The sequence below is a fragment of the Cydia splendana genome, chromosome Z (assembly GCF_910591565.1).
Source record: "Cydia splendana chromosome Z, ilCydSple1.2, whole genome shotgun sequence".
In the NCBI taxonomy this organism is placed as follows: domain Eukaryota; kingdom Metazoa; phylum Arthropoda; class Insecta; order Lepidoptera; family Tortricidae; genus Cydia; species Cydia splendana.
The window spans coordinates 38567606-38699775 of record NC_085987.1 but is presented as its reverse complement, the minus strand read 5'-3'; the positions used below and the strand labels follow the sequence as shown (position 1 = coordinate 38699775).

The 132170-nt window shown below is 36.2% G+C and overlaps 1 protein-coding gene across 1 annotated transcript; it reads right to left on the bottom strand.

Moving 5' to 3' along the window:
- Positions 1-35680: 35680 nt before the first annotated feature.
- LOC134805023 (glutamate receptor 1-like) lies at positions 35681-122996 on the bottom strand. The gene is made up of 18 exons (XM_063778315.1): positions 122651-122996; positions 97495-97647; positions 88917-89044; positions 87603-87732; positions 68363-68616; positions 65946-66095; positions 63476-63682; positions 63143-63250; positions 60869-61097; positions 59938-60026; positions 50633-50800; positions 49604-49735; positions 49206-49294; positions 47618-47799; positions 46889-47021; positions 43962-44076; positions 39260-39541; positions 35681-35855 (listed from the first exon to the last, which is right to left on the bottom strand). Exons 1-18 carry the CDS (start codon positions 122751-122753, stop codon positions 35790-35792), a joined length of 2718 nt encoding a protein of 905 aa, XP_063634385.1. The 5' UTR covers positions 122754-122996; the 3' UTR covers positions 35681-35789.
- Between the last annotated feature and the right edge of the window lie 9174 nt (positions 122997-132170).

The following is a 132170-nucleotide window of genomic DNA, read 5'->3' as shown; positions in this document are numbered from 1 at the left end:
GGATTTGGATCCACGCCCAAGTGTAATTACCTAAGGCAGTTGATCAACTTTGCCAGACCTTTCGCCACACTGCAAAAGAGTGTCTTGAAATCGAATCTATGCATGTAATCACGACTCTTCTATTGCTCGCTCTTTGGCTTCACTCGAAAGCGCTACTTGATAGGATGCTTTTAGTTTTCGGCTTTCACGGGGCCCCTTATAACACTTTGACAGTTAGGTCTCAGGATGGCGGCTAAGGAGCAACTCGGCTTGGCCGACAAATCTGGCGTGCAAGAGAGCAAAATTCGCTATAAAATCGGTAACCTATGTCGAAAAACTCGGCTGGCCGCAAGCCCGAAAGCAAGATTTTTTTCCATGACTTTAAGGGCCTCCGCGTAAGGTCAAATCGAGACGGGTTGTTAGTAAGCGTTGTGAATTACCGATTGTTACTCCAAAGAATTACGCGCCATTTGTTTTGCAAATTAGCTATTGGACAGCTAAAAAAAATCGTGTGGTAAAAACGATGTCTGTCCCTAATTTTAAAATTTGTTCACCTTTTTCAACCTGGAATTTTGGTGCCCCCCCTGAACGTGGTGCCCTAAGCACGTGCTTGTTTTGCTTATTGGTTAATCCGGCACTGTGTATAGTACATTACGATACAAGTGCGTGACCTCGTCCTTGTGAAATAAAAAAACTGGCCATAGTTCCGTACATAATCACTTAGTTTTTCTTTAACAATTTGATTTGGGCTTAGTAGTTTAGGAGATAAGGGGTACGATGAGGGTTAGTCAAGGTCGGCGTATTTTCTTAAATAACTTCCAAATTATTGGTCATAAAATGTTCGGAAAAACCCGCGTCTTTTCTGTCATTGTGAACACAGAAGGTAACGATTTCGATATTTTTTTCTAATACAACCTACAATTTAGAAGAATTAGAAGGTTGTAACATGCCTATACTGGTAAGAACAAAGTACCTACGAAAATAAGTATAATTATTTTTTTGTATGTGTTATAATCTATCTTTTTTTAGTTTTAGTATGTGTGTGAATGCTGATTTGCTGATAATGATGTAAATTGTTAGTTATAATTAAAATATAGAATATTTATATAATAAATTTACAGGCTATTAACGGAGGCCGTATTTGTACCGTATTTATATCCGAAGTAAAACTTGGCCACTTGCCTAACGATTCTTATAGGTGGTGTTCTAAATGGCACAGGGGTTACAAAACAATAAACAATACATGTAACCAAGAGCCACCTTCTCCTAATTGATAACTAACTAATTGGTACTTGACCAACATCAAGCATACCCATACACCTTCACAAAGTTTTAGAAATTTTCAATGTATCCCAAAAACTTATCTACAGACGCCAAACAAGATAATTGCCACTTTTGTGACCAATGCAAACTACTTACCAATGCCTTAACTTTGCGCACTTCTGCCAGTTTTGAAGAGTATACCCATTATAGTGATACGCCTAACAACATGATTTAAACTGGGTGCGTAGCCAAGAACAAAACGCGACTGTCTCTGTCAATATGGAAGAGTGATAGAGAGGGAGAGAGTACCGTATCGCTAAGGAGCGAACGATTGGCATCTTGGCTAGGCACCCTGAATTTTTAGGTAAGTATATCTTTTCAGTCACTTATTTGTCCATTTTGAATACTTAAGACATCGCATGATTATTAATTAAAATAGCTGCAGGCCAGCTAATACTTTTTAAATAATTTTCAGAACAACCAGCTCGTTATCAAATATTTTGTTGTTTATTTCACAGGTAGTCTGCACCAGTGGCGGCAGTGGCTCTACTCGTATTTCCAAGTCTGGCGTGCATTGTTTGTCTAATGAAACTAGCAGAAACCGCTGGGTGTAGGTGAGTTATGAAGTGCCCGCGAACTGCTAAAATTAGCTGAGTTCTTAAAAAAAAAGCTTAGTGCTATAGATTTTTTGTGTGTTTTTTGAGATTTTATTAATTTTAAATAAATAATTCAGCATGTTTAGTTGTAGAATCGTCGACAAATTCATGCACACCCCTATGTTGGCTCCCCAGGTATATATCACTACACCTTATATAATAAAGTCCCCCGCCGCGGCGGTCTGGTAGTGTGTCCCTCTTTGCTTGGCTTACCTAGGCCGCTAAGTCAATTTTGTATATCTTTGTGATATGGAATATTTTTAATAAATATAATCGTTTTAATTTTACAGCGATGAATTATTTGTTTATCTTAAAATAGTAGTCCCACAGATTTTAATCAAAATTTCCCAACTCAAGATACGGGAAACGATCCGTATTTAAATAAAGTCTTTGATTTTTTTTAACAGGTTTGGTCCAGATATTACTTTTATTACTTATGTATGTAAATATATACCTATTAGGTACCTACATTAAAAATATTTGGTATGGCATTAAGTAGTTCGCTCTTCCATTTTGCGCAATGTGAATTCTCGTTACAAATTGGAACGTTTGGCTTTCGTATAAGGCGGGGCTGTTTGGTAGAGTAGCTGTTCCTGATTTCCCACTGCGGCATCGATTTCGGGTATCTAACGTTGTCGCAAACCCGTCTGCTTGGCGCACAGGCGAATACCGCAGACATGTCAATATAACAAATTGTTGCTTTCAATCTGGCATTTAATTGGAGAAAATATACAAAAAATTTAGTTGGCAAGTTTTACGAGGACAAATTAGCTCATTAATATGCCATAGTTAATCTTGCATTTATGTAACTACGGGTAGGTATTTTATATGTACCTATCTATTAAAATAGGGCGTTTATATATTTGGACTTAATGCTAATGCCATATCCAAGAGATTGAACTCGAAGTACACTGGGTAATTGTGAAATATTTACCTACTTTAAAAACTGTATGACATTTTCAGTTCTTTTTTAATTTAGTAAATTTTTCCCACCAAAAATGTATGTATTACGCAAAATCAATTAAAATGCGTTGGTTTATCAGTCTAGCCGTCTATCCCTCCGCCCTTCTGCTACAGCCTATCTTCTCCGAAACTATCAAGTTACATCTGATCTATGTCGATTGAAGAGAACTGGTCCGTAGCCCTGATACGGCCTGGCAACAGGGTCGAGGAAGCCCTGCCTTACCAAGTAGGCATAGGTCACTAATTGATATAGAGTTAAACTCATCCCTGAGTAACATTAACGAAATATAAGTCGCCTAGATAGTCGAGATACTAACAATTAACACTTGCATGGATGTTTCGTTTGTAGTTAGTTACTCGTAGTAAGTAAGGCCAGGCGCGGTGTGCCAACATAACTAGATACAGTCTCTCCCTCCGCTGCAGACGCCGTATTTGGCAACGACTCTACAAGCTAATAATACAGACGAATATTTGTTATACATATATACAAGAACTGGAGATTGCCACTGAGTTTTGGTGCGCCACCTGTTTTTAAGTTGCTTTAAATTTAGTTAAAAATTGCCGATTCAGACAAACTATATCAAAACCATTCCAATATTTTGGCGTTTGCCTGACCAGCTAACAGACTTTACACTGCGATACAAACGGCTGACGATTATTTTCATCCACAATAGCATTTAAACTGTCATGTGTCAAAATTTTAATCCGGACGCATATAACTGTTATTTTTTACGTATTTTGGTGGCTGCCATTCCTCAACCCTCCAACCCAAGTGTTGACGTTCACGAGGGTTCATTATACATCCCTAGTACGAGTTATCACCCGGGTGAAACGCTGTTGGTCATGGAAATAGAAATGGTAACAGTTAATGTATCAGGTTTTTAATTGATTGCAGCTAGAGATGGGTCACTACTCGAGAGCGGGTATTTACCCGGTATATACCCGATATTTACCTACCCGCTGGTAAATACACGGGTATTTTCGTTTTTCTTCTAAATTTGATGTGCTTAATGGTATGTAGACTCACATAAGATTAATTTAAGTATTTTTTTATAATGTTGCATAAAATGTATGTTCAAACTAATTACGAAAAGGTTGCTATGAGGTGAAGTTAGATTTTAACATATCAGTCCGATTATGAAAATCGTGTAAAATCATTCCCTCTGGCTTCCGAAAATGTTTTAAAATGTTTTTAATATACATTAGAAAGATGAAAATAAAGACTACTTATGAATGATAATAAAAAAAAATGTGGAGTATCACAACTTGGAAAGCTAATAAGTCAAATACAGTTAGTATTTGGACAAAAATGTATAAAATGTAAAAACTTTTTTGCAGGAAATTTTGTCTACTTTAGTCTGTACATACAACACTTTTAGATATTAATGACAGATTCCAAGAAACATGAAAAAGTTCACTTTTTCCCCCTCCCCCAACCACACCCCCCACCGACCGATGTTCGAATGTGTATTATCAACATATAAGTACGATAATTTACTCAAATCTAAAAGAAATACTCTTACGACGGCCTTTTTTTTAATATTTATCAAAATTGTATTAAAAAATCCTTAATTACAACTGCAGGTTTCACTAAACCTTTTCATTTTAAATGACACACAATAATTACAACCATTAACTCGGTTTATATCTCCACTTTAACACAAATCGACATGTGCAACAAGAAATGAATCTACCCGTCCATTTGGGTAGATACGGGTAAATACCGGGTAGATAGGTATTTACCTGGGTGGGTAAATTGGGTAAATACCCGCGACCTCTAATTGCAGCGGCCGTCGTCACCCCGAGGACTAACCCGAGGTTAAGTAGGTACTCCGCAGCGCTCCGAATTATTTATCATCATCGTGTACTTCCGCTACATGTTAATCTATACTCATTTGTGTGTTATAAATAATTACAACAGTTTAAAATTCCATTACTTTATGTTCTTCATTAGTTGTTCCATTAAACCAAATTGTGCTTGCTGAGAGCAAATGAACAAATGGGGACAATGAAAACGCTAAGGTCCAGTTATTTAAATACACAGGTGGCAATAAAGCTTGGCTACCGAGATATCGGTGTGCCAATATACGTTGTCATTCCCGCATAAGAATTTAATTTTTATTAAGAAAACCTTAATACCTAGGCTGTAATGTAGAAGCAAGAAGCTACTAATTAAGGTATACATCTGGAGTATAGCCCTTTATGGAAGTGAAACGTGGACAATGACCCTAAGAGATAGAAAGAGAATGGAAGCATTTGAAATGTGGTGCTGGAGGCGTATGGAAGGCATTAGTTGAAGAGACAAGATAACGAATGAGGAGGTGCTAAGAAGAGTGAATGAAAGGAGAGCTATCCTGAACACCATTGCAAATAGACGCGGGAAAATGATTGGACACTTAATACGCGACGACCTCTTCTTTAAAACTATCCTGGAGGGGCGGATAGGACGCAAGCGGGGAAGAGGAAAACCCAGACGCAGCTTTTTGGAGCAAGTGAAAGAAAAAGTAGGGGTCGTGTCGTATCAAAAAGTCAAAGAGCTGGCGCAAGATAGGGAAAGCTGGAAAATACTCCACCGACAAGAGAATAACTCTTAAGTTAATGATGAATGATGAGGTTACAGGTAACTTTGGCCTTACAATTCGAAAAACTGTTACATTACGACTTTGAGAAACACGATTTAAATGTCGACATTTGCACGGAAATTGATTGTTATGCCGATTGCAACAGGCAGCGAGCTCTCCTCGAATCCGGACCTGAGATGTATGTCAGATAAACTGCAACGATTTCGCCCCTCTGAGTTTAATCTCTCTCGTACCTGATCTCCTGTTTAAAATTAGTGTCATAATCATCCTAGGCGATAAACACTAAATCTTATAAATCCCCTTAAGTCCCTATAAATTTTACGTATATTTCGCATTTTTTTGAAGGAACGGAATTCATACATTGGGTTTTTATATTTTTTTCTGATTATTTGATTGCAAATAGCCACAACCGAATACAGAACCTCCTCCTTCTATGAAATTGAAGTCGGTTAAAACGCGCAATGCTTTGTTGTGCTTCAGCGCTGCGTTTCGGGAAGAGAACTGACGCCAATCCAATCCAGCTCTGAGTCAGGCACTTCGTCTAGCGGCTCCAGCTCCTCGTCCAGCTCTTCGGACAGGTCAGACAGCGAGTCTGAGTTGGAGAAGAGAACTGACGCCAATCCACTCCGAGAAATTGTGTTTTTTTGTCACTGTCAACATAACATTAAAATATAGGCTTAAATTGAACAATGACAGGATAATACGCAATAATAATAACATCGTGATTATCAAGAACGTATGGGCCTTACTTGCCTTTGAAGAGTTTTTTAATCAAGAAGCTATTTTTAAAAACCACAATGTTTTGTTTTGTTGATCATTGTGCAACTAGGATGTGCAACTATGCTAATAGGATCATTATGGAATAAAGACTGCTACATTATGACTGCACCCTCAAGTGCACTTGATAAACACTTTTTTTTAACTGCGGGATCAGCTTTGGCTTTGTTGACTGGTATTAATAACTAGAGGTACCTAATACCATTAACTATTACTCTGAAAAGTTAATTATAACATTTCTGACTCTGAACTAAATAGTGCAGTGTTTCTTGTAGTGACCGCTTCCTGTAGTGAAACCCGATATTGCTGGAAAAATGGTCCCCCTTTATTTCGTAAAAAAAATTCACAGATCTCGTGCCTCTCACGACCTTCGGGTACATTGAAAATTAATTTAAAATAAATCAGTTTTAAACATTTTTATTTCTTAAAAATTCTTAACAATTAAAATTATACGATACTCGAAAAGAAAAATAGTAAAGAAGTAACTACCCCGCATGCGCTCCTAGATGACACAAGAAAAATAGTAAAGAAATATTAGACTGTATCTATATAATAAAAAACAAACAGAGCCACACGGATGAAACAAAACTACCACACGTGGGCTCCTAAATGACACACTTAAACTTAGTTATATTTTTATTCGAAATCACTTATTTATTTATCAAAAAATCTTTACAATTAAAATTATACGATACTCAAAAAAAAAGGAAAGAAATATACTATGCACTTAAAGTGTACAAATTATTTGAGTTTAAACAATAGTTATTTGTACAACAAGAGATCAAAGTTTGATATTTGTTCGAGTTCTTATTTTGAGTCCCGTGCAACCGAAAGATTCTATAGTGTAATTTAGAATCTTGAGCGTAGGACAGGAAGGGACTCAAAAGCACACAAGATGTAAATAACTTTGATCTCGTGTTGTACACACAAATTTTCACTTCAGAAGTGAGAACGTAAATATTAGACATCCTGAACCTGAAAAATTTAGGTAATCCTTCTTCATCACACAGTAGAACACGAGATCAAAGTTATTTACATCTCGTGCGCTTTTGAGTCCCTAACTACGCTCAAGATTCTATAATAAATTCAATCGCTACGCTCGTGAATCTATTATAGAATCTTTTGCTTGCACGAGACTCAAAATAAGCACTCGAAGAAATATCTAACTTTGCTCTCTTGTTGTACAAATAACTATTTCACATTTTTAATGTGAGTGCAAAATAAGTTACGTACCACGAAGGTCTCTAGGACGCCACACGGGTTAAATCGAATATCGGTTTTTTTCATTAATTAAAGAAAATATAGTTGTATTAGAAAGATATACATATCTTTCAACTATACAACTATCTTTTCTTTCAATAATCCTGTGAAAATTAAATATGCAGGAATTGTTTATACTGAGTTTTATAGAGTAAAGTAACGCAAGTCCTACCGTTTGTTTACACTAGGGAATATTTTGTTGTTATAGTCGGGCAAGAATTCTTATCACTGGGGTTTCAAGTTGCAGTTATCAATAACTGTTGTTGTATTTCGAGGAAACTTTAAGTGCTTCATTCATACCCACTTATAAGGGTATGGGCGGTGTAATAACGCGAGTATTTTTTTTTTATTTGGCTGAATAAGGTTGAATGTTGAATGACTTTAGATTTGAAACAAATTTTACCGGATTATATCGCGTATAGTATTTAGGTTGTCCACGTATGATTTTGAGCTGTTGCAATTATTATTAGCGCGTTACCGATGCTCGTTTTATGTTGACGCAAATTGCATTGCACACCACTAACGCATTTTGAGAGTGCATTGGAATCTAAAAATGACTGTCCTTTTTTGAGCGATCTTTCGAAGTGATTCGACGTAGTGTGGTCAAGTGGTTATGGCTTGCATGTGTAGGGGCGCTCGGTCTGCGCTTTTTTTCCCTTGCCTGCCCGACAGCAAAAAATCAGTGTTCCTGTGTGTTACACCAACAATGTTGAGTCAAATAAACTTACAACTTAATTACAGAAGCTATCGTAGATTCGTAGATAATTGTTGTTAGTTATCTTTGATTTCGAACATCACTACATTTTAATACGTCCATCAATAGGGGATATTACTGCAATGTTCTGCCGCCAGAGTGCAGCACTACCGACTCAGTAAATTCATAAACTAACTTATACATACTGTGCCTTAAACTGTTTTTTGACAAGTTTTCACAGACAATAAAATATGACATTGATGCATCAAGGCTGTTTGTTAATCGAAATTTAGTTATCTGCCTCTTTATCGCTCGAATATGCAAGAGTGATAGAGAGATTAGATACCGAAATTTCGATTTTCTTGTTTCGCGGTAGGCCATGTGTCAATGTGGTTTGTTTACTGTATGCGCCACAAAGGTGCCACCTACGCAGAGCTTTGCCTAATATTCCCTATTGCGAACGGGAATGTTCCTTCCTTCTTTTCCAAGGCGAACCCTCTTGACGTCTGACGTCTATCCGAATTTTCACGACGTATGTACCTATAAACTAAATTGTTTTCTTAAGACTCTAGTCCCACTAAACAGATCTCACACAGAATCGAATCACTCTCCAACACCACTAATCACTGACCACCAACACAGTAAACAAATGTTGAAATCACAATTACCTATAACAAACAATGTCAGTAATTATGTGCACTCACGAGCACACTTAGATATTAAACCATCTACATAATTTTGGAAAGAAATAAAAGTTTTGGAAATTATTAAAAAAAATCACCATTTATATTTATTTCAATAACATATCAAGCTTTAACTATACAATAATCAACAAACTTCAATCATACTACTCGTATAGGTATCCCGATTCCCGCGCCGCGCACGCCTCCTGCGGTATCCTGACATTTCGCTACATAAAGGATAAGCCACAGCCTAGGCCGTAAAAGATAGAGAGGTCCGGTTTTTGACATTGGAAATGTCTTTTCGTTCGCTCCAGTATAGGCTCCGATTTCACGAAAAAGTGCGATCCCCTTATATCTCGGAAAGTTGTGAAGATATGATATTAAAAAATAGGCTCAAAAGACGCATAATCACGAGAGCTGTAAGGTGCAAAAATAATTATTCGAGAAAGTTAAAAACAAAAAAAGTTATGGTCGAAATAGTGAAAATAAAATTAAATTTTTTCCGAATTTTTGATTTTGGTGCTCGATAATTTGGAAACGAAGAATGATATCAAAAATTTGAGAAAAACGGCTCTGGACAATTTAGTCAGCTACCATTTGAGCTTAAAACAAAGACGATCGGGTTAAGGGTTTGCCCTGTAGCCTAACCTTTAAATAGTCAAAAAGTCAGAACGACATTTTTCACAGGACATTTATGACTTCATGTTTCGCAGAGTTCGTTATCGGTGTTTGTTGTGAATTATCGATAGGGAGAGGGAGAGGGAGAGGGAGAGGGAGAGGGAGAGGGAGAGGGAGAGGGAGAGGGAGAGGGAGAGGGAGAGGGAGAGGGAGAGGGAGAGGGAGAGGGAGAGGGAGAGGGAGAGGGAGAGGGAGAGGGAGAGGGAGAGGGAGAGGGAGAGGGAGAGGGAGAGGGAGAGGGAGAGGGAGAGGGAGAGGGAGAGGGAGAGGGAGAGGGAGAGGGAGAGGGAGAGGGAGAGGGAGAGGGAGAGGGAGAGGGAGAGGGAGAGGGAGAGGGAGAGGGAGAGGGAGAGGGAGAGGGAGAGGGAGAGGGAGAGGGAGAGGGAGAGGGAGAGGGAGAGGGAGAGGGAGAGGGAGAGGGAGAGGGAGAGGGAGAGGGAGAGGGAGAGGGAGAGGGAGAGGGAGAGGGAGAGGGAGAGGGAGAGGGAGAGGGAGAGGGAGAGGGAGAGGGAGAGGGAGAGGGAGAGGGAGAGGGAGAGGGAGAGGGAGAGGGAGAGGGAGAGGGAGAGGGAGAGGGAGAGGGAGAGGGAGAGGGAGAGGGAGAGGGAGAGGGAGAGGGAGAGGGAGAGGGAGAGGGAGAGGGAGAGGGAGAGGGAGAGGGAGAGGGAGAGGGAGAGGGAGAGGGAGAGGGAGAGGGAGAGGGAGAGGGAGAGGGAGAGGGAGAGGGAGAGGGAGAGGGAGAGGGAGAGGGAGAGGGAGAGGGAGAGGGAGAGGGAGAGGGAGAGGGAGAGGGAGAGGGAGAGGGAGAGGGAGAGGGAGAGGGAGAGGGAGAGGGAGAGGGAGAGGGAGAGGCTGCTAGCAGATAGCTGATGCTGAACCCTGGCTGTACCTAAAGGAACTCAGGTTTGTTGCAACATAGGCACACGCTGTTTTGGTCATCCGACTCGTCTTGATGAGCACTTAGGAGAGTAGTACCCAAGATAGCTGATGCTGAACCCTGGTAGTACCTATTGGAACTCAGGTTTGGTGCAACATAGACAAACGCTGTTATGGTCATCTCTCGTCGCGTCAAACTGCTGTCAAGAAAAATACATATCTTGCAGCAAATGGGCCGCTGCCGATCAAGACTCGAGTGACGATAACGGCGATGTGGCTACCACTTCTCGAGTTGACTACTGATTTGCCGTGTAATAATTTTCTTGTACTTTGAACATTAATATATCCTGCTTATTAATCGAAAAATGAAATATGTACCTATACTTATGCGCCACGGCGACAATTATTCAAACTTCGATCCGCGTGTGGAAATTTTGCAATTTGTTTGTTCACATGCGTTATGTCCAGGATACTTGTGTTAGTCTAAGAATAAAATAATTATCATTCAACGTTGTAGTTTTATTTTGTAACTTTTTCCTTATCCAGACTTTCTCGTCGCTCAGCGACAATATTTTTTCGAATTCCGTAGATTCATTTCCAATGTGCTCGATAGTCTCGTGTGAGGCACGAAATCTGTGAATTTTTTTCAAAATGTAGCCTAACTCCCCCTACCCCTACCCCTAGGGCTTTTTTTTCATTTTTTTGGATATCGCTTTTCTTTTTCGATAAATTGTGGATTTAGTGCGAAAAGACACCGAAAAAATGCGTCATTTTTCTACATTTTTGAGATTTCCGAAAAGAGTTTTTGACTTTTTCAAAATATTTTTTCACCATATTGTAGCCCTTGTTAAGAAGAATCTTTTGGAACCTGGACCATTCATGTAGCCCTAAAACTCACGAGACCAGGGCGATGTCTCACTCTGGCTGAAATTGGAGGGCTATACTGATGCGATCGAAAAAACATTTTCAAAGTTAAAAACTTTTTCACAGATCTAACTTAAGTGATCTTAGTTCATAGCACAATTGAACCATCTGAATGATATTGGGATCAATTCAAAGTAGGCACGTTTAATTAATTTTACATTGATATATCTTTATGCTTACAAAAAAGTATATTTTGGCAACGATTGAACGTTTGAGCAAGTAAGTACATGAAACAGTAAGATCTACGCCCCTAAATTAAGGTACGCCGGACCACATATGATACACGGTCTCAGCAATAAACGTTCCATTAATTGAAGTAATAATTCAACACTATTGTGTTGTACTGTTGTGAATTTGTTATTAATTAATAAAAGTGTAGAGTAGAACGAAATAGTTCAAATAAGTGGTCTTTATTTATGAAGGATATTTTGTAGATGAGGCTAAATATGACTTTAAAATACCATCATTCAATAAGTCATCATAATATCTTTGAAGTATGGTTTTAATAACCTATATGTTTCTATTTGAAATTTAGAACTTTAAGTTACCTATTTATAGATCAAATACCGTACTGAAGTTTATCTTTATTTAGTTAACCTACTTAGACTATGGAAATGCAATACCTATTGCTTCTAGGTGCTTAAATGTGTACATGCATAAAGTACATGCTTAGGTTTCTGTGAAGCCCTATTGAGAAGCCGGGCACGTGGCGATTTGTGTTCCAAGCGCATTAGCATAAATAAACATACGAGTAATCACCATACAACTGAAGAGAAGGTCCCCTTATACTTACCTACTAGACGCTCACGGCCCTAATAATCTAGTAATTACCCCAACTAGATATTGTGATCCAAGAATGCATTAAGTAAAAATATGCAATATACTGGTCCGCCCATTGACGCAAGTAGCTGATACGCGAACCCTCGCACGAGTAGTCAGTGTGTCGATTTCTAATGTAAGCCTCCACATGGCAGTGTATGTAAGAGTTATCTGTCTGACTTCATAATGTTGGTACAACGATTGTTTTCTTCAATTTTCTCAATCATATGTTGACTCGCTCCTATTTTGGCACTAATATAATTTCTTTTGGACCACTCCAAATGCATCTCGTTTTTCATTTGGCGGTCTAAGTAGTCACTCCTGATAACAGTGATAAGTTGATAACGCAGCTGACAATAATATATTTCTTTTAGATTCTTCACAGAACTCGAAGAAATTTCACTTTTCTTTTGTGTAAAGTAAATTACCCCCTTTTTTCTAATTTTAACCTTTCCATACAAAATAGATCTCAATATATTAGGATTCAGAGGTTATATTTTCGATCTTTCACTATGTTAATTTACACTCGCAGAAATGATAGGCGAATTGAATTGATTAACTCGAATAAACTCGTTTAACACTTTAACGAGTTGACTTGAACTAACCTTTATAAAATACTCGATTCAATTCAATCACTTACTGTGATAAATAAAATTTTCCTGAACAATATTTTAACATAATTAGTGGCCCGGCCAACGAAAGAAAAGTCTTCTAGAAATCGATTTTCGCTCATGTCGTCTCGGATATGGGTGAATATAGTATCTATGCATTCAGTGTAATGCCCTGAACCCAAATATATGAGATGACAAGCGCGAAAGTGATGGGCAGTTGCTGTGACGCCATAAAGTCAGCAGTACACACTTTTTTATTATTTTCGTCGTTTAAACCATGTGGGGTACCAAATGAAAGGGCTTTGTGAGTAGATCACAAATATATAACATTCTGTAACATTTTCAATACTTGGTCTAACAAATTATTAGAAAACGTTCAAAAATTTCACAATCCACAGTTGACTTCGAACTGCTATAAATTGAAAATGGCTAAATGGATTAGTCCAAAATACATACCAAGTAACTGTGAATATCCTCTATATAATTTAAAAAATAATTAACCAGATATATCAAAAAATAAGAAAAGTACATCTAGTTGAAAAAAGCATAATTTTCTGTTACATTAAACTACAACTATTATTAAAACAAACAGAAGAACTAGACTGTTGACATATATTTTTGTAGTGGTCTTTTTACTAGCTTTCATTTGGTACCCATATTGCTGCAGTAAGAAAAAAGAACAACCCCCCCCCCTCCATTTTTCATTTGCGGGCGTCATTTTTAAAATGTATATAGCCTGTGTCACTACCACAACGACGAATCAACGACGAATGACGAATTCAACTACACCTCACATGTCAAAAACCGTCTAGCCGTTTAGGCTGTAGGGCGTGCCAAATAAATGGACATATACACATACCCACTCTAGTAAAACGTTACCCTCCTTCTGATGCAGTCGCGTAAAAATACGTTTCCAGGAACCAATTAGTATTAAATAGTATTTGGGCATTTCCATTTAAAGTTGTACCATGACTCACTTGACGAGTTGAAAATATAATTTGGATTATTTGGTACTTTTTTATGTGATTCTATGAGTAAATATATTCTAGTTTACGAAACACAAAAGAGAATCGTCATATTTTTAGCATAAACCAGTTAAAATTAATATTTAATAGGATGAGGGAGGTTTTTTGCGGTCCGTTTGGTTACAAATGGTTTTTGAAATAGTCAATAAAAGACATACTTGAAGCAAATGTTTTTATGTTTAAAGCATAATAATGTTAATAAACAACCTAAAAACAATCATCATTGACCAATTTAGAACAAACATTTTTCATAAAAGGGAATTTTAGGTGGTTTGGTTACGAGGTGGCCCCAAATCGTACGATATTTTTAGGTTATTAAATAGTTATTGGCATTACTGCCATGTGACGAATAACAATCATTAGAATTAACAAAATATGTGATTATTGTCAAAAAAAAATAATATTTTAGCTTATAAACTTTGAATAAACAATAATAAATACTTTTGAAATCAAGGGGACATTTCCAAATGGACACCCATGTAATTTAATGGACAAAGTAAAGACGAGATCACAATAATCAAAAATTTACACAAATACACAGTGAATAAAAAAAGGACCACAAAATATGTACCAAAATCAGTAGATAGAGTTTTAAACATAAGAAACTCAATATTACTTATTAAAATATGACTTATTAATTGCACATGAATTAAATAAGTATAGACAAACTCACGGTAAAAACTATACATACTCAATGTGCGTGTGACTTTACCGTGTCCGTTTGGTTACATTTTTCTAGTCCGGCTATATGTTACGCTTCAAATTGTAACCAAAAGGACGTAACGATTTGTCTGATCCAGAATTAAATCTATTCAAAATAATACAAAACTAGCCGCAATGTTCAACTTATGTGCTTGATAAATAACTATATAAAACATGGTTTTATTTAATATTAACAGTGTTTTAGTTACTTAAGGTTCAAGCTGCATAAACAGTTGAACAAAACGGACAAAACTTTGAGTAAAATTACCGGTCACACACCAGCACGCCTTGGAGGTGGCGAATTGACTGTTTTAAATCAAATTTGACGTTTAAACAAGCTTTATCTATGGTCACAGGGTTGCCAATATGAAAAAAAACCTAAAATGTTGGTAAAAAGTATTTCGCTAAGTAGCGAAAACTGCGTAACCAACCTGGACTATGTCCGTTTCACGATTTTGCGGGGACAACGTTTTTATCGAAATTAAACCCTATTATTGATGTTTTTAAAGCTCTTTTTCATCAATAATACATTTTTCAACATTTAAACTATGCCAGGAATGCATTACTTGGTGTTGCCTTCATAGAAAAAATATGTGTAAAAGTCCATCAAAAATTGAAGTCGGTGAAGGGGACAGTACTACGGAGTGATTTTATCATATCTAAAAACCTGATTTTAAGTAAGAAAAAAGTGATTTATTGTGCTTAAACTTAATAAATGATGTGTCTATATAATATATTTCAATAAAATACATCATTTGCCTAGTTAAAAAAATCGTCTTAAGAGTAAAACGCAAAAAATGTAAGGGGACATGCGAAAAACTCGAGGGTACAACTTTAAATGGAAATGCCCATTTTTACCCGACTACATCGGAAGGAGGATAATGTTTTTCGAGCGACGTATAATGTATAAATGTCTTTTTATTTGACACGCCCTACAGCCCAAACGGCTGGACGGTTTTTGACATATGAGGTGTGGTTGAATTTGTCAGAATGGTGGTAGTGACACAGACTATATACATTTTGAAAATGACACCCGTAAATGAAAAATGGAGGGGGGGGGGTTTGTTTTTTTCTTACTGCAGCAATATGGATACCAAATGAAAGCCCATATACACATATATATAAGCCCTGGTAAGGGCATTTATTTGTGTGATGATGATGATGAACACACAAATAAATGCCCTTACCAGGATTCGAACCTGGGACCTCCTGCTTCATAGGCAGGGTCACTATCGACTAGGCTAGGAGGCCGTTTCATTCATAGATTGATAGATCACAATTTGTAATAATAAAAAATTAGAATAAAAAAATACTAAAACTTAATATTTTCGAAATTAATTTCTTGGGGTTAGATAATTATGAGGATATTGGGTATTACTTGAGGTATATTTTACAAAAAATAATTCAACGGTTTCGTATCTGGAGGAGCCCAAACATGGTATGTTTAGAAAATTATTTTTATTTTTATTGAATGCAAGTGACGGAAATATAATAATGTGATATATTTTTAGAACCGGCTCAAAAAACCCTTTCATTGAATACAACACACGATAGGTTTCTGAACAATTCTTTTTTATTTTCCATACAAAAAAAAGAAGACGTCATAACTCCTTTCCGTTTGTTTTCTTTTTTTGGTGCTACGGGTCAAATTGGTTCAAATGGCCTAAAGATTAATCGTGCCGATTTTCATACCTTTAACACTATTTGCAGCTGATTTTGGTCAACCGCTAGTACTAATAGTCGCGCATAACGGACGCAACTATCGCAAAGCAAAACGCAGCTCTAAAACTGTTTTATTCGTTTTCCGATGAGCAGGGACAGATATAGGTTATCGGCTAACGAAAGAGCGAGATAGAGATAAAAACGAAACGAAACGTATTGAGCTTTGTCAGGTAGACGCTAATCGCGCTTTTTAGCAGGCGGCATTTAATGATATTCAAAGACTTCAATGTTCGTTAGATAAATAAGCGCTCTATTTTCTAAGCATTAGGGTTTAAATTAAGGAATCTTTTAATGCGTAAAATTAAAGCAAGTAGCGAAATTGGCGTCAGTTGGACTACGTTAAAAATGATTCACGACGCTTAACAAACACTCGCTAGCATCACGAATTGAGGGGCCATTTTTTGTGTGACCTATCGATTTATCTTTATAAAGTACTGAAGTTAGGGGTCAAGTTATATTAGACATTTGTGAGACGATGTAAATTAGGTTTTTTTGAAATATGAATTGCTGATCGTTTTAGTTTTGGTTTCGCGACTTGGCGGGAATTCGTGACAATAACAAACTAATGTGGTTGTATTTGTCGAGTTACTCGAGTTTGAGTATTGTGATAGTTTTGTTTTTATTCAAAAATATTGACCTTTTTGGATACTTGTGTATATAAAGTTGTGAAGTGTAGGAACTTTCGTAAATCTTTGTAAATATCTACTCGTAGTTTTAAGTGTTAGAAAACATTTCCTAGGTTAGGTTAGTTTTTAGTTATCATTAGATTGTGTTCGTAAACTTGATTGTATAAAAGTGTAAAAATGGCGCCAAGAAAAGATTCTAGCGAAATATGGGACTTTTTTGAAAAACGCGATGATTACAAATCCGAGTGCAAAACTTGTCATGAAAGCTTTAGTTATAAGTCAACAACTGCTAACTTAAAAGCTCATTTGAAACGGAAACATATAGCACAATATGCTTCTCTAAGTTCACAAATACCGTCGACTTCAGGTTCAGGTGCTTTTTTCAATCAAGAGCTTACCAATTCCGCGACGAGCTCTCAGAACAACCCGACAATTCAAGCTGAATGTAGCACGTTTACTCCTGCGTCTCGTATTCAAGCACAGGAAGTGTCACGTAAACGACCACAAAATACTATGGACAGTTACAACCCAAAAAAAATATCAACGGAGCAAAAAATAGATAGACCAAGATGTTTTGGAATTATGTATAGACTCCTTCCATCATTGTTGAAGAACGTTCGTTTCGAAAATTAATGAGATGGATACCGGGGTACCAATTGCCTACTCGAAAAACGTTGTCCAATAGCCAACTTGTTAAGTTATACAATAAAACAAAGGACACAATCCAACCCGAAGTAGCATCGGGTTGTGATGCAATGTGCATAACATTCGACCTATGGACGTCACGCAAAACCGAGCCTTACCTAGGAGTGACGGGCCGTTATATAGATAAGGATTTTCAATTTAAAACCATACTTTTAGACTGCTGCAATTTTAGTGGACATCATACGGCCGAAAAAATACGGGCAATAACCGATGAGTGGAAGGCCACAGACAAAATAAACTCTGCGGTCACCGACAATGCTGGTAATGTAACCAATGCTGTAAATGACCACTTGCGTTGGAAACACTATGGCTGCTACGCCCATAAGCTCAATTTAGTTTTATCTGACTCACTAAAAACGTTTGAGCACAGCATAAGTAAAGTTAAGAGGATATAGTTGCATACTTTAAAAAAAAGTTGCATTGGAATGGAGAAACTGATACAACAACAAATATTGAGAAATAAAAATCCAAACATCTCATACAGGAAGTGGACACCAGGTGGAATTCCACATTCTACATGCTGGAGAGATTCGTGACGAGATAAAAATTACAATGGCACTAATAAATACAGAAAATTTGCCAGTAATATCTGAAGAGGAATGGGAGGCATTCAGTCAACTGTGCACAATTTTGAGGCCATTTGAGGAAATGACAACCGAGATGAGCGGCGAAAAGTATGTCACAGGAGGGAACGTGATAGTGACTACTCGAATATTAAAGAATACTTGCGAAGAACTATACAAAATGGACAACATTCTTCCACAAATTACCGCCTTCATTAGTGAACTACATAAGTTTATCGATCAGCGTTTTGACAAAGTCGAAAAAAGCGGATCCTTTTCGTTATGTACGTTTCTGGATCCCAGATTTAAAATGGCTGCCTTCAAGGACCAGAGCGAGGCATTAAAAACTAAAAGAAGGGTAGGTACGGGATAAGGTTCAAGAAATTATAGCTAGGCAGCGTCAGGTAGAACCTGCCGAACCTCTCGCCCCCTCCAGCACGAAGGCTCTGTTGGCGTGGGACGTCTTTGAAAAATTTATGTGCGACAAAATAGCATCACAACAAGGCACACCTTTATCAGAAGCCATCAAAGAAGTCCAGATGTACACTGAAGATGACATTTTATTGCGTGTGGACAGCCAGGGCAACAAAAACTGCCCTAGAAAATGGTGGCAGGCGCATCGCCATATATACCCGAACTTGGCGCTACACAACAAACAAACAAAATAAAAGGGAAGACTTTTAGAGATAACTCATAAACGGCTTAACTGATCAAGTCTGTTTTAAGGTTTTGAATAAGTTTTTTAAGCACTATTTTTATGCTTTTTTTCATATTTTTTGGACCGATGGTTCAAATAATTTCATAGAAGTTTGACGTTTAAAATAACACTTGCACTGCGTAGGCTATCAAATCCGCTGCAGACTTTTCTTGGTCTGACTCTACACATATGAGTTCATTGAAGTTGTCATTGAATTGATTTTGGGCCTTATCGAAAGCCGTATAGAATAGAGTAGGCACCTAGTACCTAAATAACGTTTTACATCTGACGACTTCTGTGTTTATTCGGTTTATTTAGTACGCGTAAATGAATTCGATTATTTACATTTAAGTACTTACGTCACGTTTGACATTAACAGACAAGGAAAGCAAGATAATTGTACTGTTTCTCTTTCTTCTTTCAATGGAACGCTTTTACAGTCCTGTTCCTCAAAAGAGTCCAGTTGTTAACACTAAACTCATAATGCTCTCATTTGAATCTTAAAAAAAAAACAGGATGGGTCACAGACCTGTCCCAGTAAAGTGAGGTAGTGTGCGTGAAGTATGCTTGTGTGTGAAATGGGGTAATTAGACAGAATCTGAAAAATTTTCTCGGGCATTCCTCGCCTTAAAGATGTCCTATTCTGTATGGCAAATAACGAAATCCTGGGGATCGGGCTGAATAAACGAGAAAGACGATCGACAAAGGGAAAGCGAACTATACGAATCTGTTCGATAGATTGTGTTAACGTAGATATACTACGTTTGCAAAATTTATACCAACAAAATCACTCGCCAATTAAAACTACAACACATCAACCTCAGCGTCTCTAACTAGGACTAACTTATTAGAAGCCAAAGCTGCAGAGGAAATTTCGAGAAAGCAGGCTAAGACGAACTTCACAAAAGGAGTTATTAACACATGAGCGGATTCGAATATGTCTCTGCGAGGTCGACTTAGGAAATGTGACCAGCGTCAGTTATAATATTGTTAAGATGTGACGTTTTCAGACAAAAAGCTACTCCTTTTCAGTTTTAGATAAGTGAGCTCGATTCGTAATTTATTTTAATCTTAATGACATGTATCGAGAATACATAATACACTTTTGTTTTAGAACGGCACAAACTACTACTACGACACCTAGTCTTAAGGATATTTGCGTTACACTCAGACTGAAAAACAAAATGACGACCACCTGTTTCACTAAATAATTTCATATACCAGTTTTATAAGATTTTTCGTAAAAAAAATTATCAATATATAAAATTGATGCACACCATAGTTAAAGAAAACGATACATAAATAATAATACGTAAACTAGAGGTGGACAAAATAGGTTTGCTAAAAAACGGTATCTTCCACATTCCCTACCTACTATGTTCATACCAAAAAATCCCTCACCCTTTTAGGCTTACAAATTTTTGACACATCAGTCGCACCCGTTACTACTTGCAAATTAAATTTATTCAAAAGTAAATCAGTCCTTCTACATATTTAAAATCAATCCCCTTAATATAGCCCTTTTCATCATCCGTATTTTTTTCTAATTTACACCCAAATTATCGTGTTTTCTCCGCAATTGCCCAATTTGGAAAATTCTGCCCATCTTGTCTTCTATCGACTCCTGCCTTCAGGTAACTCTTTCCAAAACTCATTATTCATTTCGATATTAGGTCATGACCTCCAATCACCCAACCAATCCAGTCGGCAATTATTATTCTTGATAGAGTTTCATGGATGCTATTCCATTCCTTCATGAACTGGGATACAACACATCTCTCACTCTCTCTCTCTTTAGGCTCACATGCCTGAGACTAAAGATAATGACGAAACTCTATTTAATTATCCACAACGGCAACAAATAAGTGTGCGTAGAACCTTATGCAGATGGGTGGCAGAAGTATGAGTAGTCAATGGACGTGTTAAGCTTGACTTTAAATGGTTCCACCTAGAATACTTTAACATTGCTTCTAACTTGATGCTGCGCTTTTAGTTTGATGCAGCGTTAACTAAGTGATCCGTGACAATTTTTACGCAGAAGAGGTTTTGGAAATAGCACTAGCCACATTTAATACACCTAATAATCTAGCTGATTGTGTAGACCTGCACAATTTGAACAGAATAAGGGTGCAAGTTATAAGCATTGATGGAAATGTCCCAGAACTCAGCGACTTTCTTCATCTGACTTTCCTGGACCTACTCGTAATATTATTTGCTTTGGGGATTTATTAGATTAAACAAACTCGCTCATAACTATTACGGCGAGCATATTAGGGCTACCAGTGCATAGTCGTCAAAATGTGCATATGTTTGATGGCAACACTTATTTGTTATGAGGGCGATTTCAGTCAGCACACGACTAGGAAAACCTACTAGAGTCAGACCAAGAATAGTCTGCAGCGGATTTGATAGCCCTCGCAGTACAAGTGTTATTTTAAACGTCAAACTTCTATGAACGTATTACGTACAAATGACACTTGCACTGCGTGGCCTATCAAATCCGCTTCAGACTTTTTATGGACCGACTCTACACGTATGTGCTCGTAGACATCAACCCAATACTCAGAAATACCAGAGTTAATTGGCTGGTTAGTAGGCCTAGTTAACTACAGAACTCTAAAAGGAGAACTTGTTTATTTCATTGAAGAATTATATAAGCTAAATTATTATCGTTTTATTGGTATCCTATCTAAATAATGAACTTTGGTGGACATAAACATAATATTTTAATGTCTGAAAGAAAAAAGTAATATAACAATTCTTGATGTCTCTGTCGTATGTGCCTTTCGATAGTACTCAGAAAATTACAAAATTGTATTTATTATCCTGCCTTACAATATATCTTCAAGTTTCCAGATATCACTAACGCCATCTTGTTCAATTCATTAGACAAAACTACGGCTCTAAGCCAAGGAAGAGGTTATGTAAATTTCTTTTTCGTTTCATGTTTTAGCAGTACCTACTATTGTACGTCAGATGGCGCTGTTAGAGTATTCTACAATTCTCTTTGATTCTACAAAACGATAAATATGTCATCATTTCTTTGAATAATATATTTTTCAGCTATGTTCAATAACAAATTTAAAATACGCGGGTGACCTGTTTTATTTAATATATGCTACGTGGCCTAATACACTCGCGGATAAAAAATACGGGTCAGTAAGAAAAACTAGAATATCTCCTAAAATAATAAAGAGCTAGGAGCATGAATAAAACGGTATATTGTTGATCGTTCTATAGTTAATTTATTGAGCTTACCGTTGGGCTAGATTGATTTGTGTAAATTGTCCTATGATATTTATTTATTATTCATTTATCTAAAGGGAACATCCCTGCCTCGAAATAATAATAAAAATAATTTATTTTTTATTTAAATATCTTTCTTTTCTAGGTGATGCTGTAAATAAAACCTGGATAGACACCACTACACCACCACCAGTCCGTGTCCACTCATTTCGACAGGCATTTCCGGAGGGGATAACAACATGATCCAAAGCTCCAACAGGAAAAGGGAGGAGATTAATTGTTAACCATATCGCCATTGGTAGCGAAGAAGGGATTCCTTGATGAAGGCTTGTTGGAAGACTTACTTATTTGAAGCGAAGAAAGGAGATGACCGCTGCATTGTTCTAAGAGTGGTTTAGGGGCATAGTGATAAAGTTAAAACCAAATAACGTGGTTAAAGGTAATGGACAATGCCCCTTACCACTCTAGGAAATTGGAACTGAAGAAAGAAATAATTTTAACGGATTTGTGCCAAAGTAAATGTATCATGTTTTTGATACATATCTTTCGAATTTAGAATACCTTTAGGAATGCGACTGTAAATAATATGTTTTGCTATGTTTTCAGAGAATCAGTAAACTTCACCACAGAAGAAATTAACGTCTTAAATAATCTTATAGACAACTATAGTACTATATTAGTTAATAAACGAAACCGATCAAATAAATAAGTAATACAAGGGAAAATAGCGTGTGGCAGTTGATCGAAACTGAATACAATGCTCAAAGCTCACGCCCGAGGAACCTGAAACTGCTACATGCAAAATTGGATAAAAAAAAGAATTTCAACAAAAAAGGGAACAGACTAAAAAAGCGCTCAGTAAAAGAGTAATTCTCAAAAAAGTAGCCTTAACCCGTCATCGAGTTTTTGAATTTAATGTATGCTCATTTGCTCTTTTTCATATGAAACAAAAATGTTTATAGATAAACAAAAACAATTTTTATCGAGGCCAAGTCATTACTTATATTTAATACTTATATTGGAAAAAAAATAAAGAGTTCCACTTTTCACTGTAACCTGTCTTGACCAAATGCATCGCTCTTCCAGTTTTAGTTCTTTAGATTTTATAAGCACCAATTAATGTAAATAAAATATCATGTTATATACAGGGTGATTCAGGAGACGTGAGCAGGACTAACACTGTGCATATCGTTAATTATAAGCAACTGTTTCGTATCAGTATTAGTGAGGTTAACATTAATTTTCTAGTCGTGTTGAAAAAAAAGTTATTAATTTTTTTACGACATGCATGGTCACCCTAAAATTAGAATACTAAACTACCGATATTCTGTGTCAAATTGAATGTCATTACTGTCATTACGGTCTGGTTACTTTAGAAAACTCGTATCTCACTCAAGTTTGACAGTTTATTTTCTTCGTAATCAAAATGCCATTACGGTTAAAGAGGTTTATGTTTATTAATTAGGTCCTGTAGGGTGACCATGATTGTTGAGAATTAAATTTGCCCTCACCAAAAAGTTAAAAAATAGGAAAAAGTGTTGTTGTTTCTCCTAAATATGACGGTGATCGATCAATTATCAGTTACTGAGTGTGCAGGATTAGTCCTGCTCACGTCTCATGAATCATCCTGTATAGTGGGTCAAGCAAATCTTGTCAGTAGCAATGTAAAGCAAACTAAACTAGGGAAACACTCAAAGAGTAGTATTGCGCTAAGAAAAGCAGCAATGTACAATGTACATCGAACCAAAACCTTTTTTCCGCTGTGCGCGCCCTACGTACGTCAATTCAAATTGTCACTGGCGGTTTATTGAAAATGTTTGAAATTGTTATTAATATGGACGGACAATTTAAAAGCGGTGTAAAAACGATGTTAATAAAAATGATTAACAAATTTGAAGATCTCAAAAAATTTGAAGATCTCAAAATAAAATTAGAAGCGGATTAAGTAAGCCGTTAAACAAGAACGTATGAATAAAATCATTGCTTCCGCAGGTATGTAGATGTCCTACTGGATTTTAATATTTTATTCGATTTCACAGTTGGCACTGTGCGCATTGTAGGCACCTTAGCTTTGCTTAAGGTCATGCACAATCTTATTTAATATATGTATTGGTATTTAATGGTGACACAGCAGAAATATCTCTTGAAATAGAAATGATTCAGAATGTAAACAAACAAGATGATGGCTGTCATTCACGATCCACATGTGTTATCTGTGTTTTATCTGTGGACAGATAAAACACAGATGACACGCGACTTTCGAATTATTCGAACACAGTGTTGCTAACCCGCGATTTTACAAATTTGCCGCCGTTTGTTACTGACAAGATTTGCTTGACCCAGTATAATAACATAGACAATATCTTTTAAAATGTACGTTGCACGGGGTCTTAAATTTAATTTTTGTACAACAATATGCACGCACGAAGTTTGTCCAAGGATATTTTCACTGTAACCTGTACATCCGCGGTATCGCATCACACTCACGCACACAAAATATATTTAGATCATAACTGTGACAAAATATTAGCTAAGTATCAAACTAACCACCGTAGGGAACCATTATGACCCAAGTGTCGTAGTTTCGGAGAGACAAGTGATTAAAGGCAGGAATCTGGAGTTTGTAACAAAATGTTAACTTTAACTTGTAATAATAATGTAGGTAAATACCTTGGTATGTCACAGTCGTTGGGTATTGAGGACGAGGGTATTAGACGGTCGGTGAAGGAGCGCTTTTTCAGTCGGCTCACAAAAGTCCTTAACAGTCTTTTGTCAGGAGGCAACAAAGTGCGCGCCTTCAACGCCTGGGTAATGCCCCTACTCACATACTCCTTTGGCATACTAAGGTGGACTCAGACCGAGCTGGACGCCCTGGATCGGAGGGTCCGGTCACTGCTCACCACACATCGCATGCTACACCCACGCTCGTCAGTTATGAGATTGTACATCCCACGGAAGTGTGGAGGCCGAGGCTTCCTAAACGCCAAGGATCTCCACAACCGCGAGGTGTACAATCTCAGGAATTATTTCCTTAACAACGAGTGTGGGATGCATCGTGATGTGGTGGCAGTAGACAGGAACCTCACGCCGCTCTCCTTGGCAAACGAGAACTGGCGCAAACCTGTGGTACTAAGTACTGCGGATCGCAAGGCGGCATGGGAGAGTAAGGTGCTACACGGGCGGTTCTACAAGGCCCTCACGGGACCCGATGTGGACCTGCTCGCGTCGGTGTATTGTTCCTATAGTCGTGTCAGCGAACGGTCTCATAGCGAAGAGTCTCGACCAACACCTAGAGAGACTCTCGCTGGGTGGTTGGATCAAGGGTCAGATGCAGAAGGCGGTAATTTTGGACACGGCGCGTATAGTACGTCGATTCCTCACTCTGCGGCCCTGACCACCGGCAGCTTGGACCCTGCCCCGCTGCCGGCGGCACCCTAGGTTAGGTTTTTTATAATGTGTTTATATATTTTTGTTATGTTTTGTAAGTGTTTTTATATTTTACTTTTATACTCACATTGTAAAACCCTAACCTAAGACCCTAATTGAATAAAGAGAATTTAAATATTAAAATAGCTAAGACGAAAGCTATTCAATTTAGTTCCTATAACGCAAATCCACCGCCTAATCAAATTAAATATGACAATACGTATGTAGAGTTAGATGACACTGTAACATTTGTAGGTTTTAGTATTGATAACAATTTAAACTGGAAAATGCACGTAGACCATGTCTGCAAAAAATTGGAGAGATTTTACTTTACCCCAAGAAACTGAGACAAACAGTATCAGTTGAAGCAGCTCTTACAGCGTATCATGGCTACGTATCCTAAGTTTTAAGCTACGGTTTTATTTACTTTGGGGAATCTCCGTAGAAATAGAAAGCGTTTTTAAGCTACAGAAAAGGTGTATCCGCGCCTTAGATAACGCACGGTTTCTTGACAGGTACAAACCCTTGTTCATAAAATTTAATCTGCTCCCGCTCCCATGTATGTCTGTCACACTACAATTTATAAAAAAAAATTGTTTTAACATGTGTTTAGTCCTGTACAATCGACTACCTGACGCTATTAAACTACAGAACAGTCACTGTTTTAAAATCAAATTGGTTGAATGGCTACAGGAAAAATGCTTTTATAGTACAAAAGAATACTTAGATAATATGTTATAATTATATTGGCGAATATTGACGACCGGGTGGAATTTCGAATTTTAATTTGTAATTTATAATGTAATTTATATCTTATTTTTATAATTGTATTTTAAATGATTTCATTGCGATTATAACTTGACTATTCCTAATTTAAGTTAATTTGTATATAATTGTGCTTTAATTTTTTTTCTTTTGTTCGTTTGTATTGTAATTATTATGGGTTTTACAAATTATTTGAATGTAGATATGTAAATAATATAGGATAATATAAATACTAAATTAATACAATAATATGTTAACACATTAAAATTATTATTAATGTATTAACGTATTATTATATAGAAGGATGCAATATTTGTACACCTGCATGCAGGTTGAATACGCATGTACTATTAATTTGATTAAGATCCCATGCTAACCGTATTATGACATGTCCGGGTTACGGCAGAGCAGCGGAATGGGGTACAGCGTTTAGGTTGCACGTAAATAACAAATAAGCACGTTAATAAATACAGTTTTCACTTCTCATGCTCAAAAAGTGCACCTTTATGTCGTGCGTAGACGACATAAAATCGCATTTTATGCTCTAGAGCATAAAAGTAAAATTAGAAGACTAAGACTAAGGTAATCGATCTCAACAGCCAAACAGTTAAAACATATTGCACAATTTTACTGAGCTATAAAATTGTGTAGATGACAAAACTTGTTATATTATTTTATTTTTGCTACAATTTATTTGAAATCCGTATTTTCTGTCATTAAATTTAATAAATCACATAAAATAGGAGTCGATTATCGTTCAAAAATGCTCCGAAATGTTTGACTTGGCAGAAAACCAAGCGTCTGAAACTCTGATCACATGTTGAAAATTTAAAAAAAAAATTAAAAAGTTAGTTGGCGGGAATTGGTTATGTATTATGTTCTTTCGCTTTACGACAATTTCATGGTGTAAATTGCCGTGAAAAATATAATTTATTTTCCTTGCGAAGTGAAAAGCAGAGTGTACAACAAGGGCATAAATGTCCATTTTTACCCTCGTCTACTATTTTGGTCTTCGCTTCGCTCAGACCAAAAAATTGCCTCGGGTAAAAATGGGTCACTTTATGCCCTTGTTGTACAATCTACTATTTCGGCTCGTACCAATGAGTTTTTCGGAACTTGTGTACGAAATATCATTTGATATTTACCAGTTGCTTTCCGGTGAAGGAAAACAACGTGAGGAAACCGGAATCTCAATAAGGCCTAGTTTACCCTCTGTATTGGAAGGTCCGATGGCAGTCTCTTTCATAAAAACTAGTGCCTACGTCAATTCTTGGGATTAGTTGCCAAGCGGACCCCAGGCTCCCATGAGCCATGGCAAAATGCCGGGACAACGCGAGGAAGATGATGAGGATGATGATGATTGATAAAGAAGATTGCAATGATTTGAAGGAATGCCATCGTAATAGTATAGGTACTACCTACTTTTTTGCTTAACCTAGGGGTTAAGAACTTTACCTAACTCACATCGATTTATATTACCAATTAAAAATGTCTTTGTCTACGGTATGAGAACCAACTATTTCTTGATGATATATGTCCAGTTTTATAATATGAATTTTCTTACAGTTAAACAACCCGCCATTAGCGCAAAAGTGCACATTAAAGGACAGCGGGAAGGTTTTTCGAGTACCTAGTTAAATGGCAGGGGTAGTTAAATGGTAAATGCGTGGTAAATGCAGCCTAACTACTCCAAAGACATTATTAGTCCGCTACTATTAGTGACTGGTTTAGTAAAATTATTTGAGAAACAGAAAATATTAGTACCTATACTTGTAATTTTCACACTAGTAACTAAAGCCGGTCAAACAACTTTGTCAGTAGAAAAAAGCGCAAAATTCAAATTCTCTATGGGACGATTATACTTTACGCCAATTTTTTTTTTAATTTGCCGCTTTATTCTGGATCTATATACTACAGCGCCGCACGTCACGCACACGCAGCCGGTGTGCACAGGCCTTTAATGTCAAATACGTTGTTCCAGGACAAACACAACGCGGCAGACCATGGAGTTCGCCAACTGGTATTTCCCTGACTCCATACCAACGTATCCTAGCGGTCCCTGTTTCTATAAGTACCTAAAGAACTTCACCAATGAGTTCGATCTCGAAAATCATATAGAGGTAAATACTCTAGGGATGTACCGACTAGTCGCCGACTAGTCGGGAAAGCCGACTATCCGGCCTCATTTGTAGTCGGCGATTAGTCGGCAAAAATACCGATTAGTCGGCACTTTATAAGTGACAGAAAAACAGGGCGCAAAGAAATAAACAGCAAATATTTACCATAAGCTTTTCACCTATTTTACCCAAATTTCTATTTAGGGTGCTTACGACAACTTTTATTCGAATTATTGACCGTGTGGTCGCTTTATTATGTTCGATTGTCCGCAATAGCCTTAGGATTTTTTTATTTATTTTATTTTTTAGCGTTACTATAACTTTAATTATCTGGCCGACAAATCGGCCATCCGAGCGCCGATTAGTCGGCTAGTCGGCCAAATCAATAGTCGGTACATCACTAGTAAATACGTCGAAACTTTAAACGTTTTACGACGACCATATTGCGGCAGACCATGGATTTCGCCAACTGGTATTTCCCTGACTCGACACCGACGTGTCCCTGCTTCTACAAGTGCCTGGAGAAATTCACCAAAGAGTTCGATCTAGCTAGAGAAACATATAGAGGTACGTAAAAACATAAGACGTTGTCAAACGTTGCAGACTGGCGCCAACTGGAAGGTACTTCCCTGATTCCACGCCGATGTATCCAACAAGTAGGTACCTGAAGAACTTCACCAAAGAGTTCAACTTCCTACCAACAACCTATTTCTAAGACGCGATAAGTAGTGCAAAAAATGTATAAAGACTACTAAAAGGTGTAAGTAAAAATATTGTAACCGCCAAATTGTCAGTTGGAGTAGATGGGGTTGTACTGTGTCATATTTTTAGTCGACTCGTAACTACCTAGACTTTAATTTAATAACTAATAAACTCATATCATAAACGAATAGTTATGAGAAATAGGCCCCTGAACGGCGATTGGATTAGAGGACAGAGGAAAAATCAAACCAACCTATTAACAATTACATATTATATTAATTAGTGAGATGAATACGAGTACATGCAAATCACAACTTCTTTGAAAAAAAACTCGTATCAAAAGAAAACGAACAGAATACTGTCAATCAAAAGAAAAATGTAACTATGTATGGAATGCATACAGAGTTACTGCGTTTCAACTATGCGTAGCACTGTGAGGTGCGAGATTTTTTCAAACCAAGCAGTTAAGTAGTGTAGAAATATAAGATTATTTATCATGAATCACCAAACTTTTTCCCCGCTAGCTTCACAATATTGATTTAATGATATTTTATTTTTGCTATTATCCGTACATTGAGTTTATCAATACAGCCTGTTAAGCTGCGAATTCAAAGGCTGTAGTAGATAGGTATAGAACGTTTTATATAAAAATGTTACTACTACTACTATTAACTATTTGAACGAGATATACAAATTTAAATGCTGTACTAGGTATTTCAACATATTTATGATTAAGCTGAATACATCAAATCAAAACCACTTAAAAGGATTCTTATGTAATATTATTTAACATCAAATCTCAGGTTTCACATAAAAAATATTTACTTCTATTCGAAAAGTCCACTTTTCTTAAGTAGGTAGGTTAGCGGTTCGAATTTAGATTTGAAAAGTTTTAAATTTTGTGCTATTAATCATGAAGTTTTTTTTTATTTATTTAGCATGATTGTCATTGACAATGACCATTTGTATAAATTTATTATTATATCTATAGCCAACATCGGTATTATCCATCTACATACAACTATACTAGCTTTCTAAATTGTCAACATATCATGCACAAATTACTTAAATATTCATATTTAAAAACACGTAAATTACTTGAACAAGATTTTTGTTTTTGTATCTTGGCACTAATTTAATATTGCTTTTACAAATAGTGAACACGCGTTTCTCATTCATGTTGTCTTTTTATGATATATTTTTATCGGAATACTGTATTTTGGCACACAACATACGTTTAACCAACCAATGTTTGATACTAGGTATATTGAATAAGGAGTATAAAAAGAATAAATACTCACAGCTAATTGAATAATTACAACATTATTGTATATAGGTATATGTAAATGCCAAATTACTTACTGACGTAGTCTTAATGTTCAAGGAACATATATTTTTAATAATATATATAGATGGTCAACCAGATCTTGTCAGTAGAAAAAGGCGGCAAATTTAAAAAATGTAGGCGCGAAGGGTTATCGTCCCATAGAAAATTTGAATTTCGCGCCTTTTTCTACTGACAAGATTTGCTTGACCAACTTTATGTACCTACATACCTACAGTATTTTTCCTTAAATGATCCACTGACAATTACCTACATAGAAACGGTAATTATAACCTGTCGTATTAGTGTTTTAATTTATTACAATATAAAACACAACTAGGATTTTAATATTGTCATAACATAAATACAATCATGTGTAGGGTGTATACCGCGTGAAATCATAAGCAAAATTCATTATATCTCTTGTAATAATTATATAAGTACTAAAACTAGTTCTTAATATTTTTATAATTTATTTAAATGACAACATTTTATTTCTCCTACATTTTATCATCTGAATTTTTATGAAAGTAAAGTACTCGTACCTATGATATCGGCACCTGAATACGATGACTAAATTGATACCTCCTAAATATACTGAGGCAACTGACAGTTGTATTATTATAGGTTTTTTTACATATTTATGATTAAAATACCAATATTTGTCTTCCACTGAAACATATGCACAAAAGCCATTTTGCTCAACAATGAACTGGCCCACTTGGTATAGATTGCCCGGATGGCCCGCCTTTACTAAGTACCTAATTTATAACTTTTGTAAGATCAGGCGGGGTAAAGGTGGGTTCCCACGGCCCGTGTTATTACAGGCCAGGCCGGATCGCGCCACGCCTGTGGATGCCTGTGCGGTTGATTACGTCTCGCGCCGAGCCATTCCAACGGTGCGAGTCGGCCTGTACCCGCCTGTCGTTACTGCTAGTCCAACATGGGTGATAATATGTGCGTGTACTGTACGCGCACGCGCTGTCCCAGGTGAAATGAACCGACGCAGAGGCGCTCCTACAGGCCGCGACAGGCACCGTCGCGCCTTTGGAGTTACCGACTCCCGACGGATCGGACGGGTGACGACAGGCGACCACAGGCCTCGTCGGATGCGACCGTTCCCACGATCTGTCGGCCTGTAAAGACGCGGTCAGATCTGTGAAACAACGGGCCGTGGGAACCCGGCTTAAGAGAAACATACGTACTATATTTTGCTTGGGTTAAGATAAACCGTATGAGGAAAGTCCTTCTGCGTAAGTATTTTGAATAACGTAAGTATTCTGAAATTAATTATACTGTGTGTTACTGACCATGGGGCTTTAAATCCAGGGCTCGATTCTACTCGCTAAACTGAGCTACTTTTACTATGGCACCAACCCCGAAATCCCGATTTTTTTTTTACTTTTTCATACATTTTGGCTGATCAGATGTCGACGTTTTCTATGGAAAAGCCAAAAATTTTTCCCCGATTTTAGGGTTGGTCCCATAGTAAAAGTAGCTCAGTTTAGCGAGTATAATCAAGCCCTGGATTTAAAGCCCCATGGTCAGACACACCATGTATTTATACATTAGGTTTATTTTTATAATTATCATTTAATTTTGTTAATTTTATAAATATTTTTATGTATCTCTAAATGTTTATTTTCCCTGCAAGTGTTCCTCTTGCCCTGTCGTTTCTCTTAAGTACCCCACCTAAGCTTAAAGTCAATGTATTCGGGGATAATCTTACACACATCGACCTATAAGCTTGTTCTATGGGTACTAGGTGACGATATACACATTTACTTATTTAGATAAATACATAATTAGATAACATCCATAACCTAATTAAATAATATAATTTTGATATGTCTATTAACACACGAAACATTGAAAATATGTATTGAGGTGACAGCTGTTACACCGTATGTAAAAAATACTATTGAGGTAAAACTACCAAGCCGAAAAAAAAGAAACTTCGAAATAAGTGACATCTTATTTCATAATTTTACTAAATATGTAGTAATAATAAAAAAAACTAACGAAATGACCTACCACTCTGATTACTAAAGCTATATTATGGACATAAGCATATCTTAGCCTTATTTGACATACTTATAATTATGTTCTAGTACATAGTCCTAAATCTAGTTGAAACAAATACCCTCTTTTTGATAAACACGTTACAAGCTTCAATTAGCTAATAATCGTTTGTCTTAATGGGCGTTTTCACTTTCACACGCCGCCAGCAAATTGTTTCACAGTTTAGCGAAACATTAATTTAAAGTACAATTGTAATTTTGTTAAATTATCAATAACAACTTCAGTGACTGACATTAACGCCCGGTTCGCAATCGTCACAAAACTGACGGTCTCTTCCAGGCAGAATGCCTGGCTCTGGAACGAGCATGCCACAGGTGTTACTCTCAAAAACTAGGGAAGGTCACCATTTTCTCAGACCCCAAGCGGTACTGTTGGAGCTCTCAAATCGGAGTAGTACGAACCGGAATATCAAAATCCTTCATAAGGACTGTATCGTTTATGTGTTTATGTTTATCGTGTATGGGTACACTTATAACTGGCTAGAAAAAGAGGTTTAGTGGTGAAAAAAAATATAGGTCATATGTCAAATTATTGGTACAGTCACCAGCAATAATATGTTACACAACGAAACCCGCAAAAATATCTGACACGGTCTTATTTGTAGAGCCATAAGAGTGTGTCACATATTTTTTCGGCCTTCGAAGAGTAACATATTATTGCAGGTGACTGTACATTATTAAATAACAAGATTCTTTTGTACAATAAAATAATTAACGTATAGTTTTCAAAATGAAAGGGCTTTCAATCGAAAAGCGAAAATCTATTGTTTCGAAATGGTGTACTGAAAAAGGCATATCATACAGAAAGTTGGCTAAAGAGGAAGATGTTAGCGTTCATGCTTTTCAAAACGCTATCCGAAGATTCGGCAACGACTACTCGTTAAGTCTACCTGGTCGCGGCAAAAAACCAGGTCCTTCGAAGCCTAATTTAGACAAAACGATATGTAAGCTGTTTGCCGCCAAAAGAGGTCTTTCAGTTCGTGATTGTGCCAAAAATGCGGGTACGAGCATTGGTAGGGTACAACGAGCTAAGAAGCGTAATAACTTAAAGAGCTACAAAAAGCAAAAGCAGCCAAAACGGACCGCTCAACAGTCATCTGCCGTTAAAACTAGGGCCCGCAAGTTATATGAAGAGATTTTGAGCAAAAAGAAACAATGCATCGTAATGGACGATGAAACCTACGTAAAGTTGGATTACAAAACTTTACCAGGAGCAAAATACTATACGGTTAAAGAAGGAACAATTGTCAGTAATACCGAAAAAGCAATTTTTTGCGAAAAACTTGGAAAAAAAATCTTAGTTTGGCAAGCTGTTTGTCAATGTGGAATGACGTCGACACCTTTTTTCACAGACAAAACTTTAAACGCACAGGTCTATGAGAAGGAATGTCTACAGAAAAGATTATTGCCACTCATAAGGAAGCATACAGGTCAAACTTTGTTTTGGCCTGACTTGGCCAGCTGCCATTATGCTAAGTCAGTCCTTCAGTGGTACGCCAAAGAAAAGATCGACTTCGTGGGCAAACAGCACAATCCCCCAAACTGTCCTGAGATTCGTCCCATAGAAAAATTTTGGGCACTGATGAAGGCGAACTTGCGTAAAAGAGCCACTTCGTTGGAAAAATTCAAGCGAGACCAGATTTGGTGGCAAAAAATCTTGGTGCTACCGTTGTCCAAAACCTGATGCGAAATATTAAACGCAAGGTGCGGAATCTTGGCAAAGGTCAGTAAATAGGTCGTTCTTTTATTAATATTATCGTTTAAATATGCTTTACATTGTGTACATTAAATAAAAGTCAATAAAAGTTTTCAATTTAGTCAGTTGTGTAACTTTTTTTATGTACCCATAATAAACGATATAGTCCTTAATATCAGGAGTCTGGGGTAATGGTGATCAATTTCTGCTGGATTAAGGCCCATGCTGGCATTGATGGAAATGAGAGGGCAGATCTCGCGGCCAAGCATGCGGCCACATTGCAAAAACTATTGGATTATGACTTTTCCCCCTATCATACCAAAATGCCCAGATTAGATGCAACTCATATGCCTCACATAATAACATATATACAGACAGCACCACAGGAAAACACCTACTCTGGACGACATCAAACTTCTCCGTAAACATACAACTATAACCTTTCAACTAACGCAGATAGTAACTGGCCACGGCTATAATAGATTCTATCTTAAACGATTTCACATAACTGATAGAGTTAAGTACACCAAGAAAAGTCTGCAGCGATTTTGATAGCATACGCAGTGCAAGTGTTATTTTAAACGTCAAAATTCTATGAAATTATGACGTATAATTAACACTTGCACTTGGAAGTTCAGATGGCAGTCGCTTTCATAAAAACTAGTGCGTACGTCAATTCTTGGGATTATTTGTCAAGCGGACAAAAGCTGCTATGGGCCGTGGCAAATACCGGAATAACACGAGGAAGAAGAAGAGTTACACAGGAATTAAACTCCACCGAAGTCACGCTTTAGTACCTATAGGTAAGCTAAAGTGAATATACACCAATCCGTCATTTTAACTTGTGTATTTGTAAGAAAGGGATACAATACAACATAAATTAACTAGGCTTGTAACGCGTTTATGAATAGAATAAGGGGGACTGAAATTATTTTTCAGTTAAAATCTTTTCGGTACGTTATGTTGTCCGTTGTACTGGTATATAGCATCGGTGTTCGAAAATTATTATTTGACTCACGAATCGCATTACGCTGTTGTTTGCAATTTTTTAGTACGCAAATTTAATAACTGCGTTAACAAGCATAGTTAATTAAGATGAATAAATGAAAAACACCCACTACGTGGCAGCATTAACACGCCATATCCAAGGCTAGCGCTGAGAGGTTGAATATCAGAGTTTTTATAACACCTCTCACATTAAACATAACTTCGATTCGACCTAGTTGGCAACACTACAACGTCAGGGTTAGCCCCTATTCTGTATTTTAATTTCTAAATTCTGTAGGGTTAGCCCTGTTAGGGCCACTTGCACCATTCCACTAACCCGGGGTTAACCGGTTAAACCCTGTTAAACCGCAAGTTACCATGGTTACCAGTACAATTAAACACTGGGTTATCGGTTTAACCGGTTAACCCCGGGTTAGTGGGATGGTGCAAGTGGCGCTTAATTGTGTAGGTACACAGTGCAGCGTAGTAGCAGTAAGTGTCATATTACTTATTAGAGACACGTTATTAGAGCTGCGAGTGGGCTCTGAGCCGGTTGCGCTTATAGCTGATACAGATCGACGGCGTTGGCGGGCTTGGTGAGCGAGGAGCGGCGCACATTAGCGCCGCCCTTCTCCGCGGATCAGACGTGCGTGAAGCTGGCGTGTACGGCGTCGTCCTGAGCGATCTGCGTACCCGCGGCGAAGTACTGGAAAATTACGAAGTAACGATTACTCATATTATTAGAACTGCAAAGAAAAGTGGAAAGTCATATACTTAAACTAACGGAAATATCTCACAGTGATTTCATTGACATTAAACAAATAGATTCTGAATTGGGACAGAATTATACAATAAATTCCGACAACGATAAGTGAAACTATCAGATTTTAAAATAATCCAAGTAAAACATGACAACAAAATACTCTTTCTCTCGTCATTCTCTGGCGCAGAAAAATTTAAGGTCATGTCATCATTGATTCTGCAAAAACGAATACTCGAACTGACTCGAAGATCAAAAAACAGAAACGATATCGCTTTATAAAGGTTGACCGACGAAAAAGTTCGTTTGAATGGCCTCAACCATTTGCCGAATATTACTTCACAAGGATGCTGCAAACTCTGTAAGACTGGCAAAATAATGATTACTTACTGATTACTTGCTTAAAATGCAATCAATGGCTGTGTTTGGCCCAATAAAATAATGCTTCGTTCCATTTCATACCCAAAAATAGGGACATTATTTTTGACAGAGTCAAAAACAAATTTGGATCTCATAAATATTATAACTAAGTGTAACTAAGCGCCGCAAATACTCATCTTTACTGCAAGATTATAAGTTTGTGCCGCTTGCAGTGGAGTGGCAGACATGAAAACCTTCATGGGGGACCTGTCGACACGGCTGGTCGACGCCTCGGGAGACCAGGAGAGGACCGGGATGGGCTGGCGCTTACGTCTCCCAGCGCATATCGCTGGCAATACAAGGAGGTAACGCAGCCAGCGTTATGGGTTCAATGCCGCAGGCGGAAGTTTTTGAAGGGGTATTCTTTTTATACCTTTTTTTTATTTTCTTTATTTTATAAGTATGTTTTAGTTTTATATAATATTATAAGTATTAGTTAAATTTTTAAGTAGTTTTATTTTAAGTTTAGTTTTTAAATGTTTAGTTCATAGTTAGTTTTCATGTGTTTTTTTTTCTTTGTTTTTGTTAGTTGAAATAGATGAAGTGTAACTTTTGTGATAAATATTAACATTTTGATTTCATTTAGGTATAATTTAATTTAAGTTGAGGAGTTATTCTTTCCAAGAACTGTATTAGGCTAAGGAAAGAAGATAACTATTTTGTTTTATTCTGTAATAACACTTGAAGAAAATACAGTGTTTTTTTGTTTCACATACGGTTTTTTTTACGACATTCTAATTAAATGTTATATCTAATTATTTACTAGTGTATTATTTAAAGAATTTAAACTTTTCTTATATACCCTTTAATATTTTATTCGTCCTTATTTTCTGAAACTGTATGACAGCGTTGTCCGTTTTTTAGGACAACCTTGGGAGTGATCAATCTATAAGGTTCATGGCAATGGCCGTTTTAACGGACATCCTGAAAACGCAATTCAGAATGCAATTATTATTTTTTCTTAATTTTTGTTCTTTTTAACTCAAATCATTCAAGTTGATAGATAGTCATTCTTTCATGTTTGCCATGTTAAGGGTTAATAGGTATTATTATCTTTACGTACCGTGGGGACCTTTTACATCTCCAAACTGAATGTATTAACCGTGGATTATAAGTCTCTGTAATATTGTATAATATACTTGACTTATTGGATACATAGTACTAGTTATGTATTCTGCAGCATTTATAAGACTGTCTGCTGTCTGTTAGCTTAATAGTCTTGACATGATTTATTTAATATTATGTTCATTTTGACGCTTAGAGAGACTTTACGCCTCCAAATCTTATTAGTGTTAGTACTCTGATATTGGGGACCTTTTACATCTCCAAATTTAATGTATTACTAATCATGGATACTATACATCTCTGCTATATTGTAGTAATTATTAATTTTAAGATTATTATAATGTAATGTTTACCCAGGCATTGGCTATTGAATGTATACATGCTATTATGTATTTTTAAATCCACTATATGATGTTATTGTAAATATTGTATTGACTTGTAAAAGAGCCCTTCATGTCTACTTGCAGAACCATTTTTAGTGTTCCGCGCAAACTGTTCGCGGAACACTTATTTCAATTTGGAATCGATAACCGCGTGCGTCATTCATTTCATAATAAATATACTTACTTTAAATAGAAAGAAAATATGTGAAAAAAAAAATGTGACCTGAATATACTTAGTGGAAAGATAAGCAAAAATACCAATTGCTTAAGATTAAGTTAAGTACGTGGTATAGTGTCTGTGCGGAAAGAGAAGAGTCGTGGAATATATGGGGCCAAATACCTTCCACGACTCTTCTCTTTCCGAAATTGAAAGAGACACACTCAGAAATTGACTAAAAACTTACAGGTCCATGGACAACGATGGAACGATAACATGCTTGAGTTGTTTTAGGATACACTGTCACAATAGCATTTTCAACAAAAACAATTCATATGCATGAGAAACAGAAAGGAACGTTTTTTGATGCAAAGGTCATCAATCCATGGGGTAGCAATAAGTAACTTACTTTACACTGTTACGAACTTCTAATATATCTTCCGATGAACATGTCTCAAAATGTCCCTCCCCAGAAGAAAGTCATTGGACTAAACAGAGCAAGATACGATTAACTTAAAAATAACATAATTAAAATATGTATACCTATGGCAAACGAAAAAATGCTACAGCACAAATATTATAAAGGAACACAAATATCATGATATACACAGCTAGTGTTGGTTAAGACTCGAGTCCTTTGAGTCCTCTGCTTCAAGATTCGACTCAGATTTTGAGACTTTAAACTTGAGTTATTTTCAACTTGTTAGAGATTCGAGTCTTTTGTACAGACTTGAGTCCTTTTCACAGAACTCTTGATTTTTTTTACAAAAAACATCAAAACGCATTGTCTTTGTAAAATTCGTGAATTAGGTACACAAATCATACAGTAACGCCTAACTTCTTTACTGTTGTTTAGGAAAAACCTATAAAATTGTTGACGGAGTCTTTATTCGAAGACTCGAGTCCTTTTGACTGGCTCTTAAAAAAGACTCAACAAAGGACTCGACTCGGGACTTAAGACTCGACACGTAAAAACGAGCTGAGTTCTTCAAATTCAGACTCAGTAGACTCGAGCTCTTACCAAAACTAGGCACAGCCTTGTTAAACCATCATAGTTTAAGAATAAGAATTAGAAAGCAAATTAATACACTTCTATGGCTACGATCAGTTTAAACTTTACATGCATTTTATTTATTTACTCTTATAACCCCTTTTACATTTTTGCGTACATCTACGTATCGACGTTACCTATCGAATTCTTTCTGAACAAAAATAATTATTTAGAGCTAAGCTATTTCTAAATTAATCGTGATTTGCTGTTGGATAGAACTTCCTATGTTTTAATATTTTTTGACTAGGTAAAGTGTCAGTTAAAAAATACTAACCCCTGCGAAGGCTGCGCCGTTCCACCCGAGTCGTTCGTGCTCGCGCTGCATCTGCCTGGAGGCGTGCGTGTGGGCATGCGAGGGCTTGTGGTCGGCGCGCGAGGCGAGGCGCGCCTTGGCGGACAGCGCGGCGCGCAGCGGCACGTTGGCGCGCGCTGCCTCCGCGCGCCCGTGCTGGCAGAACTCCAGCAGCGCCACGCCCAGCGCCAGCGCCAGGCCGCCCACCAGCACGTAGAATATGCCGGCTACTTGACTAAGCGTCATTTCCGTAATACTTGTTTCCTGTGAAACCGAGATGTTGAAACTCATGTATAATTATAAAAGTTTGTCCAACTGTGTAAATGTCCTTTTTTTGAACTCGATACGATAATAACTAACTAACCTACAATACGTACGATAATTGGAAACAGAAATAAATAGTAAAAACTAAACTCCTTATCCTATAAATATCCTTTTATACGAGATGGCGAGCTACACTCGTTTTCATGTAGGTATTGTGCCGTCAGTAGGAAGACGGGTGCAACGAATAATTAATAGTACATTACTACAGAGGCCGGGACGAAAGGGGTTGCCGGCCGAAGACATATAGACGGCCGAGCGAAGCGAGGCCGGATAGGTCTGAGCGCGGGCAACCCCATTTCCCGCCGAGGTATGTATGTATAGTGCTTTTCTCAAACATGCAATGAAATAAATTAAATAAAAAATCCACGAAACCCACGTTTTATTTATAGAAAAAACTAAAAGTAAACTACACCCAAAATATAACCAACACGTACCTATATCATTATCACGCGTATGTTTTACACGAGTCGTGTATTTATACTACCCGTATATTTTCATGTATTTTTGATTTTTTCGCCTTGTATCCGTCTGACTGTCGTTTTCGTCATATAAGTTTACATAGTCTTTCATGTTGATAGCATGTTTCACATACATCGTTGCTTTATGCATGGAGTAAATAAGTATAATTTCCACAGTGTTGACGAATTTGTAGTTACATTCATTTAAAATATGCCACAAAACTGTTTCTAATAAACTGTAAGCCATTTTTCTTAGTTTCTCAAATAATAAAATTGCCATAAGCAACCATATACATACTTCGTCTTTGACTTGGCGGCAGAGGCAGCAAGTTATTAAAATCAATTCTGCTTACGCTGCCAATTCCAACACCTACGATTACAATTAATATTAATTTCATTATTTCGTCGGAACTCATATTAAAGTCAAAAAATCAACAACGCACCATAAATCCAATAAAACAGAATGAATATTTTTCAACTTTACCTCCACAACAATTTAAAAAATATAACTACGCGTGTTTGAGTAGACCTTTTTACCGCTAACGTTTAGATGAAATATTTTAAATGTTTTTATTTGTGTAAAGCCTGACAACAGTTTATTTGACCCTCGCCATTTTGCGGATTTTCAATGGTACTAATTTCTTTTACTGGCAACAAGTACTCTTTGACAACGAACGTTGGATGCCATCGAATGTCACCGATGTAAACAAACGGAAAATATCTACGACTACATTCAATTATAAACGGTTTTATTACAAAAATGCCAAAAAAAATTACCAAAGATGCGAAAAAATTGTAGTGAATGCAATCAAATACTTACAGCTTAAAAAAGACGAAGGATTACATAGCATTCCAATAAACAATGATTTGAAGTTGGTTGTTGACATGACCGGTATTGACATTTTATAGTGCGGTTTTATTGAACTGGTTAGTTGTTTGGTTTAAACTTTAATATTTAATTTAAGGTTTATCTAGATTGACGATAAAAATCCTATAATCGCATTGGAGACTGAACGTTTTATAATCGAGGTTGGTGGTCCTGAAAGCGACACAACATCTGATGAAAGTCAAACTTCGTCAGAGTCAGAAAACGAAAAATATATTAATATTGAATATTTAGAATCAGATTTTGACGAATAGGTAAATTGAAAGAACCGAATTCTCTGTAAGCAATGTTTCTGACATTATACGAGTATCAACATGAAGCCAATGCCCATTACCCCGACTATACATGACGTACGCACATTATTGCCATACGTAAGCTGTTTGCAGCGACACTATCTCAGGGTTAAATAAACTGTTGTCAGGCTTTAGTTAAATTTATAATTTAAAATTATAAAATTATAGGATGTATTATTTATTAAGTTCATGTTGATTTTATACAAATAAAACTGCAAATTATAGCAAACATTGTTTTTTGTTTTTTTTTTTATAGGTATAGTGGCAGAGTGTCATTACGAACCATAAAGCAAATACTGCCTCTAGTTTTTTTTATGGATGAATGCCACGATGCTGTGTCACAAATATCTGTGAAATTAAAATTAAAAAAGAGGACTTTGCCGGCCTAGGCCTGCAAGATGTGTATGAAATTCCATTAACGACCTTTCCTCCTAGCCGCACCTGAAACATCATACTTCGCAGCCTATTATAAGGAACATAACATCAATATTTCATTGCATGTTTGAGAAAAAAAAATTACGTTGACCTTTACAAGGAAATGTTTGCACAACGTGATTCAGACTTGCCGCTTTTGAAATCGCAGTCTCAATAATTGCATGATTATTTGTTTCCAATGTTAAGATAAGATAAGATAATCATTTATTGCATAATTATAGGTGTTTTATATAATAATAATACACCTATATAATTATAGGTGTGTTATAGGTGTATTATAGGTGTTACTACATAAGACTAACTAAATGAGAATTGAATTGACAGTAATCAATCAGATTAGAGAGATTGGTTGAAGACAGTGTGACAGTAGCATATACATACCTACAACAGTTTTTTCTCAAAAATGGACGGCAAAGTCGACTTTGCCGTTTAAAAAATAGGTTGCGAAGCGCGTAGTTTATGGTCAGTCAAAAATTAAAAAGTTAAAAACATTGCAGTCTCGATTTTGGGACTGCAATGTTGCATACAAATTCCATTATTTGTCGAGTTCCAAACTTTTTAAAAGTTGAAATGGCCATATCAAATGAAGGCACAGGCCCATTAAACAGCCAAACAGATAATTAGTACCGCGACTATTTAGCTGTCTCAAATAGGTTGGCGTATTTTCGGCAGAAAAATACACTTCTATTTTTTTATTAAAAAAATAAATGGGCGGCAAAGCTAATTTTTTCAATTGTTTCTACTTTTTTCTGTGAAAATATATACGTAAGAAAGTTGCTTTTGTAAAATATTTCTATGATATTTATATTTTTTGCACCATTTTTGAGAAAAGCACTATATATGACTCGGCTGGAAGGCTACTTGCTGGCTTCGGATTCAATTAAACGGACTCCCAAGGTCGTCCGTTTAAAACGAATCCTCAGCCTGCAAGTAGCTACTTCCGAGCCTCGACAATAATGTACTATTTTCTACTAGTCGACTGTAATTCTTGAATTAAGATTTCTTATACCAAACTGCAATTGGGTATTTTTAATGTATGGGCTCCCAACTCAACTATAATATTCATTTCGATACAGTTTAGTCAACTATAATGAAATTGACCAATCACAGCTCGCCGCGATCAAGAGGACGAAACAAAACCATAGCTCAAATTAATTATTTTAGGTTGTATAGTAGAAACAATTGGTTCATAAGTCAGAAACGCGCATGTGACACCCTTAATATAGCAACATCCATAGACTACGAAAACCACTTAGTGTTGCTTGTTAGTCTCCATAGGCTACGGTGGCCAAAATCGAGAAAACAACTGTCTAAAAATTTAATTTAGCGCGGAGCAAGTACCAGGGCCTCATGAGTTACGAGAAGGTGTCGTTGACCAGCTCGCCATAGGGCGCGGGGCGCGGCGGCCGGGTCGCGTACCAGTATGAAGGTATCGCGGCTGCTCGCAAATCTTAGCTCAGTATACTTTTGGTTTGGTTTGTTTGTATGATTTTACTAGTTTAAAGTATTATTTATGTTGACTAGTAGAAAAAGTATTGTATACAATAGTGATATAATCAAGCTTTTCAATCTCCTACCTTACTTAGGCAACTCAGCAAGCTTCGTTACCTAAACACGGTACTCGACTGAAAAAATCTCTATTATATCACGATTGTATAAAATACTATTTTAGAGTAGCGCAAAGGTTAAAATCAAATCATCTATCTGCCAAAGTGACAAAATACTGGTTTTACTGAGCAAATTCAAACCCGTTAAATGTATTAGTATTTATAACGACTCTCATTCAAAACTGGATCGCAGCGTCCAGCACAGTTGAATGACAAACTTGAACGCTGAAAATGTTCAGCTACCAACTCGTTAACGTTCTCGTACCAACGGGCAACGGCAGAAAATTAACAGGCTGTTGAACGTAAAAGCTTAATCGGAACTGTATATCAATGCTAACGCGTTGAATATCAATAAACCACTCTGAAGTGACTAAATTACGCTGCCTCTCTCACTGCAGCCTGCTTGTTATTGGTACATACGCGGTACACTGAATTATGATAACAGTGCCAGAAATGAATCTTATTTTTATCGAGTGATAAGTGAGTAGTTTAATATTTAAATAGTAAACAATTAAATATTGATCAATTAATCGAATAAGGGACACTTGCACCATTCACTAACCCGGGGCTAACCGGTTAATCCTGGAGTTACCATTACAATTTGACACTGGGTTAACGGTTTAAGTAGGTTAAAGTAGGATGGTGTAAGTGGCGCTAATTCGATTAATTATGCCCTCTTACCTCATCCTTTCCTTCGTCACAGTCCGATTTTCTGGTCTCGAGAACCCATTTACGCCACAGCTTCGATATAACTCCGGTCGCTTTCATTTCGACTATGGCAAGATTTATCACCTCTCTAAAATATAAAAAAAATATTTTTAAACATTTTTTGACCCAGTCAACGTATATGATTAAGGTTTATTTTAATGTTTCATAGGTAAGTAGTACCATCTTGTATTTAGGTACCTAACATTCTGCAAAATCATCGTTTAAATATACCTACACATCTCTATTCCCACTAAAGTGTCTTTATTTCTCTACAGCGCAATAAACCGTACGTGTTATATAAAATGTAAATTTTTAGTCTGTCGTTAAAAATCACGTGCTTGCCACACGTACCGTAAAAACGGAACAGTAGGTGGGTATAAATTCGATATGTAGAGAGTAGTACCCCACTGACGGGAGACCCATGTAAATTTACGAGTTTTCAGTATTCAACTGGGAATTACCGCGCAGAAGCGAGATTTCAGCCAGATAGTGTGAACTGGGAGCTTTCCTACACTGAAAATTTACTGCGAAGTTTGCGTCTGTCCTTAGTAATGTGTTCATGTAATCCCGTTTTTCGTAAGTCTATAAACTAATATCTAATATGAAAAATTAAAAACCAATCATGTTTGTTAATTAACTTTGATTTGTGTTATTGGAAAGAACTATTATTATCATAATTATACTTAGGTAACGACTAAGGTAAAATTAGCCATGACATCTAAAGTATGTCGGAGGGAAAGATCGAGAGATATGCGATGGGGTGGGATCTTGTTCTGTTCCATCTTTGTAATTTTTTGACTGTTCGTAAAAAAAAGTCTAGAATTTCTAGGCTGTGTTTGTTAATTACAAGATTAAGACTTCATTTGCCTTAGTTTTAGTTGCCCGTAGTTGGAACATACCTATATACAAAAAAATAATACTTAGTGTCATTTCTATACACTGAGCTATATTTTTTTACTTATGTAGGTACATATGAATATCTTAACTCTTCATTCTACAGAACAAAGATACAAAAATGGCACTAAATACACATACTACTTATAATGTTATAAAATACATAAAATAACATAAAGAGTATAAAATTTACCGCAAACGCCACATTAATTATAGTGAAATCTTCATCATATAATCAGGTGAGCCATCGCATAGTTACTTGCAACTCTTTTTTCCCAACGGACTAGGTCTAGTTATTACACTGCAAATGAGTTTACTTTATATAGCTTGAAATGTTGCTCAAACCTCATTTCGCTGTAAAGTTTTAGCGAAAATTCCTCGAGCTTTTCTTAGAGAAAAGATGAAGTCAGCTTTACGTGAAACAGCTATTAGTTCTCAGAGTAGGGCCTAGTTTGTCTTTACGGTATCATCATCGTGGTGTAATTGAAATATCCTTAATACGAGTACGTGTGTGTCGAAAATAATTTAATTTCTATTAGGTAGGTATGCAAGATTAAAACTTAATAAGTACCTACCTTAATTTCTTTGGGTCTGTACAGTCGACTTTAAATGATTAACATTGTATTATTTTTATTACTTACCTAAAATTACGATATATGTACTAGTACCTACCTAACTATTTTGATAGGTATATAAATCGTAGTGTTTCACGTAGGTAAAACGCCTAAATGTATATGCTTAAAACTTTTTTTTCGTCGCAAGTGTGATGAAAAAGATTGTGTAGGCAACGGGCGGTAGTAAAATTGTTTACTCGAGTCATAAAAACCCTCTGCCATTTGGGTACTTATTTTTATTGACTCTCGTTTACAATTTTAACCATACATCAATTAATTGAATTAATACAAACCTTGCCAATGCCTAGGAGGGGTGCTACCCTAGCGAATATGCGGACGCTAAAGAATTTATTATTTCCCACGTTGTGATACGGGAATATCGGTTATGAATAAAGTAAAATAGCGATATCTTAAGACGTCTACCATGGAGACACGCGTCTGATGGACTTGCGAGTATACTTACATCGAGATTTTTAAAAATCAAACTACAACCAAAAAAAAATACGAATATACGACGTTCTCAACTCTTTTCGTATAACTATAGATATTCTTCAACAAAACTTTATTTTCCTTGAATAAGTTCCTTGTTCCTGTTCTGTTAAATCTGAAATAATGCCTAGACTGTTTAGCCGTACGTTACCGCTCCATCGGTGTTCACTAGATATATTTGCTGTCACTTTCACCGGAGCATCGCATGCTTCAGTGCTCCCTTTTATCCACATATCCACAACCATGCTGTGGAAATCAGGCTGAAGCATGGATAGTTGGTGCAGAGTTTCGAGGTGCGCACACTCGCAATTACTTTCATTTTCCATGCGGGTAAAGTTAGTGTTATGTACGGAGCTGGTAGTTTATTTAAATTAAGTTAGTGGCGCTTGGTTATCTCGGATTAAATGGATAGAGAACTAGCTAGTCAGATAAAAGTATAAATTAAATGGGTGGTCATGGTAGTGGGTATTAAGTTATGCAAAATATCTAACACGCCTCGTTTCACTATTTGAGTTTTATGAAAATGAAGAAGAATGTCTTTATAAGGTATATATTTTCAAAAAGGGGACTCTTATACGCTTTATAGAACAAAACGTTTATACAATCTTGGTATATGTGTTGTACTTATAATATTTTCTATATTGTAATAAATCTTGAATAATTTTACGGTTTAGACTCACTTGTTTTTAGTCACTCGCGCGACATGTTTCTGAGAGCCTAGGTCTCCTTTGTCAAGCACTGACAGTGCGAGCAGCGTTCACGACGGCCGTGTATCGCGTACGTCAATATTAGTATGTCTCACAACAGTTTAAATTCGATTGTAATAAATCTGTTTTAGTTAATGTATAACCGCTGTTGATAAATCCTGCTGAATATTAACGTGAGATCCATGAGATACTTTACCTTAAAGGCGATCCCTTGGCAGTGGCGATAGCAAAGTTGACATGTTTGTAGCGACAAGAGCGTGGCATGGAACCGCAAACGACTTGCCCTTCTTTTTCAAACGAGTATTGGGCAAGATCCTCATTCAAGACTGCTCCGTCTATACCATTTTGCTGAAAATTATATTTAATTAATAAAAACAGTGTTAAATGATAATTTTAAGTATGACATTTATTAGCATTCGAATTTATAGGTCATTATGAAAGAAGTGTCGTTTAATCGTCGCAGTGATAAATTCTTAGTTCTATTTATATTAATTGTATGTATTTTTTTAAACTGACACGGATTCTTTTGGGCTCATCGTACCGTCATAGCGTCAATAAAGTGTTCTAAAATTGACCGTTCAAGTACCTACTTAGGTACATCAAATTTTATTTGTTTGGACATGACGTAGTAAAAATAATAAGTGTTCTGAGAACAAAGTTTTGTACGGAACACTAAAAATTAATAAGCGGGAGCCTACAAATGTCAAGATTTATAACCAACAGGTTTCGTTCACGTACTCTTTTCAAACAAATGCAAAAATAATAAAACGCATTTCAATTGCTGCCATTCAGAAACATTTACAAGTGCATGAAATTAAAATGTATTCTGTAAACACTATCACATTACAACCGATTGTTAGCAGAACAAAAACTATAATATTTTACCATCGCCTTGCTCAGAGGGGCTAACACTAAAAAAGGTTACCTGATGTAAAAAGCATGTCTCTTACTTCTGTTTGTGGCATGCTTGGTGGCGAGATGATGGACTGGCTTGGCTCGGATAAGCGCTCCACTATAAGATAGGCAGCTAGATTTGCCGTATATGAACAGACCAGTATCAGAGCAAAGAACCACCACACCGTGCCAACAATTCTACCGGAGAGTGACCTACAAGAATACCATGAGATTAATTTTATACTTGGTGACATAGAAACAGAATCGATAAGTGGATGCTTGTGCAATAAAAATTACAGTGAGAAAACTTTAATTCTTAACTAACATATTATTATAGTGTTCTTAAGGTGAGTCCACTGACAGACAGACTGACAGATGGACGGACGCACTGACTGCGGAAGTTTAAACAGTAATAGGGATCGATTTTTGCCCTTATGGTACGGTAATGATTAGAGTCTAGTGTTCTAATGCCGATCAGAGTAATTTTCGTATACTTTGTTAATACATGGTGTTAAAAGGGTAGCCTTTAGTAATAAGCTAATAAGGCATATAATCATATTGATGAAATAGGGATCATAATCGGAGATAATCCTTAGTAGAAAAAAAACGCCTTCATAAAAATCATATAACAGTTTTAAATTCCATTTAAATAGTTTAAACATAGTCTCTTCTCCATTACTATTAGCCCCAAGACGAAAAATCTTCATGAGCAGGTATATGTCTCCAAATAGCACTGTTTCACATATACTTGGCATTTACTCGTACCATTATTTAATTTTCTGGACCAGAAACTGTTTTGTTTAGGTACAATAAGTAGTTTTCTTTCTATACGCGATACTTCCTCTAACTCCAAATAAGGAATCTCACGAAATTAAGAACTTAAGCATTTTTACTGTTTGGTCAAATATGGCCTTTATTATTCCTGCCGTAAGTATTTGTTTGTTTATTTAGTAGATTTATAAAGAGTAATCAACGAAAGTCTGTATGTAGACATACCTACATAGCGAGGAAGTGAAATACAGAATAAATAAGTAATTTCATTACATGTGAACTGTCTTGTATCCGTATAACAAGATGATTATCGGGCCTCCCCTCTTCGGATGTTCGGTTATATACACAATATACCATCCTAAGTATATCTCAACCACGCACGATTTAACACTAGACATGGAATTTAATCTAAATTCTATTGCCAACGCCGATGTTCCTATATTGACTGCATTACAGTTACTTGTGTGCTTCAAAATTGGCAACGCACTTTTGTGATTATTTTAAGTACTTATTTAATTCGTTCCATGGTTTTTCAGTTCATACGGAAATTCAGTAGATGCAATAAATAACATAGCTTCATTATATCTAAAAACCGGCCAAGAGCATGTCGGGCCAGTCTCAGCGTAAAGTCCGTAGTTACTCGTCCGTCACAATAGGCGGAATTAAAAGGAAGGTTTTTAATTATACTTATTATAGATACGTAGGACAAACCCAGTTTATCATGACTAAATGCACACACGTGAATCACCGCTGTATGACATCAATATATTTACGAAATATCATCCTAAATACAAAAAGCAGATTAAAGTTTATATCAATGTAAAACGAGTAGAATAAAATGTACGTACTTTGGAACCACGTCGCTGCCTTGTTGCATGAATGAGCCAAGCGAAAACCAAAACGAATTCCATATGCTGAATTCGTTGTGCAAGATAATCTAGAAAAAAATAATGTCTACATTACTTGATTCGGCGGAATAATTACACGTGAAAAAATTGAGTCATCGTTGTCATGTACTAGTAATATTCAAGAATCGATGTAACATTTTTTGTAGTAAGTTTTAGGTAGCTAAAAATAACATAACTGGGCGATTTAATTCCGGACTATTAAAAATTTTAAAGTTCTTGCTTCGATTAAATCTGTGCTCTTTGTTGTTTTTTCATTTATGAACTAATATTAAGTCGTAATTATTTTTCTTTTAGTACTCAGGTTAATTAAACTTGAAAGAAGTTTAGCGTTTAGTTACCTCATTAGCGCTGCTTATTGGGTGATCCAAGTGAGTATCTGTTATAGAAACCGAACGCCATTCGTGAGGTGAAAATCTTGACACAAGAAATAGTACTATGCTGACTGCAAAGAAACTGAAGAGGACGCAAAGCTGCAACATTACAAGTATTAGTAAATGGTATCTGGTAACATCCGTGATACGGAACAGTTATATCCGTATAAATATATGTATCATGACTAGTTAAAAAAAGCGTAAAACTAATGGGTTGCCGGTTACGGGGCAGTTTATTAATATAATTAATTAAACTAATGAAGTACAAGACAATAATTATGAATGTAGGAAATAATGTAGAAAATAGCTGGTTGATAGACAGCTAAATACACCAACGGAATGTGTGCGGTGTGAATTCCAAGTGTGACTGAATGTTATCGAATCTATGTAAACAAACCGCCTTGGTGCATCAATGTCATAGTGAAAACTTGACAAAAAACTATATGGTTTACTAAACAAATCAGTGCTGCACTCTGGCGGCAGAACATTGCAGTAATACTCCCTATTACCGCGACGGCTACCCATAAAATAAAATGGATTAAATGTATATGTCGTAGGCCGATCGTAAGATCAGGCTGATCGTAATGTTCCTGTGTAATGTTTTGACGATAGTAACATTAAACCAATACATAGGTAAGATAGGTTCGTTAGGTTGCTTCAGATGCCCGAAGGGCAAACTGCCCAGAAATAGGAGCCCCGCGTAGCGGGGCTCCGTCGACTCAGGGAACGAGTCAAAGATTTTCACGTTTCACGATATGCCTAGGAATTTCACGATATGCCTGATCTTACGATCGGCCTCCGACATATATATTCCGTCGCTGACATATATATATCCCGACGTTTGGAACCCTATAGAGCGTTAGTGGTCAAGGTTAGTATCCCTGAGGCAAAATAATTCACCTCTGTCAAAATTACACAAATTAGGAAGTCCATGGGAATAATTCCGCCTGTATACATACATAATTATAACATAACATAAACAATTAATTATCTCACCCAAATCTCCTTTGACAACGGCCGAAGAAAACTGAAAGTGTCTGCCAGTTGCTTGGGAGTTTTTGCGTGGCTGATTGGATAATCGATAGAAAGGAAAGCTTCACTAAAATCCACCACCATCTCGCGTTCGGGGGTCACAGCCAAAGGAGCCACAGCGATATCCGCTTCCTGTCAAGCAAACATGAATGAAATATACGAGTATATATATGTATTTTTATTTAATTCACTGTATTTTTTATAAGAGTCAACAGTAACAGAAAGTTAACCATACGTATAAAAGAACAGGTTTTTTTCCTACTTCAGCAGACTGTATGCATGATTAGGATGGTGTTATCTAGGTGACAAATATTAACGGGTTTTAACACCGCGCTATTGAAAGAGAAAGGTGCAGCGCTAAACGGCGTGACTATTAGACTAGCCTGACCATCTTTACGTAATCATACAGAACTCAGAAGGATAAATTTGGATAAGGAAAGAATTATGCTTTAAAGTCAAAATGAAGAATTATTGTAATGTAATTATAACCCTACCCCACCACGCTCGCAACAATTACTTATAATTAAAACCTGTCAACCCCATTTTCATTATCTTAGGGGTTAAATTTCATAAAATGATTCATAATGGAGCTTTTATTACCTTTGAAATGTGTGTTTCAAGTTTCCTTCAACGGTTTAGGATGAGTGTTGTCTATCAATATCATAATGATGAAACTTTTTGTATAATTATAAGGTAATGGTACATTTTGAGAGAATAGTCCCTACATAATATGAATTTCACGCAACTTGTGGACCTTGTGAAACTTTGTGTGAATAATTTAATACTAAAAACACTATTATGCAACAGAATGGCGGAATAGTACATAGCTAATGTCGTCAGGTTAAAAATTCAGGTCTAAAAATAAGTTTTTGGCAAAAATTTCATTTTTGGTACACGCTTTTATCGCTGACTGTACTTTTCTTACGACAGACAACTAATACTCATCGAGACAATTCTAAAAACCCCTAACACAATTAGGTTGCGTTGTTGCATGACAGAGTTCCTATGGCCACCTCCTGTCTCCATCATCAGATCAGTTCGACAGTACCATATTATTGTATTGTCATCAGAACTACATACAGCTGCCAATTTTCATGACGCTACGATCCTTGGAAGATGGTGAAATTAGTTACCTTAGATTCCATTGCATAGTTACATACAGGTCGAGAGTTCCTATGGCCACCTCCTGTCTCCATCATCAGATCAGTTCGACAGTACCATATTATTGTATTGTCATCAGAACTACATACAGCTGCCAATTTTCATGACGCTACGATCCTTGGAAGATGGTTAAATTAGTTACCTTAGATTCCATTACATAGTTACATACAGGTCGAGAGTTCCTATGGCCACCTCCTGTCTCCATCATCAGATCAGTTCGACAGTACCATATAATTGTATTGTCATGAACTACATACAGCTGCCAATTTTCATGACGCTACGATCCTAGGAAGATGGTTAAATTAGTTACCTTAGATTCTATTACATAGTTACATACAGGTCGAGAGTTCCTATGGCCACCTCCTGTCTCCATCATCAGATCAGTTCGACAGTACCATATTATTGTATTGTCATCAGAATTACATACAGCTGCCAATTTTCATGACGCTACGATCCTTGGAAGATGGTTAAATTAGTTACCTTAGATTCCATTACATAGTTACATACAGGTCGACCTAATAAAAGCTTGTTAATAAGGAAATATTTAAAAAAATACGCACTTACGTTACCATGCATAATAACTACCTTAGTTTAAAGTATATGTCATAATATAAAAGAATATATGTTAAAGGTATTTAGGTACCTATCTTCGTTTAGAGACCGTTTTCGGCTGACCGGGAGCTAACGAGAGCAACTTGCATGTAAAGGATTACTCAAGTTAGACCGGGCCGTGTCCGGGCCGGAACTTCCGGCGCTTACTTTTCTATGACATGACAGGCGATCATGTGATGCTTTCCATAGTAAACGATGCGCCGGAAGCTCCGGCCTGGACACGGCCCGGTCTAACGTGAGTCATCCTTAATGGGGAGAGAAGCATAAAGTTCGACTCTATAGCGCTTACTCTGACGCCATATATTTTTCCAAAACTATACATAATAGGGCATGTAGCATCATTTTCGCATAAATTAATGATGCAGATAGCTGGCGCCGCAGCAAAATTAGCAGCGATAAAAAAATGGAACAAGTATAGATACCTTTGAGTAGGAAGGGTGAATTATTATATTGTATATTGTTCGTTTGAGACGACAGGGTGCTGGGGGTTTTTAGTGAAAACTCGTTTTCCCTATTTCAGTCATATATAGTTTTAAGCTTAGAATAAATTTGAAAGCGGAAAAAAATACTGTTTTGGGTGAGACTTGAACTCACAACCAATGGATAACTAGCCCAAGAAGTGTAGCCGTTTAAGAAGTGTAAGGTTCTTACGCTTAGATGTCGCTAGAGTGCCTCCTTAAAGGTTCATATGGTGGAAATATTTGCTTTGCTTGGGTGTGGTCTTGGCAGCTCAGATGGCAATGCATTGGGCTAGTGAACCAATGGTCGTGAGTTCAAGTAGGTATATTCGTTTTAAGGTATAAATAGTTATGAGTGACCCTATAATATGTCTATTTAAATTCGTAAATTCCCTTATTCAGGATAATTCTCAGGGTATTCCTGGACACCAGTGGCGGTACTTCCATACAAGCCCAAAAGCCGGGCTTGCCTTAGTTGCCTTACCGAAATTACGTAGTGATAAGATCAATAATCAATATACATTATTTTTAAACCGCGCGCCAAATGAACCCGTATTATTAAATTCAAGCCACAGCGCTCGGACCGCGGCGCCGGCGTGTTGCAAATTTTTGCGTTGGGGCGCTCCTCGTCCGCGCGAAATAAATCAGGCGTAGGATGTTCTAGCTATCCTGCTCGCACTCGTCGGCTTGCAACCGGGCTTGCTTTTTCGTCCCGCTCTAGGCGCTCTTAGCCTACAAACCGCCATTGAACGATGCAACTATTTGTTGGTATGTATAGCAATTTTATAAGGCGAATTAAGCCTGGCTTTTGGTGTGAAGTTCGCTGCATAAGTTCGTACGGGCACGCGTTTACTTCAAGTGTATTATTATTTAGTCGAGTCGAAAGTAACGAAAGCTCAATTTATTTAAGTGAATTTGAATTAAGTACTAAATGTGGATTTGTTCGTTTGTTGTGACGTTTATAAGTGTTAACAATTGATGAAGTTGTTCCTTGTGACGGTATGAGATGCGTCCACGTATTACTCAACGAAGGCAAGGTAAAATCGTTAAACTTTGTAGAAAAACGGGATATCATGTCCGCGCCAAAACCAACACCCGACTTGTGTATTCTCAGATAAGTCAGTCGCATTAAGAGAAAATTTTGTACGGCCGTTTACAAAACAGAAGGATTGTTGGTTTACTCCAATTAAGGCGTAATTAGAGTGACAGAGAAAGAAGCATGCAATTTGCAAACTTCAGTGTTCACGGTAGGCCCTCTGATATGTTTGTAAGATTCTATCTAGTAGTTATAGTAGTACCTAGTATGCCCTTTGCACTATGATAGCTCGCCGCGATACGCTAGCAAATTCATTTGAGTCAAAAGAGTGAGATTGGACATTTATTACGAAAACATATATTTTGGCTTGCCTTACTCCGAAACCCTAGGCACGCCACTGCTGGACACCGGTAGTAAAAGTTTATCAGTAGGTATAACCTTATTAAATTCATCTCTCAAAATATATCTAAGAGTTGATAAAATACCTTGTTAATATAAGTAAGACTTAATACTCGTATTAAGAATACTTTTTTTGATATGTATTATGTAGGTACGACCCAAGTCAAACTAACTATCCAAAATATTTCATTAAATGTAGCGACAGGGTCTGAAATAACAAAGTACACATAAGAAACCTCTCGTAAAGACAAAGAGATTAAGGGAACCTTCGCTGGATATTAGATTTACCGTCAAATTTCTTCGCAAAAGTTAAAGCAAACGAGTGTCCGTCGACCGAGGAGTGGGGGGGAAAATCCTTTATAACTACAATAATGCGTCTGAGACTCAATAAACAAGGACCTTTAAGGGAGCGATGCGGTCATTGTACCCTTCGAGATTGAACGGGAAAGCTGAAAAATATTTTGCGTTCGATCTTGTGTCCTACGATCACGTCTAAAAATGATTACAAAAATTGGCTATAAACCAACAAAAAAAGTGTCGAGTTCTAGGTATGTCGCTACAGTATCCGTTTATATTCAGGCGTGTTGTGTTTTCACATCGCTCAAACAATGTGCAGATCGAAAAATAACCCCAAACATTCATCTCTGCTGGGTGTTTTCAGTTTGCTACGGGTTTTCATGTTGATATTTCTTTCTAGCAACTCCGTTATTTATTATTTTGTAATAACGCGTTGCCCAATACATGCACTTTTAAGACGCAAAACGAAGGTGTGAGTTACAAAAATACTTTTTCCCAAACATGCTCGGGAATGCCCGTGTATCGTTCTTAAATCGAAAACGGCAAAATTGAAATAGGGAAGAACGCATCATAAAATAATGAATTAAAAAAAAAATGGTAGCAAATTGAGTACTTTGCGAATTGTTTTGTAATTTTAAACATTTTTTACTGGTGACGGTCGGTAGAGTGAAATTAAAAACACCTTTACAGTTACACAGCATTTCATAAAATACTTTTTCGCTAAACAAAAGCATACTTTAGTATATTAAATACTACCGCGGTTTCAGGTACGTCACCAAATATTGTTTGCATTACATTTTTATTGTATTGCTGTACGTTGTTAGAAAGAAAAAACCGGCCAAGTGCGAGTAGGACTCGCGTTTCTAGGGTTCCGTACATAAGACCAACTCACGCTTGCTGCACATTTTTAATAGGTTTTCCTGTAATCTATAGGTAAAGAACTATTTGGTGTATTTTTTTTCAAAATTTTAGACCCCGTAGTCTCGGAGATAAAGGGAGGGTGGGAATGGTAATTTTATGGCTATTTTCTTAAATAACTTCGAACCTATGTATTTTAAAATTATAAAAAAAAATATGTCCATCTTTGGGTCACTAATTTACATATGTGGACCAAATTTCAACTTAATTGGTCCAGTAGTTTCCGAGAAAACAGGCTGTGACAGACGGACAGACAGACAGACGCACGAGTGATCCTATAAGGGTTCCGTTTTTTCCTTTTGAGGTACGGAACCCTAAAAAATACCTCAGTGGAAACAGGTATTACTTTGTTACCTTTTTATATTTCAATACACAAGTCCTAAAACACTTTAATGCTAATCTCGAAGTTGCAGTTGGTTACTTTTTACACTTGTATCACAAACAACTATTGTTTTAATTGTTTAAATTAAACATACCTTGCCAGGACATTATTCCAATATAGAGCTTTAAAAAATGCGGAGTCGGTATTTTGTTCAATTTTAAACTATATGAGGTTGATATTAAAAACAATCTACTTACTCTCAACTCGAGAAATTATTGATTGATATATTTGTGGTGTCAGTGACTGGTTATACCAGTACAGTAGATAAATGCTGGTATTTTATAGAAGAATCCGTTCATGTTCATACTACGTAGAAATTGGATTCGAATAAAAAGTCCATCGGAACGTTGACAAAGCACGTCCCCTCGGAAAACATCGATGCCGCAATAAACTGCATTATTTTATCTTGGCAAGTAAATACTTTTAAGCTTATTTGAGTCTTTGTAGTGCACCAGTTTATAACGCAGAGATTTACTTTTTCTCTACGTGGCTCTACCTTCAAAGTCTAAATTAAATTTTGTTTTTCTTTGATATAAAAGGAGGCGAAATATGTCATTTTTCCTGTTTACCACCGAGCACCATATATGAATCTTCTCATATTTTCCGGCACTTGGAGTCGTAAACTAAGTGAGTTATTCTTATGTGCTACGAGCCATGTAGATAGTGAAGATTATAAATATTATATTTCTTTTAGTCGATATGAACAGCTAGAATGCTTGGATACCAATTATTCATTCTCAGCAGATAAGTCAATTCGCAAACGTTTGAACAGGTTGATTCGGTTCTGTGATTTGGATCGAAGCGATAATCTAAGTCTCTTACTTACGGACCATTAACTGTACCCCTCGATCTTAGTAAGGGCATTGGAACAGAGTAGGATTACTGACTGAGATTTAGAATTATTATTACTATAAAAGCATTTTTTATTTTCATGAAATTCTGAAAATTTTCATGAAATTCCACATATAAAATATACATATAGGTACATACAAAGTGTAACAGTACCTATTGAAAGTCTGAGAAAAGTATGTTTGAAATCAATAGTAATAATTATTACTACAACTTAATTTTAGAAGCGAATAATAACTATGCGGGATTCCATTACAATCGTTTGAGACCATAAAAAATAGTTATTTACGATACAAGTGCGAAAAAGAGGAAATTCGAAACGAGTGGCGATCAATTAAAACACGACCGAAGGGAGTGTTTTAAATCGACACGAGTTGCTAATTACTTATTCGCACGTGTATCGTACAACGTTTTACAGTACATATGGCCCTTAAAATTTGATATTCGCACGAAACGTGCTATTTTACGCACTAGTGCGGGAAAATAGGACCATATGTACTGTAAAGTATTTTTTAATACAATTGCTCAAAAAGTGCTACTTTACGTAGCTGTTTAGCGTGCGGAAAGTTGCTTTTCACTTTTCCAATATATAGTTGTTCCAATTCACGACTAGGTACTTATTGATGAGTGTTAATATTAGTTTCCTTTAAACGTCGTAATCAACATAAAAACCTACTGTTAATGTAAAAGTATGAAAAATATACATATATTATTTCATATGTTATTACTTACCTCTTCATCATTATAACACGTTAATTTTTTAATATTGAATATTGAAAAACCGTTCTTAATAAGTTGTCTGAATGGAACGGAATAGCTGCTTAGACGCCTGTCAAAGAAGAGGCGTTTTTCTTACTGCAAGCATTTTTTAAGTTTCCAAAGGTAACATTCGATATTGTTTTTATAAATATACGATACACAAATAATCGTAAATAACGGTAATAATAATACAATGTTTTATATTTACATTTGTTTATGTCTTATAAAACATGCATTTGAAAAAAAAACTTTCATTGAAGTGGGTTCAATAGTCGAATAAAAGCTAGAAAAAAAACACATCCTCATAATGTCAAAAATGTTCACTGTGAAAGATCGAACTTACGACGACTTTGTTTTCCAATCTTAAGTTTTTAAAAAGTTGCTTCTAAAAGAGTGAACCAGAGTTTGAAATTAATTTAACACCGTTTGTGAGAAGGCTGTAATTGCAAATGAGAGTGCTTTGCCTGAAAAATCTAAAAATAAATAAGTTTAGAATTCCTTAAAAACGTCGTTCGATACGCGTGCGGAAATGTCATACTTCACTCGTCCCGAGTCTTGCAGCAAGATATCTCGGTACTCGTGAATTAATGACATACTTTCCGCCCTAGCATCGAAATGTACTATTTCGCTTTAAGTGGAAATCCGTAATCAATGATGATGCTATGTCGGTTGGACAGTGTCTTTAACCTCATTTATCTTCACATATAGAATCTAATACATATTAATAAAAATTTATAAAACTACTGCGTCTAATTATGACTTATTACCTACTATTTTTATAGCCATGAATTAAAGTCAACAAGTGGATTTAAACCATTCAGTGAACCCTTGAAAAAGGTTGAGCTGTTAAGTGCAGCTGAAATAAATAAATAAAGGTCTGGATCGTTGAACGAATGCCAGTTAATTAAGAAAACCGTTACAGGACTAGCAACACGTAACTTTCAATTGTTATAGAAGAAAGGAAATTAAATTTACGAATGGTTTTCTTTCCGTTGTTTTGTTTCTATGTTGTTCTACTTCGCACGGATTTCTTTTTGTAACAAGTTTTCTAACCATAAGGATGAGAAAGAGATAGGTTTATGTACGAATACCTATTTCCTTGGTTTTTTTGTAAAATACGTGCCTGGAGACAATCGGCTAGGAAAATACGTACGACAAAAATAAATTATATAAAGTGTAGAAAATAAGTAATGTAGTAGTAGCGTTTTGTGGCGGTTTTTTTAATTTCATTAAAGAGGTTAATTTTAATAACTTAGCTTAAAACCTACACCACCTGGTCCAAACGTGCCAAAAAAGCTACCGACTTTTCCGAGTTGCACGTTGCACGGCAAGCGATAATATAGACCAGGTAAGAGCCGAAACGGAGGTCGCAGCCCTTATCCCTCAAACGCCGCCCCTAAGTTCTTATGAGTATTTTGGCCTCCTCACACTACGGTTCCGGCCGTTTAAATAGTGGCCAAAAAAGTGGAACAAAATCGTACACTGGTACCAAGTTTGCATATTTGTTATTTTTCAGTTTCGCAGCATTTTCGGCGGCCGCTCGCTAAAGTGCTAACGAAAATGGGGCCCCATGTTTGGCTGCTGCGTTTTGCCTAGGATACCAGCGTAAGGCCATCCGGTCGCTTACGATCTGTGATGCATAAATATTTTAGACGTTAAACCATAGATTCATTGTCTGTATTAGATGTGTAAAGTATATGAAAGAATCGTGCCCCTGTAAAATAGATGGCATGTAGTCACTAAATTGTCAAACCAAAAAGAATAGATAGTATAGAGGGGTCCTGTCATTGTAAATTTTGTAGTCACTGTAAATTTACTGCCATCTATCGACACATGCCTAAAACTCAAAATGAAAACGTATAAAGTTATCAAAAAATGTATATATATGGATAAATGATTTTATTATTTTTATATCATTTTGATCCATGTTCATTCACTGATATCTATGTGTTAAAATTGTTAAATATGAAACGGTGTCGTCACGCCATCTAGTCGAGGATAGGCTCGGATGTGTGCGGCATCTATTCGAGAATGACTTTTACTTGGATTCCGAGGCACGGTTTTTCCTTAGAACGTATTCGTCTTATACGAAGTTACATATGTCTTTGGTCAAACGTTTACTTTGCATAATAAATGCCACCGCGTTATATACGGAAACCAACGCCATCTATATTAATTGTGTCGAAACACGAATTTACTTAATTCTCAATACAATCAATGAATCTAAGTATGCTTTAATCATATAAAACATTAATTATTGGGAAACTTTCTCTTTTACTTACTAATTTGAATGGGCTGTTTTCTATTATTTTAGGTTATTACGAAGCCTACAACACATCTGGAACAACCCCGGACAACCTACCCGGTTCCAGTGATAAGAGGGATCAATCCAACTTACCTTTCGAACTATTTCGCCAACTATACCGGACCAACCTGTGGGCGGTGTTTCTGATCCATACGTCCCATCTTGTACGAGTCTCAACTCATCTAGAAGAAGTAATAATTTAAAATATAGACCATATTTATAACCTTCTTGCAAAATCAAGTTTTAATGGAGTATAAAGTAGACCCAATTCCCAATAGGTAACAATATCCCAGTGTAGCATAAGTTATTAGGTATTTAAGGAGTGTGGTGTTTTTTGTTCGATTTCCTAACGACCGAATTTTATATAGGTATTTTATTATTATTTTGTTTCGATTCATGGGAATTGCGACTCGCTTGCATTAAATCATCAGAAAAACGATCAGTAAGCATACCTAGTCTTAAACTGCAGGTACATACGAGTATACATAAAATAAAGGGTACACGGAAAGAACATGTCTAGTCCATTTTTTTGAAAAATGAGATTTTAATCTCAAAATGTAGAGCTCTCAATGAACTTATTAGTAACAACTTCGGTTACCTGTGTAATCATAAATATAACTTTTTTTTCTTACTTTAAAAACACCTATACACGAAATTAATATGGTTAATTATAGTTCGTTTTACTTAGCATTAGAAAGAACTTGAAAGAAGGTAAGCGATCTTGACATGTCTTTTAATTGAAAAACGCTTTTTAAAAATCAATAACTATTACTTATGAAAGCAGAAGAATATAAATGATCGTATTAGATTCATAATTGTTACATATTTGCCGTAACTTATTTTTAAAATGTGTTTTTCATTTAAAAGACACATCAAGATTGTTTACCTTATTTCTAATGCTAAAAAAACGAACTATAGGTACATCGTTCCTTTCAAACCGCGATAACTCAAAATGTTGTCAGAGTGACTAGACATGTTCTTTCCGTGTATCCTTCAAATGCATGAATTCACATTATAAACTTACATTTTATTTTAAGTTTCTGAGCCAGAAGATCAACTAAATCCTTGCAAAACCCATGATATTGGGTTTCAGGCGTTGCGTGACTCGTTTTAGACTTTTGCATCAAGTAAGGTTCTTGTAGTATTGTTGTGACTATGTATGTTTTGTTTGTATCGTAAGATGCCGGTGATTTTAGCTGTACTTGCTTCGGGGAGCTCACGGAGAGACCGTTTGCGTCAGTCCACGTTCCAACCTGTTCCAAATTAAATGCTTTTTTGTCAAAACCGAACCAAAACATTTGGGTTGGTGAGGCCAATTTACATTTTGATGTCATCCGCTCGTGTCCCTCGATCACGCCAACACATGTATGAGTACGAAGTTTTTATGTTCGCTGTGTACGAACAAGTACGAATGAAATGCACACGTGAACGATATAGGTAGAAAAGCGGCATCATTTTCATATCAAAATGAAGGTTTGAATTGGCCTCAGTGACATTAATGCAAATTAGGTAAGTATATAAAACATTGTCTTTATCAGATTTCTCTAGTCAAATGAATTTACAGGGTGCAGGTCATGTCTCCTTTGCCTATATTTGTCAGAAAAATATAATGGTAAAATAAGAACATAAAATTTCTTGCGAAAACAACTAGCGCCACATGTTTCAAGTACGTGCGATCATTAATTTTGAGGAATTTTGATTAAAGTAATGTCATACATATGCGCGTTGCAGCTTTATCGTAGTATTATTTTTATTATCAGTATGATTCACGGTGATTTGAACTTATAATAGTATAAATTTGTTGAAGAAATAAAGTTCTTAAGGCGAAAGGAGACAAACTCAGTCCCCATTTTCCTCCCGTCCACTATCCTCTCAATACATACTTATATATGAAATCCAAAATATGTAAATAGATATAAACCAAAAATAAAGAGGAAGTAGGTCACATTGATTTATGGTCTCCCCTGTATTCATTAGCAAGTAAAAGAAGAAAATTAAATGGGGTGAAAGGTAAAAGAAAGTTGAAATTAAACTTTGCTCAACATTATTGCCAGCTTTCGACCTTTAAACTTGGTTTCAAAAAGATACTCAGTTATTATAAAAGTAACGTTAACTAAGTTTCAATATTTACATACATACATTTATTTACTAAACAGGGGCCGTCTTTTTGATCTTATTTATTTGTAATTTCAATCAATATAATTAAAACAAAACTCTTGAATCAGTCCTGAAATTCAGTACCTATATATGTTAATAATAGGACCCGTTTTCATGTTCTAACCGAAATCGTTGTCGTCAAAATGTTTGAGTACCTCGAGTAACTGCCCCCATCTTGGAGAATGAACTGAATGCGCATATGCATAACTATGTATGTACGGAAAACGTTACACTTATTTCATTGAATAACATTCATTATGGCCTTGAGTGGACGTCGAATATGAAATCAAAACTTCTAAAAACTATCAGGCCTAATCGGGTTTCGAGATAATCACAAGATCTTGAGACGATGTAGAGATCAACTAGATCTACATTAGATATCGACTAGATGTGACTTGGATATCTTAGTCATAACTTGTCGAAATCGTTCAAGAGGGCCTCCAGAATCGCGGAAACGTCAAATTTGACATATCTATCTTACAAATATCTTTAAATTATCCGTATCGTAACTTGTTGAAGTCTAGTAGAAATCTAATTCATTTTCCGAATCGAGCCGTATGTAATAAGCAGATTTCAATAAAAGATTTTACACGTAGGTTGGTAATTAACACATAAAATCTGCCGACGTTGGATTAATTTGTTAATAAAATATGTTATTAATGTTATTATTACTCAATTACAAGAGAAAACACAATTTCAAGAGGGCGCCTGCACATGAAAACGGAACCTCTTACTAACTCTTAAATGCATAGTGTAGGATGCAGCCATTATGCCAGTTTTTAGCAACCTAGTCTTAGTGATAAGAGAATAACAATTTTTATAGTACACGCCACTTTCTTATACAGAGCATCTACACCACCATCTAAAGTAATATACTTACTAATATACCTAAAGATGAAATACTCACAAACGCGGCAAAAGTACTAACTTTTGCTGTGTTTGTTTGAGATGTGAGAATTCGGTACCGTGGAGTGAAGCGCTGTTACAAAGCTGTTTATTTATATTAGTTTATGAATGTTAATATTCTGTTAGTTACATACAAGGGGAAGTACGGAAAGACTAATAATAAAACTGCAAGAAACCCTTAATACGAACAAGATGAGTCAACTCCAGGCAGAATATGCATCATTATGATACGTACCGTCAACATAGCGCTCTGAACAGTCATCTCAACCACTTGTAATGTAAAATTGTGTCTATGCCCCTCTTCATTGAACGATATATTTCCTGTAAGACCCTCTATATCAGTCTGAAATAATAAAGCAAGTTAAACAAAGTCTGGTATTTTATTTAATATTTTACTGGCTTAAGGATATCAAGATTATAATAAAAGACTAATCAAGCTTTGTTCCCTAGGAATTGTTATATTTAATGAGATTAGACTTTTTTATTCTTTATAGATCTTAATAAATGGAAATTAACCGTGTAATAATTGTGATATTGTGAGATTCAAACGGATGCTGGAAGGAATTACCTTTTTAATTAACCTAGATATTTTGTCGCCGTGCTCAAAGGGTATCACCCAGCTTTTGCCAGGGTTACAATCGATGACTTTGGTCGAGTTAGCTTGACCGGCGGCCCTGCGAAGAGCGTTGCGGAATGCGTCTGGTTTCTTTCTCGAAAGCCTGCCGAGTGCATCCATTAATACTTGCACTCCGTCGTACATGAGTGCAGCTTGGGCCTAATAAAAACATAAACACCGGGCATTTTTATCTATATACAAATATAGTTACCGTCATAGTTATAGGTACAAAAGGCAAAATAGGCACTTAGGCACAATAGATGTCGACTTGCAGAAATATATGACATCATTTTTTTTACATTCAGTACGAGTAGAACCTCGGGACGGGAATAGATCGGATAATAGAAATTTGGATTTTTGGAACTAGATCAAACATAAACAACACTTTCTTACAAAAAAATACAGTCCATTAAAATTTTACTTAATGCTGAAATATAAAACACCTAAAACGTCCAAAATTTTTCTTTACATTTTTTTAAATTTAAGTCGTCAATTCTTGATATACGAACGGCTGCAGCGTTCGGATATTAATTGAGCGTTCGGATAATCAAAGTTCTACTGTATATTAAAAATAGTGGTAATACATATACAAATATAGGAAGCTAGGTTTTAAATTTATGCTAGTTAGGTACATCGTCTCGCACTGTCACAATGATGAACAAGTTGCAATATTTTTTGTACGGACAAGTTATCAGGAAGCTTTTAAAAACCAAAATAAAACGGTACATAAAAGTAAATTTCGTATAAATTTAAATGAAAAAGTAGGTATGTACAACCAAGACTAATAGTAAGATATCGTTGTTCATTTCTACGTGTCCAACGAAGAACTTCAAGCACATTACTGTACGAAGAAATAACTTATGCAGAGGTTTCACTTATGGCTTCATTAGGGCGTAGCAAGTGAGTTACTGAAATCAACATAAACTGGTTATAACTCTCTTCACAATTTTCATCGCAATTTCCACATCGGCGCTTTACTGTTGACGCATGTGAGCTGCTCTGCGATGCAGGTTTCTAGTATGTACGTTACAACCCCACATGAATACCATGGGTAGGGTTACAGATAGCTCGATATCGCTACTTTAACCATCGTATTTTAGCCATCCAATGTAATAGTAGTATAACATTTACCTAACCCAACATTTACGAAATCAAGCAAAACGTTTAATTTTAAATAATTGCTTTAACTGGTCGATACACGCGGTCTATCACGATAAATATCATGATAAAATAGGTTTAGGATTTTAACTGTTATTTATGAAGTCTTGAGCTGTTATACTAGCTAGGCTCTTGATGCAGAGCATTCAATAAATTGTGTAAATCAATGATCTAATCATCCGTCTCCATATGTTATGAGATTATGTGTCAGGTGACCTAGCTTCAAGATAAGCTTAGATATGCAAACGGCATCAAATGGAGCACCCAAATTAATCTGCTGGCCTTTCGGAATGAACTCAAACTAGTCAAAGTGCTGCACTATAAGCTTCGCCGCAAGCGAGGGATTTCCACTGCACAACTTCAACTAGTCGTATTATGTGTCATGATGATAAGTTGTTTGGAAAAGTTCAAACTGAGAGCTGTACTGTACTGTCTGAAATTAAAATGACAAGACAGGAAACATGATAAAGATGGTATCGACTTTTTTTATCACAAATAAAAAAACTGAATCAAATGATACTGACGGTAGGTATCTACTACTTATTTAGTAACCCTACATTTTGCGTAGGTTATACAGGGTGATTTCGGGGTCGTGATCCAGAACCACTTTTTCTGACTCTGTAAATGATCCACATTATCATATGGTAGTATTTGATTAAAAGGTAATTACTTGAATTATTCTTATTTTTCAAGTAAAATTAATGTTATACCAAGTAATTATGGTCACCCTATGACTTTTGACATATGCTGTATGGAAAGCGACAAGACGTCACATTGAGTAGGGCCACCAAATTGTATGCAAAAATGTTTTTTCCTACTTGTCATCTGGAAAATAATCATCATTATTGGTGATAAACAATAATTAACAACATCATTAGGCTCATCTTTGGATTCTGTATGATGTCTGGCTCTCTTGCTCCACGACCCCGAAATAACCCTGTATAGTTATCGCCTGTTAATATAAAGACGTAAAAACAATAATAGGGTAAACTTTTCTCAAACTAAGTAACTAACGTAACTGATTTTAGAAAAAATATACATATATTTTCTGAGCATGTAAAAACTATCTGTAACGATCTATTGGAATCAGAAAAGGTTATTTCTGATTGTATCTTCAATATCAGACTAATAAGGACTTCGGGAATACGTTGTATGTTGAAGACAATCTATGATAATAAGTTTGTCTAGGCGATCATACTTGAAACTGTTTCTAGTTACGGAGGGGTGCTGGTGCGCGGCCGTTTAATGGGGGCGAAGCTCTTACCGATATGGTTCCCTTGAATCGGGGGTCCATTCTTCGCAAACCGTCCATGAAATCGCGCACAATCTTGCGCGAGTGGTCGACGATGCGGAACCCGGTAATGTTGACTGCGCCGTACTCGGTTACTTCGTTCTCCCAGTGGTCGTCCATAACCTGTTAATGGAAATACGTTTGAGCCTTTAGTTAGTCCTCACCCTTTCCATGGGATGTTCCTTGAAGAATATATTAGAGAATGTGTTCTTATCTTAAAACATTATCTATCGATATTTATAACCAACAAAATGTTTACCTAATATGTATACCGGGTGTGGCCTGTAACACGAGCAAATAATTAAAACATAGATTGTACTCCTCAAATGGTGACATTTTCGTTCAACAACTTTTAAAAATTATGAAGTATTTAGACTCCCTATTTTTCATACAAAATAAATATTATCTTCAATGGATGCCATCGCCACGCCATATCATTGTAATTGACGTTGCTTGTCATTGTCACGCCTTAAACATAACAAAATTTGCAATACATTGCGTCTTAGAATAAACTTTAAAGTGTATTAAAAATCAAACCACAAGTTATTTTTAAAAGTCGCTGAACAAATGTTGGTCAGTATGAAGAGTACAGCCTACAGTTGAATTTTTTGCTCATATTACAGGCCACACCCGGTATAATATTACCTAATTTACCTATACATAACATTTACTGTTGGATGAAGTAGCCAACAATGATACACAAAAAATGCACTTTACTAAGTAAGTCCTTATGTGAACCTGCAATATTTTTCAGACCCTTATTAATTTAGTCTCACGGCTTTGCCTTAAGGTTGACTTGACTGATAAAGAAAGGGAGGCAGTGCCTCTCTTTTGTTCATTGAAGTTTTCTTTTGTTCAATATTGTAGTTATAAATAATGAAATAAATTATTCATTTTGGCTTTAATAGTATTTTGTCTACAACTTTTTTCTAAAACAGCAGGTAATATTATAGTTAACATTTTCTAAACCTTGAGTACGATGAGCCATTTTTTCATTTTTGTATTATGGAATTGTTTTTGTGAATGTTTATCAGATACTACTAAAGGTGAATATTTACCTCAAAGACCAGAAATTTGACACGCCGCACGATACGCTAAAATCAAAGACCTCGCGCAGAGACTCAGAGATGCCACAGACGACCGAAGAGCTGGCAGCTTCCTCGCCCAACGTATTAGCTTAACAATCCAGCGAGGAAATGCTGCCAGCATATACGGTACCATGCCGCAGAGGCCTCCTTAATTGGCATCCTTAATTTATTTAGTTTTAAGGAACCAACCTTGTGACTCATTTGCGTTGACTCAAGAATCGAAAAACGGTAGTAAATTAAACTAGGGATGTGATTCTTACTTAATCGGTTCAGTGGTTAGAGAAATCCTGCGGAAAGTCGATACGATGGACGAATGGTCAAAGACACTTCGCTAATAGGGTTCGTGTAGAAGGAAGTGCGAAAAAGACGCTGTTCTATTGCATCACATTTCCTATAAGAACGTTTAAATAAGGAACTCGGGCGCTTGTTACTCGTTTTTAAAGCTCCGCCGCAACTCGACATTGGGAAATGTCTGCCGTAAACGGTAAAATAAAATATATTTAGATAAAACCCTCGAGGGTATAAATGAGTCTGGAAATTCCTCGTTCAAATATACTTTTAATATAAAATTGAGCGATTGATTTAATAGCTAAATACCTTGTCAAAATATATATTTTAGGGGTGGAGGGCTGATCCGAAAGTCGTTAACTGCTCCGGTTCTACTCATGCGATTGAATAATATTACAAATTCCATAACTGTAAACATCTGACCAAAATTACCAAAAATCCCTAGACATTTTCATTTATCTAGAATAATGAGTACAAAGACCTAATTGAATACAAACTTACAAAAAAGATTGATCTGTCTAGCTGATATATAAAGTTGACTTTTTTCACATCTGACCTTATGGAACTCGAGGCGAGATTTATACCATTGTCAGGGATCTTTCATGGATATTTCAGTACTTGTTGAGGTGGTGTTTTTTTACTTCGCCGTGTCGAAAACTAATCAACAGTCATGGAGATCCGTTCATGTGTGCTATATTTTTTAACCGATTTGAAAAAAAGCAGGATTTTATGAATTCGACCGTATTTTGACAAGCTCCTATTTAGTTTCACCTGTCCCGTTGTCTGTGCGTCTTAAATTTGACCCACTTCCCGTATTCCGATTGAGCTGAAATTTTGCATACTTACTCGTAAGTACATGTAAATCGAGTGACAATGAAATAAGAACGACTAGTAGTTAATCTTGCTACGATTACGACCACTTATTGTTTTTGATTTGACGTTCCACTTACGCTGGTCAAACTTAAACTTATTTCTACGTAACTTCTTATCCAATTATAGCAGAGTTTTACTCACCAGCCCGCTGAGCATGTAATGGTAAGTTCTCCGGCCCAATTGCACTTTCCGAACATGTTCGACTAGAATGCTTTTGGCATTTTTTGCGTTGCAATCGAGAACAATACGCTTGTTGCCCCACCGGTCATGTTGTTCCAGTGCCAGCAAAAAGTCCATCGCTTCCGATGCATTGGTAATCCGTTTCACAAGAGAGATTCGGAACACCGTGCGGCCTGGCTGCATTGATTGATACAGCTGCTGTAGACGTAGTAATCCTGTATAAATACAAATAACGTTAATTAATTGTCACTTTGGTTTGTCTCATTGTTCCGAATGCAACTTATTATTGATCCTGACCTGCACGGCGGCTACACTAATTTTAAAGTTAACATGTTTGTACTATACGAGTATAATAATGCAGATAGCTGAAATATTTACCTGCAAAGAAAACATGTGCACTTTTTAAAACCATTTAAACAACATATCTTTTTAAAAACTCCGTTAATTTTAAGGGTACATTCCTGAGCGTAAATTAAGTTAATTTATCATAAAGACCGCGGTTTTCTAATTAAGTTTTAAAGTTTACTCATATATGTACACCACTACAATTTACTGCACTTATCAGTATAGTCAATCAGTCAATTGACCATTTAAGTATTTGAAATCAACAATCTACATAATTTGTTGTTTGTTACTTGGCAAAATCTAGCCGCATGTATTTTTAAGCATTTCGTTAGTTAGGCATAAAGGTAATAATCTTATGAAAAAAATCCTAAAGTATTTTTTGTTTTATGCAATGTAATGAATTTGTAATTTTAGGTACTTATAGAAAAAGAAGGATTAAAAAACGTAAGAATTTGCGATCATATCTTAATTTATAACGGTACCTAGGTATGAAAGTATATTGATAAAGTTATAGAAGGTTTGGAAGTGTGGATTGGATATGAGTGAGGATATTAGGTTTTGTAAGTTTTTACTTATATAGGTACTCGTATACTTAAAACACCGAAGTTAACAGTAACCAAAATCATCCTGTACTTAAACGAATTGCACCCATTCTCACTGTTCTTGTGTAGGTACCCTGCCTCTAGCCCACTATAGGGTAGGTAAGTACAATCGAGGACATTCCCGGTGATCCACTTCAGAAAAATTTTCCCTCGATCCTTACGACGGAGCTAAACTTCGGTCCCATAGAGATAACCAATTACTATGCATTTAGGAAAAGGGCAAAAGTTTATAAGTTGTTGTTTAGGCTAAGCTTCGCCTCCCCATAAAGATAACCAATTAGGATGCATTTTGGATTCCTTATCATAGTTCGCAAATGCAGGCCGTCAGAAGGACAATGGACGGCAATAAACTTGACCTGACCTAACCTTTTTTTCAACACCCACATTTCGACGTAATAACGTCTTATAAATCGATGAACACCGGTAGCATGCACGAAAAAGTGTCACGTTGTGGACAAATCTCCATGGTAACGTCGTGGACAGGTCTCCATGGTAACGTTACGGCCACGTTTTCTTATGACGTTACTCGTATCACGCAAAATTATCGTCTGTAAACCGGCTTTACAGACAACCATATTTTTTATGTGCCATGCTATTGGTCATCACTTTTATAATATCGCCTGACCGTCTGCAAGATGTTTAAACGATTTTTGCCCTTAAGGTGGTTCACTACTAATGTCCCCGATTGTACCACCTATGTCCCTACTATTTTCATATTATGGCAGCCGCAAAACATTGCACGAATGAGATATGTATTACAAACACTCGGTAACACAATAGTCACCTAACAAAGATACCAAGCACTTTACGTAGATACAGTTGCGTGAAAATAACAAAGATAATAGAACATATACTCGTAGAACACTGACAATGCCAGAAGCATTTATACTCTGCTCTATTTTCCAGTTCTCCTAAACCAATTCGAGTCCACGCGAATTTTATCGAATTAAACGCCCCATATAAAACAAGCGGAACGAAAAAGGGACAAAGCGTGCTCGGAGGAGGCAAAAAATAAAAACTCTTTTGCTCTTCGTGAAAGGGCGCCTAAGCTGGAAGGTATGAACGATATGTACCCGATGAAATAGATAATACAACGCGTAAATTCTGTTCGCGACCATTTATTTCGGTGTGTAAAGTGTTTAAAACATTAGACAATTATTTAGATCGAAAGGAAAGATATTTACTGTGTTGATATCAGGCGTAGTTATGAAATAATATTCATCAAGAGTAATTATTGAAAATTTACAAAATAGTAATGCCGGAAATGAGCATTCGTTAATTACGACAATGGATTGGCGTGCGGATGAATTTGGTGTGAATCAAATCCAATGGGATTATACGTTCAGTTAACGATTTTCTCACTGTTTTAATCCATCATATGAGTGTAAATTTATTGAAAATCCGCGTCATGCATAAGCGATAACGCCGATAACATACACATTTTTGGTTACTGTAATAATTACCTAATTAAAAGCACTGAATTAACTCATGCTGTATACCTAACAATTGCATATAAAATTATTTAAATAAATAAGAGAGGAAATAGTAATAACTAAAATCAAGCTTATTCCACAATAAGCATAATAAACCTTGTGCTGTGGTGAAGATAACGATTCTATTCAATGACGATTGATAAATACTTTAAAAATATACTACTTGTGTACATTGAAGACTCCTGTAATCTCCGCTCGGCTCTCACTAAATGTTTCATCCATACCTTTAATCCATAAATATTGTTCGTAAGTATTCTAAAATCTTTACAAATGCATTCGTTATTTAGGCCGGCAACGGGATATCGTGACCTAAGCCGATTCGCGTACACGCAAGTAGAAATCCAAAACAGTTCGTTGTTGAGAGATAAATGTGCGGCTGGAGATGCGGTGAAAGTTTCACCCGCACCCGGACTATTCTCACCATGTGTCGCATTTGAACTCGTGACCCTTGAGGTTTTCCACTGTCGTCACCCGACTAATGGCTTATGACGTACCCCCTTCAGTCGCCCTGTGTGTCCCGAAATCAATTATGAACTTGTCGATCCCAAAATGAGATCTCTTTCCTGATTTACATATGTTGCCTCTTTACGTATTTCTAATCTCAATAACGTGGAACAAGGACGAAATATTACCTATACACGCCTCTTATCCCGGGGAAAATGGAACATTATTGAATTTTATGTCAATTTCTTATGCAATATATAAAGAAAGATTTTACGATAGGTTCTCAACAAAACAGAGTACTTTGTAAATACAACCAAAGGTATCACTGCAAGATAAAAGTGTATTCTAAAACATCTACTTTTATACATTGTTCAAAATTGTTGTATATTACTCGTATGTAAGAAACAGTTACTATAATTAACTTCGATCATACACAGGTTGAAGGGATTTTGCTCCGCTAAAAGAATATAGGCTTCAGATGTTACGTTTTATATATCACGATGGCTTTGTTATTATTTTTTTTATTTTATATTGTTGAGAATTCATTTTGCGCCAATTTTATGGTTTATTGTATTATTTCCGTTCAATCTCGCCCATTTTCTTATTTTACATAAGCTGCAATAAATTGGGTTAGAATGACGAAGTAGGCATGGTGTGTTACCGAAATAAAATGTTGGTAAAATAATTTATTTTCGTGTCCCCGTACGACGACACGGCTTGTGATGGAAAAGCATTTGCTATACTTCCGAAAATACCGAGTGTGTTGACTTATTTTATGTCCATTAGGTATGTTCATGTTTTAGTTCTTACAATGCGAGTGAGTTAAAATCAATCAGTTAAGAAATAATACGTGTTGTGGCGTCGTTATCTTTTCACACGGTGATTTGTTTACTAGTCGTCGGTCGCTCGACGCGTGCAGATCGAGCCGGGGACTTTTGTTTAGCGTCAGTTATGCGAGTCGTCTATTATCCGCGCCTTGCGATAGCGAAACATTGTAAATGAACTTGCAAAATCTAAAATTAGATCGCACCGCCACTATTTTTAACGTAATATTCGAGGCCTGCGAACTAGTCTATTGCACAAAACTGTAATATGCCTGTATGGACATTGTAACACACACATGTATGGACGTACAGTACCAGGGTTGGCCCGAAAGTTGTTAGCTGCTCCGGCTCTACTCATGCGATTTTAATCACTACACATTATAAAACAAAGTCCCCCGCCGCGTCTGTCTATTTGTGTGTTTTTATGTTTGTTCGCGATAATCTCAAAAACTACTGAACAGATTTTCATGCGGTTTTCACCTATCAATAGAGTGATTCTTGAGGAAGGTTTAGGTGTATAATTTGTTAAACCGTGCGAAGCCGGGGCGGGTCGCTAGTATTATTTATAACATGTATAATATTTCAGTTTTTATTGAGGTTACTTAACCGTGTTTTTACTTAATCACGATTAAGTAAAAACACGGTTGAAGCCTAATGAACAGTCAGTTCCTGAGACTCATTGTGTGCTATCGTTTTATAAACAGTTTCTGTTTATTAAAATATTAGATCTTTTAGGTGCTGCGAATGGCTAATTTCGTTTTTTGTTTTAAGTCTAAAACGTTTTGATTTTGATTAAGAGGAAAAGGGACAATCGTTTCTCCCTTTAAATGTAGTCCCCATATCCTCCCTGGGTGTGGGTGTGTGTCAATACATACACATCCTCATCGTTTGATATTTTTAGATTTTTTCTTAAAAGTAATATGCAACCACTGATAGAAGATTTGCTAGACATGCAAGCAGAAAATGAGGTAAGTACCAACAGTCAACACGTAAAAGCGTGTGTACAAAAATATAGCTACGTTACTATTAATACGTGTAAAATAGACTTAGGTACTTAATACCACAAAGCGAATAAAATATCGAGTTCATTTACTAAAAATATCAAAGGCAAAGCGAATAGTTCCCGGCCCGTAAGACAAAGCTCGAGCTGGAGTCACCCAAGCCACTTGGAACATTTCCAAACCAGTCTGCTCTAGGGATAATTATAGTAGAGATTAAATTATAGACATTTCCAAAGTACTTCAAAAAGTGTATTTCTACTTATACGATTTCATTGCAGTATTTCCATCCAACTTAAAATTCACATTAAAAAAATATATTGCCATTTTCGTGTAAGACGGATCTGTACATAGCAACCGAAGTAATCAAATACGACTTTTATGCCTTAAAATTACGTACACATTAGGTATGAGTACGTTGTATTTAGTAGGTACTAGCAATAAAATACTATACTAATGTATGCTGATGACGTTGCTGCGATTGTTACTGCTCCGAATGGAGATGGCGTTGAGAAGGCGTTGAACGAGGCAGCGGCGCAGCTTGCTTATTGGTTCAGAACCAATGGCTTAGCTCTCAACCTTAAGAAAACGCACTTCATGCAATTTAATTTATCTGGTCGCCAAGCAGCGCCGCTGGCTGTTGAAATCGATGGAACGCTGCTGGAACAAACCACTGCTACAGCTTTTCTGGGTTTTGAGATAGACTCGGGCTTGAAGTGGGATGGGCATGTAGACAAACTGTGCAGCAGAGTAGCAAGCGTGTGCTTTGCCCTTAGTAGAGTTGTCGGGTCTGTGACTCCGGAGGTTGCCCGCGCGTGTTATTTTGCCACAGTTCACTCCCTAATACAGTACGGGGCGGAACTCTGGGGACGCTGTGCCGAGTGGGAAAGAGTTTTTCGCCTCCAGAAACGCGCCATACGAACCATCTCACAAGTACCGCTAGATACTCCGGCAAAGCAACTGTTCACAAAACTGGGCATTCTCACATTACCCGCAGTAGTAATAATGCAGGTGGCGGTGTACGTGCGTGAACACCTTACGTCCTACAAAACGAACGCAATGGTACACGAGTACAATACGCGAAACGCTAACAAGCTTGTAGGTATTAGCCGCAAACTTGTGAAGTCGTCCAAGTTAACTCACGTTATGGGCCCCACGGTCTACAACAAGTTACCAAGCATTGTAACTGAGGCCACAAGTCTGCATAGGTTTAAGTGCCATCTAAAACACTGGCTTATTGAGCGCTCGTTCTATAACTACGATGAATTTTTAATGTATAAAGACAGTTAGTCCATATACCAACATCCTTAAGTGTAATTATTTATTTATTATTTCGGTACTGACTTCAATATTAGGTACTATTATTAGGTATGTGTTATAATTTATTCGGATGAATTCGTGAAGTGACTAATTATGGTTGTATAATTGCACATTTTTACTAATATTTTATTTTTATCATATTGAGATCTAATTTTAACTCAATCATTTTACAATACTGTAATCTGTTGGGAATCATTATATTAATTATCATCTTTGACATGTAAACCGGTTTTATCAAATAAATGAAAAAAGAAAAAAAAAAGAAGAAAAGAAAAAAAAGTAAGTCATCAAGGAACACATACCTACCTATGTACTTCAATTGGACCTAAATGCCTTTTGGAATAGACGAGACTTCGTTAAGGTCTGTGAGTTCAAGTCCTTTCCCGAACGCAGCTCGATGAGCACTGAGCGGACGGTCGTGCGTGCCCGGTATCATAGATATTATGGTTATTGAATTGTTATATTTAACAAAAAAAAGTAATCGATAAGTTCGATTAAAAATAACTTTACGCATTTTAAGATGCAATTTTCATTTGTGCAAAACAGTAACAGATGTTTAATGGTGCATTTTAGACCTACCTATGTTTGTGGGACCGAAAATAATTCATACTAATATTATAAATGCGAAAGTGTGTCTCTCTGTTTGTTACCTCTTCACGCTTAAACCGCTGAACGGATTTAGTTTAAATTTGGCATAGAGATAGTTTAAGTCCCGGGGAAGGACATAAGATAGTTCTTATGCCAGAAGTCATTCCTAAAGATGGTGAAAAGGGGGGTGGAAATGAGAAAATTAATGAAGTGCCTGTTAATTGGTGTAAACAATTAAGCATATTATGCTCGAATTGCTATTAGATTTTATCCAGGCGCTGTACTTACTCTAGCTGTTGGTACTAATTCCACGCAGAAGCGGGCAAAGCTAGTGGTAAATAAACATGGTAGTACCATAGCTTAATAATATGCCAACCAAAATAGATTTTTTCGAAGAATTAATTCCGAGCAAGCTGGGAAACGTTTTAATACCTTAAGGTGGTCCTAAATGCGTTTAATCCGAGTTTGCGCAATCCCAGGAGGTACAAGGTACTTATTAGGTGCATGACAAATATCTTAGTCATGAGTCCGTAAATTAATTTATCAGTATTGACCATGATACTTACTTAACATTGTTATCTGATTTATATTAGTCTATCCATAGGTACCGCAAAACTTCCGAAGCCGACTGAAGATTGTCAAAACTGAGTATTTTATAAGCATTTTTAAACCTCAAAACACGAGCACCCTTATTTATATCCGGCGGTTTGTTAGAACCACTCAAGTCAAGGTCTATTCTCGACAAAATTTACGACAGTGCATAAATATCAATTCCCCGGTTATTTGCAATAAATTCACATTTTGATGTTGAGGTCTGGTTGAGTGCGCAACTTTTTCGTAGCATCATATTTAACCTTTCTGTATATTTCATTCGTAATTTCGAGATTGCAAAAACATGATGTTTTATATTTCTGCCATAAAATACCGGTTTATAGTTATAAAATATTTAAATACATTGCTTTTGTTTGAATCCGCTAATGCACTTCTTTGTTCTTGGTGCCTTTTCAGCGTTGTTGTTTGAAAATTGTGCCATTCGTCTCGAGATGCCGAGCTGGTGATTTGTTCTGGCCCTATATCTGCATCTAACTATAATGACACTATTTATTAGATGTCTTTTGATGTACCTACAGTATATTTTACAAAAGCTTTATAGCTCTAGATTGAATTCGAACTTAAATATCTGGGGCCACCACAAAATAAAAATACAAAAAGAGAAAAAGTGTACAAATTACATTGTTAACTGAACTATAATTTGGAGTTTGAGAAATAAAAGCGGGTGCGGACTAATCAATAATACATTTCTATACTTCCAAAATCGGTAGGCAGTATTTAAACTAAATTCAATAGTAAAAATGATTTAATAATTTCTTATTAAATGAGGACAAATATAAGATAATCTCTAGTTTCACGTGCCAAGTGACAGCTGGGAGTGTAATATAGTTCAACATGATTGATCGGAGCCGTATTCCTGAAATGAATCTCTGAATGCACTCCTGGCGCATGTGTGTGCCGGTGACATGTGACGTCTTGTGAAAATGCGGTCGCGCGTCGCCTTGAATAAATTGAATCCTGATATGATCTCTGCACAGCGTAGCAGGTAACCAGTAAGTTTATTTTATTACAGTCACTGAAAAGCAACTGCAGTTAAGATTAATTAAACATTTGGTTGATAAAAACACTAAACAAAGGCATAGGTATAATTACGATCTACTTTTTGTGGTATTCTTCCCGTGCATGTAAGGTCGTATATTTGAATGTTTTGTGTAGCTATTATAGTGAAGAATTTAAAGTAAAAAGAATAAGTAAACGTACTACTAGATCAACAAGAGAATATATTATGCCAAAGATTTATAATGAATACCCACTATTGCTGAACGAAAATAAGTTAAGAATAGGCAGTATGAAATTACAACTCAAAAAACTGTTACTAGATAAGTATAAGATCTCAAATACATAAAACTTAGTCCTAAAACAAACGAATGCATTTAAAACTACATATAAACTAACATACATAACATAATTATAATATAATTTTAATAATAGTAACTTCTAAAAATGATGTAAATAAAGACTACTCACGCGCAGGTGCACTAATGAACTGCATCCAATAATGAACCCTATTTTGACCTAAAATAGATCGTAATCGTAATAACAAAATGATGACAATACGTTTAGCGCGAGCCGTGCGGCCCAAGTACTTAACTACTTACCGAACGACAGTAGGTACTTATTGCGTCGAAATAGGGTTTATTACAGGCTGGCAGGCAGTTGTGTGTTGTTGATATTTGTTATATGATACCTATTTACCTACCTAAGTACTATTGTTGTTTTTAGTTTAGTTGAGCGCATCGCCAACAAACTGTTTTACAGTTTGGCGAAACTTTAATTATAGGTAACACTGTACTTTGTGTTCTGTTAAATAAATTAAAAAAAAAAAGGAATTACGTGTAACATATTTTCTAAGAGGCGCCATTTTTACAGTTAGATTTTGTAAATCCAACAAATGTCCCCCACATTCTAAAAAATATACCGTTTTTTATATAAGTATTTGGGTTTTTAAAAATAAAACTAAGTTTCACCACAAAGTTTTCTATGTCCTTACCTATGTACATTCAAACTTTTTTTATAGTTACAACCATGTCTGCAACTAAAAAAATCGGCCAAGAGCATGTCGGGTTGTCGGGCCATGCTCAGTGTGGGGTTCCGTAGTTACTTATCCGTCATAATAGGATGCCTTGTACATCACAAGCAAAAGGGAGTACCTTCGCGGCACTTGTACGCCTTTTTTCCGAAAACTCAAAAAACGGCTTAACCGAGCATGTCCGCTACAGTTTTCATTGAAGTTCTTTACTTACACCATAGGAAATGAGGATTTACTTAACCAAACAGGATCATAAATATAAGTAAACAGGCTCTAAAAATATAAAATATTTTATCTGTGCTTGGACTTAGATTACCTACTAGGGTATCTGTGTTTGAATTTGAAATGGGTTTTATCAGTATACATCGAGCATAACGAAATGTAATATTTGAATATCAGAACTTAACATAATCAAGATTCAATTTATGTATGTAAGAAGTTGGTAGGCACCTTTTTAGAATAATTCGTTCTTCGTCAGATGTGTTTTTAACACGGACCCTAAAACTGCGCTTACCTATTTATTCTTCATTTATAACTAACAAATTCTTATTTTTGCCACTTTAGCTATGGAACACTAAAAAAGCGGAATGAATCCTTTTCTCCGTTCTCCATAAAAATGTTTTGATTGATTAGCAATTATAGCTAAGTAGGTATTAATGTCGTTAAAAGGGAATGTCGATTCTACATGTTTACGGAATTTGAAAGGAAAACAAGATTTACCTTATAAAAGGAAACAAATAATGATTAGGTGAAGTTTGTGCAATCAAAGCCCTGCAATTTTGGCGGAAGTCATAAAAATTTACGTTCAAACCGGCAAATGTGCGGCGATAATCGAGTAAAGCCCCTGTCACATTTTACCAAATCTGGTGCATCGGAATTGTCTGCACAAACTGCCGTGACATATTTTTTTATTGCCTAACTGAATCACTAAAACGTTTTGACGCATACGTGATTTTTGGTGAACAAGAATCATTTTTTAATAAAGTTAAAAAAGGTCGGTATTTATGATTCGACGTAAATGTAGTCCTTAACTGTTGTAGGAGCATCACAAAGAATATGACATCTAATTTGTTTATTTTACAATGTTATCTATAATTAATTATTTCTTAATTAACATTTTTTAATGAGTTAATTTTATTTAAAGTTTCCATATGTATAAGTATTTTTAGTTACACAAAAAGTTAAACAATAATAATCACAAGAATAAATAGTTCTGTATTGAGTAAAAATTCGAAAATATTTAATTTAAATCTTACATTAGAAGCGGCGGTGGCCGAGTGGATATGACATCCGACTTTCAATCCGGAGGTCGCGGGTTCAAATCCTGGCTCGTACCAATGAGTTTTTCGGAACTTATGTACGAAATATCATTTGATATTTACCATTTGCTTTTCGGTGAAGGAAAACATCGTGAGGAAACCTGCATACATCCGCGAAGAAATTCAAAGGTGTATGTGAAGTCCCCAATCCGCATTGGGCCAGCGTGGGGACTATAGCCTAAGCCCTCTTGCGAGTGAGAGGAGGCCTGTGCCCAGCAGTGGGACGTATATAGGCTGAATGATGATGATTGATGATGAAATCTTACATTAGCTAAATCTTACATAGGCTATAAGCTATAAGCGTACTTCCGAAGCTTTCGGCCGAAAGAGTAAGGATATTTTGTTACCAGAAAAATATAAAATAAAAACAGAATTAATTTATTCTTGTGTACAGTCGAGGTATAAGATATCTATATCTACATTTGAAAGTTCCATAAGATCTTTATACATATAAATACCTAACTTAACATTAGGGTGTGACAAATACTTTTTCACCACACCAACTGGTAAAGGCTCTCTTGATTGTTCAAAAACTGATAGCGAAGTTGCATTTTATTCACATGTGAGGCAAAGTAATCAAATGCAAATATTGCGTTGTTTTCTTATGTTTGCTGGTAGAAATTACTTTTAAATGAAAAACTAATCAGTGTTAAAATAAGGAATAAAAGGTGTGACATTTTTAAAAACAAAAGTTGAAGTCTTGTCTTCTTAAATCACAAGAGGTATGTTCTGATATGAGCTTACTTTCCGAAAGAAAAGTTTTTCATAACTTTTCCTTCCTTCCTTTTGAGAGTGTAGGCGGGTCCTAACTGTCGGAGGTGAAATATGTAAATAGCTAGCAAGCGTTCAAATAATAGCCTTTCTGGAGATTTAGAGCGGGTTTAGTAACCTCATACATTTTAGTATGAGATTTTAATGGATGTTTTATAGAGTATTTACTTACGAGGGTTGGTCCGAAAGTTATTAGCTGTTCTGGCTCTACTCATGCGATTTGTATTAGGTATTTTTACCATTGTGAGACATATAATTTCAATGCTAATTATGGCAATGAAAAATAATTGATTATATCCGTATTCCTTGTTGTATTTAACAATTAGTATCTGTCTGTCAGTGCTTTATTGTTAATAGTGTTTTATTGAAAATAAATTCAATAGGTTAAGTAAAACATTTAATAAGATACTGTAACACCTTAAAAATTAAAACCAAAATATTAAATAAAACTAAAATCTTTACAACAAGTATTAGTAATTGTAATCCCAACAAAAACATAAATGTGAAATGAGAGCCAAGTTCAATATTAAGAATATGTGTCGTTGTTGACTCGCTGACAAAAGAATTGAGATCTATATGGGTGCCAAGTTCTGTGTTGTGTAGAAAATCCTGAAATTATAATGGATTTGACTTGGCTAGTTTTTACCAACAAACCAAATTTTAGAAAAGTAGCCTATACGTAAAAACTAGCCAAGACAAATCCTTTATAATTTCAGGATTTTCTACACAACACAGAACTTGGCACCCATATAGATCTCAATTCTTTTGTCAGCGAGTCAACAACGACACATATTCTTAATATTGAACTTGGCTCTCATTTCACATTTATGTTTTTGTTGGGATATCATTACTTTTTGTACAGAAATTACTATAGTAGGTATTCATCATAAAAGTAGTTTGCCTAAGCGAAAAGGAGACCCTCGCTAACGCGCGGTCAATTGTTAAAAAGTTTCAGTTTTCAGATTTTTTTCTTTTTTATACGCCTAATAGTCTACCTTCATGCCAAATATCAAGTTTCTAAGTCATCTAGAAGTGGGTTAGGTTTTTGGTCTATAAGTATTAATTTTCTTTTTTCCATCAAAATATCAATAATTTCCAGTTTTCAGATTTTTCCCTCTATATACACCTAATAGTCTACCTTGATGCCAAATATCAAGTTTCTAAGTGATCTAGAAGAGGGGTTAGGTTTTTGGTCTATAAGTATTATTTTTTTTTTTTCATCGAAATATCAATAATTTCAAGTTTTCAGATTTTTCCCTCTATATACACCTAATAGTCTTCCTTGATGCCAAATATCAAGTTTCTAAGTCATCTAGAAGTGAGTTAGGTTTTTGGTCTATAAGTATTAATTATTATTTTTTCCATCTAAATCTCAATAATTTCCAGTTTTCAGATTTTTCCCTCTATATACACCTAATAGTCTACCTTGATGCCAAATATCAAGTTTCTAAGTGATCTAGAAGTGGGTTAGGTTTTTGGTCTATAAGTATTAATTTTTTTTCCCCTCGAAATATCAATAATTTCCAGTTTTCAGATTTTTTCCTCTATATACACCTAATAGTCTACCTTGGTGCCAAATATCAAGTTTCTAAGTCATCTAGAAGTGAGTTAGGTTTTTGGTCTATAAGTATTAATTATTTTTTTTCCATCGAAATATCAATAATTTCAAGTTTTCAGATTTTTCCCTCTATATACACCTAATAGTCTACCTTGATGCCAAATATCAAGTTTCTAAGTCATCTAGAAGTGAGTTAGGTTTTTGGTCTATAAGTATTAATTATTTTTTTTCCATCGAAATATCAATAATTTCCAGTTTTCAGATTTTTCCCTCTATATACACCTAATAGTCTACCTTAATGCCAAATATCAAATGTCTAAGTGATCTAAAAGTGGGTTAGATTTTTGGTGTATAAGTATTAATTATTATTTTTTCCATCTAAATCTCAATAATTTCAAGTTTTCAGATTTTTCCCTCTATATACACCTAATAGTCTTCCTTGATGCCAAATATCAAGTTTCTAAGTCATCTAGAAGTGAGTTAGGTTTTTGGTCTATAAGTATTAATTATTATTTTTTCCATCTAAATCTCAATAATTTCCAGTTTTCAGATTTTTCCCTCTATATACACCTAATAGTCTACCTTGGTGCCAAATATCAAGTTTCTAAGTCATCTAGAAGTGGGTTAGGTTTTTGGTCTATAAGTATTAATTTTCTTTTTTCCATCAAAATATCAATAATTTCCAGTTTTCAGATTTTTCTCTCTATATACACCTAATAGTCTACCTTGATGCCAAATATCAAGTTTCTAAGTGATCTAGAAGAGGGGTTAGGTTTTTGGTCTATAAGTATTAATTATTTTTTTTCCATCAAAATATCAATAATTTCAAGTTTTCAGATTTTTCCCTCTATATACACCTAATAGTCTACCTTGATGCCAAATATCAAGTTTCTAAGTCATCTAGAAGTGAGTTAGGTTTTTGGTCTATAAGTATTAATTATTTTTTTTCCATCGAAATATCAATAATTTCCAGTTTTCAGATTTTTCCCTCTATATACACCTAATAGTCTACCTTAATGCCAAATATCAAATGTCTAAGTGATCTAAAAGTGGGTTAGATTTTTGGTGTATAAGTATTAATTATTATTTTTTCCATCTAAATCTCAATAATTTCCAGTTTTCAGATTTTTCCCTCTATATACACCTAATAGTCTACCTTGGTGCCAAATATCAAGTTTCTAAGTGATCTAGAAGTGGGTTAGGTTTTTGGTCTATAAGTATTAATTTTTTATTTTTTCCATTGAAATATCAATAATTTCCACTTTTCAGATTTTTTCCTCTATGTACACCTAATAGTCTACCTTGATGCCAAATTTCAAGTTTCTAGGTCATCTGGAAGTGGGTTAGGTTTATGATCTATATGTCAGTCAGTCACAAAAATGTTGGTTTTTAAACGATAATTTATCAGTAACTATTTGAGCTATGTTTATGAAATATTGTATTTTGGACAAGCTAAGGGGCTTGAATACATGTGCCAAATTTCATTAGTGTAGGTTAAGTAGGTTTCAAGTTGTGAAGGGGTCAAAAGTGGCTCGAAATGGTTCGTGTAATATTACACACGGTTGCTGCGTCGCCAGTTCCTTTTTCTTTGAACTTGGCTGGACACGCTACCGCGTGTCTAGATCTGTATCTTTAGGTATTGAAATAAAAGTAAACAAAATCTACCCTCAAATGGATCCTTAAGCCACTTGAGGGTAGACGAAACCATTACATGATCAAATAACGTAGGTTAAAGTCAAGTCGTTCAGGGACTGATCCAGGCGGTTTTGTATTTGGTTGGTTAACCAATAAATGTTACTACTAGGTACCTGAAAATTAACAAATTATTAGTTTACTATTATTTAAATTTCTAAAGATACAAAGTATAGTCACTTGATTATTAAAATTGCTCATTATATAAGAAAATAGTATGTAGTGATAGAAAAAGATTGAAGTGTCCGAAGGAAGCAAATTACCGTTTACAAAACCTCCATTTCTGTAAAGCAACAAAATAAAGAGAATGCAGTAAGCCGGCTTGACTTCCGAGCTCACCCCGTTCGCAGTCTACCTTTATCTTAATATTCACTGATATTAAAAAGTTAATCCGCAAAAATAACAGGAGCAGCCGGCGGTCGCTGTTATCACAGACGTCTAAGAAAAACAAGACCCGTGCTTAAAATGCAAAGGTAAAAATATTAACCAATTCCTGTGTTCTCTTCTGCTCGGGTTGAGTTAAAACTTTTCCTATATGGAAATCGAAAACTAATAGTGATATCCATTCAATAGTGACGAGAGGACGGCAATGTTTTTAAAGAGTTTCTGGTTTGGTTCAAGTGTGATTTAAGCTTATATATCATTTTACGTGGTTCTCAATTAAAATAACATTTTTTCTGCAGGGCTTATAGGAAACGATAGGAAGTATAGCGTCGCATGGTTTATTATTAATCTGCTGTTAAATGTGAAAAGTGGAAGTAAATTTTTTTCACGCCACTGTTCGGAAATGTGACAATAGATGGTCTAAAACCAAGCTGGAAAGTAGGCAATAGCTGTAGCACCTGAACCACCACTACTACAATGTTTCATTGTTATCATCATCTGTCATTGGTGACGGTTCGCTACAGCAATGAGTATCATTTAAAACATAAAAATCAATAAAAGGTCTTTTTTGGTGTAACTTTTACCTTCAAAAATAAAGTTAGATTATTTATAGGACCAATTGCTTGTTTAAAAAAAAAGAAATGTAAAACCATTCAGTTCATTTTGTTTTTACAATTATCCATTCATTTCACGCTTAAGGCGTTTTTTACTTTTGTAGCTGTTTGTGTTTTTTTAGCAATAACGCTTCTAAGTTTAGAGTCGGTTTGAAGCAAATAACAGAAAAACGCTTCTTAAAAGTGACAAAAAAAGTAAAAAAGGCGGGATCTGAAAATACTTACTGAATTGGACAGTGTAAATTGTGTTTGACTAAAAAATACAAGAAACACGTATCTACGCTCGCTATAAAAATGAGTTTTTCTAGTGAAGAAAATGATATTCTTACGCTGCCGCCTACCGAAATTCAAGAGAGAGTGTGCGTAGTGCGTATTTTATAGCGAGCGTAGATACGTGCTACGCTCGCTATAAAAATGAGTTTTTCTAGTGAAGAAAATGATATTCTTACGCTGCTGCCTACCCAAATTCAAGAGACAGTGTGCTGTCTCTGTGGACAGTGGCTAGTTATTTGCTACCAGAGAAATCGCGGCCTAGTACTTATAGTTGTGCAAATGTTTTCTTATTTCCTCGCAGTAGTCGTGAAAAGCTCTATGTTATGCCTCGGCCGGAAACGCTAAAGATGGACTCGTATTATTTGAGGGCCTCCACTAACGTGTCGGCCCTCAAACGCACTCGTCCATCTTTTAGCGGTTTTCCATCCTCTCCTACAATGTACTATTTATTAACAGCATTCTGCCTTGTATAAAAAAACAACTATTTTAAACAAATAATTAGGTACCTAGTAAAGGAAAACATCGTGAGGAAACCGGACTAATCCCAATAAGGCCTAGTTTCCCCTTTGGGTTGGAAGGTCAGATGGCAGTCGCTTTCGTAAAAACTAGTGCCTACGTCAAATCATGGGATTAGTTGTCAAGCGGACCCCAGGCTCTCATGAGCCGTGGCGAAATGCCGGGATAACGCGAGGAAGAAGAAGAAGAAGAAGAATTAGGTACCTAGTAGTAGGATGGAGATAATCAAAAAAAGTTCGATTAACTCGCGCACCGAGGGTTCCATATCCATACATACTTTCAATTACATGTCTCATGCAACTATAAACACGAAAGATTTTTGACCAGAAGTATACTAAGTAGGTACAATTGTGTACAGTACTCTCCAAGGCCTATTGACTTCCTTGGAATGACGTGACCCTTCATAATTGTACATGTGTGCTCCGTTCCTAGAGCAAGATTGCCAGTAATTACCATATAAATATTTTACTACAGCAACATTGCTAGAACTGGCTTTGTCTATACGATTTCTAGGAACAAATCCAATTAATTTTATCAAATATATTTTGATTTATATTTTATGAAGTAGTCAAAGTCATATGTAAATTATTAATATTTTTTTGATATAGATGGTCAAGCAAATCTTGTCAGTAGAAAAAGGCGCGAAGTTAAAATTTTCAATGGGACGATATCCCTTCGCGCCTACATTTTTCAAATTTGCCGCCTTTTTCTACTGACAAGATCTGCTTGACCCAGTATATATGTAAATTATTATCTATTTCAGTTTGTCTTTGTCTATGTTCATAAAATCTATGAAGGGTAGACGTGCCTCTACCCTCCTTGATAAAATTAAAAAAAAATCTTTGTCAATAGGCCTCTTTGATAGGCCTTGATTTGGGTCTGGCCGGTAAGAACATAGGTCAAAAGTCTGTAATGTCAATGCTGTCAGTAAAGTCATTTAACGCAATAATAATTATCAGTTTTCATATAAAACGATTTATTCACTTGAAATATATTTATTTACCTATTAATTTTAAAAATAAAAACTATTCTTATGTACGAGCAAGTCGAGCAACATATCTAAATGCGTCTTAGCACAGACTTAGTTAAATTTAAACCGTTGTAGTAAACCAGAAACAGCAATAATTTCAAGGTAAGAAATATAATTAATCTTTAAATAAAAATGAGCGTACTAATTGCCAAATTCAAATATAATAATTTAATCTTACTATATCCGTAAGTCCCGCGGACGCTATATCGCATCCGAAATTATAATCAAAATTCATCATAGATGTAAAACCTCACATTGTTTAAGCTGGTAAATTTAGACCCGTAGCAATTAGCGACGTTAGTAATTAGGAAATAGGAAGTTAGATTATATTGTTTAATTTGTGACTGTTTTGTTTTAGAGAGTGAATCAGCAGATGGCTTGAGCGTGAGATAATAATATAATCCTGGGCCGTTATATGATTTCTTGGAAAAAGCTAAAAGGGCACGTATATGCCGCATATCCAGACTAGTTTCCGAAAATGTCCGATAACCGGATAGATGTAATTTAACAACTTGTAACCATTTGCCATATCAATGTATGTATTCATATGTATTGCTCCTAACATATGTACAGTAATCTTAATAGGAATGAAAATATTTATATCTTAATAATACGTAACTTTTTTGTTACCTTTTATATTTGACGAATTTCTAAATATAGTACCTAATCTTTTAACGTATTTTTTTATTTATTTGTGATATGCTAATTTAAGAGCCCATCAACGTGCACACTAGCGCCACTGCTAAATAATCGTGATTATTTAAATTTAATGACAGATATTTTAAAAAAGGGGCCGCTACGGACTGTATTGTATATTTAAGTACCTTTTGAATACATCAAACTAGTTTTTATGTTGCTGGATTCGTAGCTCAAAACAAAAACGGCCGTTTTAACTTTGGACGCGTAGATTGACGAATCCAGTAACATAAAAACTAGTTTGATGTATTCAAAAGGTACTTAAATACACAATACAGTCCGCAGCGGCCCCCTTTTTTAAATATCTGTCATTCAATTTAAATAATCACGATTATTTAGCAGTGGCGCTAGTATGCTCGTTGATGCGCTCTTAAAAACCTGACCCCAACAAAAAAGAAAAAATTACAAAAAGAAATTCCCTCTCCGGGATTCGAACCCAGGACCATTAGCTTCCTAAACTGGATTACTGCCAATACCCGCTAGGATAAACGGGTTGTCAATTCTAATTACAATGGTATCCTACCAGAGCGCTAGTAGTATAAACGAACTTTTGAAAGGGACATCTTTTTGTATGGAGTTATCGTTCTTCTCCTAGTGAGTATTATATTCTTTGGTACTCTCTATCGGCAAATTCTAAATTTTAAAAGAAGGTGTAATATCACAGAAATTGCAAGTGTCATAAACACACGCAAAGGCGTTGAATTGCAAACTAAATTCGAAAATGTTTTTAGTTGAATACAGATTAAAACTATCAAGAATATCAAGATAGAGGTGCGAGTATTTTATATAATATTGTAATTGTTTTTACAATCGCGTTTTGGAATGTACCTAAAACTCAAGCTCTTTTCTTAGTATAGCTTAGTGGGCGAGTATTAGCCCTTGTCATCTTGCCGATATTCAGGCGTAATCTTTTTTATCGGTTTAATATCAGGTTATGAATTAGAGCTCAGTCAGTGTTAAAAGTGACGTTTTCTATTGAAGAAATGTCACTTTTGACACTGTCGATCAGATCCATAATACAGATCTAATTCATAACATGTTATTGAAATCAGTATTCCTATGCCTTATAACAGTAGTAATCACGTCCACTTACCGTCATGCGAATCGTACATGTAGATGATCTCGGTCCAGCCATACCACACGATTGTATCTACAATTGCCTTGTGATAATCAGGCCTCATGCTCACTGCGTGGTCAATCAATCCCGACGATGGCGGTATCACCTGTCGAAATATCAATCCTATAGGTCAATCAATCCCGACGATGGCGGTATCACCTGTCGAAATATCAATCCTATAGGTCAATCAATCCCGACGATGGCGGTATCACCTGTCGAAATATCAATCCTATAGGTCAATCAATCCCGACGATGGCGGTATCACCTGTCGAAATATCAATCCTATAGGTCAATCAATCCCGGCGATGGCGGTATCACCTGTCGAAATATCAATCCTATAGGTCAATCAATCCCGACGATGGCGGTATCACCTGTCGAAATATCAATGCTAGAGAATAGTACGCATGTTCTTAAAATCTGTATATAAACGGGTTGGTGTTAACGGCGGCTTTATAGAGTATGTATTTTGAACATAACGATTATAATTTTAAGATTTTTATTGTACACTACGTATGTCGTTGCTTCTATATTGCTTTATTGTAAATTTTTGGTAACTTTAAATTAGTTTGGCACTAAATCGGTCTAATAAAATGTTTGGAGTGGAATTAATAAATCCCCGAAAATCCCGAGGAACGTACATTTATGCCATCCACGTAATTATTATCTATGTGACAAAAAACTGAGCCTATTCAATTCACGAAAACGTTCTCTGATGAGAAACGATCTCGATCGAGAATATTTTCCATAGGAAACGGAGAACATTGTCTAGATTGGTACAACTCTACATTCACATTCAATATACCTAAAAGGAATATAAGACTATACAATAATAAATATAATACATAACTAATATTGAATTGGTTTAGGGTTTTAGTCCGAAAAAAAAAATATCAAAGCGAACGTCGCGATATTTTTTCATCAAGGCACATTAATTAAATCTTATATTAATCGGAATTATGAAAAATATTATTAAATAACAATGATAGAACAAAATATTTCATTTATTATCATTTTCGTGAAATGAAATTGACATTACGAAACTTTGAACTTTGCCTTACTCTGAAATTACTTTGGCTTAATTAGTTTTGTCCTGTTCAATCTTCCAGTAAAGCGACACCGATAAAATAAAATAAATTGTGAAAAGGTAACTATAGATGGTCAAGCAAATCTTGTCAGTAGAAAAAGGCGCGAAATTGATCTATGAGAAGATATCCCTTCGCGCCTACATTTTTCAAATTTGCCGCCTTTTTCTACTGACAAGATCTAAGATTTATAAATCATATATGTTACCTTCTCGGGGAACCATGGCGTCACAAACGGCATCTGAAAGGTGTTGGTGTAGGAATGGAGTGTGTCAAACGATTCGGGCGTCACCGCGCCGAGCATGCCGAACACACCGCGTGCAAATTGGTTGCATACTGAAACAAACAAAACCCGTAATACATTCACTGTCAGTATTTGTTTTTAAATTCCCCAGATACTAAACTTTTTTCAGTGCGTTTAACCTTTAACCATCGTCTACCACTTACAGGCTCCGCTTTACGAAGAGCTTACATACAATGACCGCTAGGTCGCCACACATAGACGTGCTCTATTACATGTAAAATAACTGCTTGCAACTTTTTCACACAAAAGCGTATATTAAACATGGAATCCATTTTAGCCTGGAACTCGTCTCCTAAGAGGATTGAAATTGAAGGTAATTTTTTTACGTGAGTACCTAGTAATAATTAAGGCCATTTTATGCATTTTTATGTTATTTTTATATACTCGTACTTACTTAAAACTTTTTTTATCTTAACGAGTTACCTAAAGAGTAAATTTTATTAAAAACTAATCCAAAAAATATGTACGTTCTAAATTACATAAAAAGTTAGGTATTCATTAAAAGGATGGACCACACCGCTCCTCAAAAGACGTTGATGCTTCGTTTATTTAATACGTAGTAAAATAATGTATGCATGACCTAAATGCAACCTACCTAGTTATCAATGCGTATTATTTACGTTGCGTCAAGTTTCGGTGTGGTCGATTATTGGTATAAAATCTCATATAGGTATTCATAACGCATCGCAAAATACAACTATGTTTGCTCTTATCCACACCCAATTTTAAAAGGGAAAATAATCAATAACGAGAACGAAAGATATTCTATACTTACTCGTATTTCACGTGTCTACTTTAAATAAGTATCTACCGAAGAAGAGATGGATTAAATCGGACGTTCACTTTATTTTCAAGTTCATTAAATTTAGCTTCACTGACAGGCTTTTAGTGTAATTGCATTAGGGTGCAATTACAATAGGGAGGGGGCGATTGAGCCGTTGTCAATATCGGAGTCTGTTGGGACTGTGAAATTGAATTGGTTATTTCGATAATCGAATAGGTGTGTAAAATATGGCTTAAGGTAAGTAGGTATTCAGTTTTATCTTAAATTTAATAACGTGAACAGTGAGATACTGATTATTTAAATATGATATGATAGTTTTTTTGGTAAATTCTTATTTTAATAATGATTATATTATGGTGAATCCTAGCCTAAACACCTGATGATATAATACTAACATAGTTTAGTTTAGTTTAGTTTATTTATTTCATAATGAATAAATTACAGTATAAATTATTCTTACGCTAATCTATATGAATTTACATTATGATCGTCAATAATTTAGCATGCAAACGTAATTATACAATGTCAACATAATATATTTATTAATTATTATTTAGTAAGGTCAGGTTGGGTAAGTGAAAGATAGTTTATTTTGCTTGGGGTAAGAGAAACAGTATGAGAATTCCATACAAGTGTTTCAATTGCCCCGGTGTTTCACTTACCCAACCTGGCCTTACATAAGTACGTGCATTGGTCCTGGGTTTATTTAGTTGTCTGGGAGATGTTAAATTATAGCGATAACATCTAGGTATGTCGCCTACTGTTACTCGTAAGTACATAAATTATACACATTGTATATTAAAATTTACACGTTGATCAGGAACAAAATTTTCTAATTCAGTAATCGATGGTGAGTTGTTCAGTGAGTTCTTTAATTATCATAAGTACCTAATTTTTAAGTTGAATGTAAATTTAAATTGAAGTTTTATTGTCACCCTACCAATGGTTAGTCTACAGGGTTTAGAGTCGGACCAAGAAAAGTCTGCAGCGGATTTGCTAGCACACGCAGTGCAAGTGTCATTTATACGTCATAATTTCATAGAAGTTTGACGTTTAAAATAACACGTGCACGGCGTGGGCTATCAAATCCGCTGCAGACTTTTCATGGACTGACTCTAAAATCTCTTTTTAAAGTAACAGTCATAAAAAAACTAAAGACTTATCAACAATAAGCAGTCAATTTGTCATTGACAAATTGTTAAATTCCCCGCCAAAGAGACGGCACTGGACGTGCACTTACTTCCCTTCAATAGAAGTAGGGTGTTCAATGTGTCCTTGTACCTATTGTTATTATTTATAACGAAATCATTAACTGTAACTAATTAGATGGTGAAGTAAATTGCATGGGTCCTCGCGTATTGAATTCTACGAGTATTTAGGTTAGTAATTAATATTTTTCAACTCCTGATGGTGATGATGGGAGTTTAAAGTAGGTTCCTTATCATTTTTTAGACATATAATTACAATATTCTATAATAAATATAATATCTAAAATATGTTTTTAAAAACCTGTGTTATTAAATTAATTATTTATTATTCACGTTTATTCTTCAAGAAACTAGAATCTTTTGAATTATCCATTCATCAATATTTGATAAATAATAATCGGAACTTTGTAAACGTTACAATGAATATAGCTACTATTTATACAGGTTGCGGGTTTCTAACTATGTACACTTGGATCATGACTTTGAACAGCAGCCAAATACCATTTGACCGTTGTCTGAAACTGCGGTTAATTCTGACCTGAGAACTCAGGACTATACATACAATTAATTATGTCAATTCCAATCTAGCTCTGATGACAAAAAGTAAGCTTGATAAAAAAAGGATGTATGTTCAGAATTGTTTAAATTACCGTACGCCCTGAACTTAACTCAAGTTCTGGGTGAGGTTAACAACACCTGTGTATTATAATTTATAATAGGTATAAAAGTTCTACATGCCTTTTTACCTGAAAATTTCCCAAATAATCACAGTCCCAACCAGCCAACTACTTGCTAGACGACTAATTACTACTTTAGGTATGTGTGGCTATAATTAACTATTAATAAACAGGTCCGACAAAGATAATAGTATCCTTTGCTGATGTCCGAGTTTAAGTTTAGGTATATTATGATTTAAAAAACCGGTCAAGTGCGAGTCGAACTCGCGTCCCAAGGGTTCCGTACTGCACACATTTTCGAACGAGCGAGCAAAGTACATTCAACTGTTCATTCAATTTTTCCACACACGGCTGGCTATCTTTAATTTTGTTCGAAGTTCGCAAATTGCTGGCATCTCACTGTGTCACCCTAATTAAGGTTTCATTGGAGTAAAAGAGAAATCCCCGCAATTTGCGAACTTCGGTGTTCGCGGTAGACCCTCTGATATACGGCAGTTCAGCCTTCTAATTTAGCTACTCGTACTTAAACCAATTATTTGTTCTGTTTGAGCACTAACCTCCTAAAGCTCATCCTTCGACCTTGCGTGGAGGCGCACCTCTCTTGGATGCTTCAGGCCTTCGGCCCAACGCAGAGCTCGGCCTTCGACCTTCGCACTAGCTGTCCACACCACGTTTCACGTAAATCAATTGCGGTTGTGGCCCTGATAGAGCTCATCCGCAATTCTTATTCTTAAGTCCGGCTCACGCTTAGTTGCAGACTTCTTATACGTTTTTCCAGTAATCTATAGGTACCTATCGGGCCCAATCGCTTAACAAAAGATAAAACAAAATCGACGATTTCCTTTGCAGGAAGCATGCACATGTCGGAGGCTCCGGGCCTTCGACCTTCGCATTCAGACACTTGTACTATAATTGTTCTGTATTTGAACACTAACCTCCCGCAACTCGGCCTTCGGCCGTGCATTTCAAAAAGCTACTGGGGGATGCTTCGGGCCTTCGGCCCTACGCGTAGCTCGGCCTTCGGTCTTCGCAAAAGCTGTCCACACCGAGTTTCACGTAAACCACCGCGTTTTTTTTTCTTAAGTGCGACTCACGCTTGACTCTAGATTTCTAATAGGTTTTCCTGTCATTTAGAGGTAAAGAACTATTATGTGTATTTTATCCAAAATTTTAGATCCAGTAGTATCGGAGTTAAGGGGGGAGGAATGGTCATTTTTTGCCTAACTTCTTAAATAACTTCTAAACTATTTCATATAAAATTAAAAAAATATATATATTTGAGGTCCTCAAAATAAGCCCTTTCATTTAATATGTAACACGATATGGGGGCCGATTTTTGAAATCCGGCAGCAGATTTCGTGTATTTCGTTCAATAATATCTCCACTACTAGGCATTTAAATTTTACTAATATAATTGAAAGCGAGTGGTCAATTCCAATGGATTCCAAATTTCTATCACTCGTATAATAGAATTGAAAGCGAGTGGTCAATTCCAATAGATTCCAAATTTCTATCCCTCGTATTTAAAAAAATTGCATTTCGACGTTTTTCACCGAATTTCGAGTGGCGAAATCGAGCGAACGAAATTCAAAAATCACCCCCATGGTTTGCAAAACTTTGTTTTTTAATTTTCTCATATTCCCCCTAAAAGAGCCCCCTATGCTTAAAATTCATTTGTTTTTATTACATGTCCGTCTTTGGGTCACAGACTTCCATATGTGTACCAAATTTCAACTTAATTGGTCCAGTAGTTTTGGAGCAAATAGGCTGTGACAGACGGACAGACAGACGCACGAGTGATCCTATAAGGGTTCCGTTTTTTCCTTTTGAGTTACGGAACCCTAAAAATATCTATTTGTATAATTGCAGAGTTTTGAAGAAAAATATTTGATTCCGTCCAATTTAGTTGTTTACAAAATAATGAAATAGAATGCTTTGTGGCTCCTTGTAGTGACACCGCAGTTGCCGTGTCACACCGGAAAATACTCGCCGACCTCGCCGTTAAGGGGCTACCCGAGGTTTTCATCGAGTTTTGACAAGTTTTGAATTGTATTTTTTTTTTGCACTACAGATAGAATTATAAGACAAACGGTTATCGGTTCTTCAATTTTTGAAAGAAATGAATACTTATTTTTTATGTTTTTTTTTTAACATTGTCTAAAAAAACACTTTTTTCGGATCTAGTTTGCTGTGAAGGATCTTATATGTACGAAATCTACATATTTAGGTTCATCTTTGACGTCTCGAAAAACGTGTCTAGGGTTTTAATTTTAAACTAATTAACACAAAAGTTATGGCCAGAAAACCAGTTTTTTAGCCTAAAATTGGTCAACTTTGATGCCAAATATCTCGAAGACAATGAACTTTGAAGTAAATGTACTTTGCACAGGCCTTATATATATTTATTTTACAACAATATTCACGCACGAAGTTTGTCCAAGGATATTTTCTCTGTTAACCTGTACCAACCTGTACATGCGCGGTCTCTGACTCATACACAGAAAAAAATATTTAGATCATAACTATGGCAAAATATTAGGTAAGTATCAACCTAACCACCGTAGGGTACCATTATGACCCAAGTGTCGTAGTTTCGTAGAGACAAGTGGTTAAAGGCAGAAATCTGGGGTTTTGTAACGGAATGTTAACTTTAACTTGTCTCGATTATTTTACGAATTTGGTATGGGGCCTAATGTAATAATATCATTTTAATTTTGTATGAAGGTTTATTCATCTATGCTAAAAGTGAGACATTCGTATTTCCTTCAAGGGAAAAAATAAAAATGAATGTATTTTTTACTGTAACTTGCTTAACTTTAACCTGTGTTCAATGTATAGGTTATTGTACGTCTTGAAAATAACTTCTTAATTTTCCGTTCCCTTTTGAAAATTTGAGGTACTTGAAGTGGTAAAACATATTTATCATTATAAAAAGTAAAAAAAATACAAAAAAAAATTTTTCATTTACTTTAACCTGTCGATGCCACTTTTTTTAGAATCATTCAAATATGGAATACATATTGCTTAAAGCCGTTGCTATTAATATAATAAGCTGCAAAAAAGATTAGAAAACTAAGGGATTCAGATCGAAGGTCATTGGCGTGGGGTAACCCCTTAACCGAGCAGCCACTGCCACCGTCTGCCGCACCATCCACTTTCTCGGCCCATTGCCTTTGTTTTCGCTTTTAATTTCCGTGTCACTTTTTTGTCCATTGTTCTTATTTTACGACAGATAAAATATGGCCTAGGCTTACGTCTATCTGTCACAATTAAGTCGTGTTCTTTCATTGATAGCACTAGACGGCCCCTCTGGAAGCAATATAAAGCATTGCGATAAGGTTGGCGGTTGGCGATGTCGGGGGTTTTCTTTTGTTTCTCTTAGTTGCTACTAGAGCAAAATTAAGTAAAAGGCAACGGGGATGTTTTAAGAAACAGGCTTTTATTTTTGGGAGAAATATTTGGCTGCTATTTAACTGATCACCAGATTTAGTAAAATTTAATACCAAAAAAATCTATTTTACCACCCTAAAATCATGAATGATCACCAAAATTATAACACCATTTTAATGTGAAATGATTACCAATTTTATTACATTTTACTATCCTTTTAAAGGAAATGACACCAAACTAATCATTATTAACCCAAAAATAGTCAATGATTACCAAATTTCAAACCCCATTTTAATGTGAAATGATAACCAGATTTTTACATTTACAAATGACACCAAAATAATCATTGTAAACCCAAAAATAGTAAATGACCACCAAAATTAGAACTCCATTTTAATGTAAAATGATAACCAAATTTTTAAATCTTGCTATCCTATTAAAGCAAATGGCTCCAAAATAATCATTGTAAACGCAAAAATAGTAAATGATCACAAAAATTGTAACCACATTTTAATTAAAAATGTGCAAACATTTAATATATCGTTATCCTATTAAATTAATTAATCCACTTCGTCATCTTTTTCTAGTAGCATTTTATTTCTGTAACAGTCGCAGTTCTAACCTAACCTAACCCACTTTTCTAGTAGCATTTTATTTCTGTTAGGGTCGCAGTTCAAACCTAACCTAACCCACTTTTCTAGTAGCATTTCTTTTCTGCAAGGGTCGCAGTTCAAACCTAACCTAACCCACTTTTCTAGTAGCATTTCGTTTCTGTATGGGTCGCAGTTCAAACCTAACCTAACCCACTTTTCTAGTAGTATTTCTTTTCTGTAAGCGTCGCAGTTCAAACCTAACCTAACCCACTTTTCTAGTAGCGTTTCGTATCTGTATGGGTAGCAGTTGAAACTTAACCTAACCTACTTTTCTAGTACCATTTCGTTTCTGTAAGGGTCGCAGTGCTAACCTAAGCTAACTCACTTAACTGATAGCAGTTTAACTTACTTTTCTAGTAGCATAACGAAATGCTACTAGAAAAGTAGATTAGGTTAGGTAGGTATGCGGTGCGGGCTACGGGGGGTTGAGCGGGAGGGGCTAGTAATTTTGGCATCAGTTTACTTTATTTGGTAATATGTATACATTTTTTGGTAATCATAGTGGTTTATTTAGGTGAAAATATCGCATTAATTTGGTCTTCAAGATTTGGTGATCATTAATGATTTTTGGTGATCATTCAATATATTTGGTATTTGAATACAATTTGAAGTGCAGTCGTAATTAAAGTGGTGGTACTTTTGTATTTTTAGGCCTTATTTTTTTGGTGTTCAGTAGTTTTTTTTGGTAAGCATGATTTTTTTATTTAGGGTACCAAAGTATTTTTTGGTGGTCATTATATTTGTAGCCGAAATATTTTGTAATGGCTCGACTTTGAGGATGGTTAAGATTGATCAAGTAACGTTGTAAATGATAAAAATACTTAATATGCACAATAGTAGAATGATATTTTAATAGTTACCTATTTACATTAAATTATTAAATTAAGAACAAAACTATCGTTTATGTATGACGCATTCAATGCTTAAACATTAGTTGTTTAAGCATTGAATGGGATAAAATACAATGCGATGACATATCGAACATAACGAGATATCAATCAGTAGCGCGTGTTATATCGCGTAGCAAGAATAATTGGCCTTACAACCCAGAATCGTTGAGTGACAACAATACCAATAAACGCCGCTCGAGCACAAACACTGAATGTGAAGCCAGGGTTAAAATGAAACATTTTTCACAGACTTTCGGGCGAACTGCTTTGCTACGATTGGTATTTAAAACAAGCGCGTCAAAGGATTGTCTACTGCTATCGCCACTATCGCCAGTTCCACACCGAAGGTTAGAAAGTCAATAACTGGGCGACTGACAACATTGTGTGTCGTCGAAATTACGCGTTTTTGAAAATGTTACACAGATTAGTGAAAAAGACCTCAGTATCCTCAAAAATTTAGCATTCAAATGAATATGTTATGCTTTCGTAGAAAGTAAACATTTTATTGACATGTAATGTTCAAATATCCTCGCATATGTATACAGTGATACACAACACTGTTGAAATCGATTGAGTAGAAATTTACTGAGCTTTGACAACACACATTGTAGATTTATCAATATGAAGTAAGTGTTATAAAGAGATAATTTACTCGTCCTCTGCTTAAAGGAAGGATAGTATTTTTCCATGTCATTTCTGTCACTTAATGTTCCAGTTAAATAAATTGCACGTATTTTGTGAGACTTTTACGTTTTATTGGCGAATTAACTCATAACATCTTCATTTGGCGTATGTGTGTGGTAGCCTCGTCCTTTGAGAACTAATTAAATCTATTATCGTAATTCAGTATTTATTTATAGTACTATAAGATGATACTTACTTAGCCGACTGAGCTTGAATGCATCCGCAGTATTGATGACGTCTACGTATGCCTGCAACTCCAGACGACGACTGCTGATGTTTTGGTTATGAGTGTTCATTGCGTATTTAAACACATTTTGAATCTCCTCGGTGTTTTGGTCGAATATGGCACCTGTCAAACAAACAAGAAGACATTTATGTATTAGGGTGTTTCATTTTTCCGAATTTTTGATTTTCATCTGACTTTGCTCGAATTCTTGTTCTAACTGATAAAAAAATATTATACGTTAAAAAAAAAAAAAATCGGTCAACATTTAGAGGTTGCACAACATCAACAAAGATTTTTCAAATAACCAACGACTCTACATCGGAGGGTAGAAAATGGTTTAAGCGGCTACCATCAAAGCGGAGAGTAATGTGATACTGAACCTTCTACATATAAATAAATTTTAAAATTAGTAGTAAACTTGGATTTTGGTTACTCGATAAATGTTCTAATTAAGATTTTTCAGTTTTTCCACCTGTTTCCAAAGGAAAAGTGCTCTTATCCTGTTTTAGACGCAAAATTCAGTTTTCTCATTCGATTTTAGTATCAGTTCATTATATTTTGTCATTTTAGAACATAGTTCATTTTCACGCAATGTATGGGGTTCTCACTCTACCTTTTCAACTTGTGCAACCTCTAAACGTTATTCGATTCTTTTGAAAATTGAAATAGATAGTTTTTAGTGTGGGGAGACTCCATTGGTGAGCAAAGTCAGGAAAAATATTACAACTTTTTTTTCTCCATACAAAAGTGAATCACCCTATTATGTATGTTATGTTAAACTAAACATAAGTGAGAAATATTTATGAGATAGGTACATTGTATGGCTTTGTCTTGATAGTAACTAGGAGACGTGCAATAAGTAATCAATATAAATATTTATATTAAGAAAGTGTACAAAGTGCGTGCCGCTAAAACTCAGGAATGAATCCCGGTACGATCAAGGGGTTGTCAAGATGCATATATGGCGAACTCCGAATGGGACCAACTGCTACTAAGTCAATTCGCTGTTGGTCCGGATTTTAGGGCAAATTGCGCCAAACGCTAATTGGACAAACAGCGACCTGGACCAAATGCTAGCCAGACAAACGGCTAACAAATCATATGGTGTGGTAGCCCTCTATCTCCCGTCCATGAAGAAGTTTCCCTTTTTTGCCTGAAGGGTGTGCTTTTGAATATATAAGGGCTGAAAGTTTCGCCCCCTAGCCTCCTGAGATCCAGGTAAAGTTGTTTTGTTTTAGAATTTTGAACCTTAACACATTCAGCGCCAGCGCGTTCTACGCGCTACGAGCGTTGCTGCTAACGCGTTTTAAATGCCGGTGTAAATATATTATGTATATTACATGTTAATTTTGTGTCACGCTCCAAAAGATATAATTATTATTTCTACTGAACATCCCGTCTCATGAAAGGGAACACTCGATTCGACATCTTTATCGGTCGTATAGTGAAAAAACGGGTCCGCTGGCATTCTGAAAAGCGTCATCGGCTTGATATATGAGTGCTGACCAAAACGTTTATCGGAATCAGAGCCCACAGCTCGCTGGCTCCTTTAACGCCCGACTTTGGCGCGCCTTACGTTACGTGCCCATACACTATCGCTATGTCTTTTTTTTCCTACACCGACCGAACATTATGTTCTATCCTAAGAGCCATTTCGAGCCTCAATTCTTAGCAATATTTCTTCCATTTGCGACGTCATTTCTTTCTATATTACGTTCGGAATCTTTGTGTGTGCGAGTTCATGGTGTATAGATTTAGACAAATTCTATAAGTAGGTTAGCATTTCTAAAGTTTCATATAGGTAAATTCAAGTATGTATTATATTAAAATGTTTATTTGTAATTTCCTTACAACTTTTAATAAATAGACCTCGTTAGTTTATTATTAAAAACGTGCAATGTTCCTTCATAACGAATATTTCTTTTAAAAGTGGGATTTGTCGACGCCCGGTAGTGTCCTACCTGGCTAAGGCTGTAAGTTCATTAAAAGAAGATTAAAAGAAACTTTTTCAGCTCTGCAAAGTGTTCTAAGCCTCGGGCGCAGTAACAGTGCTATGAATTTTATGAGACGATAATGGTTCGCTGCAATATCACGGTTTAACTTATATTTTGTTCAATTTAATAAATTAAAAGCCGGTGGCAATTTATTTTCGTGCAGTGTTTTATCTTTATCGTTTAAATGCTTAAAATATAAAGCTTTATTGATGTGACGTCCAATTTTATGCAATAAACTTCCTCTCAAAATTTTATTTTATAGGTACAGGTAATTAATAGACCTTAGTTTCCGCAGCGGATTATTTACTATGTAACATAATCGGGGTAATTTGTTTCTTTTGATCAATATCTCTGCGTTTATTAAAAGCGTAATAATATTTAGGTACATTTTTATGCAATAATATAATAAATACCTTAGTTATATAGAAATTAATAACCTTACTTATTTCTCTATCCCTTCTAGTGCAGGTGAACTGAAATAAATTCTTGATATCTTCGCATTTAAACACGTATTCAACACTTTTAAGCTTAATTTGGATTTAATTTAAAATAATGTTCAATAAAGTAACCACGGGGCTGATTTTCTAAATTCCGAGCGCTCGATTTCGTCACTCGAAAATCTGTGAAAAACGGCAAAATGCTATTTTTGAAATACGAGCGATAGAAATGGGGAATCTAGCGGTATTGACCACTCGTTTTCAATTCTATTAGTAGAATTTAAATGTCTAGTATTGGAAATATATTGAAGGAGAAATCACGAAATCGACCGCCCGAAATTCAAAAACATTTACTACAATCGTCATGCCCGTGCTTTAGCTTACTTGCTACACATTTTCCATGGACATAAGTGGAACCGTATTCAACTAGAGCGCTCGGGTCACCGCTACTTTACGCGCTTATGCACTTAGCTTGGTGGGGCAAATCTATTTTTAAACCATTATTGTAATGACACTGTGTTACAGGGATCTTGGTTGAAATGTGCTTTAGACCTTTGTCAAATCACCTTGAAATATGACACGCTAAAGTGTCATTCTATGGAACTTGCTAACTATGTAAACAAAAGTCACTAGTAAATTCATCATTCAGAGACATTTTCAATATGGCGGATTGTTTACATAGTTAGCAAGTTCCATAGAATGACTCGGTGTTAAAGATGACAGTATTGTAAGTAATGTCAATGTGGGGAAGTTTAAGTAAGGCGTGCCCGATTAAATATTACTTAAGATGATAGTTAGGGGACGATCCATTCTCCATACAGTCCTCATTTTCCTCCCTGGATATTCATATTCTGGAAAATATTATAACACAATTCGATGTATTTTAATCATAGCTACCGACCGTTTGTTTTTTTTTTTTCGATTTATTAAATATTATAAGAGTTGCAAGTTTTTAAAAATTTGTATGAAACCTGTCTTTCGCTCCTAACTCTGTACCTCTATCATGAGCTGGCAGAGTATTTTTCACTTACTTCAAGTGAATAAATTTGCCGTATTTCACGTTTTACGTTTCTTTACGGTCTAATAACTATGCCTAACTTCACTCCACTCCAAACGATGCTATCCCTTTATAAGTATACTAAAAAAATAGAGCAAGCATTATATCGGCGGATTGTACAGCGCCTCTAGGAGTCACTTAAAGAAGTAACTATCAAAAAGACATAATTTATTCACGTCTACGCGGTCTACGTAATTTACTTTCTATGCATCTCGCTTGTACTCGCATATTAGTGCAAGCGAGATGTATAGAAAGTAATGTTACATACACGTGAGTGTTACATACAATGGCAAATATAGATTAGTTTTTAGGGTTCCGTACCCAAAGGGTAAAAACGGGACCCTATTACTAATACTCCGATATCCGTCTGTCTGCCTGTCACCAGGCTGTATCTCATGAACCGTGATAGCTAGACAGTTGTAATTTTTACAGATGATGTATTTCTACTGCCGCTATAATAACAAATACTAAAAACAAAGTAAAATTAATATTTAAGTGGGGCTCCCAAACAACAAACGTGATTTTTTTGTCGATTTTTGCGTAATGGTACGGAACCCTTCGTGCGCGAGCGCGAGTCTGACTCGCACTTGGCTGGCTTTTCGCTGCCGTGGGCCTAACTGTGTCTAGATATTGGAAATACGGATCGTGTGCGAAACACATCAGAAAGATTACTTACATATTTGTAGTACAGTAAAGTTCTACATTGTTTAACTGTAAGCGGGGTAATCGCAAGGCACTTCGGTTTGATCCATCTGACTAAACACAACCAAGCCAAGCCTAAGTCACCGTCGGCTTCACTACAAGACACAACAGCTTGGTATGGCGGCCAGACATTATTTTGCTTCGGATACATGGGTCAATTTTCAAATAGGCATTTGTTGCTGTCCCACGGCTAAAACTCGAAGTCCATAGGACTAAAAGACTGGGTACGTATATATTTTCATTCAATGTATAGCTTTAAAAATCATGCACAACAGTACCTAAAATATTATTTGTTTCTGACAAAATCGCATTTGAAGTTCCAAAAAAGGCGAAATTTGCCGCTTTTTCGCATGTCCCAGTGGCGGCATAGCGAAATAAAAAAAAATCATAACTTTGGATGTATTAGGCAACGTATTATGAACAACTTTGTATTTTTATAAAGAGCATTTTCTAGAGAATTGATTTAATCATATTGATACATTAATGCGTTATTTAATAAAACAAGGGAAGCCTTTTTATCGCTGTCCCGCGCGGCACATGTTTTGTTATTACTTAAATATATACCTATAATCTTCTTTGTCTATTGAATAACGGTTACATTAAATTTACACACAATAGTGCGGTTAGTTGGGCATCGATTGACATCGAGTGTGGACCCGGAAACAGTTTAATTTATTTAAAAACAGGTAAGAATCTCTTTCGATATATTTTGGTACGACTACAATGACATTTGTATGGACGCTTAATACGTTGGTACATAGTTGAAATAAAAATGTTTATTTTATAATAATAGTTGCAAATATAGTGTTAAAATATATACTAAAATAAATAAGTGAATCGATTGTATTGTGTAGGAAATATCGCTAAAAAATATTATTGGCGTTATGTCGCGACATTTGTATGGCGACATTTATATGGCTATTTTGACTGTATAAATGTCGATTGTGGCATACAAATGTCGACAGGGTCTTATAAATGCAACAAAAATAATAAATAGTGGCATATACATGTTGATACTACCATACAATGTCGAAAAAATGCCTTATACATGTCAAAAGGCTAAATAGTGCCACACAAATGTTGATCTTTAAACTTTAAAAGTACTATAAAAAGTACAGAGGTGCCTCGTACAGTATATTTTTTGTTGTTAAGAACCCTTCTTCAAACGATGATTATAAATCAGATTTTTCAAAAATAAAAAATTGCCATACAAATGTCGAAAAAACACCCTCTTCAAAAATTGACCCAAATACGCTTGCGACGGCCGAGCGTGAAGACGAAAGACGGCAGCAAAGCATATTCCAAGCAAACATACGGGATATGCTTTTTAAAACCTCGCTTGAAAATATAAGCGACTCGAACTTTATAAAAGACTACCGACTGAACAAAGAGGCATTCGCTGACTTATGCGATATATTGTCCCAAGAAAGGGTCACAAAACGTGTCTCTTCAAGCTAAGGCAAGCATAATATATCTCATAATACATATACGTACTTGATTTGCATTCTACGGTAGGTTAATTTTAATCAACAATAAATCAACTTTTGCAAGTTTTATGTGCATTTTTATTTTTTGCACACGGTAGCTACCAGATGGTGACAGGCAAGGCGCACCATTTCTCCCAAGAGGCGGCCAGCGTCTACATCGAAGAGGTCACGAACGCGCTAAACCACCCCAACGTTTTAAAGAAATTTATAAAATACCCATGTACACGAGAAGATCGGAATGCCATTAAACAAAGGTACTTACAGAATAAGATATAGAACAAAACTAAAGGTTAGTTAGGATGCGCCCACAGGAACACTTACGTCTGCGGTTAAAGGCCCTTTATAATAATTGTGGCTCAGTTTTCCTTATATAGTTAGAAAGAGAGCGTTTAAGGTGTAAAGTTAGGCATATATGGAAAACTCACGTAAAAGCGTTTATGATTCATGGTACCAATTGAAATTTTTAGTTCTTTAGGTGACCGGTAGAGGCACTGTACAAGTGTACAATTATAGGGCTACAAATATAATGACCATAAAAAAATACTTTGGTACCCTAAATAAAAAAAACATGCTTACCAAAAAAAATTACAGAACACCAAAAAAATAAGGCCTAAAAATACAAAAGTACCGCTGTTTTAATTACGACTGCCCTTCAAATTGTATTCAAATACCAAATATATTGAATGACCACCAAAAATCATTAATGATCACCAAATCTTGAAGACCAAATTAATGCGATATTTTCACCTAAATAAACCACTATGATTACCAAAAAATGTATAAGTACATATTACCAAATAAAGTAAACTGATGCCAAAATTACTAGCCCCTCCCGTTCAACCCCCCGTACCCCGCACCGCATACCTACCTAACCTAACCTACTTTTCTAGTAGCATTTCGTTATGCTACTAGAAAAGTAAGTTAAACTGCTATCAGTTAAGTGGGTTAGGTTAGGTTAGCACTGCGACCCTTACAGAAACGAAATGGTACTATAAAAGTAGGTTAGGTTAGGTTTGAACTGCGACCTTTACAGAAACGAAATGCTACTATAAAAGTGGGTTAGGTTTGGTTAGAACTGCGATCCTCACAGAACCGAAATGCTACTAGAAAAGTGGGTTAGGTTAGGTTTCAACTGCGACCCATACAGAAAAGAAATGCTACTAGAAAAGTGGGTTAGGTTAGGTTTGAACTGCGACCCTTACAGAACCAAATTGCTATCAGAAAAGTGGGTTAGGTTAGGTTTGAATTGCGATCCTTACAGAAACCAAATGCTACTAGAAAAATGGGTTAGGTTAGGTTTGAACTGCGATCCTTACAGAAAAGTAATGTTACTGGAAAAGTGGGTTAGGTTAGGTTTGAACTGCGACCCTTGCAGAAAAGGAATGCTACTAGAAAAGTGGGTTAGGTTAGGTTTGAACTGCGACCCATACAGAAACGAAATGCTACTAGAAAAGTGGGTTAGGTTAGGTTTGAACTGCGACCCTTGCAGAAAAGAAATGCTACTAGAAAAGTGGGTTAGATTAGGTTTGAACTGCGACCCTTACAGAAACGAAATGCTACTAGAAAAGTGGGTTAGGTTAGGTTAGGTTAGGTTAAAATTACTATTTTTGGGTTTACAATGATTATTTTGGAGTAATTTGCTTTAATAGGATAGCAAGATTTAAAATTTTTGGTTATAATTTTACATTAAAATGGAGTTCTAATTTTGGTGGTCATTTACTATTTTTGGGCTTACAATGATTATTTTTGTGTCATTTTCTTTAATAGGATAGCAAGATTTAAAAATTTGGTTATTGTTTCACATTAAAATGGGGTTTGAAATTTGGTAATCATTTACTATTTTAGGGTTAATAATGATTAGTTTGGTGTCATTTCCTTCAAAAATAAAATTGGTAATCATTTCACATTAAAATTGTGTTATAATTTTGGTGATCATTCATTATTTTAGGGTGGTAAAATATATTTTTTGGTATTAAATTTTACTAAATCTGGTTATCAGTTAAATAGCAGCCCAATTATAGTGTACAAAAACAGAAACTTATTACTATATATACAATTATACAAATTTTACCTGCATTAGTGGCAGCCTTTGTACCTATTCTAAGCATCGAGTCACATTAAATAAATAAAATCAGAGCTGTGCTATAAAGCAACAGAATTCCTATAGAATATTGATGAGAAAAAACAAGACCGGCGAATGGCTTAGTTTTTATTTTACAACTGACCAGTGCGCGCGGTGGCTACACTATGCAGGTTTGCCATGTTACAATGGTACCGAACCCTTCGTGCGCGAGCGCGAGTCCGACTCGCACTTGGCCGGTTTTTCCTCGCTGCCGTGGGCCAAACTGTGTCTAGATATTGGAAATAGGGATCGTGTGAGAAACACATCAGAAAGATTACTTACATATTTGTAGTAAAGTTCTACATTGTTTAACTGTAAGCGGGGTAATCGCATGGCACTTCGGTTGATCCATCTGACTAAATACGACCAAGCCAAGCCTAAGTCACCGTCGGCTTCACTACTTAACAGCAACACAAGACAGAACAGCTTAGTATGGCGGCCAGACATCATTTTGCTTATATATGCTTGCTGGGATATATTATTACATAATTACGCTTGCGACGGCCGAGCGTGAAGACGAAAGACGGCAGCAAAGCATATTCCAAGCAAACATACGGGATATGCTTTTTAAAAACCCGCTTGAAAATATAAGCGACTCGAACTTTATAAAAGACTACTGACTAGACAAAGAGGCATACGCTGACTTATGCGATATATTGTACAATATATTGTACAATACAAAGAACTGACTTGAAAGGGTCAAAAAGAGTGTCTCTTCAACCTAAGGCAAGCATATCTCATAATACATATATGTACTCCATTTGCATTCTACGGTAGGTTAATTAAAATCAACAATAAATCAACTTTTGCAGGTTTTATGTGCATTTTTATTTTTTGCACACGGTAGCTACCAGAGGGTGACAGGCAAGGCGCACCATTTCTCCCAAGAGGCGGCCAGCGTCTACATCGAAGAGGTTACGAACGCGCTAAAGCACCCCAAAGTTTTAAAGAATTTTTTAAAATTCCCGTGTACACGAGAAGATCGGAATGGCATTAAACAAAGGTACAGAATAACATATAGAACAAAACTAAAAGTTAGTCAGGATACGCCTACAGGAACACATATTACGTCTGGGGTTAAAGGCCCTAATAATTCTGGTTCAATTTTCCTTATATAGTTAGAAAGAGAGCGTTTTAGGTATGAAGTTAGGCATGTATGGAAAACTCACGTAAAAGCGTTTATGATTCATGGTACCAATTGAAGTTTTTAGTTCTTTAGGTGACCGGTAGAGGCACTGTACAAGTGTACAATTACTCCATACATTTTCCTTAACTTTCTCACTATCGACTGTCATTCACGGAACTCATGGTAGAGTTACTGATAATAATTAAAAAACTTAACCTAACTTAATTATATTATTAATCGCGTCAATTGTATTAAAAAGTAAATTGCACTTAAATCATTGAATCCTCCTATTTAAGAACTTAAAAATTGTTATCAAAAATGCAGTCTTAATTAAGATTGATTTCGGTACTTTTCAACTTATTATACTCCGGACAGAGAGTTGGAAGAAGACGTCGTTAACTGGTTTTTAATCTTTCCTCGCTTTGTGCACCAGAGAAAATTAAAAATTAAAAGGAGTTTATATGCCCATAATGCTAAAGGTTTGGGATTGCTTTCATATGAAAGGAATAGATTGTGTGTAATAGATATCGAACCGCTAGCTGACTAGAGATTACTTGACTTTATTCACAGGATTACCAATCTAACAATATTCATTACAGATAAAGTTCTGTCGTGGCTTCCGCCCTCCGTGGCGACCTGACATAGACCGACTGGCTGACTGACATACATATTTGGAACTTAGGAACTACAGACATTTGAATTGAAAATTAGACATGACAACCAGATGACAAAACAGACACTACATGGTCCTTCAACCTTGAAAAACTAGACTGTGGAGACTCGAAGAAGTTCTGTCGTGGCTTCCGACCTCCGTGGCGACCTGACATAGACCGACTGGCTGACTGACATACATATTTGGAACTTAGGAACTACAGACATTTGAATTGAAAATTAGACATGACAACCAGATGACAAAACCGGATCAGTTCACGACAGACAGCCGACCAAGGCACAAGACGACCAGACAGACACTACATGGTCCTTCAACCTTGAAAAACTAGACTGTGGAGACTCGAAGAAAGACTAAAGTCCTCGACCTGCCCGCCCAGGAGCCGACAACGCGCGCCTTCCCCAGTAAAGTACCCGTGCGCCTTCGCCGCGACCGCGCTTTTTAAGAACCTCCGTGCAAGCATCGGGGCAGCAGAAATTACACTGACAGAAAAACGGGAATCTGACAAGCATGATATATAAATATATTTCCTTCGAAGCCCGTAGAGGAGCCGAGTTGTGGGTAGAGCCCGCAGCACGCCACGCCGTATCACCACGCAACAAGCTCGCGCTAACGACGAAGCAACCTACGGCCGGCTGACCCGCCATGTTCACAGTAAACAAACAGAACAGTAAGTCAACTAAGATGTGCGTCATGTGCGAAGACAACCACGGTATAGAGAAGTGCCCTAAATTACTGGCCCTCTATGGACGCTCCCTGAGTACGTGACAATTCAGAAACTGTGCTTCTCGTGCATGTCACCTCGACACCAGATCCTGGAGTGCCACAACAAGAAGAAATGTGAACACTGCAACAGGTCACACCACACGACGCTTCACGCCGAGCCGAAGCCCGCCGAACCGAAGTCTACGATGCCCGATCCAAAGCCCTCATCAGCCGCCGCTGTCGTCACTCACACTGACGTGCAGCCGACTAGTCACATCATTCTCAAAGTCGCCAGAGTGATGGTCAGTGGGCCGCTGGGATCGGAGACTATATTGACAATGCTTGACGAAGGAGCGAGTGCCAGCCTTCTAGACGAGGACCTAGCCCTGCCTTGGAGTCTCCGGCCCGGCGACGGACCTACGACTCACGGGAGCCTCTCAAGACGCAGACTGCAGCCAAGGGACCGCAGCGCGTCAACATCAACATCCGCGACGTGAAGGCTGAAGACTACAATATTTTTGTTAATACTGTTAAATATTTTGCTTTGCCTATGTATAATGCCCTTTATGGAAGTGAAACGTGGACAATGATCGTAAGAGATAGAAAGAGAATGGAAGCATTTGAAATCTGGTGCTGGAGGCGTATGGAAGGCATTAGTTCGAGAGACAAGATAACGAATGAGGAGGCGCTAAGAAGAGTGAATGAAAGGAGAGCTATCCTGAACACCATTGCAAATAGAAGCGGAAAAATGATTGGACACTTAATACGACACGACCACTTCTTTAAAACTGTCCTGGAGGGGCTGATAGGACGCAAGCGGGGAAGAGGAAAACTCAGACGCAGCTCTTTGGAGCAAATGAAAGAAAAAGTAGGGGTCGTGACGTATCAAAAAGTCAAAGAGCTGCTGCTGCTGCTGCGCAAGCTGGAAAATACTCCACCGACAAGAGAATAAAAACTCTTAAGTTAATGATGATGTATAAACATGTCTTTATGTAGGCTATTTAGGGAGGCTAGGACGTAACTCGATTTAATAAAGATTTCTGACGACTTAGGGACGACTGACGACATTGACGAATAACTGTTACTTATTTTAGGTATAGTGACAATATTATAGACCTTATTAGGAGCTTGGGAAGCTTTTCTCAGGGCATAACTGCAGTGACTCTACGTGTCCTAGGACACGTAGTACATGGCAAAATCCGTTGCAGTCCTGCATTTATGCGCCTGTGACGAACTCAGTTCACTTGAGTTCGTTACAGGCGCATAAATGAAGGACTGCACCCGGCCTGACACGGCCTGGCGTCTGACCCGGCCTGACACGGGCTGACGTAGTCTGACCCGGCCTGTCACGCCCTGACGTGATCTGACTTGACTTGACACGGCCCGACTCGACTAAGCCACGGCGGTCGGAAGCCCCTCAGCCTTTGAATATTGGCATACGTCCAATACTAGAGGTGGGGATGTCGTGGCTTCCGACCTCCGTGACGACCTGACATAGACCGACTGGCTGACTGACATACATATCTGGAACTTTGGAACTACAGACATTTAAATTCAAAATTAGACATGACAACCAGAAGACAAAACCGGATCAGTTCACGACAGACAGCCGACCAAGGCACAAGATGACCAGACAGACACTGCAAGTTATTTTTGTACACAATCGTTCCTGAATTTGCACTGTTGTTAGTTTTTTTGTTTATACTCGTATACCTACTTAAGTAAATAAAGACTACGGAGGGTCAGATATTGGTCCAAGCAAGTCATATACAGGCTGACTTGGAATTAGAGTTATCCTCTCTTCAAGGACCTAACAATAGTAAGTTAATTATCTACAAATAAAACCCTATAAAGCGCGTTTAAAAAAATAAATGTAGGAATGTATTTTCTAAAGGGCTTATCTCTCTATGAAAACCATATAAAAATAAGCCTTTTTGAAAAGACACTTCTCAATTATTTTCAGAATACCAATTAAACTTTTAAAATTTTCCGAGTTGCCATCGAGAAATAAACTTAATAAATAATAAACCACATTTTTTTTTCTAACTTGCTAGTGGTAGTAGCTAAGATATTTGCTGTTATTCCTGTATACTAATCTCGGCACTAAATCCTTTTATAATTTCACAAATAAAACATCTAAAGCGACTAGACTTAGTAATTTCATTACCCGCACCTTTAGTTACATAGCGGGTGCTGCATCTGTGTGCGTCCCATGACAAGGCAAGGTTGGATGCATGATTTAGTACAAAAATGCATGTGACGCACACTGGTGGAATCCCACCTTTACATTTCATTCAAATGTCAAAAGGGCCTCTATGTGTTGGCTTCGGCTTCGCCCACGCCTCCCAAAAGCCCGGTTCAAATATTTGCCCACTTTCTTGGTAGAATTTTCTTTGAAGAGAACCTTTCCCCCTTAATTAACCCTCAGCTAATTTCGTACTCTTTAAATCTGTAAGAATTGTGACAATGTATACTAACTATTCCTATAATCTCTTCTAAGTACCTCTTTTAGAACCATAAATTATTATAAATTTTATTTACTTTCTTTTCTTTTCCTCGTTGTTTCGCGCCCTTTTCATTCTATTCATTTTGTGAAGAACTCCACGATGGAAAACTTTAGTTTTGATTCTCGTTTGATGAGGTTCCCTTGCTATGGAATCAAAGCCATATAAATTACAAGAATCACGGAGTTCAGCAGCACTTAAGGATTCATCTATTCACAATTGGACCACCCGATTTCCTATGTAGATCTTGGCTATCAAATCAACCTTTACAGAAGGAAAATTGTATACGTGTGTGAAAAACAAGGGTACCTATGTTATAATTAGTATATTTATTTGAAAATTACCTTTCTTTCTTATGTTTCTCACATTTTTTCTAATATTTTTATGTTTTTAGGAACGTAGAAGAGCCCAAAATATTTTAGAAGCCAGCAACCCTCCAGAAGATTCCTCGGGGGAGGAAAATGACCCGCCCCAGGTTATAAATATCAACATTGTTCGGGCTTCCCCTGAACTTCGCATCCCTGTAAAACAAGACCCCGTGCAGCAGGAACCGCAGCAAGAAGCACCAAACAACGGCAACGTAGATGATGAAGACGATGAGGTATTTAAAATTATCATTCAAAAGCCTAGTCCTTTATTTTACTACTATATTTTACTCTCTTTTAGATTGAGAACCTGCTGCGGGAATAGCAGGGAACTATTGATTCACGGGGAGTTAGAAATAGTTCGAATATGTATATCTCTCTAAAGTATGGTAATTTTTATCTTACCATAATTACAAATGAACTTCTATTGGTTCTATAGGTGAAGGTAGAATTTTAGACTGAAATTAGCTGAGGGTTAATTAAGGGTTCTCTAAATTTGATGATCTATATTTTATCTATATAACCATGAAGATTGAAGACACGCAAACAAACCTGAACCCAAGAATTCTACTGAACAGTCGATATTTTCAGTCATTTGTGACCAGCTCTTGAGAATCAACCTGTGTATGTGGGTATATTTTTTTATTTAGTACAAAGGTTAGAATGCAACTTCATTACGAAGAAGTAGTTTTATTGCTAGGAGATAGGAGCTGGCCAGGAGCCAACAGCTTACACGAAAATTCTTCACGTAATTTCATTTTATGTCACACAAATGTGTTGAGGGTTAAAATGTTTAAGTCCTCGCTGCAAGAACTGTCACGTACTGTACTTTGCTGTAATTGTAAGTTCGTATTTTAACTGTAAATGACACGTATGTTATTGAAATGCATATTTCCATGCCACTTAGATTAAATAATGGCACGTGCAATAAGTAAATATTACGTATTATGCAGAAACCGAACACTCGAAGATTTTTCTACTCATCATCATTGGCCACAGCATCTTGACAGATGATTGTTCCAGCGACAGGTTATTGAAGAAGAAGTCTGTGCGCCGTCGGAGATCGGATGTGCGGCACAGCTTTTCCTATGGCTGTAAAATCCAATCGCAACACGACACTGCCTGCCACAAAGATCGCAGGTGATAGGTGAAACGCGAATCTGTAGGTGTAGATGCTTCCTGTGAAGCACGAAGTATTTTCTGCTTTAAATCATCGAGCCAGATTGTACTTCAAATCAGATTGTATTCTACTACATATTCAAGTATCGACAAACTTGGCATGTATGTACAATGTTAAAGGGTGTATTTATGAACATGAATATAAAGATAAAAAAGCTCTTAGAAAACAGATTAAAGCGCCTAAGAAAAAGATTGAATATAAATCGATAAATTACGACAGCTTATACAAAGGATTTGACTTACACAAACTGGATAACACGAAACATGATTACAAAATACTTGAGAACTTTATTAAGGAAAACATACACCGAAGTACAAAAACTAAAACAAAAATACTAAACTTACCAAGAAATGACTGGATTAATAAAGACATTATTACTGGAATAAACAGAAGGAATCGACTTTGGCAAGAACTAAAAAGGAACCCCAACAATGAAGACCTGAAAGCGAAATTTAAAACCGAGAGAAACAAAGTAACACGAAATATACTCAGCGCCAAGAGAAGTTTCTACTTAAAAGAATTTCAAAAGAGCTCTAATAAACCAAATAAGACTTGGAACCTCATCAATGCCCTTGCCACGAACAAAACTAAAAATATAATATGTAAACCACCGACGATCTCTACTAACCAAGGACCTATAACTGATGAAAACCGTATCTGTGAATACTTCAATAGTTTCTTCTCTACCATTGGTACAACATTGGCAAACGAAATTTCACCGCAATACCATGAAAATAATACCCAAACGTTATCAACTAAACACACGAATAACATTCTCTTATCAAAATTAAAACCCTGTAATCCGGATGAAATTAGGAAACATATAGATAGTTTAGACGCCAATACTGCCACTGGTATAGATGAAATTAGTACTAAAGTACTCAAATGCCTAAAAGAATCCATATCCATAGAATTAAGTCACTGCATAAATAAGTGTATGGATGATGCGTGCTTACCTGACAGTCTAAAAATTGCAAAAGTGTCCCCAATCTTTAAATCTGGATCAAAATCTGACGTAAACAATTATCGCCCTATATCGGTCCTACCCGTGATATCCAAAATTTATGAAAAAATCCTATATGACCGCCTTAACAAACACCTAAATCAAATTAAATTCCTTTCCGAACGCCAGTACGGTTTCAGACCTAAGTCAAACACACTTTCGGCAACAACAGATCTTATAACTACGATAAAAACAAACATAGATAAAAAAAATATAGCTCTTGGAGTATTCATCGATTTAAAAAAAGCATTCGACACGGTTAGCCATACTTTGCTTCTAAAGAAACTTAAGAGCATAGGCCTGACTGATTCTGCGTACACGATATTCGAATCTTACCTAGCAAATAGAATCCAAATTGTTAAAATAGAGGAATACCAAAGTAAACCCTTTCCAATCGTTTGCGGAGTCCCTCAAGGCTCTATCTTGGGGCCATTATTGTTTTTAATTTATATTAATAACATACAGGAAGTTCCTCTTCACGGTGACTTAACTCTATACGCAGACGACACCTGCTTATTTTATTATGGAATTTCCATCAGTGACGTACTAATCAAAGCGCAACAGGATCTTGACATCTTAAATGAGTGGTTCCAATACAATCTATTAACAATAAATGCCAGTAAAACATCTTACATAATTTTTAAAGCTAAAAACAAAGTTATTCCTGAATTTACACCACTTTATATAAATGGCGAGTCGTTAAAACTGACTAAAGAAGAAAAATATCTAGGTTTAATTTTGGACGACGGTCTGACTTGGAAACCACAAATCGAACATGTCAAAAATAAGTTATCGCGATTAGTGGGTTCCTTACGCACGACTGTTCGGTGTTTTCCCCGTAGAGTGTCCTATATGATATATAACGCACTGGCTAAACCTCATTTACAATATCTAATAGAAATGTGGGGCAGCGCTTCTAAAACTAATCTAAAAGAACTACAGCGTACCCAAAACAAACTAGTTAAAAAACTTTTCCATTACGATCACTTGGCACCAACTGTAAAAGTGTATAACGAGACTAAACTTATGTCCGTTAGACAACTGTACACTTTTAATATTTGCTTACTTGTTAGAAAAATACTACACAAAGACATACACTCAAAACTAACGTTTACAAAAAAGAAAACCCTACATAATTATCGTAATAGAAACGCTGAAAACTTAATTACTACCTCATCAAGAACCACAATTGGGCGACGAAATGTGACTCAAGAGGGTGCTCAACTGTATAACCAGCTACCTGTAGAAATAAGAAACTTAAAACATCTAAACGTATTTAAGAAAAAGTGTAAACAATTTGTCCAAAATAATATTTCCTTAATATAGTCCATTTAGCCCCATATATTTTTAGTCTAGCGTTACTTTTGAGTTCAAAGTTTTTGTCCTACGCGCGATATGCCGCATCCATCCGATCACACATCAATGCCCTCGTAGACGTGTTATCTACGACCGGCCAGAACAACTCAATGCACACTGTCCTGCTTAGCAACTAAAAATTACCCACATATTTAGACGATATTATATTATTGTTAATGTTTAGATTAAGTTACTAATAACCTTATCGTTAAATACTGCACGCTAAAACTAACTAGATATGTATATTTCTCATGTAAGCGAATTTAATGTAATTCTTTTGAGAATAAAGATTTCTTTAAACTGAAGATAAAAAAGCTAATGTTTCAGGCAGCCACGCGAGATCGCGGCTGTTGGAGTCGCGTAACTTTTGCGGCCCGTAACGCTACCCGAGTTTATTCAAATATTGTTAAAACTTCCCTCGCTCACCTTGTTTCGGTGAGAATATAAAGGGAAACATGATAGGGAGCTACACGTATATATTTTACATGAGTAAAATAATAACATATTGTTCTTGATCAATACAAGTAGTACCTACATTTGAAACTCGCATCCCCCTCCCACTTTGAGAAAATATAAGATGTTACTCTTAATATGAAGTGCTTTAACAAGATATTCGTTTTCTATTGCCGTTAAAACTACAATTATAAAAATAAAATCAAGTACCTACTTAATATGCGAGATTGAGATTGATTAATGCGGAACGGAACGGCAAGAGTGAGACAGTGCGAATGGATTAAAAAGTGATAGATGATTTTCGAATGCTATTCTGAATTTAACCTTTTGACCGCCGTAGTCAAACAAAATCGAGCTCATTTCGCCGCGGTCTGATAAATAAGACAAAACTTCGTATAACTTCGTGCCCCCCGGCGACACGAGCACGCTCGATGACAAATTCTATTTATTTATTCGTATGGCATTTACAGAGTCGCTAATTATCAATTACAATATTTACAATACGATATCTAAATTCTTCACCCATTGGGCAGCGTGTGCATTAGGCGAATGAAGGTCTAGAGCCTTTCCGACAAATTTCCGTTTCGGGCAACTATGTATAATGTGGTGTATAGTCTGTACTCGGGCCCCGCAGTCGCATGCTGGTGAGTCTCGCCAACCACACTTAAACAGGTAGTCCGCACAGCGTCCATGTTCGGTACGGAGTCTGTTTAATTGGCACCATTCCTTCCTAGATGCTGAAAAGCCATACGGCTTTTTGGTAGGATCGTAGGCATTTAGGCTGGGATTTGGCAGGTTGGATTGCCACTCATCTTTCCAAGCGTCTTTTATATTGAAGCCACCTTGCGTCAGGTTTTGAGCGGTTTGGTAGGGCGGGTGTCGAGACTTCAGACGATGCTGTGGTGGGTTAAGGAATTCCTGGTGGATCGGCAGTTTCGGGTCGCTGTGAATTTTGTTCGCTTCTTTTACCAGTGCCAATTGTCGTCTAAGATGAGGTGGTGGGATGTAGCTTAGGGTTGGGAGCCATTGTACGGGTGTGGATTTGATCGTGCCTGATATACATCGCATAGTATTACGCAGTTGCACGTCAACTTTCTCTGTGTGTGCGCTATTGAGCCAGACTGGTGCGCAGTATTCACCAGCAGAATAGACTAAGCTCAGCCCAGTTGTACGAAGAACGTCCGCTTTTGCTCCCCAAGTCGTGCCAGTTAATTTGTGGAGTATGTTGTTTCGGGTCCCAAGTTTTTTGCTCAGCTTTTGAAGGTGGGGACCGAAAGTAAGTGAGCGGTCCAGCGTAATACCAAGATATTTAGGGTGCGGGTTGAAAGTTAATATTTCACCATCAAATGCTACCGTTGGGATATAAGCAGCTTGCTTGTTGTTGAGGTAGAACGTCGACACTTCCGTTTTGCTGGCATTTGGAACAAGCCGCCATTTCTTAAAGTACCCGTTTAGAGAACCTAGACCTAAATTCTATGGCGCTCAAAAGGTTAAATAGTTTTAGGAATTCTAGAGTCAGACCAGGAAAAGTCTGCAGCAGATTTGATAGCCCACGCAGTGCAAGTATTATTTTAAACAACAAACTTCTATGAAATTATGACGTATAAATAACACTGGCACTGCGAGGGCTATCAAAATCGCTGCAGACTTTCCGTGGCTTAACTCTAGACTGTTCCAGGATATTAGATTACTCGTAGTTTCTTACGTGGAGGAGATGTATTTAGTCACATCTCCTAAGCCCAAACGCTGTTGATTACGTACACGAGTACGAAAGAAATTGTATTTCTTTATAAATACAAACCTAATACTCGATGTTTCACTTAGCGAACGTAAAAACGACGTGTTTATTTTCGTTCACTGGTTACATAAAAGAAAAATATTATACTGCATAACAACAAAAAATGAAAATCAGTCTAGCGTGTCTTAAAGAAAAAAAAATTAACAAAATGGAGACGATACAGAGGCTCTCGGCGTAGCGGGGTGCAGATGCAGATCATCATTGCCCGATTCGAAATTTAAGATACGTTTTAAATAATAACAAAACTTCCGTGAGACACAGACATATTAAATATGTATATTAAAAACGAGTCAGTCACGTACCTATTTTAAGTCGAAAAACGCTCGACATGTTTCACTCCGTACCGAGTAGTGTCATCAGGAGGACATCGGTGGCCATGTGGACGAACCATTAGCGAATGACGTAGTGAGTGTTGTGTGCAACCCATCATTTTACAATAATGCCATAAATGAGGGTTTCTCGCCCCCACTGCCGCCACCGGCGCGAGTCATCGGGCGCGGAGGGCTGCGGCCCGCAGTCTGCGCCGGTCCGTCTACGTAAACGCTAGCTCCTGATGACACTCCTCGGTACGGAGTGAAACATGTCGAGCGTTATTCGACTTAAAAAACGTGAGTGACTCGTTTTTAATATATTTAAGATACTTTAATTAATAGATCTAGAAACGATATTATTATGGATTAAATGTGTCAGTCAAACGTGACGTTTTTGTTTGAAGAAACGTCACATTTGACACTGATATATCTAATCCATATCGTTTCTAGATCTATTAATTGACGTATCTTAAAGTTCGAACGTGACCGCATATGCACATCACTTGGCTGGTTTATTTTGATACAACCAAGATTGTAATGAACGATCTGTTTTTTTTTATAATTTCATAATTATTAAGCTACAGAAAATATATGTATAAGTGAGTGTGAATTTCACATAATAAATTATATTGATCGTCAACTAATTCCTCAGTCTTTTAATTCTGGCAGTATGGTCTGAAAGCATGGTTATATTTATAAGTTGACACTTACATGAGTTACATTCTAATAGGATTGAATATAAAACTAACTTTTTAAGGTATTCCACAGATATTGCCCGGTAAGTAGCAGGTGCAACCTGTACAAAGACCATTCGAATAGGGTAATTACGGTAACTTTCGTCAAACGTTACTTTCAAGTTTAAAGTGCTGCCGTTGAAAAGTTTCCTTTGGCTTCTTTTGAGATAAAGCGTAACGTTCTTTAGTAATACGTAGGTTTTACTAAAAATACTAAAATGATATCAAAGAAAGGGCAAATCACCGTATTATTTTTATATTATTTCGAGTCTTGGTAAATGTTTATCACGAGACGACGAATTCACGCGGAGAATGAGCTTAATATGCGAGCTTTCTGACGAATACGAGGTGTACAAATAACTTAACATAGTTAACTTAATATTTAAGAATAAAATTGTAAGCAGGTAACAATTTTACCCAGCAGGGGTTGCTGAGGGGGAAGCTGTTCTACAACAGCTTCAATTTTATTGTGCTTGTAAATGTATACAGGGTGATTTCGGGGTCGTGGAGCAAGAGAGCCAGACATCATACAGAATCCAAAGATGAGCCTAATGATGTTGTTAATTATTGTTCATCACCAATAGTGATGATTATTTTCCAGATGACAAGTAGGAAAAAACATTTTTGCATACAATTTGGTGGCCCTACTCAATGTGACGTCTTGTCGCTTTCCATACAGCGTATGTCAAAAGTCATAGGGTGACCATAATTACTTAGTATAACATTAATTTTACTTGAAAAATAAGAATAATTAAAGTAATTATCTAAACGCTAGCTCCTGATGACACTCCTCGGTACGGAGTGAAACATGTCGAGCGTTTTTCGACTTAAAAAACGTGAGTGACTCGTTTTTAATATATTTAAGATACTTTAATTAATAGATCTAGAATCGATATTATTATGGATTAAATGTGTCAGTGTCAAACGTGACGTTTTTGTTTGAAGAAACGTCACATTTGACACTGATATATCTACTCCATATCGTTTCTAGATCTATTAATTGACGTATCTTAAAGTTCGAACGTGACCGCATATGCACATCACTTGGCTGGTTTATTTTGATACAACCAAGATTGTAATGAACGATCTGTTTTTTTTTATAATTTCATAATTATTAAGCTACAGAAAATATATGTATAAGTGAGTGTGAATTTCACATAATAAATTATATTGATCGTCAACTAATTCCTCAGTCTTTTAATTCTGGCAGTATGGTCTGAAAGCATGGTTATATTTATAAGTTAACAGTTACATGAGTTACATTCTAATAGGATTGAATATAAAACTAACTTTTTAAGGTATTCCACAAATATTGCCCGGTAAGTAGCAGGTGCAACCTGTACAAAGACCATTCGAATAGGGTAATTACGGTAACTTTCGTCAAACGTTACTTTCAAGTTTAAAGTGCTGCCGTTGAAAAGTTTCCTTTGGCTTCTTTTGAGATAAAGCGTAACGTTCTTTAGTAATACCTACGTAGGTTTTACTAAAATACTAAAATAATATCAAAGAAAGGGCAAATCAGCGTATTATTTTTATATTATTTCGAGTCTTGGTAAATGTTTATCACGAGACGACGAATTCACGCGGAGAATGAGCTTAATATGCGAGCTTTCTGACGAATACGAGGTGTACAAATAACTTAACATAGTTAACTTAATATTTAAGAATAAAATTGTAAGCAGGTAACAATTTTACCCAGCAGGGGGAAGCTGTTCTACAACAGCTTCAATTTTATTGTGCTTATAAATGTATACAGGGTGATTTCGGGGTCGTGGAGCAAGAGAGCCAGACATCATACAGAATCCAAAGATGAGCCTAATGATGTTGTTAATTATTGTTCATCACCAAACGTCGGACTATAGGGGGCAGTTTGAGGGCAAGGTAAGGTTTACAAAAAAATCTTAACTTACGAGTATTATAATGTACCTAGTATTTGTAACATAGTTAATTAAATTAGTTACCCGTTATCATTTATTCATCTTTAATGTGTAAATACTCTTTGAAGTGATGACTGATAGCCCACTGAAGTCCAAGTGTAGTCCAAGTACGTTTATAAATAACGCAGTTAGTTGCTATGATATTTGGAATTTCACATTATAAATAATAGGTACCAAATACTAAGTACAAATACTCGAAAGTGAATTGATTGATTTGCGAACCTTACCTATCATTCTCACATGCCACGAAAATGCCCGCTGGAGTCCGACGTATGTTCATCACCAATAGTGATGATTATTTTCCAGATGACAAGTAGGAAAAAACATTTTTGCATACAATTTGGTGACCCTACTCAATGTGACGTCTTGTCGCTTTCCATACAGCGTATGTCAAAACTCATAGGGTGACCATAATTACTTAGTATAACATTAATTTTACTTGAAAAATAAGAATAATTAAAGTAATTATCTTTTAATCAAATACTACCATATGATAATGTGGATCATTTACAGAGTCAGAAAAAGTGGTTCTGGATCACGACCCAGAAATCACCCTGTATAGAAGGCTTCTAAATATTTATAAATGTTGACAAGTGATTTAACAAAATAAATAACTCATAGATAATAAATTTATAAGAAGTATTTTTTTATGTGAGACAATTTTGTTTTGCCCTCGCCTACTATAGAGGTACCTGCCTACACTTTCAAGTACCTACTATTTGTTATCTATAGTGTGAACTATATCCAGGGACCCTAACTGGTTACCAATAAAGATATATTGGATAGGGTAGGTATTTGATAAAGTTGTTACCTAAAACATAGCTATGGAGCGAACCATTGGCATTTTGGCTAGGCACCCGGTTCGGAAATCAGAAATTAAGTTGAAAGGATCGTCGATTTTATGGAATCCCGAGTTATAAATAATAAAATATCTGGGAGACCGAGCTTTGTTCGGAAAACATATAAATAAAAACTCAATAATGCGCGTTTTCCCAGAGATAAGACCTAGCTAGATCGATTTATCGCTCCCGAAAACCCCCATAAAGCAAATTTCATCGAAATCGTTAGAGCAGTTTCCGAGATCCCCGAAATATATATATATATAAATAAACAAGTTATAACTTTTGTGTTAATTAGTTTAATATTAAAACCCTGGACACGTTTTTCGAGATGTCAAAGACGACCGCAAATATGTAGATTTCGTTCATGTAAGATCCTTATTCACAGCAAACTAGATACGAAAAAATGTTTTTTTAGACAATGTTTAAAAATCATAAAAAAATAAGTAAGTATTCATTTCTTTCAATATCCGGTGAACAAAACCGGAGAAAAAAGATTGAAGAACCGATAACCGTTTGTCTATAATTCTATCTGTAGTGCAAAAAAAGTAGATACGATTCAAAACATGTCAAAAATCGATGAAAAACTCAGGTAGCCCCTTAAAGGTACCTATTACATAAATAAATAAATATTTTAGGACAATTTTACACAGATCGACCTAGTCCCACAGTTGATTATCAAAACTAAAAATGTTAAACATAGGTAACTAGGTGCATAACTAGGTTGAACCGTTCCTTTCTATTCTAACTATAAAACTCCCGCGAGACGAAAATGGAGGAGCACCGACTGCACCACCTGTGCAGCCGGGCTAGCCAAGGTGTCAATCGCTATCGCTTCGACAACGAAACGCATTGTTTCTCTCTATCACTCTTCCATATTAGGGCAAGTGACATTTTCGTTTCGTTCGCTACGGAACGTAAGCGATTGGCATGTTGGCTACGCGGCCTGATCGAGCGTGCGACGTGTAGGGACCTACCTAGGCAAAAATCCTCATAGTTGAAGATCCTCTAATACGGATCCAATCATAACCAAGGTTTATTCGACGTTAATACGTGAGTAACCCGTTTAAAATAATAATAATTTAAATTCTTTCTTTCTGAAGTGGGACTGAGGCGGGCCACGTCTGCCGCATGCATTCGGACAGGTGGGCTAGTATAGCCACCAAGTGGATGCCGCAAAAGAAGCGCGGACGTGGCAGGCCCAGACGGAGATGGCGGGACGACTTAGACGCCTTCATCAGTAACTGGCCGGAAAAAGGACTACAACAGGATTTGTGGAAATCAAGGGGAGAGGCGTTTGCCCAGCAGTGGGACACTATACCGGGCTAATAAAAAAAATATCTTTGAGCTTCTGTTGCTAATTTATGTATGTATATTTGACAAGCGAAACTCCATATGTTGGGAGAACCGATTTTCAACCTGTCGATCTAAGTACGGTCGGTACCCCAACATAAGTAATAGGTACCCAAGTTGTCATACTAAATAAATAGGAAAAGGGATACTTATGTTGGAGAACCGACTGTACATATCAGAACTAAACTTTTCAATCATGGGAGATACATAAGTTTTTTTTTATATTGTTAAGTATTGTTTTATTACATTGTTTTATACTCACTATTTACTTACAAAGTTATAAATTGAATTGATTGAGGACAAAGCTACGCTCTTAGCGCTACATCGTAGCCGGTAGCATAATTTTCCCAGTTTGTAGCAAAAATTTTTGTAAAGGCGTAACGATCAATATGTAACGGAACTTAAATAGTATTATATATGGTACTTACATATGTATATGGTTACGTTATTCTAACCTATATAAATAACGGCGCGATTTTATGGGAGTTTATTAATATCACCAATTACTAAGTTTCTAAATATCGAAAAGAAGTCACACAATGTTTATAACTAAAGTGATTAAAAAGTCAAATCAATAAAAACGTAAGTAGGTAATAGTTTACAAATACTTCCATAAATGAAAAATGTTAACCAAATATGATTGTCCGTTTTAATTATTATTGTACGCTTAAATTTTATGGTATTCCGAATTGCGCTGATATACCTATAAGTACCCTTGTAAAGCGCAATTATAGCCTTCAATATACTCCCGCCAGACCGAGAGAGACATCGCATAAGGTTGGAAAGAGAAAATCGATATTCCCTGGATGGGCACGGCAGTATTCGCGTGCGTTAGAGCGAAAAGGAAACCAAACATATTTTATCACCTTTCCTCACATACAAAAGCAAAACTAAAATTATAATAAAGTTTTCTTTATAAAAGCAAACCATGCAAAGCTGTCAACTAAGAATTAACATGAATTATCTCGCTTATCGCGGGCGTATGACACTTACCGACGACTATTTTCTCGACGGAAAAAGGCTGCGCCGCCACACCGACGTACAACAACAACAACCCGGCGCCGACCGAACATCGTACTTTGCGTTCGTACGCCATTGTGCGCTAGCAACCCGACTACTTTTATGCACAGTTCGATGCGGGATAATACATAATCCAGCCTCTCGGTCACCAATCAACTGATAAAATTTTGTGTGAATCGTAAGGAGATAAAGTGTCGGGATGCTGCGTACAAACCTGAGACTTAGGGGCGACTGATTGCGAGGCGGAGCGGCCGTGGCATGGGGCCCCCTCCCGCCCGCCACAACTGCGCGCTTACTTTCTGACTGAAACCTTAATTAATATCAAGTTTAATGTTCTTTAACTTATAATTTATCCACACTTATGTATCGTCATGTATGATAGATAATGAATAATTACTTTAACTAGTATAAAACAAAGCGTTATTCAAAGTGCTACTATTCTTGAATTATTGAAAGTATTTATATTGTAAGAAAGGGAGTGTAAGCAAGTATAATTTATTGTAAGTATAGTTGACATTAAAGTTTAGTTTGAAGTATATGTATGTTGTTAGTACGTGTGTTGCGCGCGTCGGTCCGCCGAGTCTGGCTCCCGCCCCCGCTTCACCCCTAATACTGAGGTTACCACTCTCACATTAGCCACAGTTCTCTGGAAAACCACTGCTTCCAAGCTCCGCCTATTAACTTTAGTCCTGTGATACTATTCATACTAAAATCTTTGAAGTACGGGGTAATTTTTTACCCTTTATTGTAGACAATTTAGTAAAAATATTTTTTAATACCTTGTCGGTTTATCAATAGAAGAGACATTATTTAAAAAAAAATGCAAACATCAAGCTATTAAATTCGCCTGCTGTATTTGCTGTAATCAGATTCAGTTATTAGTTTCATTAATAATGTTATATTCCCATATTAATTAATATCCCTAAGTTGGTACCGTCATTATCACCAACTTTGCCCGCGTTTTTTGAAAACACGAAATTCTGAAGAAAGATATATCACATCATTTGAGTTTTTTTTGCTCAGCACGTCCATTGCGACCAAACGCATCAGCTTTTTTTGATCGTGTTTTCTTTCGTTTTAGAGGGCAGCGGGCAAAGATATACGGGGTTTTCTCCAACATTGCTCACGTCAATTTGGTGTTGAAATACAGCTCGTATGCTGATGATGTCTAAGGATCACTAAAAGTTTTTGGGTAATCCTACCACTCCCTGTTAATAACTTAGCGATAAGTGTAAAAATTGTTAAATAAATTTGGTGGGCAATGTTGCCTACCCTTTCTTTCCCATTTTCATACAAGACTCGCCTAAGCATTTTACAAAGGCTAGGGGTTGTCACTTTTGAGAAAATCTGTTACAAATGGACAAAAATATGATTATTGCTGTATTTTTTATTACGTTAAAGGGATAAAACATCTAAGTAAAGGATAATAAGACAAATTAAATACAGTAGGTATATATTTATAAACTTACTTTAGTGTTCAAACATATCCTTCTTTTACTTGCGAAGTTGGGTAAATTACTTATAGTTCGTTTTTTTAGCATTAGAAAGAACTTGCAAGAAGGTGAGCGATCTTGACAGGTCTTTTAATTGAAAAACGCTTTTTAAAAATCAGTAACTATAACTTATAAAAGCAGAAGAATATAAATGATCGTATTAGATTCATAATTGTCACATATTTGCCTAAACTTATTTTTAAAGTGTGTTTTCCAATTAAAAGACACGTCTAGATTGTTTACCTTATTTCTAATGCTAAAAAAAACGAAATTTAGTCGAAAGTGACAACCCTATGCCGTTTTTGGTGGTGGGCAATGTTGGCATCCGTAGGTGAGTAAATTACATCAATTGCCACCGCCAAACCTTTTGTCTCTTTAGGCATTTTAAGTTTAAACCTCATAATCTATGCTTCATGTTTTATAACTGAAACCCGGAAATATTTCTCAAAGGGTTCTCATTTTTTTCTACTTGCTTACATTTTTCAACAATTTTTTGCCCGCAGAAATATACCCTATATTTGACAACTCGCTGAAAATTCCCAAGTCAAGTTATGCACATGTTTGGTATGTAGTTTTGTCATAAGTATCTTATTAAAAATAACAGGGTGGCCGTAAATAATTTAATTTTTTCTACATTAACGAATTTTTTTATAATTGCCGTTTTGGGCAAAGTTTCCCCTGAATGCAAAGTTGGCGATAATGACGGCACATAGGTAAAGTTATGTTTTAGGTCGTTTACTTTAGCCCAAATTAAGAGTAGCTAATACTTCTATCAGTATCTTCTTATAAGAAAAGTTTAATGATAAAATTTTATCGCTTAAAGGTATATAGGTACTTAGTAAGAAAGATAAACAAATTCGCAGCAACAAATAAAAAACTGTCCCTCGAATAACTTAAATTAAAGGGAAGGTTCTAGGAAGTTTAATATCCTTAAGCAGTTGACGAGCTTGGGCCCCTTAAACCTTGAAAGCTCAAAGGGAAAATAAAAAGATATTTCAATTGCAAATTTAAGCAAGTTTGATTTTGATCGCTACTTTGGGGAGCCACTGAGTAACGAGGTTGGGTTGGGGCCTAGTTCCGAGTAAGTAGGTACATAAAATGCTAATTTTGTAACTTCGTAGGCTAACTAGAAAGTTGTAACGCACTCAAGATTCGTCCGAGCTAACCATTAATCTTTCACCCATCTTGCGTAACGGAGGAGCTAGCAACTGTAACTGTAATGTTGGTTTTAAGTACTATAATACACCAGCAACTTTACACTTTAGATGCCAATGCTGAACCGCAAATGTTCTCAACACGAACGTGCAAGTATGGGAATGCAGTCATCATAACGTTTCAGATATATGTACCTGCCTAAGTTATTCAGGTAGGTAATACTTCCATGCTTGACAACGTAGGAACAGGAAGATCTGATAGATGTTGAAAAACATAGTATAAAATATTTAATTGTATATTGAATTTTTTTAGAGGGTAAGGTTTGTTGCGGTAAGAGCGGACTATTTTTTGAAAAGTTTGTAAACCTTCCCGGTTTGTTTTCTTCACTCTTGTAAGAAATACTTGCTAACCTTTAAGTTGCTGACCAAGTATCCTTTATGGCTGACCAAATATATATTTTTGTTCATCAAAATAGGAATATTTTGCAGATCGATTAAAAGACACCCAATCGTAAGTCCAGCATAATATAAAACATGTACCTATTAAATCAATAATATATATGTCGGCGGCCGATCGTAAGATCAGGCATATCGTGAAATTCCTAGGCATATCGTGAAACGTGAAAATCTTTGACTCGTTCCATGAGTCGACGGAGCCCCGCTACGCGGGGCTCCTATTTCTCGGCAGTTTGCCCTTCGGGCATCTGAAGCAACCTAACGAACCTATCCTACCTATGTATTGGTTTAATGTGACTATCGTCAAAACATTACACAGGAACATTACGATCTGCCTGATCTTACGATCGGCCTACGACATATACAACAGGCCTACCTATATTATAAAAATGCGGGAAAACTCACTTAGTTTTGGAAATATACGACCCACCCAGGGGAATTGCGAATCTCAGGTTAACTCGTAAAAAAGTTGTCTTGAAATATTTAACTTTTACAAATTAGCTGCACTTATTCCCGATTCGTACTTATCCCAACATAGGTAACTTAATTTAAACAGATTATGTTACGCCGCTGTATATTTGTTCTTTGTTGTTCAAAAGAAACCTTTTGTATAAAAAATGCCTGACTTAATATCATAATGCGACCTTTTAAGGTGAACGTCAATGGCGGTAATGCCGATTAGTGGCCAAAACATGGCGTATTTTCGCACAACTTGCGGTTTTCACCAATTTTCACAAATTTCAAATAATTTCATAAGATGTGTAGATGTTTGCGGAACAAGTAAATAATATTACGTTTATTTCGAAATCTTTTTGCACTCAACATTGTTTAATTTAATCAACAATATGTAAGAACCGCAAAATAATGCGTTTTTGTATGCATCACGCACACTAACGTATCAAAAGTCAGTCACAAAATAAATGTCACTCGGTTTTAAATGTTACACCAATACGAGTATAACCTAGAGGGCGCAAAATGCATGGAAAAGGTTGTAGGAGATAACACTGGAAATTGAATTTAAATTCTAATTTGGGACATTGATAGGTCAATTAGAATTGAAAATGTAGGATATTTTCAGACACTGAACATTATGTCCGCGTGGCGTGGTGCCCACATCATCTATTTTGAATAAATTTCTGCTAGTGACCACCACTCACGGTTCTAACCTCGAAGGTGCTTTACAACTCGAAGGTGCTTTACATTTTTCCTTTTTTTCAATATACTCGGACTGTTTTGTAACGTTGGTTTTTTATCTTACGTTATTTACCACGCACTATATTTAAATATAGTATGCACCTACATCAAAAATTAGATTTCAATACGATATGGATCGGATCTGTCAGTGTCAAAAGTGATGTTTCTTCAGACAAAAACTTACTAGTTTTAATATTTGCTAGTTCATACAAATTATTTTCGCGTGTTCATCACATTTTGTATGTGTTTGTACCAATTATTTTCTCGTGGGCATCACATTACCCGCTACTTATAGGTAATTATAAAATTACCAAAGAATGGCTTTTTTTACTTCTGGACTTCGGTTTAACAATACTAATTGGTTAAACCAATGACAGCTTACATATGTATATGGACATAGACAGCTAGATTAGGTTTTCTTTTATAGAGTCTGTGCGGACTGACTCTATTTATAGACCTTCCATAGCTCGACTGTTAACATATAACGCCTTTCTTGCTGACGTTTCCACAGTCGCTCGTTCATATTATTAAGATAAATGATGAACAAGTGAATCACGTTTGTTACATTCAAATACTTTAATCCTTCTTGGCAGCAATCGGATGGTCACTAATTCTTCTTGAATTAAAATTTACTTTTATTAATAACTGAAACAAAATCAGGGTCGTCGACATATTTCCTTACATTGTACAACAGCATTTAACAAATCGTCTTCCTAGAGACCGTAAAATATAAAAGCAATAAATGTCAAGCGCAAACAGCCAAGTTTCACAACATAAAAGTTTGTGAACGGTCGTGGCGACGGCCTGTGAGACCGAGTAGCTATTCAGCATTTTTCTATAATATTATTTAGACTATAATCGGTTAGCATGTACAAGAAACATAATTCTTCCGGCTTTCAACAAACCATATAGATGTACTTTCAAAGGTTTGTGTTTCGTGGCAAGACACAATTCGCGGGCGAGTAGGTATAGCATTAAGAGTTTATTGCATTACACTCAACCTACATATGTAACATGTGTTCAAGCTCACGTTTCTCATATAGGTAACATAAAGATGTTGAAGATAAGTAAAAGTTAAGGGGTAAAAAATTGTGCATACTTAGGTACTATATAAAATACTTGTGTTACATATTCAAGTAAAACTATCATAAAATTTTGCTTGGTACCTATCCCCAGCGAAGACGGCTTTCAAACCTGACGTGATTTCTTCAAATTGTTATTTAAGCACTTAGATTTATTCTTTAAATAATTATTTTTTACCATTGAATATATCAGTTTCTTATTACTTATAATTGATAATAGGTAGGCACGTGTTTAGATCACATATTATTTGTTTGTATGATTTAGCCGTTACCGTAAAATACATTCATTATCGTATCCTTCCTGGCGTTGCTTTCGTAATTTTACTGGTATTTTATCTAGGAAAATTACTGACTGACTGAAACAAGATAGAAAAACAAGATATAGCTAATGAATTGAAAGAACAAACCTTCCGAGGTGTGAAAATACTCGGGAAGGACCTGACAGCCTTGGTGAACATCATACAGGCCGCGCAAAAGAAGACGGCGGCATCCGCCCTCTTGCAGCTTTGTTTCCGCCTTACTCTTCGAAGTTTTTTTTTTTTCAACAGCACAAAATAAGGTAATTACACAGCAAAAACAAAAGTCAACATTTCAGATTTGTTTCGGAACGTCTATTAAAAATCAACATGCATACCGCATAGTCCATCATACGACACTTCCATTTTGTACCCAACTTCACCCACCCTATGTTCTCCGCTGCAGCCACCTCTGGAAGCATCCTTGTATTGTATGCTAGTACTAATTGATCACGGAACTAAGCCATGGACGGACAGACGGACGTGGCGAAACAATAAGGGTACCTAATTGACTTGATGGCGGAACACTGGAAAGGGTCTTGACTTATTATCAACCGGATTTCGGCTTTACCATAACTTGAAATTGTTGGTCCTTTCTTAAAAAATTGCTGGACCTTGCAGATTTAACAAGAGAACAAAAAAATTTAAAATGAAAAAGTGGGATACAAGTCTGATATTTGTACGATGCACCTGAACCTCTACGTCAATGCAATTCGCTTTTAAGTTTCAAGCAGGCTGAAGGGGTTTCTTCGAAGTTTATTTCGCGTAAGGACAAGCTGATCCTGTCAAAGAATGTCGTCTGAATATAAGTTACACTCAATTTAACTCTTCTCGATGCTAGTAAAAGACTGAAAGACTTGTAAGAACTTTAAATACAATTCAAGTTTACGATGAAAGGTGAAGTACGTATGATGTTTGCAGAATGTTACACTGCACGCATCTTAAATGAACTGTAACTAAACAACTGTCATGACCTTTGTATTTCTTTTTGTGTTAATAATTTTCTCTAAATAAGTAATTTATATGAAAAAATGTTTGGAACAGAACTTGTCTAAAAATTGTAACTCGTTTTCGGTATCACGTTAGTGAAAATGCGTTTGTGAAACCTTGAATATCCACCAGCCCAGACACGAGACTTTCCGTGCCTTGAGACTTCTTTTAGAACACCATACCTAATAAAGGTACTCGTATGTACGAGGGGCGACTAAAAAGTTGTAAGCCTAAGATACTTCTAGGTTGCATATGTGTTAATAGCACTGGCCACTAAAAAGACAATTTAAAAAGTTAAAAATAAAAAATAAATCATATGTCATCTTTTATTATGTCTCGAGATATTCAACGATAAAGTTTATCATGTGTGAGTTATCAACGCATATTACCAAAATTGAGCACCATGCCGTAATTAAGTTCCTCACGAAAAGTCACAAATCCCCGCAAAGTATTTTTGAGGAAACGGGTATTATTTACGGTGCATCTGGACCTTCTTATGCCACTGTTAAAAAGTGGAGTAGACTTTTTAAACTTGGACGGGAGTCGATCGAAGATGACCCTCGATCAGGGCGGCCAATAACGGCTGTGACTGAACAAAATATTAAAAAAGTAAAAAAAAATAGTTTTAGAGGATCGGAGAATTAAGGTTTGGCAAATAGCTGAAACCTTAGGTATTAGTAAGGAAAGGGTTGGAGAAATTTTGCATCAACATTTGCACATGACGAAAGTTAGTGCGCGTTGGGTGCCGAAAATGTTGACAGCTTTCGATAAAGAACGTCGTGTTCAATCTTGTCAAGCATTTTTAGAATTGTGCGAAGATGGTTTAGATGAAGTTTGTTCTCGTTTAGTTACTGTTGATGAAACATGGATCAGACAGTATGATCCGGAGTCTAAATCTGAATCTATGCAATGAATCGAAAAGTTCAAAGATTTTAAAGTTAGAATTTAAAGTTCAAAGATCGGCGTCTAAGCTCATGGCCACAGTGTTCTGGGACTGCCATGGCATTCTTTTAATAGATTATTTGGCAAAAGGTTCTACAATAAATGTAATTTATTATGACGAGCTATTAAATAAGGTGCGACAAGCCATAGTCGAGAAACGAAGGGGGCAAACTAAGCAAAGGCATTTTGTTTTTGCAAGACAACGCACCCGTTCACACCGCTCGTATTGCCGAGCTTGCTCTGAAGGAAACCGGCTTCGTAGAAATTGAGCACCCGCCCTACAGTCCAGATCTGGCCCCAAGCGATTATTTTCTATTCAGTAATTTGAAGAAAGTTTAAGGGGAAAGCGATTCGGAAGTGATGAAGAAATGAAGGCAGCAGTGCAGGAGCATTTAGACAGCCAACATGAAGATTATTTTTTTAACGGTCTAAAAGCATTATATAAATATATTTTTTTAATTTTAATTTTTTTAAATATACCTATTTACTTAATAAACCGACTTCAAAAAGGATAAAATAAACCATTATCTTATTTATATGCGTTACCAACTGATATGTTTGAAGTCGGTGCCAAGCCAAATTTGGAAGCGTTAATACGAACGATTCAGTGAATTATCTTCCATACTATTAAACGAATTGAATATGGTATAGATTACTCGTAGGTGTTCATACTTTTCAACCGTGCATTAACGCTGTTAGACAACTATAGAATGAATAATCCAATGCTGCCAGATAGTCACCAACGTCACATGTACGTGATTTTTGGCCCTAGACAGTGACATGTGTGACAATATGCGTGACTTATGCTTTGGCCACAGTTGGCTGATTTAATATCTATTTTATAATGAAATGACAAAAATGTGACTTCTCATTAAAAGAGACGTAACGTATGACTCAAAAGGCCTGGCAACGCTGGAATAATCATTTGTGTCATGTTTGTTAAAAAACATTTCACCTAGTTCTCAGACTATACAGTATACATATGTCGATCGCGTAGGCTTCGGTCTGACTTAATTCTCCACCTTCATTTAGAAGGTTTAATATCAAAACATAATGCTTTCTACATACATATATACCAAATTACATTAAAATTGGTTTAGCCGTGAAAAGGTGACAGAGTAATATAATAGAGATAATTACTTTCACGTTTGTGATATGTACAGAAAAAGATTTATCAAAAAATCAAAATCAGAATACATTTATTTCAGAAAACTATGATCCATACATTGATAAATATAGATAACATTAAGAAACACAAACACATGTATTGTGATTTTTAGATATAAAACTGATTATTATTGGCCGGTATTGTAACTATGTAATTGGCTTGGCACCGACTTCAAACATATCAGTTGGTAACGCATATAAATAAGATAATGATTTATTTTATCCTTTTTGAAGTCGGTTTATCTTTTTTTTTTAGTTTTTATTTTTCCATTTTGAGTATTAATGTTATTAGTTAGAGCATGACGCGCGAGCTTGAGACGTCATGGCTGTCATTTTCTGTACGAAACAGTCTGCTGATTTTTGCGGGGGAGGAGACGTCAAATGTATTGCTATTTCTACATGATTTGTACGTAACGTACAAATAGCCATGTCAGTCCATAAAAAAGTTTGCACAATTGTGCATGTTTTTCGGCAGAGGGGTAAGCTCTTAAAGGCGACTCCAACGCGAGAGGCATGAATGAAGTAGCGGAGACCGAGATGAGTTAAAACAGAAGTAACTTGAAACAATCAATTTTTTGGCATTTATAATGTTCTTGAGGCAAGGACGCATATTGTTATTGAGGGACCAGCGGACGGTGGGACGCGATAAACAACGTTTTTTCTAGCTGGATAACAGTTAGGTATACCGTATGTGGCCTGTAACATGAGCAAAAAATTAA

Excerpts from the sequence above, each read along its gene's own strand:
- LOC134805023 (XM_063778315.1), bottom strand. The coding sequence starts at position 122,753 with ATGGCGTACGAACGCAAAGTACGATGTTCGGTCGGCGCCGGGTTGTTG. Across the intron at positions 87,733-88,916 it reads CGCCATGGTTCCCCGAGAAG|GTGATACCGCCATCGTCGGG; the intron begins GTAACATATATG and ends ATATTTCGACAG. Across the intron at positions 47,800-49,205 it reads GGCAGCGACGTGGTTCCAAA|GTCACTCTCCGGTAGAATTG; the intron begins GTACGTACATTT and ends GTATTCTTGTAG.